This window comes from Diplotaxodon limnothrissa, linkage group LG6 (assembly GCF_057381915.1).
Source record: "Diplotaxodon limnothrissa isolate DT_005_m linkage group LG6, D_limnothrissa_male_GT1.1, whole genome shotgun sequence".
Classification (NCBI taxonomy): Eukaryota; Metazoa; Chordata; class Actinopteri; order Cichliformes; family Cichlidae; genus Diplotaxodon; species Diplotaxodon limnothrissa.
The window spans coordinates 3,380,670-3,524,848 of NC_140601.1; the positions used below are offsets into that span (position 1 = coordinate 3,380,670).

At 43.4% G+C, this 144,179-nt stretch overlaps 1 protein-coding gene across 1 annotated transcript; it reads right to left on the minus strand.

Annotated features, from left to right (window-relative positions):
- Positions 1–2,930: 2,930 nt before the first annotated feature.
- On the minus strand, positions 2,931–108,269 carry vegfc (vascular endothelial growth factor c). The gene is made up of 7 exons (XM_085356705.1): positions 108,004–108,269; positions 76,335–76,575; positions 75,781–75,971; positions 49,485–49,624; positions 28,906–29,048; positions 21,251–21,557; positions 2,931–3,370 (listed from the first exon to the last, which is right to left on the minus strand). Exons 1-7 carry the CDS (start codon positions 108,118–108,120, stop codon positions 3,262–3,264), a joined length of 1,248 nt encoding a protein of 415 aa, XP_085212831.1. The 5' UTR covers positions 108,121–108,269; the 3' UTR covers positions 2,931–3,261.
- Positions 108,270–144,179: the final 35,910 nt, after the last annotated feature.

A 144,179-nucleotide genomic window follows, 5' to 3' on the forward strand; every position in this document is an offset into this window, starting at 1 on the left:
ACTTTGTATTGCTAGAAAAACTCATTTTAAGGATGTATGTAGACCTAATAGAAATGGTATTTTTGGTTTACAGAAAAGTTTGCAAATTTTGATATTTAAAAGCCCATTGTGGAAAACTTTTCATGGTCCTTTTGTTTCAGCTTGTCCACAGCAAAACTGTACAGTTTCTAACTAAAAAATAAGGGCAACACAGCAAAAGATTTTTGAATATACTTAACTATCGAGCAGTGAAGCTAAACTAACAAAATACTTTAAGTTAAAAGTAATGTTCTCTTAACTAAAAATATGCAGTGCTGTTGTCGCATGTTGTCAATTTCTATACTATATATATATATATATATATATATATATACTATATATATATAGTTCAGTCATAATGTTATGCCACATTTTTTATTTTTTAAACTTAAGTCGACACAACATTATAGCCCTTACTGGAGTGAACTCAAAAATCCTTTGTTGCTTTGCTTTTTTAACTTTATTCAAACTTGCTTCTACAGTGTTGTACAGTGTTGCTACAAAAGAATGGATCAGTGTTTAGGTTCGAGAGGTAGGCATTAAAGGTGTGAGATTACAAGGAAATAACTGGAGGCTTTGACAGTGTTTGTAACACTCACTATATTTTGCAATGCAGGAGCACAATAAACAACTTAGAAGACTACATTTACTGGGTAAAAATGAACGGTGATTCCAAACCAAATCAAATGTAAAAATTTTTTTAAATGCCACTACAAAGTAGGTATGGGTAGGATTTATACAAATAAAAACGTAATAACACAAGTTCTTTAAGTCTGTTCTCTCAAGTTCAAATTCGCTTCTTTACACTCAACTCCGGTCCAGTCAATACTTAGTCTGGCAACTTAGAAGAGGCCAGCATTGCGTTATTATCTTCTCCAAGATGCAGAGTATTCAGTATACCCAATGGTATTCGTCGTCAATGATGTGTAGGCTTCGTTTGCGTGGCCGGGGAGAGGGAGGTCTGGGCTTCTCTGCTTAGGGTGCTCCCGGAACCTAGCCCCGGATAAGGGGAAGAAGATGGATGGATGGATGGATGGATAAATAAAATTGAATTGACTTCAACATTTAATATGCTAACTGAGGTCTGCGGTTTTTTTTAATGTAACTCTTGGGTTTTTGGAAGTTCCTTTGCTAATAGTAAATAATTTATACTTTATTTTTAATCAAAGATAAAATAAAAGTTAAATGAAAAATGAACTGAGTAATGAAAAGTATTCTTTCTGGATTTCGTGTGCATAGACATGATCCAGCTTTGACCTAGGTAGATTAGTGTATGTGTAATGCTGCAAGAATATGAAAGATAAGACAAGAGAAATGGTATTAAGTGTCGCAATTGTTGAACATAGAACAATACTTCAAATGTGATTTTGCTCATAGTTAATTGATGCTTAGTTGCTTAATCTAGATCAGAGAATAACCAGGTATAGATTTAACAGATATAACAAAAAAGAGAAATACAGTAATGACTCTAGGATAGGCCTCACACTGAGTCTGTGTGAAGACGGCCTTGGAAGGATGGGCGGGGTGATTGAGCGACACCAAAGAGCCACTAATCTAAAACAATGTATGACTTTTTAAATGTATGTATTTTAATAAAAGAAATTGTATTGAGCATATTGTGATCAACAAACTCAGTTTCAAAGACAAGTAAAAGAAAGTATTGTTATATAACTAGATTAAAAGGAGATTATGTAGAAATCGATTTTCATGTGAGAATGAACTGAGGATAGATCTAATTGAAGATAAATTGTATGAGCTTAATGAAACATGAAGTAAAATATAATATTATGTGACTAAATGTTCGGATAACGGAATTTTCTATGTTAAGAAAAACATAGAAAAGAAGAAAATGTGATTATGTGATTTTAAAATGTAAACTTTGTTTTAAATTATGCATGCGGAAAAGTCAGATAGTCAGATTATAAGGTGTGGCTGGAAATCAGGTGATTAGATGTGATTGGATGTCATCATAGGTGAGGTGTCAACTCAGAGGATGTGACATCCAGTTAGAAAGCAGGGAGAAAAGATGACCAGGTATAAAACTTTGTGCAGAAGAGATAAGTGGTTCTTCCCTTCATTTTCTGTAAAATGAGCATTTCAGACGATTGGACCTAATATGTTGACAGTTTGAAATGAAAGCCGAGCCCCAGAGGCAATCCCTGCCCAAACTGTGAACCTGCAAATTGGCTTTTTCTCTGCTCATTTTTTATAGAATCAAGAGGATTTGGATTTCTAAATAACAGAAAAGACAGAGATAAGTGTGATCCTCCTCACAAGATCTACTCAGAGTACGTTGATTAGATACGGGCAGAATAAATGCCATTGCCAGAGTATACAGTTTACATTTCATTTCTGTGTAAACGGCTCAAACAACTGCTCTGTAAAATATCTACATAATATCTATCAAACATGCCTTGCATCCTCAGAGTCACTAGCTGCAGCTATTGTAATTGGAAAAACATGGTTCTTGATCATAATGTCTGTGTTTAGACATTGTAACAATAACACAGCGCTGCCACTATGGTTTGCCAGAGAGCTTATTTGTGGAGTTTGAGTGTTCTCACTGGAACAGTGTGGACTTCTTCCGGGTATCCTCCCATAGGACATTCATGCTATGTAATTTAAAATTACCAGTTACTATGAACATTTAAGGCTGTCTGTCTGTTTGTGTTAGCCCAGCAATAAACTGGTGATCTGTTCTGCTGTGAAAGCTGAGATAACAGACTGGATAACAACCTAAATTAACAATATATAACATTCAGTATACTTTATTTCACATATATATTTTATATGATACAAAAATACTGATCGGTGTATTTTTATGAAAAATACAGAAATTGCAAGAAAGTTGAAAAATAACCTTTAATAAATTATATAATCAATATCTGACATAAGAATACTGCGACATAATTGATACAAAAACCCCTCAAATATTTTAAGAGAAATTACTTAGACAGTATCTTAGAAAAAGTCTTTTTCCTTCCAATGTTCATCTCAGATCAGTCTCCCATAAAAATATCTTTATATCAAAATCAGTGCATTTATCACCTTCAACTCATCAGTTTCCCATATCTTCATCCTAATCACTAAGGTTTCGCCACATTTTTTAGGGCCCACACACGTAGCTGCCCCCACATCTAATAGGGATACTTATGACCAGTAGATCTGAGGAGAATGGGTGATAAATAGTTTTTTTGTTTTTTAAGTTTAATATAATCTTGTTAATGTCCCATAGCATGGAGGTTAGTCTATCCTTCTCCAGTGGGATGGAACGCAGCGACATATTTCATCGCTGAAGAAGAAATCTGGTTCACACCTTCGCCTTCTTACTTCACAGGAAGGCCTGACGCAACTGCAATGAAAAAAAAAAAAAGACAGGACAGGATTAGCTTCAAAACCACTAACAGTCCAGTGTAGGTCAGGATATGTATTGTACAGTTTTAGTTAGCTGTTTACATACACTCATAGGCATATATCATGCCTATATATACAGATACATATATATATAGATATATATATATATAGATATATATATATATAGATATATGTATATATACACATATATACAACAGGGCTCGCAAAATCGCTAGCCCGACGTCCCGGGGCTAGCGATTTTTCCAGTCAGGCTACCAAAATCTATCTCTGCCCTGCCCGTCGGCCTATCATAGGAAGGAAAAATATATGTCAATGCTTTTGCATTCTTTCGGAAATGTAGCTGGGTAATTATGTCATTGGCATCGGTGAGCCACTGTCAATATGTGACATATTGAAATCGCGTTTGAATTTGCGCTTGTTTTTTGCTTTCACTTTGCAATCGCGCGAACTGTGTATAGAGAGCGACAGCACTGATCTGTGAGTGATGATAATTTGCGCACCAATTCCTCTGACATCGTCTTATCAATCGTTAGCTTACTATGCAAACATGACAAGTGAAATCTCCCGCAGCTTAAACATGTGAGAGGTTGATTGCGCAGAGAATCGCTGAGCATTATGTGAGTGCGTGTGTGTAAAAGCAGCAGCATATATATTTTAGTTCTGCTGAGCCAAATAAGACAGGTCAGGGTGAAGAAGTGACAGCCAAAGAAAAGCTTACCACAAAACGGAGAAGTTATGACAAATCAGACTATAAGGCAAAAAGAAAGTGCAGCTTTATGGTTTCATGGACAAAAGAATTTCTGTGGCTGCGATATGACAAGCTAAATAACCAGGGCTGCACATAAGTGGTCCACAGGTGCGCATTCGCTGTCAAAATAAAAAACGCGCACAAGATAAGAAGTTGCAACGCGTGTTTGCATACATAGGATTTTCTGGAGGAGGACAGACATTTGTTTAGAACTCTTAAAGATGTCGAAGAAGCTCCTTTAAGCAATTACTGTGATGTTCCTCCACCTCCAAAGAAATGTCAGGAGTCCGAACCACAAAAGAAGCGCGTATTCTCGGAAAAGTGGTTGCAGGAGGTGAGCTGGCTTCAAACAAATGATGAACGCACAGAGATTTGGTGCAGAATGTGCCCTGAAAATCCCACTCTAGCGGACAAAAACAGTGCTTTTTATATGGACGCAAACTCGCGTTGCAACTTCTTATCTGGTGCGCGTCTTTTATTTTGACAGCAAATGCGCACACGCGGACCACTTATGTGCACCCGTGTAAATAACATAATGTTCTGCCGAGTGTGTTGTTGGTTTTCCCTCGATTTCTCGATATTTCATTTTCTTATCGTTGCACAAAATTATACCGGTATTACCGTGAACTGTATGATATAGCCCAGCCCTACTGACTACGGATACTGACTACAGAATGGAGCAGTTGTCAGCCAGCTCCTCTACATGAATGACATCGAGCTGTATACCAAGAGTGAACATCGATTCAGTGATATAACCTACTAGGATCTACAGCAATAAAATTGGAATGTCGGACTGAAGAATTGTAGTCAGATGGTAACGAAGAGAGGGAACATAGTCTGAGGGGATTGCACTACCAGACTGAAGGATTGGAAACATCGAGGACAGCTACAAGTACCTGGGAATACCACAGGCAAATGGGAACCACAAAGAGGCTACTAAGAAAGCCACAACCACCAAGTACCTGCAGAGGGTTAGGCAAGTCCTGAGGAGTCAGTTGAATGGGAAGAAAAAGATCTGGGCAATCAACACCTGCGTCCTGCTGGTGATCAGGTACCCTGCTGGGATGATAGCCTGGCCGAAGGAGGAGATAGAAGCCACTGACATCAAGAGAAGGAAGTTCCTTACCACCCATGGAGAGTGTCACCCCATAAGAAATGGAAGGACTAGTGAGTCTCAGAACCACTGTTCAGGATGAGACAACAAACATCCATGAAGATCACCACAATCGGCTGTGTGCTTAGTAAATACCTCAGGCAGCAGAAACCTGAGAAATAAGAGAAGCAAGGAGAAGAACCATCATGGAAGGACAGGCCCTTGCACGGTATGTACCACCAGCTGATATAGGAAATAACTGACATCCAGAAATCCTACCAGTGGCTGAACAAAGCTGGACTGAAAGATAGCGCGTAGGGACTAACTATGGTAGAACAGGAACAAGCTCTGAGCACAAGATCCATCGACACTGGGATCCACCCAGCAGGGCGCAAGATGCTTGCAGGCAGGAAATACATGGAATGCCATAACCAAGTGGCTGGCATAACATCTGTGCCGAATACGGCCTGAAAGTCCCGAGGTCAAAATGGGAGACACCCCAACGGGTGGTTGAGAATGACCGTGCTAAGATCCTATGGGACTTCCAGATACAGATGGACAAAATGGTGATGGTTAACCAATCAGATGGGGAGATATGTGACACACATAGTGGGTAAAATTAAATAACTGTATGGCATGCTCAAAGTAACTAAATGAGCATGTCAACTTTTTTCTATTGACATGACATTTTTTCCTAATGTCAATAACAACCCATCCAATCCGCACATAACAAAATCAAACCATAGATGTCCATAAATTCAGATGCCCATAAATTATGTGTAATAATTAGAAATGACATAGGGAAAAGGTACTGAACACACAAAGAAAGGGAGGTGCAAAAAAGCACAGAAAATCATGGCACCGGCTGAAATTTATTATCAGAACTAAAATCAGCTGGTTCTGTCTAATGGCCTCCAAATAATGGCCTATAAAAAGTGCCTCTTTACCAAGACACAAGAAACAGCTCATGATGGGTAAAATCAAGGCCATCTCTCAAGACCTTTTCAACCTTAGTTTTGCAAAGCATACTGATGGCAATGTTTACACAAGAATTTCTCTTTCCATAAAACTATTAAAAGAGCCATAATTCAGAAGTGGTAAGAACATCATTTTACTATAAACCGGCAACAACCAGGTACTCACTGCAAGATTTCAGACAAAGGGTTTAAAAGGAATTATCAGAAGAGTTGTCCAAGAACTAAGGATCACTTGTGGTGAGCAACATAAAATCCTGGAATCAGCAGGTACAATTGTTTCAAAGAAAACAATAAGTAATATGCTAGTTGCTATGGCCTGTATGCACGCTCACTATGCAAGGCTCCATTGCTAAAGAACAAAAGGGATGTGGAAGGGGGTTTAAATTTAGCTGAACAACATTTAGATAGGCCTGTGAAATACTGGGAGAATACAGTCTGGTAGGATGTGACCAAAGCTAAACTCTTTGGATGCCATAATACTCACCATGTTTGGAGTTCACAATATACTGCATATCTACAAATATACTTGGGCTCATACAGTCCCAATCAAAAGTTTAAGACCACTTGAAAAATGGCAAAAAAAATTATCATATTTTGCATGGTTGCATCTTAACAGTGTTTTAAGTAGAGCTTCTACATGCAACAAGAAGAAATGGGAGTGAGACAAAACATTTTTAACAACCCCCCCAAAACAGAAATCAAAGTTCCAAACATGACCTCAGTAATGAGTAGCTCCACCGTTATTGTTGATCTCTTCAAAAATTTGTTGCAGCATGCTTGATGCAAGCGTTTCCATGAGGTGAGTGGGGACATTTCTCCAAGTGGTGAAGACAGTCGCATGAAGGGCATTTACTGTCTGGAACTGTTGTCTATTTTTGCAAACTTCCATTGTCATCCATCCCCTAAGGTTCTCAATTGGATTTACATCAGGGGAACATGCAGAATGGTCCAAAGGAGTGATTATTCTCCTGGAAGAAGTCCCTTGTCCTGCAGGCATTGTGTACTGTAGCGTTGTCTTGTTTAAAAACCCAGTTGTTACCACACAGTCATGACGGATGCTCTCTGCAACATCTGCAACATCAGCAGCTGTTTGATGCTCCTGCACCTCCTGAAGCTCTATTGTTCCACTGAAAGAGAAAACACCTCCACTGTGGTGTGTGGAAAACATCTCAGGTGGGATCTGCATGTCATGCCAGTAACACTGGAAACCATCAGTACCATCAAGGTTACATTTTTTTCTCATCAGAGAATAAAACTTTCTTTCACCTTTCAGTGTCCCATCTTTGGTGCTCTCTTGCAAAGTCCAAACGGTCAGTTCAGTGGCACATTTTTGCACAGATTTGACATTTTAAAGGTATGTGGTCCTAAACTTTTGATCAGCTGTTAATCAGCCTGTTTCAGTTTAAGCGTTGTTTTCAATAAATTGCATGCTCAAAAAAATGTTTTGTCGCACTCCCATTTCTTCTTGTTGCAGGTTAAGATCCAACCATACGATTTTTTTTTTTTGCCTTTTTTCAAGTGGTCTTAAACTTTTGATTGGGACTGTATATATCCCTGTACATATGTGTAATAAATGTTCTGTGTTCTGTGTCCCAGAAGCCTGCAAGTTCTCACTTCAGCCAACACGGCTTTAAGACAAACACTTTCCTGTATGTTAAAAAGGTCAAAGGTTACAAATAGTAGCCCAAACTACTCCCTTTAGAGTTACCAAATGATTTATAGCCAATGCCAGATTTACCAGAGCTTTCAACACAACAGAACAATGTGAATGTTTAAATTTCTTACTTTCCATCTTGATGCAATTAATCTTCTTTGAAATTATCTGGAGTTTTTTTTAGCCTAATAAGAAAAAAGTCAAATAACTGACTACTTAGCTATTTTGGAAATAAAAAAAATGTTCATTTCTCAGTCATAATTGGCAACAGAAAAAGAGCTTACATATCTTAAAATGATATGTCCTAGCTCATGTTTGGTTGACTATAACCTAAAACGTAGGCCTCATTGTCCAAACAGACAGACAAGCCTTGTAGCCAAGGAAGTTTAAGGAACAAACAATGATTTAATCCTTTATTATACATACTTTATCATTATAAATTCTGCAATCGCCCATGCTTTTTCAGCTGCACAGGGTCTCACGTGGTGAATGACAGAATATTTAGTTGCTGTTACTTAATACGACCAATAAAGCCCCTTTGAAATACACAGATGAGTTCAAATGGACAAGCATAATTTCTTTTAGACGCATGTTCATAGTTACATATGCATAATGATCAGATCCCAGACACTAGATTCCTACTGTTATGTTCTACTCATAAATCACACTCAGACAGGGTCACAGTGGGTTGAAAGTGGACCAGATGGAAGGATGTGTGTGTATGTGTGCACGTTTCCTCCTGTGCCATAGAGGAAATGGTTAACTGACAGCTAGGAGAAGTCATTAGCACACTAGGGTCTTGTGTTACACACCGTTGTACTGCAACAAACCCCTACATACTGGTGTGGGATCAGTGCCTTACACAGTGCCACTAACATCCTGAAGGTTTGAGTGTGTGCATTTATGTGTAGCTGTAGAGATCTTTTCCATGAAAGTGAAAAAAATGAATTGCAAAGTACATCATTAGTTAAAAAATACTTGGTACATACAGTAAATTTGCTAAAATGTTTATACTAGCATGCTTCACCTACCAAGTCAGTAAGGTAAGGAGTGAGGAGTCACAAAACACTGACCAGAAAATAGAAAAGAAAGCTTTTATTATTGCATGTAGAGGGCTGGCCATACACTGTACAGCATACACTACATTGTTAAGTTTCTAAACACAAACTTAACAATGTAGACATAGAAGAGCCACCTCCACAGGACAAGACTCAGTCCATCTTCATCTAAAGGACAAAGGTCACTCTTTCGAGGATGCCAATATTCACATTTTGGACAGAGAGGACAGATGAGTTTGAAAGAGGAGTGAAAGAAGCCATTTACGTCCACTGTGAACGACCATCTTCTCACCACATTCCCAAACCAGAAACCGTGGATGGACAGATCGATCCGCACTGCAGTAAATGCCAGGACCGCCTCCTACAACGCGGGTCTCGCCACTGGCGATATGAGCGCCTACAAAGCGGCCTCATACGGCGCGCGGCGCGCGGTGAGAGATGCCAAACGCCGGTACCGGGAACGTGTGGAGTCCCACTTCCACCAGGGCGACACACGGAGTATGTGGCATGGACTACGCACCATTACGGACTACAAAGCCAGGGACACTGCGCTGATCAACGCGGACTCTGCATTCACCAACGAGCTGAATCAGTTCTACGCCCGTTTCGAGGTTAGCCAGGCAGCTAATGCTATCTACCGCCTGACTACCGAGGACAGTGACGTCATCAGCGAGAGACCGGTGACCAGCATCGCGGAGCATGACGTCCGAGCGGCACTGAGGAGAGTGAACACAAGGAAAGCGGCGGGGCCAGACGGCATCACCGGCCGTCTGCTGCGCTGCTGTGCTGACCAGCTAGCAGGTGTGTTCACTTACATCTTCAACGAGTCCCTGGCGAAGTCTGTGGTCCCCACATGCTTCAAGAGATCCACCATCATCCCTGTGCCCAAGAACAGCAAACCCTCATCCCTGAACGATTACCGGCCAGTTGCACTGACCTCGGTAGTAATGAAGGTGTTTGAGAGGCTGCTGAAGAACATCATCTCCTCCTCCATCCCAGACACCACAGATCCGCTGCAGTTCGCCTACAGATCCAACAGATCCACAGAGGATGCCATCGCCCACGTCCTACACACCACTCTCAGCCATGTGGACAAGAAACAGGGTAACTATGTGCGAATGCTGTTTGTTGATTACAGTTCAGCGTTTAACACAATAGTGCCCTGCAGACTGTTCACAAAGCTCAGGGATCTGGGACTTAACAGCCGTCTGTGTGCATGGGTGTTGGACTTCCTCACTGGCAGAACTCAGGTGGTGAGGGTGGGCAGGTGCTTCTCCAACAGCATCACCATCAACACAGGAGCACCTCAGGGATGTGTCCTCTCGCCACTGCTCTACTCCCTCTACACTTCAGACTGTGTGGCCACCCATGGCTCCAACACCATTGTGAAGTTTGCTGACGACACAGTGGTGTTGGGTGCCATCTCCAACAACGATGAGACGGCCTACATGGATGAAGTGAAGAATCTGGCATCGTGGTGCCAGGACAACCACCTCCAGCTGAACGTCAGCAAGACCAAGGAGCTGGTGGTGGACTTCAGAAGGGGTCAGCACAGAGACTACAAGCCCATTATCATCAATGGAGCTCCAGTGGAGAGGGTGCAGTCCTTCAAGTATCTTGGTGTCCACATCTCCTCAGACCTGACATGGGCTGCCCACATTCAGGTCCAGACCAAAAAGGCTAGGCAGCGCCTGTATCACCTACGACAACTGAGGAAGTTCAGGGTCTCTCCAAAGATCCTCAGGATTTTCTATACAGGCGCTGTGGAGAGCATCCTCACACAGAACATGACATCGTGGTTTGGGAACAGCTGTGTGAAGGACCAAAAAGCACTCCAGAGAGTGATCCGTACAGCAGAACGCTGCTGCAGGATTGCTCTCCCCCCGTTTCAGGACACCTACACCAGGAGATGCCGGACTAGAGCAGCGCAGATACTGAAGGACCCGTCCCATCCTGGCAACAAACTGTTCCAACTTCTGCAATCTGGTAGAAGGCTCCGCATCTTCCGGGCAAGGACAGAGAGACTCCTATCCCCAAGCCATCCGTGCCCTAAACACACACACCCGCCCTCTCACATCATCTATAATTGACTGAGTCAGGACTCTTCCAGACACTAAACCAAGGCACAATGTACATTTCAATTCCTTTAATTTTAAATATGTTTATATTGTCTATCCTGTAAAATAGTCAGATGTCTATTCATATTAATGTACAGAATTCACCTGCTTGCTGCTACTACTGCACATTCACCCAATGTATATACTACATATATATATATATATATATATATATATATATATATATATATATATATATATATATATATATATACTACATATATATATATACTACATATATATATATATATATATATATATATAACAAAAAAAAAAACACCCAGCACGCCCCTGCGGGCGGTTTATCCTTCAAGCTCGGGTCCTCTACCAGAGGCCTGGGAGCTTGAGGGTTCTGCGCAGTATCTTAGCTGTTCCCAGGACTGCGCTCTTCTGGACAGAGATCTCCAATGTTATTCCCGGGATCTGCTGGAGCCACTCGCCTAGCTTGGGAGTCACTGCACCTAGTGCTCCGATTACCACGGGGACCACCGTTACCTTCACCCTCCACATCCTCTCGAGCTCTTCTCTGAGCCCTTGGTATTTCTCCAGCTTCTCGTGTTCCTTCTTCCTGATGTTGCTGTCATTCGGAACCGCTACATCGATCACTACGGCCGTCTTCTTCTGTTTGTCTACCACCACTATGTCCGGTTGGTTAGCCACCACCATTTTGTCCGTCTGTATCTGGAAGTCCCACAGGATCTTAGCTCGGTCATTCTCCACCACCCTTGGGGGCATCTCCCATTTTGACCTCGGGACTTCCAGGTTATACTCGGCACAGATGTTCCTGTACACTATGCCGGCCACTTGGTTATGGCGTTCCATGTATGCCTTGCCTGCTAGCATCTTGCACCCTGCTGTTATGTGCTGGATTGTCTCTGGGGCATCTTTACACAGCCTGCACCTGGGGTCTTGCCTGGTGTGATAGACCCCAGCCTCTATGGATCTTGTGCTCAGAGCTTGTTCTTGTGCTGCCATGATTAGTGCCTCTGTGCTGTCTTTCAGTCCAGCTTTGTCCAGCCACTGGTAGGATTTCTGGATATCAGCCACCTCCTCTATCTGCCGGTGGTACATACCGTGCAGGGGCCTGTCCTTCCATGATGGTTCCTCGTCTCCCTCCTCTTTCTTGGGTTTCTGCTGCCTGAGGTATTCACTGAGCACTCGGTCAGTTGGGGCCATCTTCCCAATGTATTCTTGGATGTTCATTGTCTCATCCTGGACTGTGGTGCTGACACTCACCAGTCCCCGGCCCCCTTCCTTCCGCTTAGCGTACAGCCTCAGGGTGCTGGACTTGGGGTGAAACCCTCCATGCATGGTAAGGAGCTTTCTTGTCTTTATGTCAGTGGCTTCTATCTCCTCCTTTGGCCAGCCTATTAATAATAATAATAATGGATACTTTATTGATCCCCATGGGGAAATTACTTGTTTTTCTCTGCATTTGACCCATTCACTCAGTGAAGCAGTGGGCAGCCCACTAAGCAGGCGCCCGGGGAGCAGTGTGTAGGGATGGTACCTTGCTCAGGGGTACCTCAGGGTAGCCGTTAAGTGGATTCGAACCGCCGACCTTCCGATGATGGGGCGACCACTTTACCTACTGAGCTATCCCTGCCCAGCAGGGTACCTGATCACGGGCAGATGGCCCGGATCTTGTTCTTACCATTCAGCTGACTCCTCAGGACTTGCCTGACCCTCTGCAGGTACTTGGTGGTTGCAGCCTTTCAAGCGGCCTCTTCATGGTTCCCATTTGCCTGCGGGATCCCCAGGTACTTGTAACTGTCCTCTATGTCTGCAATGTTGCCTTCTGGTAGTTCAATCCCCTCAGTTCTGACTACCTTCCCTCTCTTTGTTACCATCCGACTACACTTCTCCAGTCCGAACGACATTCCAATGTCTGTGGCAACCTGCTTGAGACCAAGAAAATTGCAACTAGGTTTTCACTGCACTACCAGGAATTTCACACTAGTGACTGCCAGCAACCACTTGCCAAACACTTGCCAACCAGTTGGGGAATATAGATTTTTCCCTTGCAAAGTCCTTCTCTGTGAGGTTGAAAGAGCGGCAAAAAAAAAGAAAAAATGTTTGGACTTTTCTCAGAGGAACCTAATATTATTCTTTTTTAAACTTGCTCAGTCAATCCTATCTGAATCCATTATCACCATAGCTGTTATTGTTCCTGCTGTTTTGTTTTTCAGTGTTCCTACTCAAAAACTGTTCACACCTGGCCCTTTTATTTATATTTATATATATATATATATTTATATATATAAAAGCAGCTGGATAGCGTAGTGGTTAGACTACACGCCTTTGGAACAGAGGATCGCAAGTTCGATTCCTGCCTGGGGCGTCTGTATCCAGTAAGGGTCCTAAGGCTAGACCCCCTATGCTAAGCGAGCCTACCGCAGACATGAGCGAGACAGATAAATATGAAGGCATGCCGGCTCGGACGTCGCCCGGATCAACAAGGTCCGCGTCAGGTGTTGAGGAACCAGGGCACCCTGACGAAAAGTGGGCTACTGGAACAAGAAGGCATCGGTGGGCAAGAGACGAAAACAGGGCGTTGTTGGAATGCTACTACGCAAGTAACCCCGGCGGAAGGGGCTACATGAATAGGATGAGGGACCTATGGATTCTTCGATACCCAACATCCACAATGACGGCGAAACAACTAGTAGCTCAGTGTTCCAACATTCGAAAGAAGGGACTGCTCTCACAGCTAGAGATTGACGAGGTACAACACAAATGCTACGGCAAGGAGGAGTCAGGACGCCAGGTCAGGGGGGCGATATCATCACCCCCACCCGAGATTGGGTACATAGCCCCAAGTGCGATAGGAGAAGGATCGTTGAGTGCGAGAGGAACTGACCTGAAAAATAGGATCATGGCCAAGCTTGAAACCTGGATCCCCCGTAGCTGGTTACCAAGATTACGTGAAGTACCCTCAGAAGGTCTGCTAGATGATGTTAATGCAGCACTACGGGCAATACCTACAACCACGATTACCGACACTAACAAGCTCATCTACAATACGGCAGCAGTGATCAGTGAGATGCTTGGCTACAAGTTGAACAGCGACAAGGGGCAGTACCCTCCATGGAGAAGGAGGCTAGAGGGCAAGATCAAAGTAGCACGGAGGGAGGTTAGCCAACTAACGGAGTTGCAGAAAGGTGCGACAAATAAGGTGCCTAAGAAATACAGCAAGCTGTCCATACCTGAGGCCTTGGAAACTGCCAAGCAAAGACTCACAGCCTTGGCCAGCCGCTTGAGGAGGTACACCAGAGAGATAGAAGGCAGGAGAATAAACCAGCTGTTCTCCACAGAACCAGCAAAGGTGTACTCTCAGTGGCAAGGGAACAATAAGAGAACAGCACCACCAAGGCTGGAGACGGAGCAATACTGGAAGAGCATATGGGAGAAGGATGCAACCCATAACGGCAATGCTCAGTGGCTAGAGGATCTGAGGGCAGACCACAGCGACCTCCCTTAACAGGGTCCAGTAACCATCACAGTGGCAGATATCCAAGAAAGGGTCTCCAGTATGAAGAGTTGGACAGCACCAGGGCCCGACATGGTTCACGCCTACTGGCTGAAGAAGCTGACTGCACTCCACGAGCGTCTGGCAGCACAAATGAACCAGCTGCTAGTTAACGAGAGACACCCGGAATGGCTAACTGAAGGCCGGACGGTCCTGATCCCCAAGGACCCCAAGAAGGGACCGGTCCCCTCCAACTACCGACCAATAACCTGCCTCAGTACTACATGGAAGCTCCTGTCAGGCATCATATCAGCTAAGATGAACAGGCACATGGGTCAATACATGAGCGGGACACAGAAAGGAATTGGCAAGAATACCAGAGGCGCAAAACACCAGCTACTGGTAGACAGAACAATCAGCCGAGACTGCAAGACCAGACTGACCAACCTGTGCACTGCCTGGATTGATTACAAGAAGGCCTATGACTCAATGCCCCACAGCTGGATACTGGAATGCCTAGAATTGTACAAGATCAATGGGACCCTAAGAGCCTTCATCAGGAACTCAATGGGGATGTGGCGTACAACACTAGAGGCCAACTCCAAGCCCATAGCACAAGTCACCATCAAGTGCGGGATCTACCAAGGAGATGCTCTGTCCCCACTGCTGTTCTGCATAGGCCTGATCCCCCTCAGTGAGATCAAAGAGAGGGAAGGTAGTCAGAACTGAGGGGATTGAACTACCAGAAGGCAACATTGCAGACATAGAGGACAGTTACAGGTACTTGGGGATCCCGCAGGCGAATGGGAACCATGAAGAGGCCGCTAGAAAAGCTGCAACCACCAAGTACCTGCAGAGGGTCAGGCAAGTCCTGAGGAGTCAGCTGAATGGTAAGAACAAGATCCGGGCCATCAACACGTACGCCCTACCCGTGATCAGGTACCCTGCTGGGGTAATAGGCTGGCCAAAGGAGGAGATAGAAGCCACTGACATAAAGACAAGAAAGCTCCTTACCATGCATGGAGGGTTTCACCCCAAGTCCAGCACCCTGAGGCTGTACGCTAAGCGGAAGGAAGGGGGCCGGGGACTGGTGAGTGTCAGCACCACAGTCCAGGATGAGACAACGAACATCCAAGAATACATTGGGAAGATGGCCCCAACTGACCGAGTGCTCAGTGAATACCTCAGGCAGCAGAAACCCAAGAAAGAGGAGGGAGACGAGGAACCATCATGGAAGGACAGGCCCCTGCACGGTATGTACCACCGGCAGATAGAGGAGGTGGCTGATATCCAGAAATCCTACCAGTGGCTGGACAAAGCTGGACTGAAAGACAGCACAGAGGCACTAATCATGGCAGCACAAGAACAAGCTCTGAGCACAAGATCCATAGAGGCTGGGGTCTATCACACCAGGCAAGACCCCAGGTGCAGGCTGTGTAAAGATGCCCCAGAGACAATCCAGCACATAACAGCAGGGTGCAAGATGCTAGCAGGCAAGGCATACATGGAACGCCATAACCAAGTGGCCGGCATAGTGTACAGGAACATCTGTGCCGAGTATAACCTGGAAGTCCCGAGGTCAAAATGGGAGATGCCCCCAAGGGTGGTGGAGAATGACCGAGCTAAGATCCTGTGGGACTTCCAGATACAGACGGACAAAATGGTGGTGGCTAACCAACCGGACATAGTGGTGGTAGACAAACAGAAGAAGACGGCCGTAGTGATCGATGTAGCGGTTCCGAATGACAGCAATATCAGGAAGAAGGAACACGAGAAGCTGGAGAAATACCAAGGGCTCAGAGAAGAGCTCGAGAGGATGTGGAGGGTGAAGGTAACGGTGGTCCCCGTGGTAATCGGAGCACTAGGTGCGGTGACTCCCAAGCTAGGCGAGTGGCTCCAGCAGATCCCGGGAATAACATCGGAGATCTCTGTCCAGAAGAGCGCAGTCCTGGGAACAGCTAAGATACTGCGCAGGACCCTCAAGCTCCCAGGCCTCTGGTAGAGGACCCGAGCTTGAAGGATAAACCGCCCGCAGGGGCGTGCTGGGTGTTTGTTTTTTGTTTTTTTTATATATACATATATATCTATATATATATATATATATATATATATAAATAATGTTTTTCCTCTACACCCCCCCCCCCAATTTTTTTGCACATGTCGAGGAGCGTGTCAGGCTACATTTCACTGTGTGTTATACTTGTATAACTATGCATGTGACAAATAAAGAACCTTGACCTTGACCTTTGGTGGTTTACAACACCAGCTTTCTGCCATCTATCCAGTTTTGAGATCCTTCCCAGATGCCTTAACGCCCACTCACATCCTGGGCCATCTGACCTCAGGAAATCACATGATAGGGTGGGGCTAGGTTTCACAATGAGCTCACCTGAAACCTTGGCTGACTGTGACCTACACCCGTTTTCACACCTTGGCTCATGTGATTAGGTAGAGGATCATTAGGGGGTCCTTTTGTCCCTCTCAGGGGGATTATCCCACAGGGCTTAAATCTGGGACTCCCCACCATTTGACCCTAGAACTGAAGAAGCTTCTCGGATGAGAGGTGAAACGTCTTCAAGCAACTTAAAGAAGTCCGGACGGTTTTCTTTCCAAGCTCCTCAGACAACAGGGTAACACAGCTGGGCCTAATCTGACATAACAAGACAGGGAAGAAGCAATACACTAACACAGACACAGCTCTATCAAAATAAAACAGGAAACATGAGACAGAGGCTAAGACGCAAACTTTACACTGTGATCAGTGAAGAACAGACATGAGAACACAACTAACTTGACATGACACATGGAACACAGGGGAGGCACAGTAACAAAACTAACAAATATAACCGGGGCATAACTAAGGAACCTCGAAATACAAATGACCGTACCAAAAATGATACCAAATCAAAGATAATTCAAAATCAGAAACTGTCATAAACACTGGGTCCCCAGACTCAGGACCATGACACAGCCACTATAAAACTTATGATTTTATAAAATATGATGCAATGCTGTCGATTAAATCAAGTATTAAGTGCTTAAAATAAACTCAATCTAAACATCTGCAACAGTAATATTAATCCATATAACACTGATGGTAACACCTTGCTGCAAAATAATAAAGATAGAAAATACAGTGGGGCAAAAAAGTATTTAGTCAGCCACCGATTGTGCAAGTTCCCCCACTTAAAATGATGACAGAGGTCAGTAATTTGCACCAGAGGTACACTTCAACTGTGAGAGACAGAATGTGAAAAAAAAATCCATGAATTCACATGGTAGGATTTGTAAAGAATTTATTCGTAAATCAGGGTGGAAAATAAGTATTTGGTCACCTCAAACAAGGAAAATCTCTGGCTCTCACAGACCTGTAACGTCTTCTGTAAGAAGCTTTTCTGTCCCCCACTCGTTACCTGTATGAATGGCACCTGTTTGAACTCATCATCTGTATAAAAGACACCTGTCCACAGCCTCAAACAGTCAGACTCCAAACTCCGCCATGGCCAAGACCAAAGAGCTTTCGAAGGACACCAGGAAAAGTATTGTAGACCTGCACCAGACTGGGAAGAGTGAATCTACAATAGGCAAGCAGCTTGGTGTGAAAAAATCAACTGTGGGAGCAATCATCAGAAAATGGAAGACATACAAGACCACTGATAATCTCCCTCGATCTGGGGCTCCACGCAAGATCTCATCCCGTGGGGTCAAAATGATCATGAGAACGGTGAGCAAAGATCCCAGAACCACACAGGGGGACCTGGTGAATGACCTGCAGAGAGCTGGGACCAAAGTAACAAAGGTCACCATCAGTAACACACTACAACGGCAGGGAATCAAATCCCGCAGTGCCAGACGTGTTCCGCTGCTGAAGCCAGTGCATGTCCAGGCCCGTCTGAAGTTTGCCAGAGAGCACATGGATGATACAGCAGAGGATTGGGAGAATGTCATGTGGTCAGATGAAACCAAAGTAGAACTTTTTGGTATGAACTCAACTCGTCGTGTTTGGAGGAAGAAGAATACTGAGTTGCATCCCAAGAACACCATACCTACTGTGAAGCATGGGGGTGGAAACATCATGCTATGGGGCTGTTTTTCTGCCAAGGGGACAGGACGACTGATCCGTGTTAAGGACAGAATGAATGGGGCCATGTATCGTGAGATTTTGAGCCAAAACCTCCTTCCATCAGTGAGAACTTTGAAGATGAAACGAGGCTGGGTCTTCCAACATGACAATGATCCAAAACACACCGCCCGGGCAACAAAGGAGTGGCTCCGTAAGAAGCATTTGAAAGTCCTGGAGTGGCCTAGCCAGTCTCCAGACCTCAACCCCATAGAAAATCTGTGGCGGGAGTTGAAAGTCCGTGTTGCTCGGCGACAGCCCCAGAACATCACTGCTCTCGAGAAGATCTGCATGAAGGAATGGGCCAAAATACCAGCTATTGTGTGTGCAAACCTGGTAAAGACCTATAGTAAACGTTTGACCTCTGTTATTGCCAACAAAGGTTATGTTACAAAGTATTGAGTTGTATTTTTGTTATTGACCAAATACTTATTTTCCACCCTGATTTACGAATAAATTCTTTACAAATCCTACCATGTGGATTCATGGATTTTTTTTTCACATTCTGTCTCTCACAGTTGAAGTGTACCTCTGGTGCAAATTACTGACCTCTGTCATCATTTTAGGTGGGGGAACTTGCACAATCGGTGGCTGACTAAATACTTTTTTGCCCCACTGTAAGTACTTTTACTTTTGATCATTTATGGAAAATAAATTTATTGTAGCCATTATCTAACTCTCTGTGAATAGTACTCATGGTCATTGATCAATGGTCATATTAATAATAATGAAAGTGAGCTTGAAACTCATTGTTAGCTAGTGATCTGATCCTAGTTTTAGTCATTGTGCATCTGGACCATGTATAAATCCATGCATTTTTCCTACTGAAAATGCAAAAGATTTTTTGTGATTTGGCACTATATAAATAAAACTGAATCAAATTGAACTGAAAACACTGCATCCAGAACAACAAAAACAACTTTCTAGGAAACCCTTCCCTAGTTTATTGACCATGAATCAAAACTAATAAACTGATGTTTTCTTTGAAGTTATTTTGGTCCCTGTTGGTTTCTTCTTCAGTGTGCATCACCCGTCCCTGAAGCAATAAATCATTCCAACTTATACTGCTACCTCAAGCCTCGACCATAGGTACAATATCCTATTTTTGGACATCTGTGTTTGGTTTATGCCTCATGTAAAAGAGCTTTCTGTCATACTGTTAGGTTGTCTGAACATAAATCTTGTCCAAATGTATATAAAGTCTCTGAATGTTGATCTAGGAAAACCTGTAGGCTTATATTAACTTTACAAACCTTTCCAAAATGATCTATTTTCTATCTATTTTTCAATATTTTGCATCTGGTGATCTCTTTTAGTCAAATCTGTCATGATCCTGGGTCTTTTGACCCAGCATTTTGAGTTTTAGTTTATGTTTAAGCCCTTCAGGTTTTCTAAGTTCATTTTTCATCATGCCTAGGTTGTTATAGTTCTTTGTTATTAGATTCCCCTTGTGTCTTCCACCCATGTTAAGTCTCCCTTGCCCTTCATGTGTTTCATGTCTGTGTCTTACGTTGTCTAGTTCAGGTTGTCATGTCAGCGTCTTATGTTTCCTGTTTTATTTTGAAGAGGTCTGGTGTTCCTGTGTTCCACTGTGACGTCGTTATGTTCATGTGTGTCAGCCATGTGTTCCCACTTCTCTCATTAGCCTCCTGTGTGTATTTAGTCTGTGCGTTCTCATTCAGTCTTTGTCGGATCGTCTGTGTTGTTCCCATGCCAAGTCCTGCGTTCAGGTTTTCATATATATATGCCCGCCCAGCAGTCCTCCCTGTGTTCCAGAGGCTCAGGAGAGTTCAGTCCACAACCATCATCTCCACCATTACTACTGCATGCATTTCAGTCTATAGCTCAGTCTATAGCCCACTTTCCGGGCCACCAGCTGGACGTCGCTGCCGTCCGCACGGTCGGCTGCCAGAACTGTTTCCACACCGCTGCCATCCGCACGGTCGGCTGCCAGAACTGTTTAGACTCTGGTGCTGCTGTCCTCCGGGTTGGCCCACTGAACTGAGCTTTGGACTGTCCCCTGTGCTTCTGGTGGACATTTTGTTTTGGACTTTGTTTGGACTTTAGTCTGTGCGTTCTCATTCAGTCTTTGTCGGGTCGTCTGTGTTGTTCCCATGCCAAGTCCTGCGTTCAGGTTTTCATATATATATGCTCATCATCATTGCCATGTTTAGAGTTTTGTTTGTTTTTCTGTTTGCCAGGGTTTTTCATAGTTTGTGCTTCCTTTCTAGTTTACCCAGTTTAGGTTATTGCTTAGTTTGCATTGTTTTTGCCCTTTTATTTTGTACTGTTCTGTCTGCCTTAATAAACAGCTAATCATCAGTTAAGTTTGAGTTTTAGAATGTCTGTACCTGGGTCCACTCTTCACACTCCACGCAGTTTGCCTCGGCAAACTGTGACAAAATCTATGCGTCTAAAACTTTAAAAGACGTTGATTTAACGTGGCTGATAACAGTCTTTGGTGTATCTAATCGGTTATGTATAAGCTTAGATTTAATATTCACGCTGTTGATTGAAGACAAGGTTCTATCTATTCCAATCCCATTATTCTTGCCAACAATGTTATTTTAAATGAGTAAACGGCAGATGGAAGGTAGTGAACTTCTGACATCTTTCCTTACCTGCATGTGGCTTGGTGGAACCTCCTTCCTTTCAGGAAGCACTTATTTGGCGACTCATTGCATTCACAGGAGCACTTTGTCTTGTTGAGAGGCTGATGTCTTGGGCATGTCTTGCTGCATGTGCACTGACAGGTCTCCTTGTTGAATACATGGCAGGATAGGCTAGGTGGCAAGTTGCAAACACACTGGCAGGTATTGCGATTCAAGTGATGGTTAGGACCACAGTCTTGAGTTTGGTGGCACACACACTGACAACTTTCCACGTCCAGTTTCTTATTGGGGCCACATAAATCTGCTGAGAATATGTCTGTAGAGTTGGAAGAAAGAGAGACACTGATGAAGTTGGTTACTTAAACTTAGCATGAACTACATAGATCAGCACAAACTGATGGCCAAACATTCTACTTCAGGATTTTCTGGTACAGAGCAGAATTACTTTCTCACACAGATCCAGGTAGAATAGAATAGATTGAATAGAATTTTTTTTCCATTAATAGATTTCCATTAAATACACTGCAGGGTCCTGGCCTGACGAGGTAGCTCTTCTGTGTTGTGCCATCCGCTTCGCCAGAGGTTGTTTGGTTTCCCCGCTGTATAAATCCTGGCAATCCTCCTGGCAATTAACAGTGTACACTATATTACTCTGTTTGTGTCGGGGGACCCGATCCTTGGGGTGGACCAATTTTTGGCGCAGCGTGCTTTGGGGTTTAAAAGCCACAGAGACCTGGTGTTTAGAAAAAATGCGTCTCAACTGTTCCGATACTCCTGACACATACGGGATCACTACAGATTTTCTCTTAGGCAACGGTTGTCCATTTTTACAAGAAAAGGGAAAAGCCATCTCTGAATCGAGGAGGGAGCTTAAGGGTACATCTTTCTAGTGATGGGATTTCCGGCTCTTTTTAGAGAACCAGCTCTTTCGGCTCCGAACCGGCTCTTGAGGTTGTTTTGTTGCTTTAATTAATTTATTATTAACAATAATATAAAAATATGGAAAAGGAATTACTAATGTAAAAAAAAGTGGTTTTATTTATATATGCTTAAATATAAATATATGCAGTGGCCCGTAGAGACAAAGCACGTACAAACTCCAAAACACATTTCTAGCGTTAACTGAACTTCCAAAACAGAGCTACTATACAATTGAAAGCATATGTATATTGTTTGTGTATTTATACACAAGCACTCATATATATATTCAAATGATTTAAAAAAAAATGTTAATTTACCTGTTACTACCACACACCAAATCCGGTCGTTGGTAGGTCCTGGCTTGTGTAGCCACTAGGTAACAAAAGCTCAACACTGCGCTCTAGCATCCTGGAGCACTTCTGTTGTCTTTTGTACATGTTTTGGAGTTTTTACGTGTTTTGACTCTAGGGTACCGTAAATATACTTTTATTTATTCACTCCACATAAAATGTAATAAAGAAATCATATAATACAAAAACCAACTATTCACATTTCAGCTTTTAAATATTTAAATTTTCAGCTTTTTCCTTTTACAAATTTAAAGTGAAACAACACAAAACACTGCAAACCACAACACAATTAAATAGAAATTACAATATGAAAACAAAAAGAAGATGCACATTCTCTGTCATATGGGCCTGCATGAATAAACTTTCTGAATCCTTTATCATCTGCAACTGAAAATAATTGTGGATGATTACTATACCTTTATAATGTGACGTTGTTGTCCCTGGCTCTCTTTCTCTCTCTCTCCCTCCTGCTCTGTTCCTGTGCTACTGCCAGTGTAACTACTGCCCCTCCCCCCTTTTCCCAGCGCAAAGCACAGGGCTTGCCTATGGAGTGAAGCGGAAAAAAAGTCCGAGAGAGAGGGTGAGAGAAAGAAAAAGCACTCCCAATAAGGAGCCGGCTCGCGCCGTTCACGTCAAAGATCCGGCTCTAAGAGCCATTTCGTTCGCGACCGACACATCACTATTCCTCACCCATACAAATCATTGAATTCAGATGTTCTAATCACTTACATGGCCACAGGTGCATAAAATCAAGCACCTAGGCATGTAGACTGCTTCTACAAACATCTTTGAAAGAATGGATCGCTCTCAGGAGCTCAGTGAATTCATGAGTTGTTTCGTGATAAGATGCCACCAGCAACATAAGTCCAGTCGTAAAACTTCTTTGCTACAAAACATTTCAGTCAATTGTTAGTGGTATTATAGCAAAGTGGAAGCAACTGCGAACAACAGCAACTCAGCCATGATGTGATAGGTTCGTTAAAATCACAGAGCGGGATGCTAAGGTGCTGGCCAATTTTCTTACACCAAATCATAACAGACCTCCAAACTTCATATGGCCTTCAAATTAGTTATAGAACAGTGCACTGAAAACTTCATGGAATGGGTTTCCATGGCCATGAAGCTGCATCTAACTCTTACCCAATGCAATGCAAAGCATCGGCTGCATGGCATGAAGCATGGCGACACCGTACTCTAGAGCAGTGTAGTGATGGATCACGCTTCCTTGTCTGGTTATCCAATGGATGAGTCTGGGTGTGGTAGTTGTTAGGTTTAATGTATGTGTTGTAGGTTTCCATTTAAAAAGCTAGAATGCTTCTGTTTGCTCTCTATGTAACCCACGCATATGAGTACGTGGATTATTATACCTTTCTAATGTGACGTTGTTGTCCCTGGCTCTCTTTCTCTCTCTCCCTCCCGCTCTGTTCCTGTGCTACTGCGAGTTTAACTACCGCCCCTCCTCCCTCTTCCCAGCGCAAAGCACAAGGCTCGCATGCAGAGTGAAGCGGAAAAAAAGTGCGAGAGGGAGGGTGAGAGAAAGAAAGAAAAAAAAACAACAACCCACGGCTCGCGATGAGGAGCTGGCTTGCGTCGTTCACGTCAAAGGTCCCGCTCTAAGAGCCATTCCGTTCGCGACCAACACATCACTACATCTTTCGCCATCTTACAATGCTGTGATTGCAGCCATTCTCCAACTCTCTGTGAATGGTACTCATGGCCATTGATCAGTGGTCTTTGATCAATGGTCATGAGAATTTGCATAATGATGAAGGAACTGACTTCCCAGCCCATTGTTCCTTCAGTGGTGCTAGTTTCAGTCATAATGCAAATGCACTGTTTACAAGGTTGGATGAAACCTGCAGTCAGCTGAGACTGAAGAAGTCACTTGGATGAGTGACGAAACGTTTCTCCCACTGAAAACGCTACGTTCAGATGAACAGAATCAACTTTTGGAGATTTACTTACCTGGATGATTGAGCATGCATCAAATAATAAATTGTGTTTAATGATGACTTAAATGTGATATATATGCAAAAAAAAAAAAAAAAAGAGAAGAAAGAAGACAAAAACTATCAAATCAGAAATGGGACAGAAGCTTTTACATCACATGGGACAACACAGTGAAGAGCAACTACCTGAACTGTGCTCCCATCGAGGTCGATTATTTTGTTAATAGTATTACATGTCATTGCGTATGACTCTGAATACTGTGACACCTCTTAAAAAAATCAAAAGTACTTGACTCTCTAGTATAACTCTCAAACATGCCCCTTAAAGCAGATGAACTATAAGCTAGAGAGGAAAGGGTGTCTCACTAATTTAGAAAATCTTCATTTAACCTGGAAAATGAGTTTGTTACTCCACAAGAAAAAAAGCTGCAGTAATTAAACCATTGCTTAAAAACCATCTAAGCTAATTATAGGTCAACATATAGACTCTAAAACAGCTAACTCATTATCTGCAGAAAAGTGGTTAATTTGCAGTTTCAGTAAGGTTTCAGTACTCATCACAGTACAGAGACAGCGTTAGTGAAAGTTACAAATGATCTGTTTATGGCCTCTATGAACTCATCTCTGTGCTTCACCTGACCTCAGTGCAGTGTTCTATACTGCTGACCATAATATTTTATTACAAAGATTAGAGCATACACTAGGAATTAAAGGTACTGAGCTGCAGTGGTTTGAATCACATCTATCCTAATAGACTCCAATTTGTTCATGTAAATGGTGAGTCCTCCTCACAGACTGAAGTTAATTATTTAACAAATTTAACATTCTGCTCCTCACATACAAGGTCTTAAAACAATCAGGCCCTTAACCTTGTACCATACCATCCTATTAGAGCACTTTACTATACAGTATAAAGCACCTTGAGATGACTGTTGTTGTGATTTAGCACCAGAGATGGGCAGTAATGCGTTACTGTAATCTGATTACTTTTTTCAAGTAACGCGTAAAGTAAGGGATTACTATTGCAAAAACGGTAATTAGATTACCGTTACTTTCCCGTAGGAACGCTGCGTTACTGCGTTACTAAAACCGTGATTTTTTTGCGAGAATGTCTCATGACAGTGACGTAAGCGAGTGCGACGTTGGTGACAACAGCTGTGTGCAGATCAACAATGGATCACATATCGATTGTGGGAGAGAGTATGAGCGTGCAGCGTTTAAAGCGCGGAAGTACTGACCTTACTTTGAGTTTGATTCCATAAAAAGTGACAAAAAATATTAGCGTCTGCTGTGCGTGGGAAGAAAACTTCTTTTTACAGCGAAAAAAACCCCTAAACAAGAACAAAGTGCGCAACGACGTAATGGGAAATTCACAGAGAAACTTGCGGATTCTTCAACTGACCGCTGCGCACACCTGCACCAGGGCAAACCACTCTGCACACATACATAAAAAAAGACATCCTCATTATTATGAGTGAATAGTGTTATCATGTAAGGTTACTCTGAATTTCCTCTAATAGTTTTATCTAATCTAATTGAATCTCTCTACTCTAACCTTAAATACCAACAATAATATTTCACAGCCCAAAGGCTTCATTATAGTCATTAGATTTCTAAACAAGGCTACAATACAGTCAACTCACAATAACTTACATGACATGAAAGAGGTTGTATAGGAATTTTGGTGTTGTAGTTTACCTGCACTATAAAGCCTAGCTTTCTGCCATGAACCTGGCTGCAGATGAAAATGAAACTTGTCTTTTCGATTCTAGAACTTTGCAACTGGTCTCATAGAAACTGCTAATTTGTCCTTTTTTCAGTTTATTGACTTTGTTGAATTTTTTGGTCTCAGTTGAATTTGCTTGTGTTGTTGTACATGTAGTGTTTTGTCAGTGACACCACTTTTGTAATTTTGCTCCGTACCCTGTGTCCAATTATTATGTGATTAAAATACATGCTTTCAATAGGTATTTTCAAAAGTACTGCATGAACTGTTTAGATATTACAGCTGTATTTACATATTGTTCCCATTTTTAAAGGTTCAACAGTCACTGCACAACATATTGTTCAATGTAAGGATTGTTATTGATGCTTGGATGAAAATCTATTTCACTTATTGTTTGGCTGAAGTCTACAACCCTGTGCCATCACAAATGCAGTATCTCCTCCATTGAGACACTGCCAGGCCTTTGCAGTCTGCCATAGTGTCAAGTACTACCCAGTGGGGTCCAAACCCTTTTCTAGGTCTCCGCAAAATAAACTGGACAAGCTGAGAGCCAGGATTACAACACAATGAGAAATAAGAGAGCTCTAATTTTCACTGAGACCTGGCTTTCAGAAAAAGTTCCAAGACTGCCGTTCAGATACAAATTCACTCCGTAACTTAAGTACATGCCACACAGAAACAACTATTGTCACGGCTGTGGCAGCAGTCGTGTGGTGTAGTGAAGGAAGGACCCAAACTGCTGGCACTGGCTGTGATGCGAGTAAGCTTTATTGCAGAAGGTGAACACAACAAAAGCAAGGGCAAAACTAAAACATAACCTAAACTGGGAACAGCTAAAGAACAAACCTAAAATCATACAAACACGGGATGAAGAGCAGAAATGGCACAGAGGATGTTGGGCAGAGAGACACAGAAATTACACTAGGCTACACAGACGACTTGGCTGAGGTGTCCTGTGGGAGCAACACCAGAGCTGGTGATACCACAAAGTAAACAAACTGATCAGGAAGACTTTATTGTTGGCTGCAAACTGGAAACCTTTGGAGATGTTTCCAAAGGTTCTGGCTCTGTTTCCTCAAGGACAGATTCTTTTAGATCATGTTCAATAGTTTTTTACAATATATTTATCATATCTTCATCATATATATATCGTACATATATCATATATATATGTTATATATCATATAACACTTTTGTTATCGTGACGAAAGAATTTCCCAAATATTTGATAAATGAATTATTTTCTATCTCATCTTAAAGTCCTGGCAGAGTATCTCAACGGGGGAGATACGCATTTATGATAGCACAGGGTTGTAGACTTCAGTCAAACAATGAATGAAAAAGATTTTCATCCAAGAATCGTGGCTCAGGGGGTTGGGAAGCGTATCTGTAACCGGAAGGTCGCCGGTTCGATCCCTGGGCTTTCTGTCCTGGTCGTTGTGTCCTTGGGCAAGACACTTTACTCTACTGGTGTTGGCCAGAGGGGCCGATGGCGCAATATGGCAGCCTCGCCTCTGTCAGTCTGTCCCAGGGCAGCTGTGGCTACAACTGTAGCTGCCTCCACCAGTGTATGAATGCGAGAGTGAATGAATAGTGGCATTGTAAAGTGCTTTGGGTGCCTTGAAAAGCGCTATATAAATCCATTATTATTATTAAAAACCTTTAAAATGGGAACAATGTGTAAATAACTGTAATTCCTAAACAGTTCATGCTGTACTTTTGAAAATACCCTTAAGCCACTGTGGGCATGTAGCTCTTGTAGCCTTTTGAAAAAGGCTACATCAAGGCTAACAAGGCTTTATCTATCCATGATGCCAGATGACTCACAACAATTAGTTTTACTGTAGGTACATGTTAAAGACATAATGATAGGTTTGTAGCTTGAACCTATTCGCTGGAACGTTGAAGGCAATATAATTACACATCAAAAGAGGGTAGTCTCACCCTAGATAACACGGTGAGGAAGTCCAGCAGTTAAAGCACTTAGACTAGAACAGACGTAGCTACGTTAATCCTACCATAAAACAATAAGACAAGGTACGACCTCTCTCGTGCTCCCAGAGTGCTTTCTAACACACACAAAGTTTGCAGACTATCACTACACAATTGATTATACACCTCTAAGCATATATGGTTAAATATTTCTAAGCATAAATGACAATCAACAATACAAAACCTAACACATAAATTCTAAATTCAGATAAAAATTAGGTTATTGTACTTGGTACTAAACATTTTAAAAACATGGTATCTAACTAGATTTTTACTCTGGATGGCATTACGGTCTTTTTTGACCAGCATATGTCCTTCAATGTACACAACAAATATGCATATCTCTAAAATTAGAAACATTTTCTTCAGAGCCATAATGAAAAACTAGTTTATGCATTTATTACTTCTAGGCTGGACTGTTGAACAGTAGCTGATTTAATTAGAGTACTTTAATTTCACATGAATTCGGTGATGAGGTTTGATTTTAAGTAGTGCAACTACATGCAAAATTAAGAACCCCACAGTACCATTAACACTGCTTAGTACTGCAGATTTAACTTTGTGGAAGCAGATGATAATCTTATGCCTACTGCATGCCTGTCACCAGCTATAATTGTTGTTTTTCTTACTCTCTCTTTTTTTTTTTTTTCAAAATTGCTTGGGTAAAATAACCAACTGTAACTTTGCAGTATTTTCTTAAAAAATGAAAAAAAAAGATACACTCACCAGTGTGCTGCTGGGAGGGCTTTGTAGGGAACACTAGTGGAGGAAGAGGATTGACATGCATACTGGCAGTGATACTGATGCACCTACATTGCCTGTTGCTCCAGGTTTGACCAAGAGGACACGTCCTGTTGGCTAATGGACACCTTCAATAGACGGAGACAAAAAAGATTGATAGTACTTAGTTAATCCACATGTTCTGACATTTTGTTTCCTTTTTTCTGTGTTAGGCAATATAGATGTGCTCACTGGTTCACTCAGAATGCAGCAAAATGCAGCATCAAAAGAAAAGCCCATCACACAAACCATTGTGCAAGGTCTTTCTGCACCTTTGTGCTAGCAATATGCAAGAAAATCCTGAATTTAATTTTCTTGAATATATTAAATGACTTAATTCAACCTTATGTATTTTATATGATCATCAGTGATGAGCAGTCCTAAAACATTTTTAATGAGAGTGCCTTTGTTTATTTGTTCTCCCAAGTCTGGGTAATTGGTCAAGAGGAAAATAATAATTTGGACACGCATTATGTGTATATATGGACAGAGAAGAGACAGATTATGATGGAAACGTCATGGATTTAATTATTATAACAAATACATTCCTCCTAATAGATGGTTTATGCTTTTTCAGTGCTGGGGAAAAGTATTTGTATATTTATCACTCTAATAAATGTGTAAGATCACCAAAAACATCTTACTATTAGATTGAGATAACCCAAGTAAATATGAAATACAGTTTGTAAATGATGAAATACACCTTGACTTGGTCCCTAATGCTCAATGTAGCTCCTCTGTCGTAATTCCACCCCCTTCTCACTTCCTCTCTGTTTTTCAACTTCTGTCTTTAATTGATATGCTGATCTCATCCACAAATCAAAGCCTTCTACCTGCCAGTTTGATCCTATCCCCACTGTCCTTGTCAAAGCCTGTTTACCCTCTCTCCTTCCCCTCATATCTGCTATTATTCACTCTTCACTCACCACTGGAACTGTTCCTGCTTCTTTCAAAGTTGCTGCCATTACCCCAATCCTGAAAAAAACAGGTCTAGATCCCAACAACTTTAACAATTTTTGTCCTATCTCCAATCTACCATTCCTCTCAAAATTCTTGAAAAAATAGTTGCTTCACAAGTCCATCTACACCTAACTGATAATAACCTTTACAAACAGTTCCAGTCTGGTTTCCGTCCTCTGCATAGCACCGAAACTGCTCTTATAAAAATAACAAATGATCTTCTTATGGCAGCTGATTCTGGTCTCCTCTCCATCCTTATTCTCCTTGATCTGAGTGCAGCCTTTGACACCATCTCTCATCCCATTCTTCTTAGCAGATTAGCTTCTATTGGTCTCTGTCATACTTCATTAGCCTGCTTTAAATCATACTTGTCTGACCGCACTCAGTTCATTCAATTAAAATCCTTCACTTCTCAGCCTTCTCCTCTATTTACTAGGGTGCCCCAGGGATCTGTCCTCGGGCCCCTCCTTTTCATCCTTTACCTTCTTCCACTCGGACACATTTTTCATAAGTATAACATTCAGTTCCACTGCTATGCCGATGACACCCAGATTTACCTCTCTAAGTTTCGCATCCATTTTAAAATAATCCTTTATACATTTAAGGCTATTCATTCTCTCTCTCCACCATACCTCTCTGATTTAGTACAGATGAACTTCACATCTGTGAAGTTCATCTGTACTAAAGAAGAGAAGATGAAGATGTGAGGCACCGGCCTCACATCTTCATCTTCTCTTTCTCTATCTGTTCCTTCCGCTCATCTGATTACAATGGGGAGCAGGGCTTTTAGTTGCTCTGCCCCTCGACTTTGGAATTCCTTACCCCCTGACCTCAGAAATATTAGTTCATTCCCTCTTTTTAAGTCCACCCTCAAAACTCATCTGTTTTAAATTGCTTATGTTTAAACCTCTGTATGCTCTTAACTTTTATCTGTTATTCTTATTATTGTGTATATTTCCAGTTTTTGTGTTTTTATTTGTTGTACAGTGTCCTTGGGTGCTTTGAAAGGTGCTATTTTTAAATAAAATGTATTATTATTATTATTATTATTATTATTATTATTATTATTGTTGTTGTTGTTGTTGTTGTTGTTGTTGTTGTTGTTGTTGTTGTTGTTGTTGTTGTTGTTGTTGTTGTTGTTGTCGTCGTTGTTGTGTGGATGCTTTAAGGCATCCACACTATTGAGTTCCTGTTTCTCTTTATTCTTTATCCTTTATTGTTCAAGTTGCTGCTTTCTTTGCCGCTTAACTACTCCCTCAGTTTTCAGCCGTTTTTCACCGTTCAAACTCTCAACTGTTCTGCTCTTTCTGCTAATGCTTGCTATGACTTTTGGTACTTATTACTATTATACTTTTTTAACTTTTTAACTTCCAAAATTCTGCTAAAACTTGCTTGATTTTGAAACTTAACTACATCCTCATACTTTCACGTAGAAACGCCATTCAAACTTTAAAACGTTCTCAAATTATTGGGCTATCCATGTACGATTCAGCTTTTTCATATCTGTTACCGTTTTAATTTAATGCCTCTTCAAGTTTTCAGTTGCAGCTTTGTGATTTTTCAGAAAATACATGCGTCGTTATGGTTGCTATGCAATTAACTTAGAGTGGACACTTGAGCTTTTTGAATTTTCTCTTCATGTCCGAACAACTTCTTGCTACTCGCTCAATTTCTACTCAAACCCCACAAATTATACATCAAAACGTAGGTATTTTTGCTGGCTTTCAGAAAATGTCACTATCATTGTTGTGGGAGTTACAGGTTTTTGCAAATCTCCTCAGAGCAACACAAAGTCTGAATACTCGCCATAGACGGTCAATGGAGAGCTTGTTCAAAATCAGCGCTGGAATTCTCTAATGAGACGCATTTTCAAATCGTCATATCTCCTTAACGAAGCAAAGTTAAGACATGAAGCTTGTCTTGTGCCAATATATCTTCAGACACTCCTGAAGACACTCACAATTCAAGAATTTTTCATTAACCTTTTATCATTTGGCCATGAACTCTCTCTGTGCCTGTGTGTGTGTAAAGGGCTGCACCAGGTGCAGCTGTTTAGGGGGGTAACAGGCAGCCTCTCTGATCAGTGGATTCAAATTGAGCAGCTCCAGGCTGTTTGACTGACCTGGAAACGTAGGTTGTGTCCAAATTCATGGGCTGCATCCTCCTGAGGACCCGGCCTTCGCGGTCTATGTGGGCCGGGTCCTCAGAAGGTCGGGTAGGCCGGAAGTAAATGGCTGGCGAAATTGGACGGTCTAGCCTTCTGATTAGCGTCACCGCTGTCTCGGCGGAGTTTAATAAACTCGGTCGTCTGCTCCTTGCTATCTAAAATATAACAGGACACTGGCGTAAATTCTCGACCGTCTCATACTTCTGTTTAATCAGTTTTCTGTTTGACGTTTAGTCAGCTGTGTAAAAACCAAGGAGGAACCCACCTAAAGTTTTATTTTATCTAATCTAATCTAATAACTTTAATCGCAGCCAAACCGATTTACTCACAAACAAACAAAACACTGAAAAAAGCCCAACAATAACATTTTTAGGTTGTCTAAGTGACTTATATATTACGTTTAACCCGAGTAGCGAAAGTCTGCAGTGATCTGAAAATGATGTGCTGGGAGTTGTGCCGTTCTCGGCGGCTTCAGTGACTCTCGGGCTCCCGGCTAGCTATCGAGCTGGTGGGTAGCAGACATCTCCGAAAACGTCGAAGCACTTTTGCTAATATGCAATATCTTGATAAACCGAGCAGATATTTGATGTTTACACAGCTACTTTCTACCCTGAAAATATGTTAAAAGTTTATTTTGTGACCCAGAAATAGTAGTATGAGTAATTTTAAAACTTAGTAGTGACCACCATTGTTGGAAACTGGAGTTTGGCTCGGCCGCGCTATGAATTCTGGGATATGGTGGGCCACAAAGGACACACCCGACCATCCTTCAAATTCGGGGAAAAGGAAGACGCATTTGTCGGCTGCATTCGGAGGAGTCTACGAATTTGGACAGCCTTTGGCGCGTCGCTGTGACGTTGGTTTACAAATGCGGCCTCAGGAGGATGCAGCCCATGAATTTGGACACGACATTAGAAGAAACACTATTAACAACCCCTATTCACATCCTCTCTATCTCTCTGTGTTTGCGTGTGTGTGTGTGAGTATGAGAGTGAGAGAGAGAGAGACCGTTTTTAGGCCGCATCTCATTAGTGGATTCAAATTAAATATATTCAGACTGGTTGACTGGCATAGATCCTGTATGTGTGTGTGTCTCTCTGTACATGTATTTCCATATGTGCCCATAGCTCTAATTTTGCGTATCTGCTGGCTGTTTTTCTAAAGTTTGTGAAAATTTGTTTTAGTTAAACAATAAGTAGTTTTGAGGAAAATCCACCTTGTTAAGCTGGTAATATTTGTTTTCCAATATTTCTATTTAAGTTATTAATATTCTGCTAACTCATAGTATTTCTGCTATCACATAGTATTTCGGGTATTTTTTAGTATTTATGGTAAATCATAGTGTTTTTTCTAAATCATAGTATTTCTGCTAAATATAGTATTTCTAATAAATATAGTATTTCTGCCAAATCATAGTATTTCTGCCAAATTATAGTTTTTCTGTTAAAATATCATGTCTTTCTTAAGTCACAATATTTTTGCTAAGATGTTATGTTTGGGGGTTTTTTTGGGGGGTTTTTTTTTGGTTTTTTTCTTGCCTGTCCCGTTTGGCTCTTTTGCCATCAGAATTATTGTCTAAAGGCAAAGAAAGATGCCCAACAGATTTACTTTACCAAATTGACCATCCCAGCCTTACTGTAATTGTCCATTTGATTCACCTTTTATTGTTTATTTTATTTTCACTTACTGAATACGGGACAGACTTGACTGGGGGAAAGAAGGGGAGAAAGAAAGAGGGAAAGAGAAACAGCTGAGAAGAGGGACGGGGGAGAAGGGCAAAAGAACTAAGATGTTATGTTAATGCTCCATGTCAGAAATATTTTGCAGAAAGCCCATCTCGCTGTCTATGTTAGGAAGGGGTGCAGCTGTATTGACAGGAACAACTACACAGCCTGACAAAGCAGACAGAAGCAGCATCTCTGATTGGTGGATTCAAATTGGGCAGATCCAAGCTGTCATAGATACAGTTGAAAATATAAAGCTGAAAAAAGCTGATGTCAGTATTTGAAAAAGGTTTTGAACTTGTAATAACTTCACAGAAGCACTGTGTTTGTGTGTGTGTGTCAAAGTCAAAGTCAACTTTATTGTCAATTCTGCCACATGTACAGGACATACAGAGAATAGAAACTTCGTTACTCTCAATCCCTAGATAAAATAGAAAATGAACATTTAAATATAAGAGTGATTAAAAATGCAAGTAAAATATTTTAAAGTAAAAAAAATTAAATAATATAATACAATTTTACATATAACAAGAAAGCTATACAATATACAATATAAGGGTAAATGACATTGAGTGCAAACCAGGCAGAGTAGTGCAAATAGGCAAATAGTGCAAATGGAGATTTGGTAATGTACGGTATGAGATAGTGTAACACAAAGTTAATGTGTGTGTGTGTGTGTGTGTGTGTGTGTGTGTGTGTGTGTGTGTGTGTGTGTGTGTGTGTGAGTGAGTGAGAGAGAGAGAGAGAGAGAGAGAGAGAGAGAGAGAGAGAGAGAGACCCTTTCTTGGCAAAATCTCATTGTAGGATTCAAATTGAATATATTCAGACTGGGTGACTGGCAGAGATCCTGTGTGTGTGTGTGTGTGTGTGTGTGTGTGTCTCTGTGCACTTGCTTTTCCATATGTGTCCATATTTGTAATTGTGTGTATTTGTTGGCTGTTCTTTCTTGTTTTTGTTTTTTTTTTTAATTTCTGCTCATTTGTCACAGGTGAACAACAATTAGTTTTGAGGGAACTTAACCATGTTCAGCTTTTTTCAGCTGGTCATTTTGCTTTTCCAGTATTTCCAAGTGAGTTATTACTTTCTGCTAAATGTTCCTGCTAAGTTACAATATTTACAATATAACTTCTGCTCTTTTATTGAATATCTGCCAAGAATCATGTTTCTTTTAAGTTATTGCAGTTCTGCTAAGTAATTACATTTTTTGCAAAGTTCTTATGCTTCTGCAAAGTTTTTACACTTTTTGCAACTTTTCAGCTTTTTCAGCTAGTTTTAGCAAACAGCTTCAGCTTTACAGCATCTACACAGCATTTTCACAGGAAATGCCAATTTTTCTATTTTTTATTTCAATATTCTACACAGAATACTCCATAATGACAATGTGGAAAAAGCTTGCTTGAATTTCTTTCAAAGTTATTACAAATAAAAACAAAATATATCATAAATATTAGGGATAGTTGAGTTGGGACATGTGCAAAACAGTGGCATTACTGTACAGTATGTAGTGCATAATGTTGAAGTTCCAGTAGTGAAGGTGAGGTGTCTATGACGTGTTCAGCAGTCTGATGGCCTGGTGGAAGAAGCTGTCTCTCAGTCTGCTGGTTCGGGACCGGATGCTGCAGAACCTGCTTCCCGAGGGAAGTAGTCTGAACAGTTTATGGCTGGGGTGACTGGAGTCCTTGATGATCCTCCCCGCTTTCCTCAGGCAGCGCTTCCTGTAGATGTCTTGGAGGGAGGGAAGCTCACCTCCAATTATCCGTTCAGAGCACCGCACTACTCGCTGGAGAGCTTTGCAGTTGTAGGTGGTGCTGTTGCCATACCAGGTGGTGATGCATCCAGTGAGGATGCTCTCAATGGCACAGTGATAGAAGGTCCTGAGGATGCGGGGCTCATGCCGAATCTTTTCAGTCTCCTGAGAAAGAAGAGGCGCTACTGCGCCTTCTTCACTGTTTTGTTTATGTGTACTGACCACGTAAGATCCTCAGCCAGATGTACACCAAGGAACCGGAAGCTGCTCACTCTCTCCACAGCAGCGCCGTTGATGGTGATGGGGGTGTGTACTTCTCTGCACCTCCGGAAGTCCACTATCAACTCCTTTGTCTTTGCGACGTTGAGGGTGAGATGGTTGTCTTGACACCAGTGGGTCAGGGCGCTGACCTCCTCCCTGTAGGCCGTCTCATCACCATTGGTGATAAGACCCACCACTGTAGTGTCGTCCGCAAACTTCACAATGATGTTGGAGTTGTTAGTGGCTGTGCAGTCGTAGGTGTAGAGTGAGTATAGGAGAGGGCTCAGTACACACCCCTGTGGAGCACCAGTGTTCAGTGTAACGGGGGATGAGGTGATGCTGCCCAGTCTGACCACTTGGCGTCTGTCAGACAGGAAGTTAAGGATCCAGCTGCAGAGGGAGCTGCTCAGTCCTAGATCCTGCAGTTTCCTGTCCAGCTTCGAGGGAACGATGGTATTGAATGCTGAGCTGTAATCTACGAACAGCATTCTCACATACGTGTCTCTCTTCTCCAGGTGTGACAGGGCAGTATGTAGTGTCAGGGCTATGGCATCATCAGTGGACCTGTTGTGGCGGTATGCAAACTGTAGAGGGTCCAGTGAGTCGGGTAGTGCAGAGCAGATGAAGTCCCTGACCAGCTTCTCGAAGCATTTGCTTACGATGGGGGTCAGGGCTACAGGTCGCCAGTCGTTCAATGAGGAGATGGTGGAGGATTTGGGTACAGGGAGGACGGTGGCTATTTTGAAGCAGGCTGGGACTACAGGCAGAGAGAGGGAAAGGTTGAAGATGTGCGTGAACACTCCAGCCAGCTGAGCCGCGCATGACTTGAGGACGCGGCCGGGAATCCCGTCCGGACCAGTAGCTTTGCGCGCGTTCACCTTCCTGAAGCACTTCCGCACATCCTCCTCAGACACAGTGTGCGCACTGACGTCATCCGCGGTGCGCACACTGTCCGGTCTCATGGTGTTCGCTGTGTCGAATCTAGCGTAGAATACGTTTAGATCCTCACACAGAGAGGCCGTGGTCTGCGGTGTGCTGGTTTCCCCTCTAAAGTCTGCGATCGTGTTTAGTCCCTGCCACATCCTCCGAGGGTTGTCAAACTGTTGCTCCACCCTGTCCCTGTACTCACGTTTGGCTGCTTTGATCGTCTTCCGGAGTTGGTAATGTGCGTGTTTGTAGTCCGATGTGTTCGCGGAGGCAAAGGCGGTGCTCTGTGCCGCGCGAACATCTCCGTTAATCCAGGGTTTTTGATTTGGGAAGGATTTAACTGTTCTGGATGGGACGACATCTTCCACACATTTCCTGATAAATCCGCAGACTCAGTCTGTGTACTCATCAATGTCCCTAGCAGCCACGTGAAACATTTCCCAGTCCGCGTGATCAAAACAGTCCCGCAGCGCAGACTCCGATTGGTCCGTCCAACGGTGCACCGCCCTACGGGTTGGAGCTTCCCGTTTCAGCTTCTGCCTATAGGCGGGCAGGAGCAGGATGGAGCGGTGATCTGATTGGCCGAATGGGGCGCGGGGGAGGGCTTTGTACGCATCCCGGAAAGAGGTGTAGCAGTGGTCAAGTAGCCGGTCTCCACGAGTGTTGAAATGGATGTGTTGGTGGAGTTTTGGTGAGACTTTCTTCAGGTTTCCCTTATTAAAGTCTCCGGCTGTGATAAACGCCGCCTCTGGGTGTGCGGTTTCCTCACTGCTGATCGCGCTGTACAGTTCCCTGAGTGCTCGGTCAGTGTCGGCTTGTGGGGGAATGTAAACAGCCGTAATAATCACTGCTGTAAATTCCCTCGGTAGCCAGAATGGCCGGCACTTAATCATCAGGTACTCCAGGTCCGGTGAGCAGAAGGATTTGACCGGGTGCACGTTCGCATAATCACACCAGCTGTTCTTGATCATGAAACATACACCACCGCCTCTGCTTTTCCCAGTAAGATCCTGTGACCTGTCCGCGCGGTGCACAGAGAACCCCGGTAGTTGTATTGCGGAGTCCGGTACCTTGTCCGATAGCCAGGTTTCTGTGAGGCAGATCACGCAGCAGTCCCGCATCTCTCACTGGAATGAGATCCGTGCCCGAAGCTCGCACAGCTTGTTCTCCAGAGACTGCACATTAGCCAGTAATAAACTGGGTAACGGTGGTCTGTTAGTGCGCCGTCTCAGTCAAACCAGAACGCCAGATCTTCTCCCTCTGCGTCGGCGTTTGCGGCCTCCAGGGACAGAGAACAAAGGCGTCTCAGGTGAGATGAATGGGGGGTCTGAAAATGGAGCGTCCGTGTTGCAAACCTTGAACTCCGGAAAGTTATAAGAAAGACCGTCTTTTATGTCCAGTAAGGTTTGTCGGTCGTACACAAGGAGACATGTGCTACTCGCGAAAAAATGAAGGAAAAGTAAAATTAAACACAGAAAAAAGCTGTTGCTTGGGGGAGCTCGTGACGAGGCTGCCATACTCGGCGTCATCTTAGATCCCCATTTTATTTTATTTTATTTTATTGTTTACTCTATTTAATTAGTAAAATATGTGTACACACACACACACACACACACACACACACGTAGAAACATATTTAGTATACACATCCAGAAATGCATATACTATTATATATTGTACATATATTTATTAGTTTCAGATGTAGCCATTCTTGTATTTTGCTTGTTTACGTTATTGTATTTTGCACAACTCTGTTGCTTGTGAAGCTCGCACACAAGAATTTCACTCACATGTACTGTACCAATGTACCTGCACATGTGATGTGACAATAAAAGTGATTTGATTTGATTTAAATAGGTAACAGTCTTTGCCATGACTCTCAAAATTGAGCATTATGTTTCCGCAGATCATCTACAACTTGATTTCAGTCTACCTGTGCTAAATTCAGTTAATTACACATGATTTGGAAAGGCACACACCTGTCTTTAAAAGGTCCCATAGTTGACAGTGGATGTCAGAGCATAACCCAAACCATCAAGCTCAAAGACTTGTCAAAATACAATCTGAGATAACATTTTATAAAGCTCTTCTTTCAGCCCTTGGTACTTCTCGAGCTTCTTACTTTCCTTTTTTCTCATGTTGCTTTCACTTGGTATAGCTACATCTATTACTGTGGCTATCTTCTTCTGCTTATCCAACACTAGGTTAGCCATCACCACTTTGCCCATGTGTATCTGGAAGTCCCACAGGATCTTAGCTCAGTCATTCTACACCACTCTGGGGGGCATGTCCCACCTTGGCCTTGGGACTTCCAGGCCATACTTGACATAAATGTTCCTGTATACTATGGCGGCCACTTGATTATGGCATTCCATGTATGCCCTGGTTGCTTGCACCTTACTGTTATCTGCTGGATTGTCTCAGAGGCATCTTTACACAATCTGCACCTTCATCTTATTATCCCATCTGATCACTGGGAGGGCGTAGGTGTTGATTGCCCAGATCTCGTTCTTCCCGTTCAGCTGACTCTTCAGGACTTGCCTTACTCTTTGCAAGTATTTGGTGGTTGCAGCTTTCCTATCAGCCTTGCCATGGTTCTCATTTTCCTGTGGGATTCCCAGGTACTTGTAGCTGTCCCCGAAGTCGTACAATCCCCTAAGTTCTACTTTCCCTCTCTTTGTTACCAGTCGACTACACTTCAACAGTCTGAATGACATTCCAATGTCATTGCTATAGATCCTAGTGGTTTGAATCAGTGAATCAATGTCTCATCCACGACTGGCATAAAGTTTGAGGTCATCCATGTACAGGAGGTGGCTGACGCATGCTCAATTCCATAGTCGGTATCTGTAGCCAGTCTTGTCAATGATCTCACTTAAGGGGGTTCATCCCTATGCAGAACAGCAGTACGGACAGAACACCTCCTTGGTAAATCCAGCACTTGATGGTGACTTGTGCAGTTGGCTTGAAGTTGGCCTTGAGTGTTGTTCGCCATATCCCTATTGAGTTCTTGAGTAAGGTTCTTAACGTCCTGTTGATCTTGTGTAGTTCTAGGCATTCCAGGATCCATGGGTGGGGCATTGAGCCATAGGCCTTCTTCTAGTCAATGCAGGTGATGCACAGGTTGGTGAGCCTGGTCTTGCAGTCTTAGGCGACTGCTCTGTCTACCGGGAGCTGGTGGCCCCTTCTGGTGTTCCTGCCAGTTCCTTTCTGTGGCCTGCTCATGTATTGAGCCATGTCCCTGTTCATCTTAGCTGCTATGATGCCTGATCATGTGGTACTGAGGCAGGTTATTGGCTGCTAGTGGGATGGGATCCTTGGGTATTAGGACTGTCTGGCCTTCAGTTAGCTATTCCAGGTGTGTCTCATCTACTAGCAGCTGTTCCATTTGGCACAGTCTGCCACTGTGATGGTTACTGAATCCTGTTCAGGGAGGTTGCTGTAGTCAGCTCTCAGAACCACTAGCCACTGAACACTGTTGTTATGGATTGCATCCTTGTCCCATATGCTCTTCCAGTATTGCTCTGTCTCCAGTCTTGCTAGGACTGATCTCACATTATTCCCCTGCCAATCCAGACTCCACCAGATTATCAGCTCACCTTGTGTGGTAAACAGGCCAGTTTGTTTGCTCTTTCCTTGCTACTTGTTCCCGTGTGATACCATACCTTTTTTTGTCTCCAGTGTTAACCCTGCCTGCCTCAGAAACTATTTCCATGTGCATTCACCAACCTCTGCTGGATGCCATTTATCTCCTGTTGCCTGGCATCCCAACTAAACTGTATGTTTAGTTAGGAGCCACTCCACACAGCCTTCCTGCTCTCACAGGAAGCCTGTGGAAAATGTTGCTAAACTCACCTCCCTCTCCTCCCTTCCCAGATCTTGCCCAGCTTCTCACTGCCAGTTTCCATTTTCTCTCGTTCTAGTTAATGTAATCCTTGTGTTAAGTCAATCTCTGACTCTTGCCTAAGTAAAGGCTCATTCATGAGTTTTTGTTTGTTTGTTCATCTCTGTAAACATTTGTATCATTGTTTGTAAACATATCATGATTGAATAAAGTCTTTAACTGATTCATGTGCCTAATTTTTTTGCCTGGGTTCTGCATTTGTTTGCAATACCACAGTAATAAACATTACCCTGTATCACAGTATTTCATCAAATTCAAAATAATAATTAAAATAAATTGTACTTCTTCTCAGTTTGACTGTTGGATATGTTTTCTGTGTTCTATTGTGAATAAAACATTTGTTCGTGACATTCAGAACTCTATGCATTCTGTTTTTATTTACATTTTAACACAGCATCCCAATTTCTTTGGGATTGGGGTTGTAAATTATTGTATAATAAGAGACTAAATGGCAAACAGATGCAGAGGCGTTAAGACTGGTGGCAAAACCCTTTTCTGGCTGTAAGGGAAGGTATCAATTTATAATGATGCTACTCCTACATATAATGTAGAACACTTGTAAGCCATTATGTTATAAGTAACTAAATATTGTTATTAATCTTTTAATATTTATGTAACTGAAAATAAACTGAACTGTGAATTACTCTGGAAATCAGATACCTAGTTTGGATTTTTAGAAAATGCCAACAAAAAAATATATTACCCTTGAAAACATTGTACATAGAAACACACATGATCAATTATAAACCACCTGAATGTAAAAATTGTTGATCTGAAATGCCATATTTAGGGGAACCATTGACTTAGACACAGAGATGGACAACAGTGTGTTTGCAGACAGGGAAATTGTTTGAAGTCGTGAAAGCGTCTGGCAGTGAAAAAAGACCCAACATGGTTTCAATTAGAGCTGCAGTGGTTTGGATGCACAAGCACACATACAAAGTATTAGAGGATGAAGTGGAAAGGGAAAGGAAAAGTTTAAGAGAGTGATAGAAAGAGAGAGATAGCTTTCTGGCGTGAGCAGAGGGGACTTCACCTAATGTGAAACATATCTGTGTGCTTCATGTTGATGCATGAGTTTTTGCAGCTATAACCTGTTTAACTTCACTGTCTGCGTTTGTGCACATATATGTGTCTCCATATTTGTACAGAAGAGTTACAACAACCTCCAGACATGAAAACAAATTCACCATCTACTGTTCAAATATTTATGGACTAAATGTAAAAAGTTGGTTAATGGGTTTGAAGTCTAAATATACGTGATTTATATTTTGTTAGTAGATCTTTGGGCAGATCATCATATTATACACTTACTACTTTTTACCTACAAACATAATCTTAACTGTCTTACTTTCCCGAATTTAAATCTAGTCTTGAGGTATAGGAGACATATAACTTCGCCTTCCATATCTGAGCAAGTCATTACTCTCCAATTTGTAGTGTATTAGTGTATTTCAAGCAGACACACACCTGAAGAGGGCTTCTTCCATTTCCTATTTCGATTTCATTCTCACAAGTCCCAGGAAAACTGTTGGCCATCACAAAATGTGTACGCAAGCCAGTTCTGTTCCTATGACCTCATAAATATAAGTGAACAATAATCATTCTAATTCAAAAAATTGAAGGAAAAAAGAAAGAAAAAGAAACATTAAAGTTAAAGTGAAAGAAGAACAAGTTTTCAGACCATTAGAGCAAATATTAGAAAAACTGTGCCATCCATTCATCTATCCATCCACCCAATCCAGGCTTGGGTTGGGATAGAGGTACCTAGACCTTTGCCACGCCTGCAGTTGTTCTGGAGGGATACTGAGGCACTCCCAAGCCAGCCAAGAGATTTAATCCCTCTTTCCTGGGTCTCCTCCTCCTCCAGAGCATATCTGAAACACTTCACCTACTAGGTGCTCAGGAGTAGTGATATGCGAATCATATCATTCAATACTCGAGAATCACTTTACTGACTCGTGAATCATGATTCACAAGCCCAAATGACTCATTCACTGACTCATCCCTGTTGCTGTTAGCAAACTAATTTCAATAGTAGAAATATATCTAGCTTGTAATTAAAATTGTGCGGAAAAAAACAACAGCCAGTTTCTTAACAGAAACATTTCTGCTCTGAACTGGAAGAAAAAACCCTGAGTAGAAAGTTCACATCAAGACAATAGCAGGATAGACGAGATCTGCAAAGGGTGGTGCGCTCGGCAGAACGCATCATTCAATCAGAGCTCCCTGACCTGCTGTCCATCTACACCAAGCGGTGCAAGTCCAAAGCTAGGAAGATTATGATGGACCTCTCCCATCCCAACAATGGACTCTTCTCACTGTTGAGGTCTGGGAAGCGCTTCCGCTCCCTTAAGGCCAAAACAGAGAGAATGAAGAGGAGCTTCTTCCCCCAGGCTATTCGGGGCCTGAACCAGGTGTAGGACTGGACTCTCCCAAACACGTCACTATAAGACTGGACTCTCACACACGTCACCACACGCACCACCACACATTTCCTATAATCCTATAATTCCTATAATTTATAATCCTTATCTTTATAATCTCTTCTGCTATTTGCACATTCTTTACTGTAAATTCCTAAGTTAATTTGTAAATTTTTGTAGTAAATTGTAAATATTGTAGAACTTTTCTTCTGTCATTTAATGGTCGGGCATTGTACAGCTACAAGCATTTCACCCCCATGTCATACTGTGTATGGTTGTGTGTGTGTGACAAATAAAATTTGAATTTGAATTTGAATTAGCTCCTCAGTTCACAGTAGCATCGCTCTGCTAACAGCACATTTGAGTTACTCACCCCCTCCTTTCCTGTGCTGAATCGTAGCATAAGCGAATCCCTCACTCACTCACCCCCTTCCCTTGCTGTGCTGAATCGTAGCATGAAAGAATCACTCAGTCACTCAGTCACTCACCCCCCCCCCCCCCTTTCCTGTGCTGAATCGTAGAATGAACGAATCACTCACTCACTCACTCACCCACCCCCTCCTTTCCTGTGCTGAATCGTAGCATAAGCAAATCTCTCACTCACTCCCCCCCACCCCCCTCCTTTGCTCACAGCTTCTTCTTCTTGGTTGTTAAGGTGCATTACCACCCCCTGGCTCACAGCTCAGTGGACATTTAGATGAGAAAATATATATTTGACACATTTGAGGAAAATACTAATAAAATAAAAATAAAAATAAATAAAATACATTTTCCCTGTAGAAATCTAAATTTTTTTGCTCTTTTTTGCTCTATAAAAATAGTTGTTTTTCTTTTTCAATCATCTTAGCAGTAGGATATACATGAAAAGAGAACCAAATTAAGTTTGAGTGAAAATGTAAATTTTTTGCACTCTCTGGGCAACTGACTCAGTGACTCAAGTGACTCAAAAAACACGATTCATTTTGGTGAGTGACTTATTCAAACTTGTTTCAGTAAAAAGAATCGAATTTATCATCACTACTCAGGAGGTCTCCAGGAGGTCTCAAATGCCTAAACCACCTCTACTGGCTCCTGTTTGACATTGAGGAGTAGCGGCTTTACTGAGTGTCTTTTCTTATTTTTTTTTCAACAAAAATAAGCACATTATAACAAGAATCAGGCAAGACAAAGAAACAGTCAAGATAGTCATTTACCAGCTCATATTTTAAAAAGCCTCGTAAGGCTATGTTAATGCAATTGGGTGATTTTCTCTCATTTCTGCATTGTAATTTGGAATCAAATGGATTTAAGGAAATGGCATTTCTTTATTTCTAAGCCAGAGCTGCTGAAAGTTCATCAAATTTTTTTACGCCAATGGACCATTGTTTTTACAGCAATGGTGGATCATGGAGCTTAGCAATATTTTTTATAAGCCAAGCTTTCCGGTTGGCTGTCTTGAGCCAATCTCTCTTTCGGCTTTGTCATGTGACAAAGTAAAAATACAGATTCAAACGGATGAAGAAAGACACAGGTGAAATGACCATGGAATGTACCAAAAACTGATCCTACACTATCTTTTGGTCTTTAGATAGAGATAAACAATGGCTTAGGTTTTGTCTGAAAATATACCCCTAATTTCCTTCAGGATTAATAAAGTATTCTGATTCTGATTCTCCTGATTATGAGAGTGATCTTGTTTTTATGGGGTTGTAAAAGAAACAGTCCACCAATCTCCACTGTTTGGGCTGTTTGAATGGGTGCAAATACATTGAGATTTTTGCACATTACATGTAGCACATTAGAGCCTCTGTTGTGGTGGTTCATTGTCTTAGATTCTGGCATTAACACAATTACTATTTATTCCTTCTAAATAAACAAATTTGTAAGTATTGTTTTAGCACAGGAAATGTGGTTGCAGGATATGGAATTCAAGAGGCTAGAGTTCATATTTTGAGGCAGGAGGTAGTCAGTGGGGCAAACTTTTGTCCAAAGGCTTCCTAGCAGGTAAATTGTCATGCTGGTTTCTGTCATCTAGTCACTTCTATGACTAGAAGTGACTGTCTTTTAAAAAACATACACATGACAATCATAGATACATTTTTCTGTTACCGTAGCATGATAAAGAATAAAAATGGTACAGTGTACAATAAATAAACGCCACATTCCAAGTGCTATAGGCCTTATACTATGACAATTTTTTCCTGAGTGATGAGTAAAAGGTAGGAGTGCAACCGAGCAGTGCAAATTGCATTAACACATAATATGTATACCATAAAGAAGAAACAACTGCAAAAGGGTATAATGCAGAAATACATGGGGGCAGGGATACCTCAGTAGGTAGAGTGGTCGCCCCATGATTGGAAAGTCGGGGGTTCGAATCCACTGAACGGCTACCCTGAGGGACCCCTGAGCAAGGTACCGTCCCTACATACTGCACCCTGGGTTCCTGCTTAGTGGCTGCCCACTGCTTCACTGAGTGAATGGGTCAAATGCAGAGAAAAACAAGTAATTTCCCCATGGGGATTAATAAAGTATACATTATTATTATTATTATTACATGTATGAAAAAGTATGTGTGAAAACATTTGCCTAACAGGTGTGTTCTGTCGGGCATACGTTTCTGTGGCATGCCTGTCACAGAAAGAAGAATTATGTTACAGCTTTACAGAGAATGGTGGGAATGATTTCCTGAGGTGTTCTTTTTAGTAGCAGGGTTAAATCACAAGTGGGAAGGATTTCTGATGGCTCAGTAGTGTTGAATGGAGTGGTTGAGATGAATTGTCCATGAGGGAGAGCAGTTTGTTCAGTGAACAATGATAGTTTGCATGTGACAGGACATATGCAGACTGCACAAGTAACTTACCCCACCTTTTAGTGGTCATAATTTTGGCTTATATGTGTGCATTTAGCCAATTTATTATATAATATAATATGTAAACAAATAACAACATGTAATGAACATTAAATAAAAAATTCTGATATAATGTTCTCTAGGAGAACTTTAAAATGATTTTGAGGGAGGCTGGGGACATTGAGTCCAAATGAACTATGTTCTGCACCTCTGTTTGAGGCTGCTGCGAAGGAGTTGGGGCTACAAGGTGGTTGGTGCCTGTCGTGGTGGTAATTCCTAAATGAGATGTGGACCAGCAGGCCAAGCGGAATGCAGCTAAAGTAATAGTTTAACCAAACCCCAGGTGAGGGAGGAGTTTGGTGAGACAAGGAAAAAGACTTTCAGCCTGCCTCAAAACAATTTTGGGCAAACCATCAGGAGACTCAGGATGGGAAAGAAGTGTTCTACTCACATGGTGTATAGTGTAGGTGGGATGTTGCTGACTTCAACTGACAAGACAGTCGGGCGGTGGAAGGGAGTATGGGGATGAGGGGGAAGACTTGCCCATCACTAGGGCAAAATCATTGAGGCAGTTAAACAACTCATTGGTGTTTGGGTTTCTGGGGTGAATGAGGTTTCTGTCAATACAGTTTCTGAAGGCCCAGAATGTTGCAGGGTTGTCTTGGTTGACGCAACTCTACTCCATCATGTGGCACTCTGGAGTGGTTCCTCTGGATTATCAGACTGCTGTGGTGGTCACCATCTTTAGGATGGGGTATCGGAGGGTTAACTACAGGGAAATTATACTCTTCAGCCTCCCTGGGACGGTCTATGGCAGGGTACTGTAGAGGAATGTTAATCCATCTTTCGAACCTCAAATAAAGGGGGAACAATGCGATTTTTGTTCTCTGGTTGCTGAACATTTGATTAGTTCTTTATCCTCTCAAGGATATATAAGACTGTGTGTGAATTTGCCCAACCACTCTACATGTGTTTTGTTGATTTGGAGAAGGCACTCAATTTGGTCCCATGGAGTATCCTGTGGGAGGAGCATGGGAAGCATGGGGTGTCTGGCCTGTTGCTATTAGCCATTTGAGCTCTGTAATTGTTGCAGGAGCTTGGTCCACATTGTCAGCAATAACTCATTTCTGGTGGGTGTTGGACCGAGTGAGGGCTGCGCTTTGACACCAGTTCTGTTCATAGAGAATTTCTAGGCATATCCAGGTAGATGGTCAAGTGGCTTCAGAATATTGTCTTTAATTTTGCAGATAATGTGGTTCTGCTGGGTTCATCAGCTGGTGGCCTCCAGCTCGCACTGATTAAGGGGAGAAAGGAAGAGGAGATTGACAGGTGGATTGGGGCTACGGCTGCAGTGATGAGGACATTGCATCAGGTTATTGTAATTAAGGGAAGAGATGAGTGTAAAAAAGCAAAACCCTACCCTAGCCTAGCTTATTATCACAAGATCTGAGTACTGAGATCTGGTGAACACAATAAATGAGATCCTGGATACAAGCGGTGGTAAATAAGCTATCTCCGAAGGGTGGCTCTCCCTTAAAGAAGGTGAGGAATTCAGCCATCCAAGAGTGGTTTAGAGCAAATTCACAACTCCTACACATGGAAAGGTGCCAGTCAAGGTGGTTCAGGGATCTGACTAGAATCCCTCCTGGATGAGGTGCTTCGGGCATGCCCCACCAAAGGAGGCCATGGGACAGACCCACGACACGCTGAAGAGATTACCTTTCTCAGCTGGCCTGGGAATGCCTGGAGGTGTCTGGGGAGAGGGAGGTCCTTGCTTAGGCTGCTGCCCCCACGACCCAGCCCTGGATAAGCAGCAGAAAATAGATGGATGGATTGATGGAAGAAATCTTAGTTCTCACCGTCAATCGTTTCCAATATGAAAAGTACACCTCTGTTTCAGGTAATGCTCCACAGCGTAAGCCACTTTGTCTGCACCTAAGTAGATCACACTTGGCTGAACAAAGTAAAAAACATTTGTCACTGTAAATATGCGGATTTGTGTTAAATTATTTGCCATTTTATTCCATTCTATAACAGCAGTGTTTTCAGAGGACACAAACTGGCAAGAAGAACTTGCTAAGAGAATTCCAAGGGTCAGCTGGTCATAAATCCCAGCATGTATCATGCAGGTATAAGCACAGGAACATACAAATGCCATAGTTAACCTAGAAAAGGTTAAAGGTCTTAAATAATCAGGCCCCATCTTATCTTAATGACCTTGTAGTACCATATCACCCTATTAGAGCACTTCGCTCTCGCTCTGCAGGCCTACTTGTTGTTCCTAGAGTATTTAAAAGTAGAATGGGAGGCAGAGCCTTCAGTTTTCAGGCCCCTCTTCTGTGGAACCAGCTTCCAGTTTGGATTCAGGAGACAGACACTATCTCTACTTTCAAGATTAGGCTTAAAACTTTCCTTTTTGCTAAAGCATATAGCACTTTATATAGCCTCTGTAGAAATTATCCACATATCTCACTTATCTTAACTGCACTACTGTATAGCTCTGTAAATAATCATTCTGTACATACGATAATTTTTAACCCTACAACTGTTTACAACTTGCATAGTTCCCATTTCTGTATAACTGTATATCTCAGATTTCTGTAAAGTTATTTATTTCATATTCTGTATAGTTTTTCATATTTATATCCTGTTCATAGCTTGTACTCACTACAGCCTGTACATACCTATAGTTATAGAATATTCACAACATACTTCATACCGTGTACACTATAACATACCATAATAGACCCATTCTGTAATATACTTACATATCTATACTATTGCTAATATATATTGTAATATATCTATATCACTAAAGCACTTCTGGATGGATGCAAACTGCATTTCGTTGCCCTGTACCTGTGCATGTGCAATGACAATAAAGTTGAATTCTATTCTAATTCTATTCTATATAGTTAGGGCTGGACCAGGTGACCCTGAATCCTCCCTTAGTTATGCTGCAATAGACGTAGGCTGCCGGAGATTCCCATGATGCATTGAGTTTTTCCTTTCCCGTCACCTTTCTCACTCAGTATGTGTTAATAGACCTCTCTGCATTGAATCATATCTGTTATTAACCTCTGTTTCTCTTCCACAGCATGTCTTTCATCCTGTTTTCCTTCTCTCACCCCAACCGGTCGCAGCAGATGGCCCCGCCCCTCCCTGAGCCTGGTTCTGCCGGAGGTTTCTTCCTGTTATATAGGAGTTTTTCCTTCCCACTGTCGCCAAAGTGCTTGCTCATAAGGGGTCATATGATTGTTGAGTTTTTCTCTGTACCTATGAAGCTCCTTGAGGCGCCTTTTGTTGTGATTTGGCGCTATATAAATAAAGTTGAATTGAATTGAATTGAAAAATTTGCAATGTGTTGAATTGCAACACCTGCTGTAGATACACACAGTCCAGGAACCAACCATCGTCATAATAGAATGAAACCACCACTGGAAAAGCAAAGGCTGTTTTATTCCTTTTCACACACAAACACACACACACACATATGCGCGTGCGCCGGGTTATTAAGTCAGATCTTGTGATAATTAGCACATACAGCTAATCTGTGTATGTACATTGACAGAGACTTACTCAGGCAATGCTCTTCTGATGATGCTGTGAACTTGCTTGTAGATATCCAGTTTGGACAGACAGCTGCACTGGGTGTGGTTGGCTACACTGATGGTCACTGGTTTCGTCCCTTGGGTGATTGGCACTCTGATCTCAAACAGCTGCAAAGAGTTGTAAAGAAGCAACGTGAATTAAAAGAATGTATATTGATATGCACTGTAAAAATAGCAATGCACATCCTATCAATTTGTCAAAGAGAGTATCTCAAAAAAGTCAATACAATGGTACATTACAATGTGAAATAGCTACTATGGTAATGGTCTATACTCACTGAGAAGATAAGGGCCTTCTCTAAACAACTATTCAGGAATGGAAACATAGTCTAAGGCCTAAAACCTATTAGCTTTATTTTTCTTTTACTAGTTTGGGGATCACAATATAACTAGAGAATAACTAGCCCGTGTTACATATGGTTTATGTGTTTTGAAAATGAATTAAAAGAAAGAGAAAAAGTCTAAAGCCCCATACACTTATAAAATAATTTGCTTGCCAGACATCACTTGGTAGCTAGTGAACATTCAAGGCTCCAGTGGCGTAGGTAACCCTCAAATGGATTTACCACCCAGTCAAATGTCAATCAGTGTCATCCTTCACTCCCAAATATAGTCTGTTCAGCTGCTCCATCACACTTAAACTTGCACATCAAAGGTTCAGTGTGTAAAATATCACAGCTAGATCCTAGTAGGTTGCAGATAACAGTTAACTGAATTCTTTTTTCATACACCTCAGATTTCAAGTGCATTAATGCTGAGCACATTGGGCACTGTAAGACAAACACATTTCAGTCAGCCAAGAGAGATCAAGAACATTACATTTAGACTGTAACACCTGCGGTTGGCCACTTTGGATTTCCCTATAGCAGTGCTTCTACTGCTTCTACAAAGATCACCAAAAAAAATTTGGCTTCAATTCATTACCAGTACTTTGGTTTGGATCACTTTTTTCTCAGTATATAGTAGTATATCATATATATCATGTATCAAATCACAGAGTACAAATGAGTAGAACTGTCCAAACTTTGACTGGTACTGCATTTGCATCACCTTATCCCCAATCTCCTCTAAACTTCCTTTCATTGTGGCATTGTGTGATTCTGAGTGAGGCAGTTTAGCCAGCTTTACTTTGCTAAACAGTCAATCTGGTGAGCATTCTGGTACAGCATACCCAGTTACCAGTAAGTACTTTTCTACACTGCCAGTTGTAGTGTTGTAAAAAAATTTAAAAAAAAAATATGATTCAGTGAATACAGTGAAGTATCTGTATAACATCTTTTGCCTGGTCAATGCACAAAGTTGCAATTTGACCGAGAGAAGACAACAGCAATAAGATGTTAGTTTTCACTGGCTGAAAGAGGGGCCAAGTGCAAATTATACTGGCATTTTAAAATAAGATTTGCTCTGATTATGCAGTATGAAAGCTCAATGTGTGGAGAAGGGCGTAGTGGACAATTTTAAGATACCAATTCCACAGCCACAATTTGTACAGCGGGAATGGCTTCTTAATTTTTTACAAGAGAGCAAAAAAGAGCAAAAAAATGTTTTCTGTAAAGGAAACATTTTGTTCTCTCAGCTTTTGAACAATGACATTTTTTATTAAATTGTGCCTTTTGTATCAAAACAGTGGATTTTAATCCAATCAAAGATGTGCAGATTCTGCAAACAAGTGCAGAATTTCAGCTTTAGTTCAAAGGTTTAACAAAGCATTTGCATTATTATAGAATTTTTTATACATCTTTAATCACAAAAAAAGTATTTTTGATTGCAGACTCTGACAATGTAAGCAAGGAATCTGAATTTGTGTTATTTCAGTTATTACATTATATATAGTATAATGTATATATATATATCTGATGATGTCTAAGGCAGGAGAAGGAGGGGAAAAGAGGGGTAGGGGTACAATAAAATGATAGAGTGCAAATAGAAATACACAATATATTGCCAACTGGTCCTGTAAGAAAAGAAAGCAAAGAAAGATAGAGCACCAGGACCACAGAAATTAGAAAATACACAGATACATAAATCAAGAGTCTTGTTGTAGTGTGAGTGGGAGAGAGTTTGTGTTAGAATGCCTGTCTTTGTCACAAATGTACTTAATAACAAGGGTGGGAAGCCTCAACAATGCCCCCCGGAAGCCAGAGGCAGACAGACATGGAACCAGGACAACTGCACCATCCGCAGCCTCCAAGAGTACTGAAGACTCAAGGCCACACATCTTGGTGACAACCGCACACCCGTTCCAGCAGAAGAAGGAGGGAGGCCCCGATGGGCTTCCCACTGCCAAAGGGCGAGAATCCCAGAGAGTCAGGGGCAATGGGCAGTCAACCCTGCTAGAGCCTAGCCACCCTGGTACGAGTCGGAAAGGACCACCCAGCACCCGGCAGCGTCAGAAGGTGATTTTTTTCAGGGGCTCCTCCATTGCGTTTCCCTGTGTAGACCTGCAAGTTACATGCATAAGATGAACCTGCATCACAGGCGCCCAAATCTTTATACCATGCTTGGCAGGCTTAGATGGTATATACTGGGCAGCAGCCCTGAAATGGCATCAGCTGCTCATCAATGATGACATTGGGGCCAGGGTTGTAAAACAGTTGAGACCGGCCGCTCATTTGCCCCACACCATCCTGATGGCAGCTAGCTTGTCTCTCTGCCGTCAAGCTGGTCTATGATCATGGTCATCAAAACGGATGGTCCTGGAAATTATTTTGAAAGTTTTCAGAGACATCCTGGTCCAAAAAAGATCTCTGCCAGTTTCTTCATCCTGCAGGGATTCTGTGGTCTCCCATTTGGACCTGAAAACACCAGCAAGGATAAGAACCCCAAAGTAAGCATCCAAATCGGTTTTGTCCAAGACTTTCCATGTCTTTCCAAAAACTCTGCTTCCTTTAAATTGGTGCAATCCAGGATGATTTTCTTGATAGGGTATTGCATGCAAAGGTCAAAAGAAGACTTGATGTTTTTTGCATGACTGCCCAGCGTGTAGGTTCTGGTATTATTCGAATCACATTGGTTCACATTGGTTCATTTCGTAAGCAGGAAGACCATTCAATTTTGCCATCTTTTACCATCCATACGGTGTTATTTGCAAGCTGCTGACAGTCTGCTCACTGGTCTTGGGGCTGGCTGCTCCCTGCTGGTCTTGGGGCTGGCTGCTTGCAGGCTGGTCCTGAGGTTTGAAGCTTGCTAAACTTTAGAGCTGGCCGATGCTCATCGTCCTCTTCAATCCTCACATTCTTAAACTTTTTCCTCTGCATCGCCATCAAAACCCTCTGTCTCTTCCAATAGCAACTGTAAGGCAGTCTGAACAGAGAATCGCTTTGCCATCTTGATCAGGTGTGGAACCACAATGAGATATTTATAGTGTCAGGTCCCCAATATTCATTCCTGCAAGACAAAGGGTGAAACGTGTGGGAATGTGTGTGCAGACAGTGTTGGGTGCTCCAATTTTGCAACCTTGTGCGGGAACAGCACTGCTGGGTCACACCTGGGTCAATTCACAATGCTTTACTTTCTCCTTCTCTCTCTCTCTCTCTCTCTCTCTCTCTTTCTCACACACACACACACACACACACACACACACACACACACAAGCCCAGAGAGGAGGAAGGAGAAATGAGGGTACACAGGACCTATGATTTCCACACTTCCACTAGCCACGGGTCCAGTGGACCTGAAGACCTTGCCTGTTTCTTTCTGACTGCCCAGACTCATTCATGGCCAATTTACAGTACCATGCATCAGCTGCACATGCTCGCAGGTGCTGGAGCTCAAGCAGATATCAAAGACGTTTAACAGGAACGACTACTCGGTCACTGAATCCCCAGGTGTCCGTGTCCATGTCTGAGTATAATCTAGGGTTAAGTGTTTTAAAGTATGTGTGCTCATATCTGATGCATCAGAAACTACAACACAGTTTCTCTATATGGTTAGTGGTAATGCAACAAGGTCCTGACTTTGACTCCACCATCTGGCTGTGGCCTTTCTGCGTGGAGTTTGCATGTTTTCCTCGTGTTTTTGTGGGTTCTCTTTGGGTACTCTAGCTTTCTCCCACAGTCCAAAGACATGCAATTCAATCCATCAATCAGTCTTTATTAACAGACCTTATGTCCATAGTTAAAGCCATAATATACATAAAATTAATTTTGGTTTAATCAATTTAACCAAAAATCTATTTCAATATAACCTAACCCCAATTTTAAAAAAAAAATGGGGTTAGGTTAAATGATGATTCTAAATTGCCCATAGATGTGAATGTGAGTGCAAACTGTTATTTGTTTCTATGTGCTACACAGCAAATTCAAAAGTGTTAAATTTTTTGGTGTTAATAGTCTTCTTGCAAAAGTAGAGTTAATTTTACTCTAAGCAGAGTCACATTCTTTTAATGTAACTCTGAGGTGTAAAATGATAGTAGTTAAAATCGAGTGTTAAAAATGAGTGTTTCTCTGTCAAATCTGGAGGTGTTACAATGGAAACATTAACTCTTGACCTCTTAACTCTGAACTCCTAGAGGGGCTATGACACCAACAGAGTAAATTCGCAGACTCCGCCCCCAGCACGGCTCCAATCGAAGCTGAAGTGAAGCCGTTTCAGAACATTTTGCTCTACATATTTGAGTTGTTTGCCATGCTTGGTAAGTCATTTTTTCAAAGATTGTTTCAATTGTTATTAGCCTTTACTTCTGTGGCTCTTTGGAGTTGAGACAAAGCTGTGTGAAAGGCATTAGCCACGTTGCTCGCTGATAGCATAATATTCTGTTTTAGCTAGCTGAAAGGTATTGTTTGCGGGCAAATACCACAGCCTTGAAAAAAGCTTGCATGTGAATTTTCAGTCAAACGTTTGGTCAAATACACCTAAAACAATGTCTAGAATGTGAAATGTTGGTATAATGGTGCTACTTGAAGCCTGAAAACGATCGCCCATAAAAAAAAACAAAAAACGAGCAAACAGCAGTAGCAGACGTCCTGACTGGGTTCTAAGTTAGCATAGATCCCTCCAGAGTTTTGTGCACACGGTTTAGGTAAAAATGAAAAAGGTTGAGGTTTTACATTTAGTTCAGTATTACCTGTTGCCTGTGTCCTTGTCTTTTGGGAAAATACTTTACACAAGTAATGGCTCAAAGAGGATTCCTTTTTTTTTCTTTTACTGTGCTGCAATTGTTTACTGGATTATTTGTGCCGTTAATTAGTGTCAACTAATTTTTATTCAATCTCCACACAGGATATGCTTGTGAAGATGGAATATGGGGGAGAGCAGAAGTGCGTTGAAGTTCCACAAAGGGATGAATGAAGGACATGCATATTGTATTGAAGAAATAAGTGATGAGAATGCTGTTATTTGCATTTACCATGTCAGACCTTTTGATAAACAAAATTCTAATAAAAGTGAGAACATGTATACTGTTACATCTTTCAGAAAATGTTTTGAAATTGTGGTGCACAGTTCAGAATAAATGTTTTTCAAAAACCATTGCATCTTTTTAGTAAATGTTTATTTCCAAAAGAAATTTCTAGAAGTTCAGAACAGTAAAATTCCCGCTTTTTAGAATGAATTAGAAGATAACTCTTACGTAGTTAAACTAAAATACTCTTTGAGAGTTAATATATAAACTCTTAACACCAAGTGTTAAATTATCAACTCCAGACAGATTTGGTGTTTAACACTAAATCAGAGTTAACGTACCAACTCTCCAAAAAGAGTTAAATTAACACTCTCTGGTGTGGACCCATATAGACACTTTAATAGTGTTGAAATCAAATCCGACAGTGTTAATTTGGACATGCTGGATTTGCTGTGTAGACCTGTTCAGGGTGTACCCCCCTCCCTCTCGACCTATGACAGCTGGAATAGGCTCCACCCCACTCCACCTCTCAGACCCTGATAAGTAAAAGCGGAAGAGAATGAATAAATGATTTATGTCAACATGAAATTTATCATACTTGCAGTGATAACAGAGAAGCAATTTACTTTCATATTTATGACAACTATTCATTCATCTGGGCTTAAAATAAACTAATGAAAAGTTGCATGAAAAAATGGCATACAATATACACCCAAATACAGTGAGCAACAGTTACATTCACATTCTTCTGTGGCATAGTTAACTTAGTTAACATAGTTAACTTAAATAGTTAACTTCCTGTGCTGAGTGAATCCACTAAAACAGTTCATCTGACTCAGAATGCTACCCCCCGTTCATTCAAGCAGTAATGAATAGGAAATGAATAACACAGCTGACTTAAAACTTAAAACTTAAAACAATAAGCCATCCTACAATTCATAACTGAGTCCATAAAAACAGCTATGTGACAATTAGAAGGTGAGGGAATATACTCTTTGTTTCAAGGTAAGTGAAAATCCAATGAACCACTTGGTGCCTCTGCTTTAACACAAACTGTGTGACTTTTGATCAGCTGCAAGCCCTCTGTTTTATTTGGGGTTTTTTGCCCTTCCATGTCTGCATACAAACCCACTGCACCCACTTTGCTATGGTTAAGGAGAAACAAGTTCAGGTAAACTTTTGCAATTCTGGCACATTTTTTAAATATAAAACTCTTCTTGACTTTTCAGAATCTTAGAATCTGAAGGAAGGAACGCCTCAAAATTACAACATCAGAAACATATTTATGCTATGCTTTTTTCAGTTTGCAAAGTGCAATTAATCAATGGACATTTAAGTATCATACAAAAGTCCAATTTTTGTTGTGATTAATTCAGTCCCAACGGAGGAACAACAGAAGTCCTAAATAAGTTGATTGAATACATCAGTTCGAATGATAAATACCATAAGTACCATTGTTTTTCTTGTGACATTACCAATAAGTGTGATGTGTCACATGGCCCTCTTCCTATTGAAAAAACAAAAGTTGTATCCAAGATGGCCGACTTCTAAATGGCCACCATGGTCACCACCCATCTTGAGGAGTTTGCCACTCACATATACTAATGTGCCACAAACAGGACTTTAATATCACCAACCATTCCCATGTTATTACGGTGTATCCATATAAATGGCCCACCCTGTACAGTCTCATCATGTACTTAGCTGTGCATGTCCTCATGGTGTTCTAATGTTTTGCACTCTGCTCCTTGTCGAGCTGCTAGAGAACTACATACTGCATGATCTGCCTCTTCAGGAAATGTTTAAAGACAACATAATCTAATCTGTACAACTTCCACATTTTTGAAACACTGGCCTGGATCAGCAGCAAGCAGTAACATTTACTTTACTCCAAATGAAACATTATCATGTTATATGAGACATCAGCCTCGAACGACTGCTTGCATGCCTCGGCTCCTTGTGTGCATTCTCCATGCGAAACATCATTGTTATCTGTCACAGCTGTCTGTGTTCTGAGCAGTGTCAGTCAAGTTACTTGAAAATAGTAATTAGTTACTAATTACTGATTTCTTATTTTCAAAAGTAACTAGTTACTTAGTTAGTTTTAAAAAGCATGATACAAAACCTGAATAGGTAATAAAGTAATAGACCTTTCAACCCAGTTCTATTTTTTCTGCATATTTGAGTATATAAAACTGAATCAAATGAAAAAGCCTCTTTAAAAAAAAAATGTTAATTTGAATCTTTTAACTTTATGCACATTGCATCAAGCAGAAAATAATTCATATGCAACAGTCTCTGACTTGAAGAAATGTGTTTAACATTTAAACCTATGTTCTGCATATTCCAGCATATAAAATAAAATAATGTTTTTTTGTTTACACTCACTCTTTCAAATAGATGCAAGTAAAACACAGCAAAAAAATAAATAAAATCAAAGACTCAGCGGCACTGAGTCCTGTCACTCTTAAATCTATTGTCACCTGTTTAGCAGGAGTGGGGCCAGTGGGTGGAGGTTTGCCCTTTGCGGTCATGTCAGTGGGGGATCCGGGGGTTTCTCTGTGAACGTCACATTCCCGTGGCAGCGTGCAGGGTGCTCGCTCAGATTTGAAGTTTAATTTTTCACTTTGGAAACAAGTTTTATTCCCACGCAGAGTGTACAGCAGACACTAATGTTTTGTCACTTTTTACAGACTAAAACTCAGTAACCCGTTGCTGCCCATATCTGGTCCTGAGTGTCTTTTAATTTCAAATTCAAATTCAAATTCAAATTCAAATTCAAATTTCAAATTTCAAATTCAAATTTTATTTGTCACGTACACAGTCATACACAGTACGATATGTAGTGAAATGCTTGGACAACTGCTCGTGACCTAAAGAAAACAAAAAAGGAAAAGGCTATGAATAAGATAGGAAATAAATATGAAAGATTAAAAAGGGTAAATTTAACTAGGAAGGAATAAAATATAAATTAAGGTTAAAAATGAAATAACTGTACAACACAAATTAGAATGAAGGGTAAATTTAACTGGGAAGAATAAGATAAAATATATAAATTAAAGTTGAAAATAAAAAAACTGTACAACAAAATACACAATATAGAACTATATAAGAATGTATGAAGAAATATAAATAAATATATACACAATAACAGCAGCATATACACAATAACAGCAGCGTGATTTAAGTAATGAAGTGAAAACAATGTCCAGAAAGTCCAGTGTGTGTGTAAGAACTATATGTGTGGGTCAGGACTGTGTGGTGGTGTGATTGAGAGACCGTATCGCCTGCGGGAAGAAGCTCCTCCTCAGTCTCTCTGTGTTGGTCTTCAGGGAGCGGAATCGCTTTCCTGACCTCAACAGAGAGAACAGTCTGTTGTTGGGATGGCTGAGGTCCTTCACGATCTTCCTGGCCTTGGTCCAGCACCGCCTGCTGTAGATCGAGTGCAGGTCAGGGAGCTCGGAGCGGATGGTGCGCTCAGCTGACCGCACAACCCTCTGTAGAGCTCGTCTGTCCTGCATGGTGCTGTTCCCGAACCAGGTTAAGATGTTTCCCGTCAGGATGCTCTCTATGGTGCAGGAGTAAAAGTTCCTGAGCACCTTGGAGGGCAGTTGGAAGTCTCTCAAGCGTCTGAGGTGGTAGAGACGCTGACGGGCCTTTTTCACCACGGTGTTGATGTGACAGGACCATGACAGGTCCTGCGTGATGTGAACTCCGAGGTATTTGAAGCTGTCCACTCTCTCCACTGGGCACTCGTTGATGACGGGGGTCTGGTAGTTCCTCTCCTGCTTAGTGCTGAAGTCCACTATCAGCTCCTTTGTCTTACTGACGTTTAGAAGGAGGTTGTTCCTCTGGCACCAGTTCTCCAGATTCCTAATCTCCTTCAGGTAGGCCATCTCGTTGTTATCAGAGATCAGGCCCACCACGACGGTGTCATCAGCAAACTTGATGATGGTGGTGGAGCTGGTAGTGGCCACACAGTCATATGTGTACAAAGGGTACAGCAGGGGGCTCAGGACACACCCCTGGGGGGCTCCAGTGCTGAGAGTGGTGGAGGCTGAGACATGTCCGCCCATCCTTACTGCCTGTTGGAGATCCACTGACACATAGATGAGCTGAGTCCCAGATGCTCCAGCTTGGTGGTGAGTGTGGAGGGAATTATGGCGTTAAATGCAGAGCTGTAGTCTATGAAGAGCATTTTAACATAATTCCCCCTTCTAGTGTCCAAGTGAGTGAGTGATGTGTGGAGGAGATGAGAGATGGCATCGTCTGTGGAACGATTTGGACGGTAAGCGAACTGTAGTGGGTCCAGTGTGTCTGGTAGTGAAGAAATGATGAAGTCTCTGACCAGGCGTTCAAAGCACTTCATCACTACTGAGCTGAGGGCTACAGGGCGATAGTCATTGAGAGAAGCAGGGTGGGGTTTCTTCGGGACAGGAACAATGATGGACTCTTTGAAGCATGTGGGGATCACCGACTGAGATAAAGAGATGTTGAATATCTCAGTGAACACAGGAGCTAGCTGGTATGCGCAGTCTCTTAGGATACGACCTGGGATGCCGTCTGGTCCTGCTGCTTTCCTGGTGTTCACTCTCTTGAAGGCTCTCCTTACTTCATGCTCGGAGATGACGAGCACGTTTCCGGTGCTGGCAGTATCTTCCTGTCTGCAGCCGTTAGCGCCGCTAACACTAGCATTGTTGGAGACCTTAGCTGCAGCCTCGAAGCGAGCATAGAAAGTGTTCAGCTCGTCTGCCAGAGTCACGGCCGCGTTCGTCATACCGGTTGTTGGTGCTTTATAGTCCGTTATTGTCCTTAGTCCCCGCCACAGGCTCCTAGAGTCACGCTGTTGGAGTTGTGACTCTAGTTTCCTCCCGTAGCGCTGCTTCGCCTCTTTCACCGCCCTCCGCACGTTATATGACGCGGCTTTGTACGGGTCCATGTCCCCCGTCGTGAGTCCCGTGTTGTAGGCAGCGGTGCGGGATCTCAGAGCGTCGCGGATGGTTTTATCCACCCACGGCTTCTGGTTGGGAAACGTTGTGATAGTCTTTGTCTCCACGGTATCATCCGCTAGTTTCCCGATGAATCCCACAACCGCTTCCGTAAACACGTTGACATCATCATCGGAGCTGTTTCTGAACATGCCCCAGTCTGCGTCATCGAGTGCGTCCTGTAACGCGGCCACCGATTGATCCGTCCAGCGCGCGACCTTCCTCTGAACTGGAACTTCCGGAATTTAACAGTGGTACTGAATAATTAAGCAAGTCACTTTGTAAATGTCCCAAAAGGCTGGTTGACATCTTCCACCTACCCTACCATAATCAATGCATAATCGATTTCTATAATAATCAATAAGAACAGGTTAATCTGAGAAAATATCTTATGCTGACCCAAGCCACTCTGGATGTCATTCTAAGAAGATGGAAGAAATGAGATCCACAGGTTTAGTGCCCTCGATGGGGAAATGCAGAATAGAAAACATTTGTCTGCTACGCACAAGAGATAGAGAGAGAGATGCAACAGCTGGCTATGAAAGCTTGTTTCCTACGCGCTCCTGGCATATGCAATGAAAACAGTTCTCCAGTCTTTTTGAGGGACATTTGAAAGCTCTTCTTTGGATGTTGGCTGACTTTTGGTTTCGATCCCTGTCAGGATGATCCTGCACTGCTTAAATAACGTTAAGGTCCATCAATATGCTTTTAATGTATTGGCAGTATGTTTGGGATCACTGTCACGTTACAAAAGAACAAAAGAAACAAATCACACACTTTCCAGATGGAAGTGGATCCAAATATGACAATACTCAATTTTGACAAGATCCCCAACACTGCTGGCTGAAATGCAGCCCTAAACCACAAGTGAGTGGCTGGAATATTTTTCAGTCATTACTCCATACAACCTGCTGCCACTGATTTTAAGTCCAGTTCTTCTTTGGCATACCTCAGTTTCTTCTCCCTGTTGTTTTCCTGTAAATATGAGATTCTCGGTTTCAGATTCCCAGATTTCTCCGTTCCTATGTAAGGTTTTTGCTGGAATTTTTCCTTTTTACTAAGACCATGACTTTCAGATACTATTCATCTACTTTAGATATTTTTTAGGCCTACCACGTTTTTGCATTTTTTTCAATTTCCTCACTATTTTTAAATTCACACCTTATACCATGCTGGCAAGGTTTGGGGTAACAGCGCTTTGAATATGACTATTTTATGCCTATCAAGCTGTGTTATGTTTTGCATTTTTCCTAGATTCAATTAAAGAAATGGGAACAAATGTGTTTTAGTGAGAGGCCTGTTAGGTTTTGTATTGTTGATTGTCATTTATGCTTATAAATATCTACTTATACATGCTTAGAGTTTTATAATTAGTTGTAGATTGGTAGAGGTTTGATCCTTGATAGTCTGCAAACTTTGTGTGCATTAGAGAGCACTCTGGGAGCATGGGAGAGGTCGTACCTTCTCTTATTGTTTTATGGTAGGATAAACGTAGCTATATCTGTTTTAGTCTAAGTGCCTTTTCTTTAGATGAACTGCTGGACTTCCAGACCAGCAGGTTTAGGGAAGTCTTTATGGGGTCACACTCTGACCACACACACACACACACACACACACACACACACACACACACACACACACACACACACACTAGTATTGTTCACATGTATACCTATGTAAGATGTTATATGTTAATGACCCTATGCATATTCATGTAACCACAATAAAAGGAGCGCTATGGGGAACCTGGCTGAGAGTCTGACGGAGGTCAAGTGGTGGAACGACACTTGGCTCCAGGCAGGTCTCCCTCATGCACGAGTAACACGAAGAACTTTGCCTACTTGGTGTTCAATGCTTTTGCTGCGTTTTTAAATTGTCTCGTTCCAGCGGTGGGCCTGTGCTAGACAGACCCAACATTAATTGGTCCTTCAAAGCCGGATCCCTAGAATTGACATTCACCGAGGGGAAAAGGAGACATGCCGAAAGACGTCAGCCAAGACGTATAGAAGTTCCTGTAGTAAAGTCCCGAGACATGAGAATTTGTCATCGGGCCGGTGGATTAGCTGTCTGTTTTTTCTCCTCGCTGGATGGTGATTGACGGGATTCGAGATTAATGCAAGAACAGCACCAAGTAAGTACTGTTCAAAGAAGAGCGCTGTAGCTGCGCGGGTTCACGCGGACCTGAGCCGTGCGGTTAATCGCAGGCTTATAAACAAAAGAGAGCAACGCCTATGCTGTGCGGTTTCACGCAGGCAGGTGCAGCTCAGTGACTGCGCGGGTACACGCGAGTCCAGGAGCTCAACGGCCGTGCGGATTCACGCAGGCTGGGGAAAGTTATAGGCCTATTTGTGTTGTTTGTGTACGTCTGTGTCAGTTGTTAAAAGTAATCTGCATTAAGCTTAGGGTTGCTCAAATTCAGTACAATGACATATGAGGTGAAGTGATAGATGAAAAAATTGTGAATGTGTCTGACGTCACAGTGTCTTTGTGCACTGTGTAAAAGTAATTGCCTCCGATTGTGAGAGCGGTGATGTCTTAGTTTGTCACTTTCAGATGAAAAGCAGACCTGAATCAATTTTCCACATGCAGCGGTCGGAAGAAAGTTATAGTTTAACATCACTGGAAACGTTCAGGCCAAGTTTATTATTTACAGCTCCATGTGTCCCTCAACCTCACAAGCGAGCTCTCACTCCTCCCTGAAGACAAGGAATGCAGCTCCAAAGAGCAATAACATGGCAGATAAAGAGACAGCAGCAAAGTCCTGAGCAAAGAGACCCAGCAAGCAGCAGCAGTGTGGACAAACAGCATCAGAGAAGAAGGGCAAACCCACCATCCTGCCTGACTGGATGAATGGCACTGTGTTTCCAACAAGCTGCACCTTCACTGTGCATGTGACAAGAACATTTGAGGAGAACTGAGGAGACTGTTGGAGTTTGACATTTGCCACCTTTGGAGTAAAATGGCAAGAAGAGACAGTGGAGGGACTCATACCAGGTCCCCCCCCCCCCTCGATCTACACACAGCTTGGAGTGATCACACACCTGTTCCTGATAACCTTGCCTGGCTGCCACTACTTAAGGGATTCCACCATCTTTGGAGAATCATTGGAGAACTAACAGTTAGTGAGGCCCCCGTTCTGTCATCTGTGATCACTCTGGTCGTCTTTTTCTCTAGAATAAATACCCCTGTCTACCTGTGCACAGATTCCTGTGGCAAAAACTGTTAGTGAGAGTGGTGAGTGGATCTGTTTTTGTGAGAGAGATTCTGTGGAGAGACTGGACCCTTGGAGAACCTTGCCCTGTGGAATCAGGACCATCCCTGATATTGTTCTTGTGTTTTGGATTGTGCTTTACCTTCACCTTGTAAATAAACATTCTGCAATTGAGTCCTGTTGACCTAGTGGTCCGTTGATAGAACAAATCAGCAATTAACATCAGAATCTGAATCAGAATCAGAAAGGGTTTTATTGCCAAATGTTGAGCAGGTTTACAACATTAGGAAATTGCTGCGGTGCTTCAGTGCAAACATACTGTCATAAATTACGCTTAAATAGACATGAAAATAAAAATAAGAATAAGAATTAAAAGTGCTACGTAGATAGATAGATATATACATGATATATACATGAGTGCAGGTGGTGATCAGTGCCAAACATGGAATGATGCAGTGAACACAGCGTAGGGTCATGTGTTAGTGGTGGGAACAGTCATACGGTTATTGTTCATGTGTCCAACAGCAGAGGGGAAGAAACTGTTCTTATGGCGAGAGGTTCTGGTGCGAATGGACCGGAGCCTCCTGCCTGAGGGGAGCAGGTCAAACAGACTGTGTCCAGGGTGAGAAGGGTCAGCTGAGATCCGAGCTGCACGCCCCAGTGTCCTGGAGGTGTACAGGTCCTGCAGAGATGGAAGTCTGCAGCCAATCACCTTCTCAGCAGAGCGCACAACACGCTGCAGTCTGTTTGTCCCTGATAGTGGCTCCAGCGTACCACACGGTGATGGAGGAGGTGAGGATGGACTCAATGATTGCAGTGTAGAATTGCATCATCGTCCGTGTTGGCAGGTTGAATTTCTTCAGCTGCCTCAGGAAGTACATCCTCTGCTGGGCTTTCTTAATGACGGAGGTGATGGTGGGCTCCCACTTCAGGTCCTGGGTGATGGTGGTACCCAGGAAGCGGAATGAGTCCACAGAGGTGATGGGGGTGTCAGTCAGGATGATGGGGGGAAGTGGAGCTGTGTGTTTCCTGAAGTCCACAATAATCTCCACTGTCTTCTGGGCATTCAGCACCAGGTTGTTGTGGCTGCACCAGGACACCAGACGTTCAACCTCCCTCCTGTAGGCAGACTCATCCCCATCCGAGATGAGTCAAATAACGGTGGTGTCATCTGCAAACTTGATTAGCTTGACAGACTGGTGGGTGGAGGTGCAGCATTTGGTGTACAGGGAGAAGAGCAGAGGAGAAAGAACACAGCTCTGAGGGGAGCCGGTGCTGATGGTCCGGGAGTCCGAGACATTCTTTCCCAGCCTCACATGCTGTTTCCTGTCGGTCAGGAAGTCAGTGATCCACCGGCAGATGGGATCAGGCACATTCATCTGGGAAAGCTTGCCTCGGAGATGGTCTGGAAGGATGGTGTTGAAGGCAGAGCTGAAGTCCACAAACAGGATCCTGGCGTAGGTTCCTGGGGAGTCCAGATGCTGCAGGATGAAGTGTAGGGCCATGTTGATGGCGTCATCTACAGACCTGTTGGCTCTGTATGCAAACTGCAGGGGGTCCAGGAGGGGGGCCGTGAGGGTCTTGAGATAGGAGAGAACCAGGCACTCAAATGACTTCATGACCACAGATGTCAGAGCCACGGGTCTGTAGTCATTTAGTCCAGTGATCCTTGGTTTCTTGGGGACAGGGATTATGGTAGAGGACTTGAAGCAGGCAGGCACATGACATGCCTGCAGTGAGGAGTTGAAAATGCCAGAAAACACTGGGGCCAGCTCGTTTGCACAGTGTCTGAGGGTGGCAGGAGACACACCGCCTGGGCCGGGAGCTTTTCGAGCATTCAGACTCTTAAACTGCTTCCTCACATCTGCTTCATGAATATGAAGAGTTGTGGTGGGAGGAGGTGGTGTGAAATCCTCTTTTGTGTGGGGTGAGGAGGGGGATGTTGTAGGTGAAGTGTTTGATGATGGTGATGGCTCTATGGAGGGGGGAGAGGTGGGGGAATGAGTGTCCAAAGTGTCTCTATTGTTGGGGCCGTTGGAGGTGTGAAGGCTGCCTGATGGCTCGTCAAAACGGCAGTAAAAGTCGTTAAGGGTGTTGGCCAAGAGCAAGTCATCAGTGGAGTGGGGGGTTTTAGGCTTGTAGTTGGTGATATTCCTAAAACTTTTCCACACAGAGGCAGAGTCATTCTCTGAGATCTGCTGCTGCATCTTCTCAGAGTGCTGCTGTTTAGCAATGTCCACTTCTTTAGTTAACCTGTACTTGGCCTCTCTGTAGCAGTCCCTGTCTCCGCTTCTGAACGCCTTTCTCTTTTCCAGCCACAGCTTTTTGAGTTTAGGAGTAAACCAGGGTTTGTCATTGTTATAACTCACCCTGGTGCGTGATGGCACAATGCTGTCCTCACAGAAGTGGATATAGGAGGTGACGGTGTCCGTAAACTCGTCCAAGCTTTTAGAAGCAGCCTTCATTGTGTCCCAGTCTGTAGACTCCAAACACGTGCGAAGCTCCTCCTCAGCCTCGTTGCTCCACAGTTTTTTGGTCCTCACAACAGGTTTGGAGAGCTTCAGCCTCTGTCTGTACGCGGGGATTAGGTGGATCATGACGTGGTCAGAAAGTCCGAGTGAAGCGCGGGGCACTGCACGATAGGCCCCGCTGATCGTGCTGTAACAGTGGTCTAATGTCCTCTCCTCTCTGGTCGGGCATTTAATATACTGCTTGTATTTGGGAAGCTCATGGCTCAGATTGGCTTTGTTAAAGTCCCCAAGAGCAATAATGAGAGAGTCCGGGAATGTCCGCTCCATGTGCAGTATCTGCTCCGCGAGTGCGCACTGAGCTGCCTGCACATCCGCATCTGGCGGGATGTAAACAGCGGCCAAGATGAATGAAGCAAACTAGCGCGGAGAGTAAAACGGTTTGCAGTGAATAAAAAGGTATTCCAGAGAGGAAGAGCAACATGGAATCAGAGTTAGTTTGTAGGATCCTCTCAATTCACAAAGCTTAGCTCAGAAAACATGAAAATGCTCTGGAGAGCAGGGCACAATTGTTCAAAAGCTTGCCAAATTAAAAGATATGATGAAACCTCCAAATTTTGAACCAAATGTTAACCCTACTCCATCTTTGAGTTCCACACAGGTACTGCATTTGGAGCTTCCACAGAAGCCACTTTTTCTGGCGAGCTAGAAAATAGTGGTGGATATCTCACACAGTGTTTTTTAGCTTTTCGGGAACGCAGTAGAACTTTTTCCTCAGGCTGTGTAAAATTGCCTGCATGGTTGAGCTATTGCCTGCAAGTGTTTTGAGAGCTCAGGCAGAGTATAAATGCACTATATAAGAACCAGTTTATTTACCATTTACAAGCCCTGAGATGGGCTCAAGCTGTCCTCAAGTCTAATCGAAAACTCTTTTTTGAGCACTTCATCGCAGAGTATAAAATTTCTGACAAGGGATTGAACCCTGATCAAGGAGTCGAGGAGTGTGGTAAAAGGCAAATTAGCTACAAAGGATCTTAATGACTCACTTGATGCCTTACTTTCTGTGTAAATGTATCAGAATGGATGACCATATATGGGAGCATAGGAGAAGACACTGCAACTGCCATGGATCATCGGCCGAGCCATTTCTGGAACTGAAGGGGTTGCCCTGCAAAAGCTTGGCCGTACAAGAAATGAGTCAGAGGAATTCTGTAACATTTCATTGATGCCTGACCTGTGCCACCAAAAAAGCAGAGCCTGTCAGTAACTGTAGGGATATTGGTGGGTAAAATAAACAAAGCTAACTGTCAACTCTCAGACCCACTCACTTGAAGCATTAGTTGACTCAGACACCGAACAGACTTTTATTGATCAGACTCTGGGTAATGATTCAGTCATTCCCCTGATCACACTTCCCAAAGGATTACAAATTTCTGCAATAAATGGCACGTGGCTCCCACAAATAACCCGTAAAACTCAACCTGTTTCTCTCTCTCTCTGTCTGGCAATCACCCAACACTGAGGCAGGCAACACTGCCCTGGTTCTCAGACACCCTTGGCTCAGCACACATAACCTGAACATTGATGGAACACAAACGGTATCTCCAGTTGGAGTCTCAGGTGTCATCAATCCATTTAAGTAACTGGTATTGCCGTTTGGGACAATACCAGTTGTCTTTCAGACCCTAGTCAGTGATGTCCTGTGTGACTTCATCAATCACTTCTTTGTGTACCATAATAACGTTCTGATTTTTTTCTAAGTCAGTTACAGAACATGAATGTGATGTCTGCCTTCAGCAGCTTCTGGAGAGCCGCCTGTATGTAAAAGGTGAGAAATGTGAAATTCATGTCGAATCAGTGTCATTCCTTGGGCTTCATTGTTGAAAAATGCCAGTTAAAAGTAGATGCCGTGAAGGTGCAAGCAGTGATTGTGTGGCTAGTTCTCTTGAACAGGAAACGGTTTGGTTTTGCAAACTTTTAGCGCTGTTTCATTGGTGATTTCAGTAAAGTCACATTACCATTGAATCAGGTGAGCTCTATTTTTTACCAGATTCAACCTTATCTTAACCTATAGACCCAGTTCCCGTCATGTCAAGCACAAAGTCCTGTCCCGGAAATTCGACACCTTTGACAACTCCTGACAATGTTGCCATCCTCCTGTATCACTGGTTTGTTCACTTGGCAGACTGATCACTAATCTGAGCTAACACAAACGTAAAATTTACATGTCACCCTGAGAAAAACCGCACCATCTTTTTTCTGCAACATCTATTTGGAGGCCATTTCTTGCTAAACATGTCCAAGAATATATTTCTGCCTCTGTGTGTGCAGAAATAAATCCTCCAGCTCTCTTCCTGCAGGGCTGTTAAGACCCTTTCTCATGCATGATTGCCTGTGGTCATACATTATCCTGGACTTTGTTACCGGCGTTCCTCCATTTTCAACAACCCTAATACTGTTGTACTTACATAACTGATTGCTTTTTTATTTTTATTTTTATTTTTTTTTTGTGTCCCGTTTGGATCTTTAGCCATCAGAACTGTTGTCTTAAGGCCAAGAAAGATGCCAAGCGGACGGTGAGAAGGGGGGGAAGAAAGAAAAAAAACAAAAACAAAACAAAACAAAACAAACAACACACCTGGGTCACCTGTATGGAGAAAAAAAACAGAAGAGAAAGCAAACAACAAAGAGCAACATAATAAAAAAAAAAAAAACAGCACCATCACAATAAACTAGCTAGCAGTAGATATCAGTAGATACTAAATAATAAACGATATTGTGCAGCACGCAAGATAGAAAGTGCACAATGTGCTTTGAGGCAGCAGCCAAGAAAGCTGTAGTCCGCGTCTGTGAATACCCGTGCGTACACCTGTGTTCATACAGTACCTGTGTGGATCAGCATGCTTGCATTCCAAAGGTTTCTCCATGTAAAGATCTGCTAGGGAGTGTGGGGAGCCACAGCCCCGTCCTCCAGGGCATGAAGCAGTTATGGAGGAGATCAAAACTCCAGACATCCAGAGGCCCCCAGAACACAAGAGACCAAGGAAGACCAACAGAGGGGCAGCCGCTCAGCAGCCACCGAGCAGAAGCCAGGGGGAGTTGCAGTGACGCGCCCGTGAGCTCCGCCGGCAGCCAGCTGTGCCTGAGTGACCGAGCCCCAGGCCGAGAGGCCGGGGGCACCCCACCTCCGAAGTGGCCCGAGCGAGCCCCAGGCTCCAGGCCCCGATAAGCGGCCGCCAAGGAATGAGCCGGTGTGTACCCGGACACCCACCCCCAGACACAAAGAACCACCAACGCACCGATGTCTGAGGGAGTCCGCCACCGGCAGGGGAAGTGGTGGTGGGTGGAGATAGGCCTCCAAACCTTGGAGGGCCTGAAATGTCCCCAGAGAGGTGGCGTCTGATACCCAACCTGACATATAGACACAGACATACAGGCACACACAGACACAAACATCCATTCCCACCCTCATGCTCTCATATGCACTTACTCCACACTCAACCAACGTGGAGACAGACATAAAGAGACGCTGTACACACGATCACACTCCCCAAGCGTACTCTACGAACCGGGTCTAGGTACCCTTGCCCCTGGAGGGGGGAACTGCACCCAGACCCAGGTGGTGTTACCCTTTTCCCTGCGGTGGGGAGAGGCAGGCCGCCCCGACCCCGTAGCAGCAGGGAGGCCCCACACTCCAGACCGCAGTCAGACGGCCAACTCCTCCTAGCCCCCCCGCTCCAGCAGGCCGCAGAGAACGGGGGTGAGAGAAGACTCCAAACCTCCCTCCACCCGCTCATTGTAGTGTTGATGCATGTGTGTTCTAAGGTGCATTTAAAACCCAGGAGGACATGGAGCTACCTGCCAGAGAGCAGCAGGTAAGCGCATAGTCCCTCCTGCTAGCCCTCAATGTCTACGTGTATTCAAAATTGAGAGGTGGGCAACGACGCCAGGGGTGAGGTGTACACCCTGATGGTAATTTGGACTCCGTGTATCGTGCCCACCCCCAAGATCCTATATGTATGTGTAATGAGAGTGTGAGTAATGTGAATGTCTAAGTTGTGGGATAAAATTGAGGCAGAGGCAGCCAGAAGGGGACAGAGGGGGGGGTAGCCTCCTCTGCACCCTGGTGACATACCCCTACTCCAAGGCCCTGCATATGTGGGTGGTTGTGGTGGAGCGGGAAGAGGGAGGCAGCTGGAGATGGGGAGGGAAGGAAGGGAGGGGCAGGTGACCCCTCCCTGAGGCCAGCTCCCCCGCTGACCCCAGTAGGCACTCCCATACTCCGCGACCCGCCAGGGAAAGGGGGCCCAGGCCCATCCACACCGGGGCCCAGTGTAGCAGCGCCCCCCCGGCCCCACAGAGCCCGGGACAGTCCACCCAACCCCACCACAGAGAAAACTGCACCCACCCCACCATCCACTCATCTTCCAGACTACATGAGACAATAGACGCCCAGGCTGAGATCTTCCTCCACCTCTCCTGTATCTCCCCCTCCTGCAGAGAGTTCCTGAGGAGACGAAAGCTCCTGCAAGATGTGACAATCTCCCCCACTAGTTGAAGAGCCCCCCAGGTGGCTCGACGCACCGGCGGCACCCTGCGCCAGGGATGGGCTCCCATGCACCCACCCGCCCACAACCCCGGCAACACACCAACCAGGACCCAAGGCCCCGAGGCCCGGCCAGGGCCCCAGCCCAGAGACGGAGCGCCCCCAGAACCTCACGCCCATCCCGGACCCACCCAGGGGCAGCCAGGCTACCAGGTCAGTAACCCACGTCCGTCAGCACAGACCCTCCCCTAGCCCCGCTGCACGCAGCCACAAGGAAACAGTCACCCGAGAGCCAACAGAGCCCCCAACCGGACATGACCGCTACCCCGGGTTGAGCCCCCCAAGGAAGATGCCTCCGGGGAACCCCCCGACGCCCTAAGCCTGTCCCTACCCCCACACCAATCACAACAATGAAGGCGGGACCAAACTATGACCCCCCACCCCCACTAGGTGATGGAGCTGATCAAAGGAGCCCAGAGCAATTGATCTGATGTGGTGGTAGAGGCTGTATCAAGACTAATGTAATCTAATAGAAGGTTTCTATATTGGCTAGAATTAAGATTGTTTTTATTTTTCCAGTTCATGAGGACAGTTTTCTTGGCTATGCATAGGGCAGTGAAAACCATATGGGCTATATTATTTTCTGAAGTGACACACTAAGGGGGAAGTTGGAATGTTACATTTCAGACACTTTGATAAGTCTTCACATATCTCGCGCCAAAACTTCTGCACTGGTGGACAGAACCAAAGAGCGTGAATGTAATTGTCTGGTGTATTGCCTTGACAGTGTGAGCAGTTGTTGGAAGATGTAAAGCCCATCTTGAACATCCAATGACCTGTATAGTGCACTCTATGTATGGAAATTAATCATATTATTGTTTTGTAATATGTCAGGGTTATTCCAGATAGGTGTACGTTTGCATGGGATTAATGAAGACTCCGTTATTTTTAGAAACTCCCACCATGCTGTCAGAGAAAAGCTGATGTTGATACTTTTAAAGCATTCATGTCTTTTGATGTTTGAGCTAATAAATGGTAGGTCTGAAATCTCTAGATCCTTGCATAGTGCCTGTTCAACATCTAGCCAGGGCTCATCTAAGAAGGTATGTTTTAACCATTCTGAGATGAACTGAAGCCTGTTGGCTTAGAAGTATTGGTGAAAATTAAGCAGATCTAATCCTCCTCTATCCTTGGTTCTTTGTAGCGTTTTTAAGCTGATACGCGGGGGTTTATCTTTCCAAAGGAATTTGGAAATATATGAATCCAGAGATCTGAACCAATCTTGTGATGGTTTGTTAGGGATAATCAAAAATAAGTAATTTATTTTTGGCAAGATCATCATTTTTATAGTGGCGACCCTTTCCATGAGTGATATGGGTAAAGATTTCCATCTAGTCAGATCGCCTTCTACTTTCTTTAGAAGTGGGATGTGGTTTAATTTAGTTAAGTCTGAAAGCTTAGGAGAAACATTAATACCTAAATATTTAATATTTCCGGATTGCAGTGGGGCAGAGGAAGAATTATGGAAGGAGCAGTTAATGGGGAGAACTGTAGATTTTGGCCAGTTAATTGAATAATCTGAAACTCTTGAAAACCAGTTTATTAGAGTAATTACCTCAGAGAGGTTGGTTTGTGTGTTTTGCAGAAAAAGCAACACATCATCCGCATAGAGACTAATTTTATGTTCTATGTTCTTACATTTTATGCCCTTAATTGTTGTAGCCTGTCTAAATGCTGCTGCTAGAGGTTCGATAAAAATTGCAAAAAGTGAAGGGGAGAGTGGGCATCCCTGTCTGGTGCCCCTCAGGAGACAAGCTGGAGGATGTCTGGTCATTTGTTCTGATACGAGCTGTTGGGGAATTGTATAATATTCTTATCCAGTTTATGAAAGAGTTTCCAAAACCAAATTTGTGTAAAGTTGCGAACAAAAATTTCCAGTTAACTCTGTCAAATGCTTTTTCTGCATCTAGATATAATATTATGGTTTCGATGTTTTTATTGTATGAGTAGTCTATTAAATTAAGTAATCTACGAGTGTTTGTTGAGGAGTGCCGACCTTTTATGAAACCAGTTTGGTCAGGATGAATTAAGAGGGGGGTTATTTTCTCTAATCTCTTTGAGAGAGCTTTGCAGATTATTTTAAGGTCTACATTTAAAAGAGAAATTGGACGATAGCTTGAGGGAAATAAAGGGTCTTTGCCTGGTTTTAGCAGGAGACTAATGTTGGCAGAATTCATATTTGGTGGTAGTCTGCCATTTTCCTCGATTTCCTGCAACATGCCGTGGAATACTGGTGCCAAAATTGTCCAGAATTCTTTGTAGAATTCTGCAGGGAAGCCGTCTGGACCTGGAGCCTTATTATTGGGCATACTTATCAGGGCTTCCTGGAGTTCACTTGGCATCAGTGGCGAATCCAGTTCCATTGCTTGACTCTCTAGTAATTTTGGAAGAGTTACGTTGTCAAGAAACAGATCAATTTCATTTTTAGATGGGTTTATTTGTGGTGAGTATAAAGTTTCATAGAAATCCCTAAAAATGTTGTTTATTCTTCCAGGGTTATATATTGTGTTCCCCGATAAATCTTTAGCAGCACATATAGTTGTTTTTTCTTTCTTTATTTTTAACTGGTTAGCTAGAAATCGACCTGATTTGTTACTGTGTTCAAAATTCTGCAAGCGAAGTCTTTGTATAAGGAATTGTGTTTTTTTTATTAATAGTTTCATTTAATTCTAGTTTTGTCTTGCGTATTTTGTTCAATGTTTCCTGATCTTGGTCGCACGCGTAGGCTTCTTCTAGTGATTTGGTGTTTTTTTCTAATTGCTGAATATTTTTGTTTTCTTCTTTCTTTTTGTGTGATGAGAAAGAAATTATTTTACCTCTCATCATTATCCTGGACTTTGTTACCGGCGTTCCTCCATTTTCAACAACCCTAATACTGTTGTACTTACATAACTGATTGCTTTTTGAAGGCTGCTCATTTTATTGCTCTTCCAAATCTTCTTTCTACTTTCAAGACTGTAAATAAGTAAGTAAAGTTTATTTATTAAGTGCTTTTCACAGACAGGCAGTCACAAAGCGCTGTACACAAAGATTAAAATAAAAAGTACAATCAATAGACATTATGCACAATGTAAAAGGTCAAATATAAGTTAAATAATGTGAAGAATATAAAATACGTAGATCAACAAAAGGCTTGTTTGAATAGAAAAGTTTTTAACTGCTTTTTAAAAGAATCCACAGAGTCAACCAAACGTAACTGGTGGTAGACTGTTCCACAGCCTTGGTGCAACAGACTGAAAGGTTCTATCCCCTTTTGTCTTCAGTCGTGTTCGGGGAACAACCAACAGACTCTGAGTCTGTGAGCGGGGACGACGAGCAGCAGTGTATTTTGTAAGAAGCTTGGATAAATAATCTGGGGCCGTTTAATGCTCTGTATGATAAAACAACGCTTGCTAGAACGAGTTAGTAGTCTGGCTGCTGCGTTTTGTATTGCCTGGAGGAGAGAGAGAGAGATGATTTATCCAAGCTGGTAAACAGGGAATTACAGTAATCTAAACGCGATGACACAAATGCATGAATGAGTTTTTCCAGTTCAGCTGACGAGACCATATGTCGCAGTTTAGAGATGTTTGTTAAGTGAAAGAAACACTGCCCACTTGCTCACTGATCATGTACTCTGGCTATACGACATCCCCTTGGACATAATCTTTGACTGTTGGCCCTGGTTCACCTCGCAGGTATAGAAACAACACTGTTCAGCAATTGCAGCCAGGTCAGTCTTTCATCCTCAGAGTAAGTGTCAAACTGAGTGAGTAAATCAGGAGCTGGAAGCCAGCTTTTGCTGTGTCACTTCGGCTACTGGACGGTCCCCATTTGAATCATCACTTGGGCATCATCTTCCACTATTCCCCACTACAAAAGGTGAGCTCTCTGTCCCTTCCATGCAGCACCACCTTCACCACAGTCGCACCTTCATATCCTCCAGGTCAGAAATTGGTTTTCTACCAAAAAATGTTTCATTGCATACTGAGTCAAAGAAATGATCTCTCAACTTCGTTGGATCTTTTGAAATTAAATCCATGACCAACCCAGTGTCTGCTCACCTGAAACTGCCTTGTAACTTGACGATTCATACATTTTTCCATGCCTCTCAGTAAAAACCACTCTGTTATGTCTAGGCCCCCCACGAGCCCAGTTCAATGACAGCCAGCCAGCCTTCCCTGTAACACGAATCCCAGACACTATGGGAGAGGCTTCCAATATGTGGTTGACTGGGAAGGTTATGGTCCAAAAGAACACTCCTGGGTGTCACAGATAGTCAGGGAATTCCACCGTAGGCATCCCAACAAGGTTGGAGTGTCGCCATGAGGCCCTGTGGAATCAGGACTTTTTCTATATTATTATTGTGTTTGAATTATTGGTTTATCTTCACTCTGTCCTCAGTAAACCTTTCGATTGAGTGCCTCCTGCCTAGTTACCCCTTGACAATACACAAACATAGAACATAGAAGCAGGTTAAGATGTACCTGATGTTAACACAGAAATGCCACCAAATAATGAACCAGTTAAAATTGGATTCACCAGGCTTTATTTCTTCATTATGAAAGCAGGTTTAAAGTAAAAAACCAAAAATGCAGCGACAAACTACAATACGGGATAATCTGTGATTTATTATAAAATTAGTATAATAAAACCTTAACTTTCAGTTATTTTTGTATCAAAGAAAACTGTCATTACACAAGCAGTTCAAAGGATTTGGGTTTTGTTTTTGTCTATTTCCACACTTGTACTTCCATATCTTTTTTGTTCTCCGCAGGCAGAGTCATGGCTGAAGCTGTCATCTCAGCCTGCCCTGTGACCGCACTGATGACCTTTGCACTTCTGCTGAATCTGAGTACAGTACTTTACTGGGTAGATGGCAGAATTCCATCAGATCATTTAACCTCCTTTGGCACTATGTGGATCCCAATGAAAACCTGTTATCACTTCACAGCTTTCCTTAACTCCTTGTTTCAGTCTGTTCCACAGCTCCTCGTTTCCTGAAATCAAGCTCATCTGCTGTTCTGATTTACCTGCTTGTCGGAAGAGCTCAGTAGCCATCATCAACCTCCCTCACCTGACTGCCCACTCTCTGGCACTACATGCTTTGCCATTCATCCATTCTCTTCTGCTTATCCTTGGGGGTGCTCTAGTCTATCACAGGGTGAGAGGCAGAGTAATCCACCAGCCAACCAGACTCCCCCATTGACTCAAACCTGGACCCCCCCGAGGATAACTCCATTCCTTGTCCTCTGACAACATTTTCATTCCAACGTTGACCTTGAGTAATCTTGCCTCTTTTCTCTCACAGATAGCACTTCCATGCTGCCCACCGGTTCCCAAGGCCATTAACTTAGTGCTCAATAAAGCTTTTAAATCACTATCAGTGTCCTGAATCTGTCTATTGTGTCCAAACATTGTAGGTAAATGGCCTGTATTTGTATAGCACTTTACTTGGTCCATAAGGACCCCAAAGCGCTTTACACATTCAGTCATCCACCCATTCACACAGACATTCACACACTGGTGATGGCAAGCTACATTGTAGCCACAGCTGCCCTGGGGCGGACTGACAAAGTGGTCTTAAGGTGTGCTGACTGGGGACTACTAATGCTTATCAATAATAATAATAGAAGGAAACATTTTAAAAGATATAAAACAATGTGCTTACATTTTTGCTGAGGTAACCAGTGGAGATATTCCTGCATTGTTTGTCCTCAGAGTGGCAGCATCCTCCACATCTGTAGACGGACACACATGGTGGCTTATAGAAGACGTTGGTAGGAGCACCAAACTCTCTCCCCACATCAATACACACTTCTCTGGGAGAACACTGAGTCTTCCTCCATTCTGACTCTATACCTGCACACAGAGAGACAGTCAGACCACTGTTACAGTGACTTGTTGTTCTTCCTAATGTAGTATTTATCATGTATATTGTGGAGAGAAAAGCAGACCTAATAACAATCATTTGAATAGATACATTTTGTTTTATTACAGTGGCTATGATTTCTGTGCAAGATGTCAAATCCTAGTTGACTCATTCAATCTCAAATGAGCATGGGCCTTGGATTAGATTTAGAACTGGATACATTCACTAAAGCTTAATTATAGTAATTCTAGATGATCCAAAATCAAAGAAGACTCACTCTCCTCTTTATGAAACTGAAAGAATTAAGAAGTAGAATTTGAAGAAAGAACATAATAAACAAAACATAAACATACTTTTCAGGATATCCAAGTTGAGGTAGACAGCAGCAAATGTTGGCTCTTCTGTATCACCCAGTGGCCTAAGCTGACGGACCTGTGACTGCTGGGAGAGTTTGGAGGATGAAGATGCAGCAGCAGAAAGTTTGGATTTACACTTCACAGCAGCCCAGTATGAAGGATAGATGAGACTCATCAGCTCATCTACACTGGAGGCTGAACGCAAACTCTGTTCCAAGTCTGGCGTTGGTGAAGTGTCCTAAAAGTGAAAACAGACACCTTTACTCAGAACACTGCTTTCACTGAGAATTATTACATATTTTATAATAGTCAAATGAAGAGGGCTAGAAACACTTTTCTACCTAAATGAATGATCGTAAAATTGTATTTTTGCAAGCTAGAAATTTCAATGAGGTAACAGTCAAGGCCAAAGACTGGTTTCAAGTTTGGATCAACACAATTCAAATCAATATTGGAGTTAAGGCAAACATCCCAAACTAATTCATTTCAAATTGTCCAAAGCATGCCCTAAAACTTAAAGGTTATTTTCTTAAACGCAAATAAAAATTTCCTACTTTTTAATGTCAATGTTAAATACCCCTAAATTCTTCACAACAAAATCTTTAATCAGAGTCTCAGAAATATGACTCTGACAAGACTATCAGCCTAATGACTCAAAGCCTTTTCCTATGTAACCTATGTATACTGGGGACCTTTATTCATTTTGTATATCACCTGTTTTTGTGGGAGCACTTTAAATGGCTTTGACTTTATGACTTTTATGAATATAGAAAAGGATTCTTCAGCATTCTTCAGCACTGCAGCTTTCTTTTTTTTTTTTTTTTTTTTTTTTTTTTTTTTTTTGTAAATGACATCAGAAACAGCAGTATGCGACATTACGTGATGGCAGAGCTTCAGTTCATCCTTTGTCATTTTTTTTTTTTTTTAAATAAATAGGACAGGGGGAATGAATGAGAGAAAGAGGGGGAGAGAAAGAAAGAAAACCAAAGGGGAGAAGAGACTGTGAGAAGGGGGGGGAAGAGAGAGAAAAAAAAAAGAACTCCTGGGTCACCTGTATGGAGAAAAAAAAAAAAACAACACTGCAGCTTTCTTACTGCTGCCAGTTGGAAGACTCGAGGGTGAAACCACAGGAACACTGGGAAAAAACACTTTTCTTTTCTACTACAAAAGTATCTGAAGTAACAAGACATTTTTGTTGCATCAACAACAAATAAAGTTTGTGCAAGATCAGTGAGGCAGTTCATCTTATTGGTTTACCATGAGCAAACACTTGCTTTGGATATCACAAATGAAGAACACGTGCTAGTGGTTACTCACTGCCAAATGTCTGTCAGTATGACGAGGATCTTAACCAAAGGGCAGGAGGGTGGGAAGAATTACAGTATGCATCACTTATAAGGTTTCTAGTCTGATGGAGTTATTGAATAGATAAAGCAATTTACTGCTGTGAACGTAGGCAGCCATACAACATATTTAAAACACCTTAAAAAAGCCCACTGAAAAAAGAAACAATACAAAACAAAATGCAAAATAATAATAATAATAATAATTAACGGAGAACTGGAACATCAATTCTACCTCAAATAACACTGGAGCTGCTAGTCCATTACTCCGTCAGTCAGTTTGTGCGTTTTGGGTGACTTTGACATATCAATGCATTAGTCCACAGGTGAGCCCATTTTAAATGGCTAAACTCCATTTAGCTTTTCAGAAGTGTTTGGTTAACTCATTCTTTTGGCTGCTTCTCCAAGCTTGGGTGTCTGTGCAGATCCCATCTTCTACTGCAGATAATATGCTGTTTATGGATGACATATTTTGATTTTTCATTTACTCTGTGGGGTACTAAAGACTTCCAGTCTATTGGTGGAAACAGACTGGAAACAGTCTTTAGTCTTTTTTTCTTCTTTTTTTTTTTGCCTGTCCCGTTTCGTTCTTTTGCCATCAGAATTGTTGTCTAAAGGCAAAGAAAGATGCCCAACGGATTTACTTTACCAAAATGGACCATCCCAGCCTTGCCGTATTGGTCTATTTGATTCACCTTTGCTTTTATTGTTTATTTTATTTTCATTTGCTGAACATGGGACAGACTTGACTGGGGAAAAGAAAAGGGAGAAAGAAAGAGGGAAAGAAAAAGAGAGGGGAAGAGGGACGGTGATAAAGGGCAAAAACCAAAAACCAACAAAACAAACAGACAAAAAATACAAATATCAATCACCTGGATCACCTGTTGAAAAAGAAAAAAGAGAAAACAAGCAAAAAAAGAGAGCAATATAAAAAATAACATCATCGCAATGATCTATGTGAATATAACAGTAAATACTAAATATTAAACATTATTGTGCAGCACGTAAGATCGACAGCGCACAGTGTGCATTGAGGTAGAAGCCAAAAAGGGTGTACTTTGTGTCTGTGAGAACCCGTCTGTACACCTGTGAGCGTGAGCGAGCTTATATTTAAAAGGTTCCTTCATGTAATGATCTGCTAGAGGGTGTGGGGAGCCATAGCCCCGTCCTTCTGGGCATGAAGCAGTTATGGAGGAGATCAAGGCCATCAGAGGCCCCAAGAGCAAAGGAGACCAAGGAAGACCAACAGAGGGGCAACCGCGCCACTATCCCGGAAAGAGCTGAGGAGAGCCCCAGATGAGGGGTTGCTCAGCAGCTGCGGAGCAGAAGCCAGGGGGGGTTGCAGTGACGTGCCCGTGAGCTCCGCCGGCAGCCAGCTGTGCCAGAGTGACCGAGCCCCAGGCCGAGAGGCCGAGGGTACCCCACACCCGAAGGAGCCCGAGCGAGCCCCAGGCTCCAGGCCCCGACAAGCAGCCACCAGGAGTGAGACGGTGGGTACCTGGACGCCCGTACCCGGACACAAAGAACCACCAATGCACCGATGTCTGAGGGAGTCCGCCACTGGCAGGGGGAGTGGTGGGGGGAGATAGGCCTCCATACCATTGAGGGTCTGAGATGTCCCCAGAGAGGTGGCGTCTGATACCCAACCTGACATATAGACACAGGCATACAGGCACACACAGATACAAACATCGATTCCCACCATGCTCTCATATGCAATTACTCAGCACTCACCCAACGTGGAGACAGAAATAAATAGACACTGTACACTCAATCACACTCCCCAAGCGTACTCTATACCCCAGGTCTAGGTACCCTTGCCCCTGGAGGGGGAAACTGCACCAGACCCAGGTAGTGTTACCCTCTTCCCTGGGGTGGAGAGAAGCAGACGGCCCCGACTCCGCAGCAGCAGGGAGGCACCACACTCCAGACCCCAATTGGATGACCAACTCCTCCTCCCAGCCCCCCCACCCCAACAGGCAACAGAGAACGGGGGTCTGTGAAGACTCCAAACCTCCCTGTAGTGTTGATGCATGTGTGTCCTAAGGTGCATTTAAAAGCCAGGGGGGCATGGAGCTACCTGCCAGAGAGCAGCAGGTAAGCGCATAGCCCCTCCTGATAGCCCTCAATGTCTACATGTATTTAAAATTGAGAGGTGGGCAATGACGCCAGGGGTGAGGTTGTACACCCTGATGGTCTTCTGGACGACGTGTAGCATGCCCACCCCCAAGGTCCGATATGTATGTGTTATGAGAGTGTGAGTAATGTGAATGTCTAAGTTGTGGGATAAAATTAAGGCACAGGCAGCCAGAAGGGGACAGAGGGGGACATCCCCCCCAGATGTCCCCCTGCACCCTGGTGACACACCTTTGCCCTAAGGTCCTGCATGTGTGGGTGATTGTGGTGGAGCGGGAGAGGGAGGCAGGTGACCCCTCCCTGGGGCCAGCTCCCCCGCTGTCCCCAGTAGGGAAAGGGGGCCCAGGCCCATCCGGACCGGGGCCCAGTTCAGCAGCGCCGCCCGGCCCCACAGAGCCCGGGACAGCCCACCCGACCCCACCACAGAGAAAACTGCACCCACCCCATCATCCACTTATCTTCCAGACTACACAAGACCATAGACACCCAGGCTGAGTTCTTCCTCCACCTCTCCTATATCTCTCTCCACCTGCAGAGTCAGTTCTTGGAGAGAGGAGACCTCCTGCAAGATGTAACAGCCTCCCCCACTAGTTGAAGAGCCCACCAGGTGGCTCGATGCACCGGTGGCATCCTGCACCAGGGCTGAGCCCCCATACACCCACCCGCCCACAACCCCGGCGACACACCAACCAGGATCCAAGCTCCCAAGCCCCCGAGGCCCAGCCAGGGCCCCAGCCCGGAGACGGAGCATCCCCAGAACCCCCCACCTGCCCCGGACCCACCCAGGGACAGCCAGGCTCCCAGGTCAGTAACCCACGTCCGTCAGCACAGACCATCCCCTAGCCCCGCTGCACGCAGCCACGAGGAAACCATCACCTAAGAGCCAACAGAGCCCTTAACAGGCCATGACCACAACCCCGGGTTGAGCCCTCCAAGGAAGACGCCTCTGGGGAATCCCCCGACACCCCAAGCCTGTCCTCACCCTCACACCAATCACAACAGTGAAGGTGGGACCAAACTATGACCCCCTACCCCAATAGGTGATGGAGCTGATCAAAGGAGCCCAGAGCAATTGATCTGATGTGGTGGTAGAGGCTGTATCAAGACTAATGTAATCTATTAGATAATTTCTATATTGGTTAGAATTAAGATTATTTTTATTTTTCCAGTTCACGAGGACTGTTTTCTTGGCTATGCATAGGGCACTGAAAACCATATGGGCTATATTTTTTTCTGTAGTGACATAATCTAAGCTGCCCAACAAACACACTAAAGGGGAAGTTGGAACGTTACACTTCAGACACTTTGATAAGTCTTCACATATCTCGCGCCAAAACTTCTGAACTGGTGGACAGAACCAAAGAGCGTGGATATAATTGTCCGGTGTATTGGTTTGACAGTGTGAGCAGTTGTTGGTAGACGTAAAGCCCATCTTGAACATCCGATGACCTGTATAGTGTACTCTATGTAGTATTTTGTATTGAATTATTTTAAGACTGGGATTTCTAAATAAATGAAAGGTTTTTAAGCGTATCTGAGACCAGAAGTTTTGGTCTAAGTTAACTGATAAATCCGCTTCCCATTTTGCAATAGGAAGTGATACAGGGAGTGCAGAATTATTAGGCAAGTTGTATTTTTGAGGAATAATTTTATTATTGAACAACAACCATGTTCTCAATGAACCCAAAAAAACTCATTAATATCAAAGCTGAATGTTTTTGGAAGTAGTTCTTAGTTTGTTTTTAGTTTTAGCTATTTTAGGGGGATATCTGTGTGTGCAGGTGACTATTACTGTGCATAATTATTAGGCAACTTAACAAAAAACAAATATATACCCATTTCAATTATTTATTTTTACCAGTGAAACCAATATAACATCTCCACATTCACAAATATACATTTCTGACATTCAAAAACAAAACAAAAACAAATCAGCGACCAATATAGCCACCTTTCTTTGCAAGGACACTCAAAAGCCTGCCATCCATGGATTCTGTCAGTGTTTTGATCTGTTCACCATCAACATTGCGTGCAGCAGCAACCACAGCCTCCCAGACACTGTTCAGAGAGGTGTACTGTTTTCCCTCCTTGTAAATCTCACAGTTGATGATGGACCACAGGTTCTCAATGGGGTTCAGATCAGGTGAACAAGGTGGCCATGTCATTAGTTTTTCTTCTTTTATACCCTTTCTTGCCAGCCACGCTGTGGAGTACTTGGACGCGTGTGATGGAACATTGTCCTGCATGAAAATCATGTTTTTCTTGAAGGATGCAGACTTCTTCCTGTACCACTGCTTGAAGAAGGTATCTTCCAGAAACTGGCAGTAGGACTGGGAGTTGAGCTTGACTCCATCCTCAACCCGAAAAGGCCCCACAAGCTCATCTTTGATGATACCAGCCCAAACCAGTACTCCACCTCCACCTTGCTGGCGTCTGAGTCGGACTGGAGCTCTCTTCCCTTTACCAATCCAGCCATGGGCCCATCCATCTGGCCCATCAAGACTCACTCTCATTTCATCAGTCCATGAAACCTTAGAAAAACCAGTCTTGAGATATTTCTTGGCCCAGTCTTGACGTTTCAGCTTGTGTGTCTTGTTCAGTGGTGGTCGTCTTTCAGCCTTTCTTACCTTGGCCATGTCTCTGAGTATTGCACACCTTGTGCTTTTGGGCACTCCAGTGATGTTGCAGCTCTGAAATATGGCCAAACTGGTGGCAAGTGGCATCTTGGCAGCTGCACGCTTGACTTTTCTCAGTTCATGGGCAGTTATTTTGCGTCTTGGTTTTTCCACATGCTTCTTGCGACCCTGTTGACTATTTTGAATGAAACGCTTGATTGTTCGATGATCATGCTTCAGAAGCTTTGCAATTTTGAGACTGCTGCATCCCTCTGCAAGATATCTCACTATTTTTGACTTTTCTGAGCCTGTCAAGTCCTTCTTTTGACCCATTTTGCCAAAGGAAAAGACGTTACCTAATAATTATGCACACCTGATATAGGGTGTTGATGTCATTAGACCACACCCCTTCTCATTACAGAGATGCACATCACCTAATATGCTTAATTGTTAGTAGGCTTTCGAGCCTATACAGCTTGGAGTAAGACAACATGCATGAAGAGGATGATGTGGACAAAATACTCATTTGCCTAAAAATTCTGCACTCCCTGTATTGATTTATCTGTTTTAGAAAATATTCTGTATATTCTGGATAGTAATTTGGGGGTTTTAAGAGTAAGAAATTGTACCACACTTGATGGTGTTTGTAGTTCAGCTTGACCGGATTTAAATTTCTTTTTTACTATGGATTTAATTTGTTGATATTCTAAAAATCTTTCCTTTTTGATCCCATATTGTGTAACTAGTCTGTCAAATGGAATAAATTCTGTTCCTTCTAATATATGTTCTAAGTATTTGATTCCTTTACCACTCTAATCTGGAAAGTTTATCATATTATTGTTTTGGAATATGTTAGGGTTGTTCCAGATAGGTGTACATTTGCATGGGATTAATGAAGACTCCGTCAATTTTAGAAACTCCCACCATGCTGCCAGAGAAGAGCTGATGTTGACGCTTTGAAGCATTCATGTCGTTGGATGTTTGAGCTGATAAATGGTAGGTCTGAAATCTCTTAGATTAAAGTGCTTGTTCTACATCTAGTCAAGGTTCATCTAAGAGGGTGTGTTTTAACCATCCTGAGATAAATTGAAGCCTGTTGGCTAAGAAGTAGTGCTGAAAGTTAGGTAGTTCTAATCCTCCTTTATACTTGGTCTTTTGTAGTGTTTTTAAGCTTATACGTGGGGGTTTATCTTTCCAAAGAAATTTGGACATACATGAATCTAGAGATCTGAACCAATCTTGTGGTGGTTTAGTTGGGATCATTGAGAATAAATAATTTATTTTTGGTAAGACCATCATTTTTATAGTGGCAACCCTTCACATGAGTGATATGGGTAGACATTTCCATCTAGCCAGATCACCTTCTACTTTCTTTAAAAGCGGGATATGGTTTAATTTAGTTAGATCTGCAAGCTTGGGAGAAACATTAATACCTAAATATTTTATATTTCCCGATTGCAGTGGTGTAGAAGAAGAATTATGGAAGGAGCAATTAATCGGAAGGACTGTAGATTTTGACCAGTTAATTGAGTAATCTGATATTCTTGCAAAAGAGTTTATCAATGCAATTACCCCAGAGATATTGGTTTGTGAGTTTTGGAGAAAAAGTAACACATCATCCGCATAAAGGCTGATTTTATGTTCCACATTCTTGCATTTTATGCCTTTAATTACTGTATTCTGTCTAATTGCTGCTTCTAGTGGCTCAATAAAAATTGCAAACAGTGAAGGGGAGAGTGGGCATCCCTGCCTGGTGCCCCTCAGGAGACAGAAGCTGGAGGATGTCTGGTCATTTGTTTTGACACAAGCTGTTGGGGAATTATATAATATTTTTAACCAGTTTATGAAAGAGGATCCAAAACCAAATTTGTGTAAAGTTGCAAATAGAAATGTCCAGTAACTCTGTCAAACGCTTTTTCTGCATCTAAAGAAAATATTGTAGTTTCGATGTTTTTACTGTATGAGTAGTCTATCAAATTAAGTAGTCTACGTGTATTTGTTGATGAGTGCCTACCTTTTATGAAACCAGTTTGGTCAGGATGAATTAAGAGGGGGGTTATTTTCTCCAGTCTCTTTGAGAGAGCTTTGCAGATTATTTTAAGGTCTACATTTATAAGGGATATTGGACGATAGCTTGAGGGTCTTTGCCTGGTTTTAGCAGTAGATTAATGTTTGCAGAAAGCATATTTGATGGAAGTCTGCCCTTTTCTTTGATTTCCAACAACGTTCTGTAAGAAATTGGGGCTAGAATCGTCCAGAATTCTTTGTAGAATTCTGCAGGAAAGCCATCTGGACCTCGAGCCTTATTATTGGGCATACTTATCAGGGCTTCCAGGAGTTTTATTCCTAATTTTAATAGTTTGCTGATGCGATGACAACAAATATGTAAAATCAGGCTCATATTTGACGGGAATCATAGGAATCAGAAAACATGAGGGTTCACAAATTCACTTCTACATTGTACTGCATACATATTTCATTCAATTCAATTTCATTTATATAGCTTTAAATTACAACAGCAAGCTCTTTATATTATAAGGTAGAGATCATGCAATCACAGTACATATGTATGCATATATATGCAGTACATATGTATACATATGCATACATATGTATTAGTTGTGCAACAGATCAAAAATCTCACGGTTCAGATCAGATCACGGTTTTAAGTCACTGATTGGATCAATTTTCGGATCAGCAAAAATAGAAAAAAAAGACAAAAATTCGACTCGCCATTTCCTTATTTAAATATTTTTTGCCTATTAAAAAACATTCAACTGAAGACTCATTCCAGGCACTTATATAAAAACAAATTAAGGTGCAATATGGACATTATGGACCATGCTGGGCATCCTCTGCATCCTCTGCACACAGCCATAAACAACCAGAGGAGTCTGTTCAGTGAAAGGTTGCTTCTCCCAAAGTCAAGGACCAGTAGACTTAAAAAGTCCTTTGTCCCACATGCCAGCCATCAAACTGTTTAACTCCTCGCTGGAGGGGAAACAGGGACAAAGGAGGGGGGAACAAGTAAGCTGTAGTGCCTTTTCACTGTGCAATAGTTTTTGTTCATATCCAACAGTTTCAATACTTGAAATGTGCCATTCCCTTGTATTCTTATTCCTATTTATTCTATTTATCCCTTTTGTATTCTCTGTATTTATATTTGTGTATATATGGTATATTTCTGCTCACATTCTGCAACTTCTGTCGGTGCTGTGCTACTGGAAACTGAATTTCCCGGAGGAACCCACCCGAGGGATAAATAAAGTTTTATCTAATCTAATGTAATCTATAGGGCAGTACAGGGCTTTGTATCTACCACTACTTGTGAGTATTTATTATTTAATCTGCTCTTTCACGTGATTCAGTTTATTTTGAAAAGTCTCAACAGGATCTTGAGCTTTATTGTGAAAGGTTTATGTGGAACATAAACAAGCGGACACGCGATGGTGTTACCGTCGTTGTTGCTAACGACAACGCATAAAAGCAGGCGCTTGTCCGTCTGTAGTATGGTTATATTAAATATAAGAGAAAGAGAGAACTTTAAGAAATTAATATAGCCACTACAGTGACCATCAAAACGATGAAAAAATATTGCCATAAACAGTTTATTTTGCGGCACCACAAAACAAACGATAGCATAAAATGAAACGATAGACTTTTTTATATTGTCAGCCGATATATATCATTATATCGAACAGCCCTACACCACTCTACATTTAATTATTAATTATTATGAATCTCCAGCTCTCTTCCACAACGTGTAGCTCCCCTGTTGCTCCAGGTGGGACACGGTAGGTGTCTGGTGATTCCCACCTATAATATACAGATATAATAGAGTCTCAGGTAGAGGACCTGAGCTTAAAGGATAGACTGCCCACAGGAGCAAGAGGGGTATTTTTCTGATGTGTGTGTGTGTGTGTGTTTAGAATAATATTTATGAATGATCACAATGTAAAGAATCAGACTGACAGTAACAATACAACTGTTTTGTGCAAGCAACACTGTACACACAGACATGCATGCATTTATACATGTTGTCATTTAATAATTAGAAGGAACACACAGCAGAAAGTGGAGCACACACTTTCCTACTAGAAAAATGTAGTAATGTTATCTTACATGTCTCTATATACTTACTGGAGTTTCTCCGTACAGATTTTTTTTCCTTTCTCCTAATGTTTATGTCTCCATATGTCTGACTATTGTTTTGTTTTTGTCTAAATCCCCAAACCACCCACCCTCTCCACACACACACAAACAGACACACACACACACACTCTGACCCTTTACGTGGGAAAAACTTTTCCCAGCTGTCGCATGAATTCCATCCATCCATCTATTTTCCTACTTTTACCCAGTTCAGGGTTGCAGGACTGGAAGCCAAAACAATTGAGAACAAAATACTCCTAAATAAGACTTGTTTGTCACCTGATAAAGGGCACAGTTTCCTGCTCTGACTTCAGAGCAGGAATCACAAAGCTGACTGGGAACTCAATAGAACTGACATCAAATCAGCCACCATTTTGGCCTTTCCTGCTATTTACTTTTTCTAGAAGATTTAAACATTTGATGGTTAGAAACTACTTTGGAAAATTAACACAGACATTGCCATATTATAATGGTTGGCATTATATTAAAGCACCCTATTGATCATTTTACTTGTGTTAGCCTATTAACTTCTAAATGTGCATGTAGTAAACTGCTGTAATTTTCCCGAGTGTGGAATACATTCTTAGACAGATATCAAAACACAATCATTCATATCTGACTGGATCCTTGAGGTTAATTATCCAGCAAAGTGAACAGCTCACAGCACGGATTTTTGTTACAGATAGGGGCTCTTTAGCTTTTACCAGCAAGCTTTTTCAAATTTTCTAAAAGTTCCAAATTTCTGTTACACCAGATGTCCTTGAAGTATCACACTCCACTTTGTTGACCTAAAGCTGAACCAAGAGTTCAATGCAGTTTCCAAGATTTTAAGCAAACCAACTACCCTGGGAAAAATAAGTAAAAGAACTTGTGTGATTGACTGTGTTTAGTACGCACATGTCTTATGAATAAGCTGTAGTTTTTCAAATTAATGACCTCGAAATGCATTTCAGTGTAGTTTATTCACAACAAGAGTTCATTCACAAGATCCAATTTATGGCAAAAGTCATCCCAAGGCAGAACAAGGAGACAATGTAGAAGAGAACCAAAGACTAATAATACCTAACGATAATAACTGATAATAACTAGTAGAGAGTGTCTCTGTCTTCTGAATCCAAACTATTCGAGACTTGTTTGTGATGAGAATGATTTTAAATTCAATTTTGGTTCTCAACAAGGAGTCAATGGAGCCAATACAGGAGAAATACGCCCTTGCTAGTCTCTGTGAGTATTCTAAGGTAATGCCATCCAGAGTAAGAATCTGCTTAGATACCATATTTCTAAGATTTTCAGGGCCTTGTTCAATAACCTCAGTTTGATCTGAATTAAGAAGTTAGCGGCCATCCAGGTCTTTATGTCTTCAAGATATTCCTGCAGTTTAACTAATTGGTGTGTGTTATCTGGCTTCATGGATAGATAGAGCTGGGTGTCATCTGCATAGCAGTGAAAATGAATACTATGTCTTCTGATGATACTGCCTAAGGGAAGCATGTACAATGTAAACAGAATTGGTCCTAGCACCGAACCCTGTGGAACAGAAACAGAAGACAGCAGGAGTTTTGATACGAATAGAAACACAGAAGAATCAGTTGAGAAGCCAGAGGCCTGCATGCGTGTCAGAGACCTGAGGTAATATTTGTAATTATGAGACTTAGAGAATTCAGAGAATTGAAAACTGTACAATTAGAAATCCCAAATGAAATAACAAAATTTCTTTTTGTATATGCATTTAGTTGTGTCAAATATTCCAACTCAACAATCCCAAATAGACTTGAGTACATGTGCATGTAGTAAAACAAAGGACAGCAAGCTATGGAAACTAATTGATGATTTACTTAAACAAAAAAGTGCAAAGTTCACTTAAAATAAAGAAAGTCAGTTTATATTTTCTCATCCTCTGGTAAATATCATCATTTTATGGCCTTTCTTGGCCTCCTGTAACACTTTGAGTCATTTTTGATGAGAACATGTCCTAAAATGTGATTATTTAACAAATATGTAGGACTGCTTTCTTTCTTTCACACGGTGATTTGCATATGCACAATTTACCCAAAGAGAATACCTTTGGGTAAATTGTGCCATTGATTATGAAAGTAAAACTGTAGATTTTGATCTCAGAAACTGTCTAGCTATATAAAAGTTAGACAAAATCAACACAAAATTACTTAAGGTTTATTTAAAGTTATTTTACAACATCAAAGGCCAACTGTGTCACGTGAGCACATCAAAAGTCAATTTTCTTAAACAAGGCCTAGCACCACATGAACACATGTTCAGAACAAAATGAAATTCAAATGAAGACAAAATTAACTGGAATTCTCTTCACACATCTGGCCAGCTCCATAGCATCCCACTTGTTGATGCTACCCACTGCTCCCTTCTGGGTGTACTGCAAAGTTTTTGTGGTGTGGTTATTTTTGGTTTGTAAATGGTAAATGGACCGATTCTTATATAGCGCTTTTCCACTCTCCCAGAGTACTCAAAGCGCTGTATACAACATGCCACACTCACCCATTCACACCCACTTCTAAACACAAGTGCAAACTAATCTGCATTCACACTACGATGAACGTATCGGAGGGCAACTTGGGGTTAGTATCTTGCTCAAGGATATTTGACATGCAGAACGGGGAAGCCAACGATTGAACCACCAACCTTCCAATCAGTAGCTGATCTGCTCTACCACCTGAGCCACAGCCACCTATGTTTGTTTATTTTTTGTTTTTTGTTTTTTATGCACATCTTCTCTTGGGATGACTCCATCACTTTCTTTGAAAGTGAAAATGGGCTTTCCATTCACAAACCTATTACTACTTCACCTTAAAAACTTTGCACCAGTGTCGGCACCATCAACCTCAACTAATCCAACGCGGTTGTAGGATTTGGTTTTGCCTGCAAAGTTCACAATGATAATCACAATTACTTTCAGATTTAGAAAAGTTGAAGCTCTACGCTCCAAGTACCCAATTTTGCTTCTCTGTGAACTATCTGCATTTTGATAACTGATAATGAGCATTTCCTGGGTAAATAATTATTAATGTTCTCTACTACTTTTTCTTAAATGCACACTTAACCCAACCTGATTTTGCCTCTGATATCTCTGCCAGCTGGATCAAAATATCATTTCTTTGTGCATACTCAAATACTGTGAACTGGCTTTTGAGAATGCACAAAGTAAAGAACACATAAAAGCTGCTAGTGCTTTTAAATGATCTGCCAGCGCTTTCTTCATATTTTTGTCAAAGACTTGATTGGCAAGTCCAGTTCTTTTAGTTCTGCTAGTTGGAAAAGAAATGAGGCTATATTCTTTTTAGTCTTATTTCTTTTCCAACTAGCTTTTTCTTCTCCATGTATCGTTTTAATGTCATCCTGAATATGTTCATTTTCCTTGCCACCTGATGAATGGACTTCCCCTTCTCCACCTCATTCACTGCTCTCCATGTGCTCTAAAGGAGTGGAAGCCCTGCCTGTCCTCCCAATTAAAACTCTGATCTATTTTTAGTTTCATTATTTTTCTTTTCATATTATTACATTAAAATGTGTTTAAAATATTCATAAGTTGGGGTGAGTTGTGCCACTGCCACACTTGCCTTACTCTGAAAGGCAAAAATCAGTTTTTGAACTTAAGTGTGCTTAATTCTCAAAGAGGCTCTCTTCTTTGCAGGATGAGTAAAGTGGCTGACTCTTCAAAAATGAGCGGTCACATGACCAATTTCTTCTTTGGTTCCCTAGAAATAGTGGGTGGCACCCCACTTTCCCCTACTGTCTTATGGATTACTGACTACGTAAGTCAGGTAGTACGTGAGACTTGGCAGTGCTCTGATTTGCTCTTGTGCAGTGTGTGGACTGTGCTGTCTCCATTCCTGTTCACCTTATAAGCCACAGACTTTTAGTATAACTCTGGGTCATGCCACTTACAAAAATGCTCTGATTTTGTAGGGCTTGGATGCATCAGTCACAGACAGGAGGAGGGGTGCAGAGCATTGAGTGTATGATTTTTGTTGAGTGGATTGGGAAGGGAAAATTCTCAATATAAATAAGACCAGAGAGATGGTGATTGACTTCAGCCTGCGTCTATTCTGAGAAAGGATTCTCATGTGGTATGGGAATACGAGTAACTTGGCATCCTCAATGACAACAGGAGGACAAACACAGGGGATAAGCAGGCTTTATTTCTCTAGGAAGCCAGTATCCTTCAATTTGTGCAGCAAAAAGATGAAGATCTTTTCTCAGTCACTAATCCTGAGCACAAAGTACTTTGCTGTGGTGTGCCAGGGAGCAGCTTGGGAGCTGGTAACATCAACAGACTAAATAAATTGGGTAGGAAAGCTGGCTCACAGAAGGAGGCCACAGAACAAATTTCTGTCCAACATGGACAATCCTGACCACACACAACACTGAAATCTTAATAGTTTTTTCCCCACCCTGCACACTAAGACATGTTATTGCACTTTTTTGATATTCAGCAGGGGATCACTTCAAGTTAGACTTAAATTTACACACTTAAGTTTGTTCACTTTAATTTAGTAAGCCATTTTAAATTGTGTTTTTATACATTTAAGCTTTTATTTACACTATTTGTCTATTTATTCTTAAGTGTGCTTAATTCTCAAATTTATTCTTTGTGTTTAATTTAATTATTTAATTGTTTAATTTATCTTGAACAGCTGTAACAGAACAGTTTCCCTAATCTGGGATAAAGTACATCTCACTTTAACAATCATGTAATTTCTCTTCCCAAACGTAAAAAATATGTCACATTTAAAAGTCTGTCACACTATTTAAAAAAAATAAAAAATAAAAAAGATAAATCAGATAACATCTGCCTTCCAAAACTCATCAACCCACACAGTGGCTACAGATTGAGTATGCTGCTTTTCTGCTCAAGATTTTCTAGCTGAAAAAAGAAAAGAGAGAATACAACACAGCAGCCACAGTTTTAGTAAAGTATAGGTTAAATCTGAATATATCACAGGCAGTCAAAAAGAGCTCATCAGTGTTACTTTTAACTACATTTGCATTTGAATGTCATTAAAGTAGGGAGCGTGGCCTTTATGTGAACCTTCCAGTGACTGTAGAAATAAAGCAGGTGAGTGGCAGTTTATGTGGTGCTTTCTTAGCGGGTAGTAGCTGTGAAACAGCAGCAACAATGTGTGACACATGTAATGCTGAGCTGCTGAAAGCTGTACTCACAGGCAGACAAAGGCCTGTCTTAGTTTTTATGTGTATCAGAATGGATGACAACGTGCGGAAGCATAGAAGACGAAGAGACTGTAACTACCATGGATCATCAGGTCAAACCATTTTAAGAACTGAATGGGTTGCCCCCAGAGAACATGGCCTTAGAGGAAGTGAGTCAGAGGAATGCAACAAGCGGCTTATGCAGCACCAGCCTATCAACCTGTACTTGGAGGAAAAAGCTGCTGCCGGTGTGTTTTCTATAAAATTGCCTTACCATTGACCAACTTGTTTTTCATTGGAACAACTCTGCCTCCAAAAGCGTTTGACAGCTGCAAACTGTGTTTTGCCTCATTCAACTTGAACTGACGACGCTGTTCATAGGGGAGGTGGATGTCTCCGACTCCAGTTTGTTAAGATCTCTTGTGATGCCTAATCTTCGAAGTCCAGTAGCATTGTGTCTGCTGCCATTGCTTTATGTCTATCTGCCATTGCTTTATTAATTACTAATTTGCAGTCTCAAGAAACCTTGAAGCTGGAACTTTTACTGACAGAACAAGTTCCAGATACTTTTCAGGGAAAATCACCTAAGAATAATAATATTTATAATGCAGAGATCACAGAGAAGTTACTCTGGTATTCGGTTAGTAAAGACTTCTGTTGTTCCAGACAGTTATTCACAGTTATTCACTAAACCATGTCCAGCACACAATTCTGATATTGTTCAAGTTGTGTCAGATGTCATACACTCGTACACTTTCTGTACTATGAAACTCAAATAGCCACAGAGAGTTGCACGCAGCATGTTATATAGTACTAGAAAATGCCCTGACTGCATTCTTTAAGATAAGGCTGTTTTTTGGGTTGTTGTTTTTTTTTTTCTTAATGTCACCAAATCCCATTGAAACACCAAAAGCAGTATCTAACAAATATTTTGTATAACTAACACCTGTTAACTTTCATCTGAAGGATCAACATTGTTATTGAGCACACATTTACTCTGGATAGTTTGTTGGTATGAAGAATATGAGCAATTTAATTCGATAATAATTATCTTCATGTCTACAATGATTGTCTAGTGACATTATGTTTTTTATGTTGTGTTAATGGGATTTTTCAGATGTTTAATTAATATGTGCTAAAAGTAAATACTAAAGAAAAGGGTTACAATCAAAACTTGCTTGCTTGATAGAAGTGTGTATACCTAAATATTCAGTGTTGGGAAGGTTACTTTTAAAATGTATGCCATTACAGAATACAGAATACATGCCCCAAAATTTATTCTGTGACGTATTCCGTTACGTTACTCAATGACAGTAACGTATTCTGAATACTTTGGATTACTTAATATATTATCGTGGTTTTTACAACAACGTGAATGTACTATTGCTGTGTGATTTATTACTATTACTGAAGGTCCGTGACTCCGAACTGTAGTAAAGGGACCTCTGACTAATATGGCGGGGTGCCTGTCAGCTCGTAGCCGAAAAATAGCTTTACTTTGTTGTGTGGGTCAACTTTTCTTGCGAAAGACAGAGGCAGGCGTTGAAAGGCTGCTCCAACGGAACTTATTGTTTTCGGAGGAAAACACGAACACAGTGTACAGTCGAGTCTTAATAGCTTACTTACAACTGGGCTCGTCAGGCACTCTTCTTGGCTGCAGTGGTTATTATTATATTTACATGCTTCCAGCTCCCGTTTTTCCTCGATGACAACTCGTACCTTTCCACTCCCCTTTTTCTCCCTCCTCGCGCTCACAGACCCATAACGTGTATGGCAGTCCATTCTCCCTGCAGCACGGACTATACTGCCCATGATGCTACATTCTTTAGAGCTATGCTTGTAGCATTCTGCCTGTTAGCTTAGCACAACAACAACAACAACAAAAAAGCGCTCTCTCACCCAGGAAACACACAGTCGCAGAGAGAGAGCGAGCGTCGCCCTGTAACCATGGCAACCATAACGCTGCCGCCTGGAACAACAGAACGTAGCTGTCAAACGAAACCCAAACAGTCCTGACCCGCGACAAAATGAAACGGGAAAGTACCGCAGTGTAATCCATTTATTTCAACAAAGTAACTGTATTCTGAATACCACCTTTTTAAACTGTAACTGTAACGGAATACAGTTACTCATATTTTGTATTTTAAATACGTAACGGCAGTACATGTATTCCGTTACTCCCCAACACTGTAAATATTAGCCACGATTACGTCGACTATCAAAATCGTCGATGACTGATTTAATAGTCGACGCGTCATTTGAAGCTTTGTAAGATCCCAAAAGACGCAGGAATAAGTAGCAAGATTTAAGAGTGTAATAATGGACTGAAACAGAAGATGGCAGCACCGCATATACAAGGATGCCAGCTGCCGTTAAACCCCGAAGAAGAAGTAGCTCTGTCCCAGAATTCATAGCGCAGCCCTGCTTAGTTTCCAACAATGGCGGCAGCTAGTTAGTTTTAATATTACTCTTATTTGTCACGGTTCTGGGTCCGTTGGACCCAGTATTTTGAGTTTATTATGTTTTGGTTTATTTCTGCTTCATGGATTGTTTTCTTCTCGTAGTGATGATGATGATGATTATTGTTTCTGTTTATCCGTGCTTAAGGATTTGTTCTCAGTTATATCTCACGTTTAGTTTAGTTCAGATTCCATGTGTCATTCTGTCTGTCTCTCAGTGTAAAGTCTGCATGCTTGTTTTGTAATTCATGTTTCCTGTTTTATTGTGAAAGTCTTTGTCTTATGTTAGTGTGTGCAGCTTAGCTCCCCCGTCTCGTTAGCCCTGATCTCTCCCAGCTGTGTCTCCCTCCTGTTGCCGATTCCCCCGTTACTACCCTGTGTATATAAGCCCTGTGTTTTCCCATGCTCAGTGTCGCGTCGTACCCTCAGAATTATGCCTGTGTGTCCTTGGTCTCAGTGTTCCATCCTCACTCCATGTTTGTTTTTCTGCCAGCAATAAAGCTGAGGTTTTTTGAGTTTCAATTCTGTGTTTGAGTCCTGCATTTGGATCCTCATCTCTGCCTGCCCGCACACAGAGCCCTGACATTATTATTCTTTCTGGGTCACAAAATAAACGTTTAACATATTTTCAAGCGAGAATGTAGCTGTGTAAGCCTCAAATATCTGCTCAGTTTATCAAGACACCACATATTTTCAAAAGCGCTCCGATGTTTTTGGAGACGTCTGTTACCCACTAGCTCGATAGCTAGCCGGGGGCAAGGCTCACTAGAGCCGTGAGAACACCGGACTCCCGGCAAATCGTTTTTAAACCCACCGCCGTCTTTCGCTACTCAGGTTAAACATGATATATAAGTCACGTAGATAACTTAAAAATGTTACTGTTTGGCTTTTTGTAGTATTTTATTTGTTCCTGAGTAAATCTGCTTGGCTGAGATTAAAGTTATAGTTTTTACACAGCTGAATAAACATCAAGCAGACAGCTGATTATCAGAAGTGTGAGATGCTCGAGAATATACTCCGGTGTCCTGTTATATTTTAGATAGCAAGGAGTTTATTAAACTTCACCAAAACAATCTGCAAATTTTATTAAAATGTAATAAACTATCATCTTGTCTTTATTTTTAGTTAGCACATACCTTAAACACTTAAAATTGTAAGCTAATTATAGTTATATAAGAGCAGATGCAACTTTGTTAAGAGTTGACAGAAATCTCTTGTCATGTTTTAACTCAAGGATACTCCTTGGCCACACTGGCATACCCTCCCCCTTTTAGCATTGATTTCTAACATGATGAACAACATAGGCTTACAGAGATCCACATTATGAGGCAGTCTCACAACCTTGATATGAATTTGCATGCTATCTAGGACCCCTTTTTTTTCTTTTTTCACTGCCTATCTTAGCTGGCATGGGTTAAGAAATGGTAAATGGTAAATGGCCTGCATTTGTATAGCGCTTTTCTAGTCCATAGGACCCCAAAGCGCTTTACACTACATTCAGTCATCCACCCATTCACACACACATTCACACACTGGCGATGGCAAGCTACATTGTAGCCACAGCTGCCCTGGGGCGCACTGACAGAGGCGAACTGTGCTTGGGGTAACTAGCTCAGTGTACTATGTAGTATAATGAAAGATGGACCCAGTGTGTCATAGCATGTGATAGTGTGACGTCCCTGAATGCTGCCTAGAGTCACTATGTGATATGGCGGGACAGAATGGGTGTCTTAAGAGTATTTGGTTTAGCATAATGCCTACTTCTTTTACACCATTGTTCTATGTGACATAGGACTGACATTTCAGCTGTTGTGATTTGGTGCTATATAAATTTTAAAAAAATGTATTCCCTCCATGAATCAAAACCTTGGTGGAGGGGTTTGTGTGCCCCAGGGTTCCCAGGAGCTATGTTGTCGGGGGGCTTTTGCACCCTGGTAGGGTCACCCATGGCAAACTGATCCTGGGTGAGGGACCAGACAAAGACTAATTCAAAATACCCCTATGAGTATGCATTGACGGAACTGTTCACGCTGCCAGGATAGAGTTATCAGGGCCTCGCCCTGGAGCCAGGACAGGAGAGGGTGCCAAAGGGTAAGCGTGTGGTGCTGGTGGGCACAGCCCTAAAGGGACATGGGTCCCATCCTGAAGGCCCACCACCCACAGGGGGTCAGGTGCAATGTTTGTTGAGCAGAGGCCCTGGCGAACATCCCTGACTACCAAAACTAGTGATTGGGACATGGTGAGTTGGATCAGGTGGTGTGGGAGGATGCTGGACAGACCTGGCACACCTAAGTATATAGTGACACTACTCTAGGAATGCCTGGCAGAGGCCCCAGTCCCCAAGATCTTTTCTAGGTGTAGAATTGGAAAGGAGGTTTACCCTAATTGGAGAAGTTTAAGTATCTCAAAGTATTGTTTATGACTACATCTGACTACAATGTCTTCTGGGTGTTTTTTTAAATCGACCACAGTCATTTTATTTTTTCACAGTGGTAAGGTTATGTATATTCTCAGCAGGCAGTACGTGGAACCAAAGGGTACATATCTCTGTACTGAGGCAGAGTAGTAAGCCTAAGCTGGATAAATCACAAAACATTCCTTCAAAATGGTTGTTAATTACACACTACATTCTTCTGCAGACTCCAGGGGTTTGTGAAATATGAGTGAGAGATACAGACAGACAGCAGTAGGGGGGAGATTGGTAGAGGCTAGACAGAAACTAAGAGATGAAAGAGAAACTTTGTGGTAACTGGTTCAAGATAAAAGCTTAAAATCTATCCTTAGTCCTATAAGATGAAGTAAGTGATGGACCAACATAAACCCACATACAGGATGATACTGAGACAGATTCAGTGAGAGAGTGAGGGAAATACACTGTTAATTCACCACATCTATTTCAGAATTTAGGGTCATTTACAGTTTCTATGTTACAGATCAGTGTAAACCATAAACTCATTTAAAAGATAACAGAAACAGCAATATTTGACTTGCTTTTTCATCCCTACTTCTATTCTCAATTTGTCAAGATTTCCTGGAGTGAAAATTAATACCAGAAACACAACTTGCACTGTTTCTGTTCAGTCAGATGGAAAATCTAGTGCTCAGCATGAACAAGTGTAGTAATATAAGCATGAGATGTTGTGTAATGACCTCTGCAGGAAACATACTCTAAAGACACTCCTGAGTAAGACCACTTTGTTATGTAAAAAACTGGCATGTTAACACAGCTTTAGACTTTGGTTGGAAAATTTAAATTTCAAAACCTCCACTCATCAGTCTATTGGTGAAGAAAATACTAATGAAAATAGCAGGATGTGCATTAGTGTTCATTTCAAGTTTTATACTTCTACCTAATTAACAGAAATGTTCACGTTTCATTATACAAACCAATTTTTAAACCATGTGTCAACTTTAATAATTCTTTTTCACTTACTGCAACCGATAAGTTACCACTTATTACCTCTAGTATAGACATCAAACAATTGGTCAACTGTCCACACAGAAGGTCAAAAATACATAATTAAAGAAAATGTTTCTTGAGCACATGAGGAGACAGAAGATAAACATTATTAATTGAAGACATCAGATTTAAAAACAGGCGTTATTGTGATGTGGACTTTTCAAAGCTCCACCATGCCAACATCTGAGGTCTAAAGAGGCAAAAACAGGCCAAGAAATGGAAAAATAAAGTTGTTCAAAGAGGAAAGATAAGAACAGCATGGAAAAATTTGACAGCATATGCCAAAAATGCTCTGGCAAACATGTGCAAACATGTGCCAGTAGCAAATATAAGGCCAAATGCGGGGTGGTAGCTAAAATATGTTTTTTTGAATAAAACCCACACAGAATTCCCATTCTCAATCTCCTTTTCAGCTCAGCTCTACAGTGTTTCAGCATCTTTCAGCTCACTCCTTTTCACTTTTAACACAAACTAGAGATGGGACAATGCCACTTTTTTTATGTCCGATACCAATACCGATATCATAAATTTGGATATCTGCCGATACTGACATGAATCCGATATAGTGTATTTTTTAATCAATAAAAGTGTTTTTTTTTATATCTTGCTGCATTTTGTATAAGTTCATACTCAAGTTTAAAAAAAAAACAAAAAAGCAAACAAACACTAAAGCTATTCTGTTAAACCTGTATGCAAAAAATACACTGCACCCAAAATATTTCATAGTTCAGCAAGCAAGCTAGTTTGCATCTCTTTCGTCCACTTTTGTCTGTACGCAACGTTACTCTCCACCTCGCCTCTCTCTTGCACTGAACACAACTCCCCCTCCCCCATCGCTTCACCTGCAGGCAACGACAAGATGGACACGGCAGCTATCAAAGATTAGCTGGTCGGTAAAAAGAAAACATTTGGAGGTTACCATTTTAGTGCTGTTAGCATTAATCTTGTTAAAATGACGTTAATGCCATAATGCGGCGAATCACCGTTAACGAGTTACCACGGATCGCCCCGTGCCTGGGGCTGGATGGCGTCACTCGAGGCTGTCAGTTTCACAGTAGTCTTTGTTATTATGCTCAGCGTCTTTAGTTTACATTTCGACTGCACAATTGTGAGCTTTTTGTTATGCACAAAAACAACATTTTTTTTTTATTTATGGATCATTATTTTAATAAATGCTGATAATTTATTTCTGAGTAATCTTTCATGTACATCTACACTGTATGTTACTACAGAGATGTGTGAGATCTGGGACACAGCTTTGATAAGAACTCTCTTTTTGTTCTTACTTTATGGCTAAAAAAAAAATCGAGATATATATCGTATATCACCATCCAGCTAAAGAATATTGAGATTGTGGCGGACCACCAGGTGGCTCCACTCACACACAAGTTGAAAGGAAGTGTGGGGGTGGAGATTTTGGCGCTGACTATATGTGAAGTTCTGTCAGTTAATAAAGTTGTTGGAGTGAGACACTGAGACCTCTCCTGTCGTTGTTACATACCTCCACATTGGTGACCCCGACGTGATCATGCTAAGGCTCGACGACGAAGCCAGCTCTGGCCTGGAAGCATCGGCGGCTGCCGGACCTTCACCTCCGCCGATGGCTGCGTTTGCTGTGGCGCTTAAATTGCCGGATTTTTGGCTTCACGATCCTCCTTCATGGTTCATGCACGTAGAAGCTCAGTTTGCTCTTTGTGGAGTTTCAGCCGACGACACTAAATACCACCATGTGGTGGCCTCACTTGACCCGCTGTCAACCCGCCGTGTGATGACTCTCCTCCGGGATCCCCCAGCCCAGGGCAAGTACGCCGCCCTCAAGGGGCTGCTGCTGCGGCGTTACTCCCTCTCTGATGCTGAGCGGGCCGAGAAACTCCTTTCCATCGCGGGCCTGGGCGACGGTACCGCCCTCGAGCTCATGGAGAGCATGCTGTCCTTGCTGGGCGCGGAGGACGGAGGATTTCTCTTCACCCACCTCTTTCTTCGACAGCTACCGGCTCCAGTGCGCGCTGGCCTTGCCAACTCCCCGCTATTGGCCACGAAGGATTACCGCTCCCTTGCGGAAGAGGCGGATCGCATCCTCCTGGCTACCAGGACTTTCGGCGTCCAGACTGTTATTCAGGACCCACCAGCGTTTTCCCCCTCCCCCTCACCGATGCTCCACGGGCCCTCCGATTCGTCCACTGTGGCCGGAATCGCTGCACGGCGGCACCGCGGAAAGGGGCTTTGTTTTTATCACCAGCGTTTTGGAGCGAAGGCACGGCGCTGCCTCCCGCCTTGCAGTTTCCAGACCCAGGGAAACGGGCATGTCAGCGCTCTGTAGCAGCCGCGACCGCTGGCAACAAGGAAAGGCTGCTTTTCTTAGAGGACTCACGCTCGGGGAGGCGTTTCCTGGTGGACTCCGGCTCACAGAAGAGCCTTCTTCCCCCGGCTGGCTCGGACAGGCTAGCTGAGGGTTGCGGGCCATTGCTAACAGCGGCTAATGGCTCTCCCATCAAAACCTTCGGTGAAAGGTTGGTGACTGTTTGCTTTCACGACCGTGACTTTCAGTGGAACTTTGTTGTTGCTGCTAGCTCTGTGCCTATAATAGGCGCTGATTTTCTTTGTGCTCACGGACTACTGGTTGATGTGGCTAACAGTCTCTGGTTTTCCCCCCAGGACTACCCCCGGACCACCAACGTTTGAGCCTCCTCCTGCCTTTCCTGCTCGCCTTCACCAGCCTCGTTCACAGGATGGATCTTCCTCTGCCTGTTCTCTCCCTCCCAGGTTCAGTCGTGCGGGTCGTTTGCTTAGACCCAGGGTCCTGGACTGAATGGAGACCTGACTGTGTGTTCAAGGGGGGGTATGTGTGGCGGACCACCAGGTGGCTCCACTCACACAAGATATGAATTTTGGGCCATATCGCCCAGCCCTAATACGGAGCTAATAAACTTAAACCCTACACCTTCCACCCTATTCTGGTATTTTAAAGAGTAAAGAAATATTAAACAACCTAACTAATAGGGTTGCCAACTCCCAGCAAAAAAAAAAAAATAGGGAACCACCCCCCGCCTCGTGATGCTTAATCGACGTAGTCAACTTTAATTTAATGCACGTGTAAAAAAAATTTAATAAATAAATAAATAAATAAAAATGCACAGAAATCAATTATTTTTCTACAATAATTACATAGATTCAACATCTTTCTTCAACAGAATTGCAGACTGCACAGATGGTTCCCAAAGGAAAAAGTACTATAGCTGACTAGGGTATATTAGACTTAATAGTTACTATATACAGTAACGGACACACATTTTACATCAGATTAAAACTTTGGGTGTAAGATTCAGATAATTATTTATTAAAAGCTAGACATTTTAAATGAGAATAAGAAAGAAAAGTATTTCTTTGTGCCCCCCTTTTGCCCCCCTGGCAAAACTTTGCTAGATCCGCCCCTGCACAGTTACCAGCTATCAGCTACGTAGAAAAGGATCCTGGTGTAGAATTTATTTAATATTACTTTCTAACAACAGCCTATCAAGCTTAAACGTGCTGCTGTTGTTTAGCCGCTGGCTTCCTCTTTCAGGCACAAAGTGGGCAATAAACAAACAAAAGAGGGAGTCATGAAAAGCCGATCAGCTGATCAGTGATCAGTTTCATGATTGAAGTAGCAACAGGAGAGGGAGAGAGAGAGAGGCAGTCGCTCCATATATCAGTTGTTAAGCTTAACGCTGGAATGCTTTACAAACATTCAGAGATGAACTTACACACTTGCTTTACTTCTCTCTGGGATAATGGGATAACTTTCTCTGAGATGAAATGCCAGTTTGGTAGCGAGGCTCCAAAATGCTCAATTAGACACGTCTCACACGCCACAGCCGCTCTATCACTAACACATACTGCTCCGACGTGCTAAGGTTATGAGCTGAGTTACACCATGTCGCAAGTTTTCTAAGGTGCTTTAGTGATATTTAATGGATCGGATTAATTTTTTTATTTCTCTCCTATATCAGATCCAGTAATTTAGGTCAGTATCGGACAGATACCAATACGTAATATCGGATCGGCCCATCTCTAACACAAACATATGACTTTGACACCCACAATGCCATTGTCTGGGCTCATCCTGTGGTTACTTTTTCAATATTTAACAAAAAAATCTTTTTATTTATTGATATATTAGCCAAACTTGTCAGCATTCATAGTGGCAGTATGAATAGCCATTCATGTAAACTTACAACTACATTACTACAACATCTATGAAAACACTGATCTTTCCAACTTCAAGAGTTACGCACAATCTGTGGCCCTGCTCATAACAGTCAGCTCTTCGATGATGACTGACTTATACCTTAGCAATGCTGCCAAACCAGCGGTCTTTCACCTTCTTTCAAAACACAGAAATAAAGGAGAGGATCTTCAGACACCCACCAGATTTAGATTTAATGTGAATTCAAAAAAGGCAAACAAGCATGAGTGTGCCCACATGTCAAAGCCTTTTCAGTTAGAATGATTTGAATTACAAATCTCTTCACAAATGTAGCTCAACTTCTAACGACGTGATTAATTGTACATATGAATACAAAGCATTTTACTGTATCTTAAAAATCTCCGCATCTTAGTTTGGCTCTGATTTTTTGCTTACCTGTATTATTAAATCTTCACTGGAAGTTAACCTGTGGCTCTGACTGTCACACATGTCTGGGGTTGTCCCGTATTGTTGCTATAACAATGATATCACAATGACACTTAAAATAGTTTATCAGTATTATCGTGGACAATATGCTATAGTACAGCTCTAGCCTCTACCAGGCAGAGCAGCAACTATTCTAAGATGTTGGAACAGAGGTGGCAACTGACTGAAACTCTGTCTGATTTATGGTAACAATACCTAAACCTCAAGACAATCGAAGAGCTTTTGCCAGTTCCTCTGGTAGGATCCACTGAGTCTTTGAATGTGCCACTGTCTACTTGAGTGGTTAAAGTTGTAACAGTCTCTGGCCTGCCTCCTCTTATCAGAGGGCCTTTGAAGTCCACTGTGGCAGGGGTGGAGCAGTGGGTTCAGGGTGTGGTGTCAGGGGAGGCTAATACACATAGTTGACCTTTATCATCTGATCACATCTCCCCATTTGAGCATCTGCAACAGGTTTCCAGCTGTCTTCTCAGCTGCTGCAGAAACTGTTCAAAAATAAAAAAAAATAAAATAAAACCTCCACATGTAATAAAGGACCCATGTGTGCATGGGTAATTTATTGACACATTGGTGCCAAAACCCAAGCTGCAGTGTGGTGGACCTGCAATCAGCCAGCTGAGGCGCAGGCCCAGATGGTGGCCGAGCTGACATGCAGCAGGAGCAGGCTGCAGTGGTTTGCCACCAGTTTGAACAGCTGCAGGAGTATGAGCCCTGAACAAAGGTGTTGGACAGTCTGGTTGCTTAGGCTGGTCGCTGGCGTCACTGCAGTTCACACCGGGCCCACGAGTATGCCTCGGCGGAAGGAGATGACCTCCAAAAAATGAAAGTCAACACGTTCCGGACCTAATCACCGCCTCACTGACCAGTCAGAAAAATAATTGACAGATTAGTTGACTACCAAGTTAAACTTTAATTGCACCCTTACTTAATATAAAAGCAACTGAATGCCTTCTAGCCAGAACCACACAGTGAGAGTAGTTCCACTGAAAGTCTCAGTAAAAACTCATTTCAATGTGCTAACATTTAGCACGCTGTAAATTAATGCCCACTATGCTGCCAGTAACAACAAATTTGGCCTTTAATGTGTTTGTTAAAAGTCCCTAGCACATGCAGTATTTCAATTTGTGGTTAAAAAAAAACAAACGAAAAACAAACGTTCATCTGTTATTCCAGGAGTGGGTTTGTGTAATGTGTTATTATTACCCTGCAACACTATTTATATTCTGAAATTGTTTTTGTGATCAGTAGGTTGATAGGGTTTAACTAAAAATATACATATAAAGCTATCAAGCAAAAAAAAATAAAGTTAAAATCTTGTGGGCCAATGAAAACGTGGAGGAGAGGTAAAAACAAAGAGGAGCTAACAGGAAACTGGTAAAGATAAATGACAACAAGATTCACTGGAGAGGCTGACTGGGAATCCTTCCTTCAAGACCAAGCCAAATGTAGTAAGTCAAATGAATCAGGGAAGGATGATACACAAGTGTGCATTATAATGTCTCACACACACACACACACACATGCACACGCACACACGCACATTCCTTGCAAGGAGTTAAACATGTTTTTTCTTCTAGATCACATATTAGAACACGTGTCAAACTTAAGGCCCACCAGCAAAATGTGGCCCGTCATGTTATTTTATGTGGCCCATGAGAGCATGTGCATGATTGTCTTAAAATAAGTTTACTATATGGTGTTTAAAAGCGCACACTGACTATAAACTACATCTCCCAAAATGCATTTGGATTGTTTGAACCCTAATGCCCCCGGTAGCAGGGGCAAGAGGGAGAACTTCTAGTTTGACGTGATGTACCGCCAGATCTGATTTTTAAAATACAGATGTGTATGGTATCCACAGAAACATCAGAATCTCAGCTAAAAGCTCATAAAGCCATTTCAACGACCACCAAACAGCAAAAACAGCAAACAATTAAAGAGCAGGTAAACAGATTCTGCAAAAAGATCTTACTTTGGCTGTCTTGCTGCCACCACGATAAAATTGCACTTCCTTCACGGCTCTACCTCTCAGGAAAGTTTATGTTTTTCACTTTCTACAACAGAAATCTGTTTGTTTTATGACTACAGCTAAAAAAGAACAATATCAACAAAAAAATTGAAAGTTTGAGCAATGACCTACCAGAATTTTAAGAGCTTTTTCTTTAACATGTAGAAAAACAGTTAAATAGGCCATTTGTTTACACTCACATAAGAGGAGTTTCACTTGTCTGGTCTGCTTAAGATCAAATCGGGCTGTATGTGGCCCACAGTGTACAATGAGTTTGACACCCCTGTCTTAGAAGAAAAGATACCTAGTAGGGAGCGCTCCAATAGAGGCTCCAATATTCATTACGCTTCATAGCTTAATATATAAATCCCATGGATGAGCTCCAAAGCAATGTGTAAAACTGTAGGAAACAACAGCAGTCCTTCTTCTATAGGCTCAGTGGGCACTGCAAAGTTGCACGTGAACATGAACTAGTTCTCCATCTGGTGAAGGTTCAACTTAAAGTAACCCATGGCAAGTTTCCAGAAAATAATAAGAAATAGCAGTGCCAGCTGCAGTCCAGCACTGTGGAGTTGGAGTTTGCCTCACTGACAACAGCTGAATGACTTTAAGGACTGCCACCCGAGCAGCATTGTCAGCCTCAAGGAAACAGAAGAAAGGAAGAGCTTGGGGTAATTTACTTGGACAACATTGCTCAGTTAAAGTCTGAGCAATCAAAAATCTGATTATGTTAAATTTGGTGCTTAGCAGCAACTAGCAAGGGAAAGAAAACGCAAGAAGCCAGTCTGTCTTGAAAAGGTTGACAGCAGGGATGACTTGGTGAAACTTCTCAGAGTAACAGCCAGAGCTACAAGAGAAACTCATCATTGCAGCTTACAATACCCTGAGATCACATGACTTCATGCCACTGCTCAGCATTTATCTCTGCCACCTCACCCTCATCAGACACAGTGAAAGGCCCCCCACCCAGACCCACACACACAAACACCCTTGACCCCTGTGACACCTGCCTCCATTGGCTCTTTTCTGTGGCTAATTTGAAAATACCTCTTCCTAATCCCTACTGCTACCCACCCCTGCTGCCCTGAAAAATGTTCCCTTCCTCTCCTCCAGTTCCTCTGTTCATTCAGTTCAATCTGTGTTGCTGGCAGCTTTTTGGTGGTGTATTAGTCCAACTATTGCTGTAACACTCAACAGGTATGTATGCATGATCAAGGGCGATCGTGGCTCAAGAGTTGGCAGTTTGTCTTATAATCGGAAAGTTGCCGGTTCGAGCCCCGGCTTGGACAGTTTCGATCGTTGTGTCCTTGGACAAGACACTTCACCTGCCGCCTAGTGGTGATGGTCAGAGGGGCCGATGGCGCGATATGGCAGCCTCGCTTCTGTCAGTCTGCCCCAGGGCAGCTGTGGCTACACCTGTAGCTGCCTCCACCAGTGTGTGAATGTGAGAGTGAATGAATAGTGGAATTGTAAATGCAATCCATTATTATTATTATTATAATAGCAATTTAACACAAGCCAGTTAAGATCCTCTATGTAAAAAAAAAAAGATGCTGGTTCATGAACCAATGCTTGAAATCAAGTGTTTCTGTGTTCCTTGACCTGAGATGCGGGGAAAAAGTGTTGAATCAAGATGAAATGAACTATATACACTGATCACGCACATTATGACCACCTGCCTAATACTGTGTTGGTCCCCGTTTTGCTGGCAAAATCTCTCTGACCCATTAAGGTATGGACTCCACAAGACGTCTGAAGGTGTGCTGCGGTACCTGGGACCAAGATGTTAGCAACAGATCATTGAACTCCTGCCAGGTGGGGCCCCCATTGATCGGACTTGTTTCTCCAGCACATCCCACGGATGCTCAATTAAATGTCTATGGGATCCAATCGATATCTGTGGAATCTGGGGAATTTTTGGTTTGTGGCAGGACACGCTATCCTGATGAAAGAGGCCATAGCCATCGGAAAATACTGTTTACATGAAAGGGTGTCCATGGTGTGGAACAATGTTTAGGTAGGTGGTACATTTCAAAGTAACAGCCACAAAACCCAAGATTTCTCAGCTGAACGTAGCCCAAAACATCACACTGCCTCCACTGTTGCTTTCGGTTGTGGACAGAGGTCAGCATGGGACCGGTCTGCCACTGTGCGGTCCCATGCGCAACAAACTACAATGCACTGGGTATTCTGACACCTTTCTATCAGAACCAGCATGAAGTTTGTCAAATCAATTGGACTGGCCCACGCAAGCCAGCCTTCACCCCCACATGAAATCAATGAGCCTTGTCCCTGTCGCTGGTTCACTACTGTTTGCCACTGTCCCGGGGCAGGGATAGCTCAGTAGGTAAAGTGGTCGCCCCATGATCGGAAGGTCGGCGGTTCGAATCCACTTAACGGCTACCCTGAGGTACCCCTGAGCAAGGTACCGTCCCTACACACTGCTCCCCGGGCACCTGCTTAGTGGGCTGCCCACTGCTTCACTGAGTGAATGGGTCAAATGCAGAGAAAAACAAGTAATTTCCCCATGGGGATCAATAAAGTATCCATTATTATTATTATTATTAACATAGCCCACCCACAAATAGATGAAGAGATCATTTGTGTTTCAAAAAAACTTGAATATTCTTGTCCATTCAGTTACTTGTGCAAATAAATTCTCTGCAATATGCAAAGACTTCAACTTGATTTAAAAATAAAAGTGAACTTTTAGGCTAACAAACAATATCCCACATACCGTAGAAGAGAAGAAGCTACTTCTGGCTGCTCACAAGAGGTCACCACAGTGGGTTGCTCCCTGAGTTTGGGATTTGGCAGAAGTTTATGTTGGATATAGATAGTTGTCAACAGAAAAACAGCTGTACCAGCGTGAACAGCTGGGATAGTTAGTATTGGTGTTAACTCTTATGATGAGCAGTTATTTCCTTTAAGAGACCAGTAAATAAAGTTACATGTGAGACTTACATTATTGACTCCTCTAAGCTTTCACTTTATTCTAGGTCTCTTAAATACTAATACTAAACTAGTCAAAGTCTGAATGGCTGCAAATCATAAACTTGCTTTTCTCCTGATTTTTGGTCCCAGAATCTTTAAGAAAACAGGGGCAAGAGAAGACAGAGAGAGATCACCAGTCCATCTTTCATCCATACTAACTTTCAGTTGGACAACAGCGGGATTATTTCATAGTCTTTAGAAGTCCACTCCCACCCTAGCTTAAAACACAGTTAAAGAATGCAACAACAAGGTTTTCTTTCTATATTCACTCTCGATTTTACTTTTTAGATATTGCTGTATTGTTCGGATACACATCTTCATGCATGAGTGACACTTGTGTAGAGTTCTGTCTATTCTAAACTAACAAAATGTCAGTGAAGACAACTGTCTGCATTCTTAAGCAACAGGAACCAGAGTCACATAGGGAACCCTGCACCTCATTCCTGATCCCTTCATGAACGCAAAATGAATGAGATATTCAGCTGATCACGTTAATCCCTAAATATCCACAGCGTGAACAAAGTTGATAATATACTGTGATTCAGTGGGAACGCCATCTCTGAGTCACTGGACGTCCTCAGTGACTGCATCAGCTGAAACTTTACTGTAAGCAGAGACGTGCGCTCCTTTCAAACAGCTTCACACTCACCGGCTCATCCAGCTGCTCCTGCTCGTAGTATTCATAATAGTCGTTGAGACTCAATGCGCTGCCGAGCGTGGTGTTGAGAAGGTATGCCAGTAAAAGAGAAAATCCTCGTAAGTGCATGTTTATATGAGCAACTCCTGAAGTGTTTATGATCCGAGAATCGTAAAAAATGTGGAATTAAAAAAAAAAGAAAGCTCCCCAGTATCTGCGCTCCCCTCTTTCTGTCGCTGAAAACACACGCTCGCTCTCTCTCGCTCTCCTTTGTCTTCTTGGCAAGGTCCAGTACTTTCTCCTTGGAGGGCCTGTGTGTGTGTGTGTGTGTGTGTGTGTGGATGAAAGCCCGGTCACATGGAAACTGATAAATCCGGAGGGTCAACAGAGGCTGTCCCGGCAATTAAGAACGCCAAGGCGCACAATTACAGGAAAATAGGCTGCCTTCAAAATAAGAGCATACCAGTAACCACGTCTCTGAAAATACAGCTCAGAGGATGGCAACAGTAATCGATCATTTCTACTGACCTCTGTCACCAGGGCCCTATTTCAGGAAGCCGGTTTAGAGCAAAATCTGAGTAAGTATACCGTGAGTTAACGAAAACTCTGGGTTTTCGGTTTCACAAAGCGAGTTCAGCTGAAGCCTGAGTGAGTCACTATGACGACACACGCCGTGAAGCTAACCTGCCCCCTAGCAGGTTTACTACAACTAACCCTGACGTTCTCCGCCCCTTTGTCGGAAACCTGACAGTAGGAAGTGTCGGACATGGCGTGCCACTTCCTTGAAGAGCCAGTAGATCGTGAAGCTCAAATTCTCCGCAGAGCTCTCCGCCGGGAGAGAGTGATTAGAGCGCGTGTGGACATTTTATCATTACCTGATGATTTTCTGTGCGAACGTTACCGTTTCTCAGCACAATCTATAAGTTATTTGGATAACATCCTCAGGCCATATATTACGCATGTGACACATCGCGGACATGCTCTCAGTTCTGTACATATTATTTGTATTGCACTTCGGTTTTTTGCAAACGGGAGCTTTCTGTATAATATTGGTGACGCTGAGCACGTTTCCAAGGCTACCGTCTGTCGGGCAGTCAGGAATGTTACAGTTGCACTGAAACGTCTCCTGTACTCGTCTGTGGTGTTCCCCGGTCATAGACCCACAAGATTTATCAAAGAGGGATGCCACAAAATTGCAGGTATCAGGATGACCAAAACTTAATTCATGATGTGGTGATACTTGAACTACTACTTAAATTGTACATTTATTTTCACGGTTCCCAGGCGTGATTGGCTGTACAGATGGCACTCACATTCCAATCATTGCTCCTTCAGTAAATGAAGGAGACTATGTGAACAGGAAGTCTTTCCACAGCATTAATGTGCAGGTACATAGTTCCCTGTAGCATTTCAAACTAACAAATTATTTCATTATAGTAATGGATGCTAATTTGTGTTCTCTGCACTGTGAAGATCATATGTGATGCTGCCAACATTATCACAAATGTGGAAGCCAAGTGGCCAGGCTCTGTCCATGACTCACAAATATTCCGTGAATGTACACTGAGCACAAAATTTGGACATGGTGAGTTGAGAATACTTTAAAATATATAAAGACCAATTGCTTCAGGGACATTTGAACTGAAGTGTATCCTTCTGTCTTAGGAGAGTTCACTGGCTACTTGCTTGGTGATAGGGGGTATCCATGTTTACCCTATTTGCTTACCCCTTACCCTGACCCTGAACCGGGCCCACAGCAGCGATATAATCTGGCTAATTGCAGGACAAGAGCCAGAATTGAAATGACTATCGGAATGCTTAAGGCCCGGTTACAGTGCCTGCAAAGACTCAGGGTCACCCCAGAAAGGGCATGTGACATTATTGTGGCATGTGTGATTCTTCACAACATTGCCACAATTAGAGGAGAACACTGTCCTTCTGAACCAAACATCAGCAGTGATCCAAACCATGAACATCCTGACCCTCCCACGGACATACAAGATGGAAGCGCAGTCAGAGACACCATATGTCACAATCATTTCTTTTGACCCATCACCTCAACATGTTGAAAGAAGAATAAACAGATTTTTTGTTCACCTGGCTTTATTGGTCGCCTGTATTTCCTGTACACAAAGTATTAAAAGATGTAAACCTCATAAAGTGTCTCTGTTGCTTCCTCCTCTGTAACAGCTGTCAATGTTTCTTCATTATTTTCCTGCAGTAAAGAAATTAACAACATTGCTGTTCTACTGTAAACTCATATAATCTGTGGAGTATTACTCACAACTGCATGTTGGTCTGGCTCAACAGGAGGCTGCACCAGATGCAGTACACCATCACCATCAACTGATAGAATATGAGGTTTATACAGGTCACTTATAACTTACAAGGGACCAAATGGCAATTAACAAACATACCAATCACCTTACACGTCATTGTCATTATGCTCTCAAAGACAACCAAGACTGAGGGAAGGCAAAATCAGTAGGGAAATAACTTCACTACAAAATAATCCATTATGGTAAAGAGTTTATCAGATGAATGAGTAGCACTGCAAAGGTGACTGTGAAGAAAGGATGTATGCACATCATGTATTATTTTGAATTTACCCCCTATGTAGGCACTTGTGTCTTGCGGGGTTATTGACTCAGAGGATGTCCCCGCAGAGATGCCTTCGGCCACAGGGCGCCCACTGTTTTGGCTGAGGGCCAACTGCTCAGCCTCTGTGAGTGGTGGTGGTGGAGGACCCCCACCTGATTTTCGGGCCTCCGCTTTTTTTCTGTTGGCTATAACGGGTCACATTTGAGCATACAGAGTAAGCAAATATGTACTTGTAATGTGCTCAGATAATTTCAATAAGTGCTTACAGAAAGAAAATTAATGTAGCCTCTAACTGCAATTGATTTACATGGGACAAACAGACCAAGCACTATGGCTCATAATACAATTACACCTTACCTGTTTGGACTATATTTTTATATTTCATTTGTACTTGCTGCCAGGAACGTTTGGGGCCTGTTGGGTTGCACCTGCGCTCACATCACGTCACAAAATAAAATGTATAAAATAAAAAATAAAATAAAATATAATAAAATAACGTGTTAAATGGGTGGAAATCCCTAGATCAATGTTTAAACTAACACTCACGCACTGACTCTGTCGGCTTTGTTTTGCCATGCATGCTCCCTTTCTTTTGCAGCTGAGGCTGTGTTACTTTTTTTCCGCGGAATTTGCATGTTATCGGCATATACTGCCATCAGTATTTCGGCGTCAAGCGCTGTAAAATACATTGACCGCGCCTTCTTTCCCTCCGTCTCCATGGTGACTCGCTTAATCTGTGCTCCACTAATCAGGGCTTTATGTATCCTCGTGCGTGCGCTTAACTTGGGGTTAAAGCAACTCCGCGTTGACTGAACTAATTGTTATCAGCCTTTCTGAAACCGAATATTCCGAGTTGGACAGTTCGGGGTTACTCAACCCTGAGTATCGTTTTTCACTCTGAGTTTTCTAAACCGGCTTCCTGAAATAGGGCCCAGGGGCCCGTTCTTCGTACGTCGCTCACTACATCCAAGATCAAATGACACATCCAAGACCAAACCATCGCGCTAACCGTGAGCTCGCTAATCCGGTTCCCCGAACACACCTGCTGTTGACGATTAGTACAGCTGGACGCAGTAATGTGACATCACTGGGTGTCGTAAAAGGGGCTACGCATCGATAGTAGAAACATTGATCGGCAACCCGCTGATTGGTCGGCGAAAATGTCGAAGGGGCGCGCTCGGTATTTTCCAGCAGCAGAGCAAGAACTCTTGATTGAGGGATTTCAGGAGTTTCAGAGTTTAATTAAAACGCAAGGGAACACTGCAAAGGCTGCAAAAGCAAGGAGAGAGGGCTGGCAGAAAGTTGCTGACAAATTAAACTCGTAAGTAATTCAATAATAACAATAATAATGGAGTGGATTTATATAGCGCTTTTCAAGGCACCCAAAGCGCATGACAATACCACTATTCAGTCACTTTATTATTTATTCATAGATTTATTATATTACACTATATTATCCAATATTATATTACATTATATTATATTGTTATATTATATCCCCTTTCACATTAGAGCCACAACAGGACCCACTAGAACATGGGAACAAGTAAAAGTGGAATATAAGAATATTCTACAGAATGGTAATATTTATCACTTTTATTGCTTTTCGTCTCTTGGAAAGAGACCCTGGAATAATCTGTTTGTTTATAACAGCAACCAAGAAAAGGGCAGAGCAAAAAAAAAGACAGGTGGTGGTCCTGCACCCCCTCGTCAACAAGTTGGTTAAGTAAATAATACCCTCACGGGAAAATCGATATCTCTCTATGAGCACACTGTCGCGCTGAGCTAAAGGATCCTGTCTGTCCCGCAATATACGCTGAATTCTGAGGACTCTCCTTATCAATCTTGCACCTTCGCTCGCGTATACGGACAGGACATGGCTGCGACAGACTTCCCAAATCCACCTTCGCTTTTATAGCCGTGGTCTCTCATCTTGATTACACGAAGTGATTTGCAATTACTACTCTGAAATATGAATTACATCTGTAATAATCACATACATGTAATAGAATGTTAATAGTACATTTCCCTTTTTTAGGAAATGACCTGTATGTATCTGTGTGACATCAATAAAAGGATCAAGTGCTGCATTATCTTTAGTTACATTGATGTTATTTATTTATGGTGAAACAGTGGTGGAATATCGCTGTTGCTTTCGTATAAATGAAGCGGACATACCTGCGTGGCCGCGATCTAATCCTGTTTACATAAAGTAAACCTGCTCCCGAGCAGGTTTACGCTTACGGCTCTGTTGCTATGACAGCAAGTCCCGGATGAGTTTCGGGGAACCGAACGATCCAAGATCACGCGAAATCGTCAACAATCTAATCCAGCTAACTTACTTAGCGAGGTACGAAGAACAGGCCCCAGGTGACAGAAACTGCATCAACAGTTTGTTTTTGTTTTTGTTTGGTTTTTAGTTCTTTTGTAGAATGCTATATAATACAAATAAGTTATATGTGTAGAATAGTACTGAAGAACGGAAGAACAGCCCTTTATTGTTATTGTACGTGTACGACGAAATTATGGACAGAGTCACAGCTGAAACTCTTACTCCAAAAATAAAACATTAGCATATTCATTCTTTCATGGTTGTTGTGGTGCTATCACGGTTAAACTCAATTATGATTTGATGGGAAAAAGTTATTTTGCAAGCTTTTGATAACTAATTTAGTCTCAAGATTTGACAATATTTACTATAATTTAAGCATGGGTTTCTGCAGTAATGCAGTATTTTGCAGTTGTTCGTGGGAAAATCAAAATGACACCAAAAAAGTAAGATGCATTTATGGTAATTTCACTGCATTCAATAACAGTGAGATAGCACAGGTTTGAATGTATTTTACAAGTTGGGTTTTGAATAACCTAACTTCAGCAATCAGGTATGTGGTCAACACAAAGTGGGAATGTTTCTATGGTATGTTTCTATCCCCAGTGGGGATATAAATAATTTAGCAGAGGCAGGGATCTAATTTTTTAATGTTTCATTTTCAGGGCTATTCATTTTTAATGCTCTTAACTTGTACTTTCTGCCTTGACCAAAAAATTTCCCACTTTCCAGGAGTTAATAAAGGTTTATCTTATCTCTTATTAACCATTTTGCCCTTAGATTGAAAGAAAACAAAGGAAAAATATCTGCCATAACTTATTAATGCTACAACACATTTTGATGAGGAACTGAAACTGAAGGTCACATAAACATTATATACTGTTGGACTGCAGGTCATTGACCCTGGTGGCCTGTCAAACTAACCAGCTACCTTTTAAACTGGCTCATTCATCATCACACTTTTTTCTTATTTTTTTCTAAATGACATATTACATTAATATGTCATTTATGCCATCAATTATGTTGATGCAATATATGTCTTCAATCCTACATCACCCACATCTGAACAAAACAGAGTATCATTGTTCCGGGCATTCTAGAGTGAATTCATGCATGCGTTGCATTTAATGAAGCCATTTACAATTGTACACCTCAGCATTCTGTTGGTACTTATGAAGATGCAATTATTATTCCTTGTGTGTGTTGAGCTTGGCAGAGCCTCAGTGCTATCACAGCTGCATGCAAAACCTACAAAATCATTCATCTGCAAACTTTTTAATAGTCTGTAGGTCCATGGTAAGACTACTGCCACAAAAACCTAGCAGGACAAAGACTTCTCTGCTTATTGTCAATGATGGACACCAAATGATTTAGGAAGCAAGTCGATATATCGTATATCATTTAATATTGTATAATGACTTCAAAAATGTGCCTTGAGTGGTCAACAGTCCCATTATATTAAACTAGTTGCTGGTGTTTATGCTGGTCTGTGGTCTCCTTTGCTGCTGTTGTGGTGTGGCTGGTGGCCCTTGAAGACTGGTTTTCTGTGTATCTTTAACTGTGTCTCTTTAACAATGCACTGGCCCCACCCCTGAGTGGGATCTTCTGTGGGTGTCATCCTTCCTACACCTGCTTCATATTTTCCTGCTTCCAGTCATTCAGTCAAGACTGTAAATGTTTGACTGAATCCAAACTTTGCACGCTCTCAAAGTAAGCACTCACCTGTTCCCTGACCTGCCCACTCTTACTCTGGATCATTCATAGATTTGTGTTCAGTCAAAAGCTGCACAAGCACTCTCTCCATGCCTTTGTAAGCCAGCTATTTAAGAAAGACCAACTCAGTAAATTCCCCCCGCCTCTGTTTGCACCTTATCACCGCTGGATATTTGCTAACTCTCTGTGTCTTTTGGCAGAGCTCCTGTGCATCATTCTTTGGAGCTGTGGAATATCCCCTGTATCAGCCCACTAACTTTCAGCCAGCGCACAGTAAATAAACATTTAAAATCTATCCACTGCTTTCTGAGTCTGGTCACTGGGTGTGTAATTAGCTTCATTATAATAGATGCAGATCTACCTTTTAATAGATTGGTGCATTATCAATTTAGTGGTTGATATTTTTTCCTCATTTATGGCCACAAGCGGCGAGTAGCTATTTTCAAAGCGTTGATAATAAGATTCTCCTGAACGGTTTCTGGATTAAGGCTTAAAAAAAGCTCATAACAGAACCACTGCTCCTCAGCATCAAAAAGACCTAGCTGTGGTGGGTCAGGTGTCTGAATAGGGTGCCTCTTAGGTGAGTAGGTATTTAAAGTTTATGAGGCAAATAGAGCCAGGCATTGTAGTTTTGATGTACTGTTTTTCAAAAAGCACTTATCAACCAACTCAAACTCTTAAGGTGGCTGGGTCATTATGGAAAAAATAATTTATAACCCTAGTTGTTAGTTATGTTAAAAGTAATGCAATGAATTACTTGATTTAAAAAATAATTGATTATATCTGCAGAAGTGTAGAGTCCACAGTGAACAAAATGAGCTGCTTCAAATTTGGCGAATAGCATTGACAGATAGAGTGACACTTATTATACAGGCCTCAGGCTCTAGGCCCAAAAATGACATATACACAGAGACACAGAAGCACATATACACACATACTTAAAACTCTGGTGAAGGGTAAAGGCAGTACTGTGCAGGAGGTCTGTCTCCATGTTGAAGTCTAGCCAAGATTCTTTTATAGTGTGTGTGTGTGTGTGTGTGTGTGTGTGTGTGTGTGTGTGTGTGTGTGCGTGTGCGTGTGCGTGTGTGTGTGTGTGTGTGAGAGAGAGAGAGAGAGGCCACTCTACAGACATTTAGGGGATATGAAATACTTCAGCATGGCCAGCATTCCAAAGTATTGCGAGACACACCGCAGACTAGAGTCATACGAAGCAACAGTTAGCTGGGGTCAAGACTGAGACAGAAATACAGACTCCTGCATATGCATATTTATAAGTACGCTTTGTTTTAGATCAATGCATGCAAAACTTTCTCCACCGAGGTCCAGGGTCATGTTCCTTCTCACCAGGTGGACGTCTCACAGATACCGGGGTAAGCGAGGTGGGTGGGTAGTGAAACTAAAGGCCTGGTTGTCCCACTCTCCCAAAGATTCCCTGTCCCAAAAGGAATTGGTTTCTCACATCTGTCTCTGTGGACTCCTGGTTGGTACCTGTCATTGGCTTGGATAAAGGCCCACTACATGTGCGCCAGCAAGGAGCAAATCTCCCAAACCTGCAGCCTTTGACATTGTGACAGTGTGTGGTTTGTATCTCCCCATTTAAGTTGGATGCTGGAGCCTGATGGGAGAGCCGTGTGTTGTGAGGGGTTGATGAGGGCAGCTGAAAAGCTGGGCAAACTCGAAGTCCAAGCAACACTGTGAATAAAAAAACACGGCTTGCAACACTGTGCTTCTCTGGCTATTCCATTCTACATGCCAAATATTCTTGAGCAAGATGGTAACCCCAAATTGCTCTCTGCTGCATTCATTAGAGTATGAATGTGTGTGAATGTTAGATAGAGAGCACTTGCCAAGAAAAAAAAAAGCTTGTATGACCGAGTGTGAATGGGTGAATGAAGCATGTGTGCTTAGGTAGCGTAGAAAGCACTATATACAGGGAGTGCAGAATTATTAGGCAAATGAGTATTTTGTCCACATCATCATCCTCGAAAGCCTACTACCAATTAAGCATATTAGGTGATGTGCATCTCTGTAATGAGAAGGGGTGTGGTCTAATGACATCAACACCCTATATCAGGTGTGCATAATTATTAGGCAACGTCTTTTCCTTTGGCAAAATGGGTCAAAAGAAGGACTTGACAGGCTCAGAAAAGTCAAAAATAGTGAGATATCTTGCAGAGGGATGCAGCAGTCTCAAAATTGCAAAGCTTCTGAAGCATGATCATCGAACAATCAAGCGTTTCATTCAAAATAGTCAACAGGGTCGCAAGAAGCATGTGGAAAAACCAAGACGCAAAATAACTGCCCATGAACTGAGAAAAGTCAAGCGTGCAGCTGCCAAGATGCCACTTGCCACCAGTTTGGCCATATTTCAGAGCTGCAACATCACTGGAGTGCCCAAAAGCACAAGGTGTGCAATACTCAGAGACATGGCCAAGGTAAGAAAGGCTGAAAGACGACCACCACTGAACAAGACACACAAGCTGAAACGTCAAGACTGGGCCAAGAAATATCTCAAGACTGGTTTTTCTAAGGTTTCATGGACTGATGAAATGAGAGTGAGTCTTGATGGGCCAGATGGATGGGCCCATGGCTGGATTGGTAAAGGGCAGAGAGCTCCAGTCCGACTCAGACGCCAGCAAGGTGGAGGTGGAGTACTGGTTTGGGCTGGTATCATCAAAGATGAGCTTGTGGGGCCTTTTCGGGTTGAGGATGGAGTCAAGCTCAACTCCCAGTCCTACTGCCAGTTTCTGGAAGACACCTTCTTCAAGCAGTGGTACAGGAAGAAGTCTGCATCCTTCAAGAAAAACATGATTTTCATGCAGGACAATGTTCCATCACACGCGTCCAAGTACTCCACAGCGTGGCTGGCAAGAAAGGGTATAAAAGAAGAAAAACTAATGACATGGCCTCCTTGTTCACCTGATCTGAACCCCATTGAGAACCTGTGGTCCATCATCAAATGTGAGATTTACAAGGAGGGAAAACAGTACACCTCTCTGAACAGTGTCTGGGAGGCTGTGGTTGCTGCTGCACGCAATGTTGATGGTGAACAGATCAAAACACTGACAGAATCCATGGATGGCAGGCTTTTGAGTGTCCTTGCAAAGAAAGGTGGCTATATTGGTCGCTGATTTGTTTTTGTTTTGTTTTTGAATGTCAGAAATGTATATTTGTGAATGTGGAGATGTTATATTGGTTTCACTGGTAAAAATAAATAATTGAAATGGGTATATATTTGTTTTTTGTTAAGTTGCCTAATAATTATGCACAGTAATAGTCACCTGCACACACAGATATCCCCCTAAAATAGCTAAAACTAAAAACAAACTAAAAACTACTTCCAAAAACATTCAGCTTTGATATTAATGAGTTTTTTGGGTTCATTGAGAACATGGTTGTTGTTCAATAATAAAATTATTCCTCAAAAATACAACTTGCCTAATAATTCTGCACTCCCTATACACTGAACAAAATTATAAACACAACACTTTTGTTTTTGCTCCCATTTTTCATGAGCTGAACTTAAAGATCTGAAACATTATCTACATATACAAAGGACCCATTACTATCAAATATTGTTCACAAATCTGTCTAAATCTGTGTTAGTGAGAACTTCTCGTTTGCCGAGATAATCCATCCCACCTCACAGGTGTGGCATGTCAAGGTGCTGATTAGACAGCATGAATATTGCACAGGTGTGCCTTAGACTACCACAATAAAAGGCCACTCTGAAATATGTAGTTTGATCACACAGCACAATGCTATAGATGTCGCAGTTTTTGAGGGAGCGTGCAATTTGCTGTCTACCAGAGCTGTTGCCTGTGAAATGAATGTTCATTTCTCTGCCATAAGCCATCTTCAAAGGCGTTTCAGAGAATTTGGCAGTACATCCAACTGGCCTCACAATCGCAGACCACATGTAACCACACCAGCCCAAGACCGCCACATCCAGCATGTTCACCTCCAGGATGGTCGACCAGGTGGAGACCAGCCACCTGGACAACTGCAGCAACAATCAATTTGCATGGTAAATGGAATGGCCTGTACTAGTCCCTCCTAGGGACCCCAAAGCGCTTTACACACCCAGTCATCCACCCATTCACACACACATTCACACACTGGTGGAGGCAAGCTACAGTTGTAGCCACAGCTGTCCTGGGGCAGACTGACAGAAGCGAGGCTGCAATATTGTGCCATCGGCCCTTCTGGCCATCACCAGTAGGCGGTAGGTGAAGTGTCTTGTCCAAGGACACAACAACCTAGACTGTCCGAGCCGGGGCTTGAACCGGCAACCTTCCGATTACAAGGCCCATTGCACACCATTTGCCTCACAAGGTGCAACACATCTCCATCCTGGGTCACCACACTGAAAAAAATATGTTGTTGGATTTACTTAATTCAATGGTGGACATTTGTTGCACACAGATGTTTTGCTTTGGCAGCAACTTAAACAATTGAGTTAAATTAACACAATTTATTCATGTTCAATAAACCTGTGCAATTTGTGTTGATAAAATGTGACTTAAACATGTTTTGATGAAGTAATTTGAGCTCTTGAAATATTTTAATCCTTCACAATTTTCTCACTTTATCCCAACACCATTCAATAACTTTTACCCAATACTACTTGGTCACTTAAATACTACATGTTATCTTCAAATTACATTTTGCTATTATATTCTAGTATCAAATACACAATTTTCAAATGGAGGCCTTATAACAGATTGTATTGTTCTCTTCCAAGATGGTTGCTGGCATCCACCAGTAACCTTTCAAAACAACATGTCTAATTTCACTGCAGTAGGTAAAGAATTAAACTGACATTACTCCTCTACTGAATCTATATAAATCAACAGTTAAATAATGTCAGTTCTTCCGTGTTCTCTGGAATCAATCGCAGCAAAGAAATTAGACTGTTTCTTTTGAAAAATGTTGGGAAAGAACAATACAAAACATTCTATTTAAGGCCTCTGACATCAAGATTCAGTTAAACAACAATTATAACTAAACAATTTGAGGTAATGTTAGTTTCCATTAACATTAAATTAGGTTACTGAATTGGCAAACACCTTCCTATTAACACTACCCATTTTACCCCAATAACTAAAGAAATTAGCACTTGCAGGTCAAAACCTTTATTCAAGAGACGCAAAAATAACATTGATACAGTGACTGTCAAAAAATACAGCACTGATCATACTGTGACATCTTGGTTCAAAACAGCACACTTAGAAATATTCAACGTTCTTTACTTCAACTGAATGAAACTGAAAATACCATTTCACACGACCCATATGGGATATTTAGACTGTATAACTGTTCACGCTACATCTCTTCACTAGTAAAAGAAAGAAAAAATACAAAGAGAAATTTAAAAATGCTGCCAAACAGACAAACAGAACTTGTACAGAGCAAAAGGAAAAACAAACAACAACAAAAAACAGCTCGTCCTCATGGCAGTTGCAGAGTATATAAAAATGAACCCTGCGATCCGTTCCTGGAATTGAGCTTCAAAAATGCAGCAGAACAAGTGTGAGATTTAAATGTCCTCTCACCTAGAGCTGGTCACCTCACATGCATAACAGTGAGCTTCGTTGCAGGAGCAGTTTTGTCTTAGTTGTGAGCTTTTCTTGAGAGCTGAGTTGCATCCAACTCCATTACCACCCTTTGAATCACCTCAAAAGTGTAGCAGAGTTGTGATGGGTAACTCATGTTGAAGGAATAAAAAAGGTCCAAACAGCATGGCTACTGCAAAGGTCACGTTATCCAGATCTTGAAGAACAACATCAGAAAAGTCATTGCCTGGCGCATCTCTGGAGACAGATGTTCATTGTGGTTTTCTCAATCTGTGCAGTGGCCTCAGGCAAGTCCTGGTTAAACACAAAACATTTCTTTAAGATTCCTTTTTAAGCTCATCTCTTTTGAATCTACCAGTTCTAATGTTAGAGTAATTTAAACCAATGCAAGCAACATAGTAAATAGCTATAGCCAAAGAGTGGCCTGCCATGCTGCCATTCATGGTCTAACAGAGTTTCTAAGAGAGGGTGAAAAACATAATAATTTCAAATGCTTTACATTAGTTTTTGTTAGAAAGACACCGGCCCATCAGAAATCCAGGTTATGTCACTCAGAAGATGTTAGAATTTAGACTTTCAGCCCCACAATTTGGTTAGCTGTTGGTCAGTTGGTCTTTTTTTTTTTTTTTCAAACAAAAGCTAATGTAAATACTGGTGGGATTTTCCTTTGTTCATTAGAATGACAAATTTAAAGTTTTTTTCACACTGATGTGACCCCTAATACAGGGGTGGGGGTGGGGCCTCAAGGGCCGGCGGCCGAGTTCACTACCAGGCCTCATGTGAACTTCAAATTATTAAAGAGGACTACTGGTCCTAACCAGTCCAATGAGGATCAAGTGGATAACTAAATGCATTTTTAAATGTTGCAAATCCACAATCTACTCATAAAACACTCACCATGAACTCCTGCACCAAGATGTTGCAATTGTCTTTCACACAGATGCGGAGCACTTTGATGAGGGACTTCAAGCATTAATGTCATCCTTGAGTATTATAACAAAGAAAACAAAGATTTGTGAACTTTTCAGTAGCACAGAAGAAAATGATCCCAGACAAAAACTCTTGACTTTTTAAACCAGTCAACATGCAACACCAGCATCTACAAAGCAATATCAAAAGTTCCTGTTTGACATCAACTTTATGGATATATAGTTTCCAGAACATTTATTTTTAAAAAAAGATAATTTTTTCTCAGTGGGCCAGTAAATGCATGACGAAAATTATGGCATCCTTTTAGTGGAATCATTACTCACAGGTAATAGTTGACTGTTTCAATGGATGTAGCATAAAAATCTTTTACTGACCTAATGCAATACATATACACTTTGTAGTTAAAGAATTTTAAAGTTCTTACTGTCATAATGGCAGCTACAGCTTTGTGCCCTGTTCCCCCGATCACTTTGCAAACACTTTCAGCAGACTGTCAGAGAGAAACTCAGCTCCGTCAGAAACCTTGACTGTAAAGGCATGGTTGGGATGCACTGGAATGCTGCATTTTATCTGAAATGACATAAAATTATTTTGAAATAACAGCAGGCACTGTGCTTGGTTAATCAGTAATGTTTTGTTGAATAAAAACTGTGTTTCCAGATCTTATGGGATTAAAAAAAATCCAAAGATGTTTGTTTCTGATTTGCAACCCAACAACCCACAAGTTACAACCTCATTTCAGTTCAAGTGTGCATTAATGCGAGTCCAGTAATCACCTTTCTGGCAATACATACAGGTATAAGTTAAACCTATGGCAGATTTTGGATTTCTCAGTTGTATTAATAGGGTGAGTATGCATGCACCTAATAATTATAAAAAACCTATTATAATTAAGTTACAGAAACGAAAATAGAATATACTTTCTTACCATAACACCTTGAACCCACAATCCATCAGCTGACTCCTGGTGAAATGCAGAATAGAGGTCGTCTCTCAATGTGCAGCAAAAAAAACAAAAACAAAAACAAAAGGACAGCAGGTGAGGGCAGGAGGGGTAGGGATGTAAGCTAGCATAATGCCGCTGATGATATTAGCTAAAGCTGTTCAATGTCCAAAATCTCACTAACACCATGGTGCAGTAAATACACAATGTAACTGAAGAGTCAGTTGGCAAATCTATTCACACAGAAAACCAAATTATGTTATGAGTGCCTCATAATTAGGTTTAATGTGATATTACGGCTCTTGTGCCAAAGACAAATTCAAATGAAAAAGCGCCAATTCTTTGACAACAGATAAAACAGCAAATAAGCTAACGGCTCTTTTTTAGCATGTTACATGGCGACACTCTAGACGTTTAACTACATTTGGCTGAAATATGGTAAATATTAATTCAAAAAATCAAGACATACCAAAAACGTAGAGTTGGCTGCTCGACTTCACTGAGATGGATGCCTTTTTTAAACCACGATCCAAAGCCCGCGAGATGAAATCACGCGTGGTTTCACGAGATTTAACGTTGCTATCTTATTGACTTACTTCACCTGAACATGATATGAACAATTTAATACACCCTTTCTGCATATCATGTAGTTTTTACACTATATAGTTACATTTAACTTTAAAACATGAGGCAATTGTGTTAAATACATGCAAGATGCTTACATAAATCCAAGAGATGGCCAGTCCCTTTTTTTCAGTGCAGGAGGCTCATGTTGAAGGGGGGGTACTGTCATGGTCCCCATGTCTCTCCAGCTGGCTCACGTTGGGCCACAGTGTTGTTTTTGTTGTTTCTCCATACCTCTCTCTCCTCCTCTCTTTCCTTCACTCTTCTCTGTCTGCCTGGGCAGAACTCAGGTGATCTGCACCTGCCGTTAATTAGTTCCTGTTTTCCCTGGCCGCTATTTAAGGTCCTCTCCTACCTTATCGTGGTGGAGGGGTTTGTGTGTCCCAGGGATCCCAGGGGCTATGTTGTCAGGGGGCTTTTGCCCCCTGGTAGGGTCTCCAATGGCAAATTGGTCCTGGGTAAGGGACCAGACAAAGAGCGATTCAGAAGACCCTTATGAGGAAAACATCAAGGTAATAGTTTACCCTGCCTGGAATAGGGTTACCGGGGCCCTGCCCTGGAGACAGGCCCGTCGAGGGTGCCCGAGGGTGAGCGTCTGTTGGCCGGGCCTTAGTCCATGGGGCCCGGCCGGGCACAGCCCGAAAAGGGGACATCGGCCCATCCTCCCACAGGCCCACCACGCGCAGGAGGCGCTGTAGGGGTCGAGTGCATTGTGTGCTGGGCAGCGGCCAGGAGCGGAGGCCCTGGCGGACTGATCCCCGGCTACCAAGACTGGCAACTGCAACATGGAATGTCACCTCTCTCGTCGGGAAGGAGACCTGAGTTAGTGTGTGAGGTTGAGAGTGAGGTTGAGAGGTACCGGTTAGATATAGTCAGGTTCACCTCTACGTATGGCTTGGGCTCTGGAACCAGTCTCCTGGAGAGGGGCTGGACTTTTTCTCAGTCTGGAGTTGCCCCTGGTGACAGGCGGCGGGCTGGGGTGGATATTCAAATATCCCCTCGGCTTGCTGCCTGTACTTTGGGGTTCTTCCTGGTGGATGAGAGGTGTTTTGTTATTGGACTTCTGTGCAAAATCACAGTTTGGCCATAACGTGCCACAGAGTGTCCATAAGTGCAGGTGGCACCAGGATGCTCTAGGCCGCAGGCCGATGATCGATTTTGTAATCATATCACCGGACCTGCGACCATATGTTCTCGACACTCGGGTAAAGAGAGGGGCTGAGCTGTCAACTGATCACCACCTGGTGGTGAGTTGGATCAGGTGGCGGGGGAGGACGCTGGACAGACCCGGTGCACCTAAACGCGTAGTGAGGGTGTGCTGGGAATGCCTAGCAGAGGCCCCAGTCCATGAGATCTTCAATGCACACCTCCGGCAGAGCTTCAACAGCATTCCGAGGGAATGGACCATGTTCAGCATCTCCATTGCCGAAGCTGCTGCATTGAGCTGTGGCCGCAAGGTGGTTGGTGTCTGTCGTGGTGGTAATCCCCGAACCAAATGGTGGACACCAGAGGTGAAGGGAGCCACCAGGCTGAAGAAGGAATCCTATTGAGTTTGGTTAGCCTGTGGGACTTCGGAGGCAGCTGACAGGTACCAACAGGCCAAGCGGAATGCAGCTCGGGCAGTGGCTGAAGCGAAAACTCGGGTGTGGGAGGAGTTTGGAGAGGCCATGGAAAAAGACTTTTGGACTGCCTCGAAGAGATTCTGGTAAACCGTCAGGCGTCTCAGGAGGGGAAAGCGGTGCTCTGCCTGCACTGTGTATAGTGCTGGCGGAGCACTGCTGACTTTGACTGAGAAAATTGTCGGGTGGTGGAAGGAATACTTCGAGGACCTCCTTAATCCCACTGACACGTTTTCTGAGGAGGAAGCAGAGTCTGGGGATGAGGGGAATGACCAGCCAATTTCCGGGGGCGAGGTCACTGAGGCAGTTAAACAACTCCTTGGTGGCAGAGCCCTTGGTATGAATGAGGTCCACCCTGAGTTCCTGAAGGTTCTGGACGTTGTAGGGCTGTCCTGGTTGACACACCAGCGGTACCCCTGGTCTGGCAGACCGGGGTGGTGGTCCCTATCTTTAAGAAGGGGGAGCGGAGGGTGTGTTCCAACTACAGGGGGATTACACTCCTCAGCCTCCCTGGGAAAGTCTATGCCAGCGTGCTGGAAAGGAGAGTTCATCCGCTAGTCAAACCTCAGATACAGGAGGAACAATGCGGTTTTCGTCCTGGTTGCAGAACACTGGACCAGCTCTTTATCCTCTCAAGGATACTTGAGGGTGCATGGGAGTTTGCCCAACCAGTCTACATGTGTTTTGTGGACTTGGAGAAGGCATTCAACTGTGACACTCGGGGTGTCCTGTGGGAGGTGCTACGGGAGTATGGGGTGTCTGGCCCATTGCTATGGGCCATTCGATCCCTATACAGTGGGGCAAAAAAGTATTTAGTCAGCCACCGATTGTGCAAGTTCCCCCACTTAAAATGATGACAGAGGTCAGTAATTTGCACCAGAGGTACACTTCAACTGTGAGAGACAGAATGTGAAAAAAAATCCATGAATCCACATGGTAGGATTTGTAAAGAATTTATTGGTAAATCAGGGTGGAAAATAAGTATTTGGTCACCTCAAACAAGGAAAATCTCTGGCTCTCACAGACCTGTAACGTCTTCTGTAAGAAGCTTTTCTGTCCCCCACTCGTTACCTGTATGAATGGCACCTGTTTGAACTCATCATCTGTATAAAAGACACCTGTCCACAGCCTCAAACAGTCAGACTCCAAACTCCGCCATGGCCAAGACCAAAGAGCTTTCGAAGGACACCAGGAAAAGTATTGTAGACCTGCACCAGACTGGGAAGAGTGAATCTACAATAGGCAAGCAGCTTGGTGTGAAGAAATCAACTGTAGGAGCAATCATCAGAAAATGGAAGACATACAAGACCACTGATAATCTCCCTCGATCTGGGGCTCCACGTAAGATCTCATCCCGTGGGGTCAAAATGATCATGAGAACGGTGAGCAAAGATCCCAGAACCACACGGGGGGACCTGGTGAATGACCTGCAGAGAGCTGGGACCAAAGTAACAAAGGTCACCATCAGTAACACACTACAACGGCAGGGAATCAAATCCCACAGTGCCAGACGTGTTCCGCTGCTGAAGCCAGTGCATGTCCAGGCCCGTCTGAAGTTTGCCAGAGAGCACATGGATGATACAGCAGAGGATTGGGAGAATGTCATGTGGTCAGATGAAACCAAAGTAGAACTTTTTGGTATAAACTCAACTCGTCGTGTTTGGAGGAAGAAGAATACTGAGTTGCATCCCAAGAACACCATACCTACTGTGAAGCATGGGGGTGGAAACATCATGCTATGGGGCTGTTTTTCTGCCAAGGGGACAGGACGACTGATCCGTGTTAAGGACAGAATGAATGGGGCCATGTATCGTGAGATTTTGAGCCAAAACCTCCTTCCATCAGTGAGAACTTTGAAGATGAAACGAGGCTGGGTCTTCCAACATGACAATGATCCAAAACACACCGCCCGGGCAACAAAGGAGTGGCTCCGTAAGAAGCATTTGAAAGTCCTGGAGTGGCCTAGCCAGTCTCCAGACCTCAACCCCATAGAAAATCTGTGGCGGGAGTTGAAAGTCCGTGTTGCTCGGCGACAGCCCCAAAACATCACTGCTCTCGAGAAGATCTGCATGGAGGAATGGGCCAAAATACCAGCTACTGTGTGTGCAAACCTGGTAAAGACCTATAGTAAACGTTTGACCTCTGTTATTGCCAACAAAGGTTATGTTACAAAGTATTGAGTTGTATTTTTGTTATTGACCAAATACTTATTTTCCACCCTGATTTACCAATAAATTCTTTACAAATCCTACCATGTGGATTCATGGATTTTTTTTCCACATTCTGTCTCTCACAGTTGAAGTGTACCTCTGGTGCAAATTACTGACCTCTGTCATCATTTTAAGTGGGGGAACTTGCACAATCGGTGGCTGACTAAATACTTTTTTGCCCCACTGTACAACCGTTGCATTGCCGGCAATAAGTCGGACTCATTCCCGGTGGGTGATGTGCTCCGCAAGGTCCGGTCCGTCGTGGTGAAGAGAGAGCTAAGTGTAAAAGCGAAGCTCTCAATTTACCGGTCGATCTACGTCCCTACCCTCACCTATGGCCACGAGCTATGGGTAGTGACCGAAAGAACGAGATCACGGATACAAGCGGCAGAAATGAGCTTCCTCCGAAGGGTGGCTGGCCTCTCCCTTAGAGATAGGGTGAGAAGTTCGGCCATCCGGGAGGGGCTCAGAGTAGAGCCGCTGCTGCTCCACATCGAAAGGAGCCAGTTGAGGTGGTTCGGGCATCAGATAAGGATGCCTCCTGTGCGCCTCCTGGGTGAGGTGTCCCGGGCATGTCCCACCGCGAGAAGGCCTCGGGGCAGACCCAGGACATGCTGGAGAGATTATATCTCTCAGCTGGCCTGGGAATGCCTTGGTGTTCCCCCGGATAGGCTAGAGGAGGTGGCTGGGGAGAGGGAGGTCTGGGCTTCTCTGCTTAGGCTGCTGCCCCCGCGACCCGGCCCCGGATAAATCAGAAGAAAATGGATGGATGGATGGCTATCTAAGGTTACAGCTTGGAGCAGCTCATCAATGGAATGTTGAACCCCCTGAGTTCGTAAAGCCCGGCTAAGTGTAAGTTTCCTTTTGCGATTGCTTGGTGTAGTGTTAACACTCGCTTCTGTGCGTAGATTCCCTGGACCTGTTCGTGTTTCCTTCCCTGGACCCCTTGTGCAGTAATGTGGACTGGAGTGTGAGAGCTGAAAGGTGTGAGTGGCAGAAGAGGAGTGCTGTCTGAGGAGAGAGTTACGGAGCATGTCTGAGCGGAGAAGAGATTAGATCAGCAACTACTGAAGATTTGTGTGTGTGGATTTCCTTCCCCTTTCCTCCCCGGAGCCCTGGAACCCCACTTGTAAATATTCTTGCACCCGGATGATTGTGTAAATAAATTGTGAACTTTTGTTTTCCAAGCTGTGTCTGCACCTGAGTCCGTTCAGTCCTGTGTGACATAATATTTAGTAATTCAGACTGGACAGTTTTACTCTTTGGTGAAGCTGAGAATGCTTTACTGCTTTTTTTGTGAACTTTTGTTCCCTAATTATTTTTTGCAAATTTTTGGTTTCTTTGTTGGTGATTTGGGAGCAGACACAGTTCCTGAGGGCATGAGGTTTTAGGGGGGGAAATAAAAATAAAAAATAAGCTGGAAAATAAAAATAAAGTTGATATCAAGCAATGATGAGATGGTCCTGCTGTTCTGTTTAAACAAGAAAGGAAGAAACTGTGAGTCTGAGTTCATCTGAATCTCAGGAGAAGGCAGCAGCTGGTGGTTTGAGACAAGCTGTATCACCACCACTTTCATACATATTTTACGATGTCAGAGGGCACTTTGAACTCTTCTTGGAAGTGTTGGGACCACATCTGAGGACACAGAGAAATAATTTCAGAGCCCCACTGACCCAGAGCTGTGTCTAGCTGTGCATCTGAGGTATGTGTATTGAGTACTGGAGTGTGTTTTGAGCTACAAGTGCAAATGTTGCCAAATACAGCCGTCTGTGTAGTCAGATCTGTTTACACAGATCTGAAAAATCAGGCTAGGTTAAAAAATAAATAAATAAATGCCACATATTCATCCAGTGAAATCAAAGCTGCATTAAAAACAGTTGACTCTGAAAATTTTTTTTTAACACATGAAATATTTGCACAGATTTTAGGCTCCTGGTGTGCAAAGAATGGAAGCCTCCTTCCTGGTTCATCCATCCATCCAATCTCTTCCACTTATCATTGTCACATACTGGGGGATTTAATAAATTTGGCCAGATTTCTAGAAATGAATGCTGCTCTAGCTAAAAGTCAAGGTCAAGGTCAAGGTCAAATTTATTTATATAGCACATTTCAAACAGCCGATGCTGCACAAAGTGCTTAACAATATAAAAATGGTATTAAAAAGCAATAATGTAATACAATAATAACAATAAAAAACAATAAAAGGACAATAAAAGAATTAAAACAATAACTAAACTAATTCAAATAAGACCAAAATGCTTGGGTCATAGTGTGTTAAAAGTCAGGGCATAGAAATGTGTCTTTAGTAATGATTTAAATTGCTCAAGTGTTTGTGCAAATCTAATATTTAAGGGGAGACTATTCCAAAGTCTGGGACCTGCCACAGAGAAGGATCTATCACCACAAGATTTGAGATTAGTCCGTGGGATGGACAGCATTAGTCTTGAGCTAGACCTCGTGGTTTTTGCAAGAGCATAGGCAGAGAGGAGCTCAGACAGGTAAGGAGGGGCTCGAAGGGCATTAAGTGACTTAAAAACAAAAAGTAAAAGTTTAAATTGGATCCTGTAGGAAACAGGAAGCCAGTGTAAAGAAGCTAAAACTGGGGTTATATGCTCTCTCCATTTGGTACCAGTTAGCAGGCGAGCAGCTGCATTTTGAACCATCTGAAGACGATGGATGGTGGCCTGATCTAGACCATAATACAATGATTTGCAGTAGTCTAATCTGCAAGTAAGAAAAAGAGGTATGGCTTTACCTTGGCTAGCTGTCTTAACTGAAAAAACAGGACTGAACTACTGCACTCACCTGCTTATTCAATTTAAAAGAACCATCAATGTAGACACCGAGGTTTTTTACATGTGTTTTACAATACGAGGAAAGGGCGCCCAGAGTTGTGTCAATATGATTAAAGTTGCCAAAAATGACAACCTCAGTTTTATTTTCATTTAGCTTTAAAAAATTTAATGACAACAACTGTTTGACATCATCAAGGCAGCGTAATAGGAGCTGCGGATGGTCTGACCCTGCTTTTAAAGGTAGATAAATCTGCAAATCATCAGCAAAACAGTGAAATGAAATGCTGTACCGCGAGAAGATGGAGCCCAATGGCAACAAATAAAGTGCGAACAGGGCAGGACCCAAAATAGAGCCTTGAGGTACACCGTATTTAAGAGGGGCTATTTTGGAGTTGTGGGGGCCCATATTGACATGAAAAAACCTTTCTGACAAATAGGACCGAAACCACTGTAGGGCAGATCCTTTTAGGCCAGCATGAAATTCTAGCCGTGATAACAGGATGTCATGGTCAACCGTGTCAAAAGCTGCTCACAAGTCCAGCAATAAAAGGGCAGCAGGGCTGCCAGAGTCCAGAGTTAAAAGAATATCGTTAAAAATCCTTAAAAGTGCCATCTCAGTAGTATGTAGTGATTTAAAACCAGATTGAAATTTTTCAGAGATCATATTAAAATCAAGGTGGGCCTGCAACTGTAGGTAGACCACTTTCTCCAAGACTTTAGATAGAAAAGGAAGCTTTGAGATAGGCCTGTAGTTGGACAGATTAGTTGGGTCCAGGTTTTGTTTTTTAAGAAGAGCTAAACTATTGCTTGTTTAAAGCATGATGGGACGCAGCCTGTAGCATTAATTAATCTCAGGATGAAAGGCCCAACAGTATTAAAAGTGCTTTTAAGCTTCACTTCAAAAAAAAAAAAAAAAAAAAAAAAAGTGCTTTTAAGCAAGCTCGGGGGGGAGACAATCAGAGGGGCAGTGATGATCTTAGGTTACTAACTACCCCGGTCAAGTCATTAAGTGAGACTGGATCAAACTGCTCTAAGACAGCTGAGCACACAGGAGAAAGACTCGGATCTGAGGCAGCAGACAACGAGACAAGGGCCCTAATCGATAGGATCTTGTCATTAAAAAATGCTAAAAAATCATCGCACATACTTGGTGAAGAAATGACTCCAGCATTATCACGTGAACTAAGAAAGCGATTAAGAACGTTAAAAAGTACCTGAGGCCTGTGACTGTTTACTGACACTAAGTTTGAGACAAACTGTGTCTTTGCAGTTTTTAAAGCTTCTTGGTAAGCAGAAAGACGAGTCCTTAAAATCTGTAGGGAAACGTGCAATCTGTCCTTTTTCCATCTCCTTTCAGCACGTCTGTAGTCACGTCTGAGGGAGCACGTATGTTCATTCAACCACGGCTCTGATAAATGCTTAGCGCGCACAGTCCTGAGCAGAGCAATAGAGTCCAAGATATCAGTGCAGGTAGAATGAAGAATGTCCGAAAGGTCCTCAACACTTTTACAGTTGGAGATCATTATTCCAGAATCCATAAAGGCAGCAGAAAAAGCGGGCACTGTTAGAGTATTAAGCGCTCGCTTTTTGCGCGCTGGGACGTACGGCTTATCTACCGAGCAGCGCAGCGTTAGAGTGAACAACACAGGAAGATGATCGGAGATGCGCAACTCAGATATTTCCGTGATGCACACATCCAGCCTGGGGGAGAGCACCAAGTCCAGTGTGTGACCTTTTTCATGCGTGGGACCGGTAACCCACTGGGTCAAGTTAAAAGAGTCAATAATATTTAAAAAGTCCTTGACCAAAAGTTAAGAGTCACAGCAGACATGGATGTTAGAATCACCAAGGATTAAAAAACTGTTGAATTTAAGAACGATTCCAGCCATAAAACCTGAAAACTCTTTGATAAAATCCTTATTAAACTTGGGAGGGCGGTATATGAGGGCACACAGCAAAGGCGCAGCAGAGTTCAGGTGTAACTCAAACAGCTGGAGTTCAAAACTAGAAAATGAGTCGTGCTGTAATGTTTGATGGCAATGAAATCGAGCGTTGAACACGGTGGCTAAGCCTCCCCCCCTACCAGAGGACCGAGGGAGGCTGAAGAATGAGAAATTAGGAGGAACCAGTTCTAACAAAGCTACAGACTCACCGGGTTGAAGCCATGTTTCTGTCAGAAACAGAAAATCCAACTGTTGTGACTTTAGGAAGTCATTTAATACAAACATCTTGTTTGCTAATGATCTTACATTTAGTAGAGCCATTTGATGTGTGTAGATCCTAACATCAGATGTTCCAGCTCGGTTAAGTGTGCGAAGATTTCTGTGGTCCACACTGCATCCACGGGTCCGGGGCCGCTTAGGGAAATAGAATGCTGAGAGCGGGAGATCAAGTGTCGTGGGAGCTCCAGGGACAACAGGCAGGATCCATCTAAAGATGCACTCTGCTGGTCCAGTAGTTCCACGAGAAGCACGGAGAAGAGCTCGGACTTTAATGAGTGTACCAGCCCGCTTTCCTCGTTTCCTCGGGCGCTTCTTCCAGGAAGTGGTGTAGGAGTGTTGGCACAGATAAACCGGGATACAGGGCTCAAAAAGTGGTGGAGGAGGCCCATAATCATCTCCTGTCTCCGTTTGTTTAAGAGCCAGGTCATACGATGCTTTGATTTCTAAGAGTACAGTAACTGGCGGTAGTACACACGCAGAGCGAGGGCATTTAATATAAAATAGAAAAGGATAAGGCTAGCAAAAGCCAAAGCAAAGCTAATAGAGTTGACAGACGTGTCGCCGTGCATACTGCTGGCGCCATCTTCAGTGCCTGTTTTAAAGTGCGATGGATGCCATCTCTCCTAACATGACCACAATTTTGGTAGAAATTTTCTGAATTATCTGTAAAACACATATTTCCTTGGATACTACTGGTATAGCCAGCAATGTAAGGAGAACATGCAGCGATACATTTCACTATGAGTTAGGAGTGGGTTTCAATATTGATTTATTGATTAAAATAGATTTTAGCTTTAATAAGGTGATATCGATTCATTAAAATCCTGAATTGATTTTTAAATATACATGTATTTTCCCAGAAACACCAGAATCTCAATTTAAACGTCTCAAAAATATTTAAACAACCACCAACCACGTGGCTTAGAAACCACTACTTTAGAAGCCTCAGCTAATAGCTAAGGTTATAGCTATGCTAGCGAAGCACAGTGGAAGACATATCTTGTTCAAAAAATGCTCCAAGTGACTCACACTATTACTAAAGCTAAGGTAATTGTAGCCCGGGTATATTTTATGGGGCTAAGTTTTATTTCCAGTTGGATATATCTTTTTTTTTTTTTTTTTTTTTTTTTTTTTGCCTGTCCCGTTTGGCTCTTTTACCATCAGAATTGTTGTCTAAAGGCAAACAAAGATGCCCAACGGATTTACTTTACCAAATTGACCATCCCAGCCTTGCCGTAATGGTCCATTTGATTCACCTTTTATTGTTTATTTTATTTTCACTTACTGAATACGGGACAGACTTGACTGGGGGAAAGAAGGGGAGAAAGAAAGAGGGAAAGAGAAACAGCTGAGAAGAGGGACGGGGGAGAAGGGCAAAAAACAAAAACCAACAGAACGGGCAGAGGGGAAAAAAATGCATATATCAATCACCTGGATCACCTGCTGAGAAAGAAAAAAGAAAACAAGCAGAAGAGAACAAGAGTAATAGAATAAACAACATCACAATGATATATGGGAATATGACAGTAAATACTAAATATTAAACATTATTGTGCAAGCACATAAGATCAACAGAACACAGTGTGCTTTGAGTTAGGAGCCAAAAAGGGTGTAGTTTGTGGGTGTGATCACCCGTGTGTACACCTGTGAGCATGGACGCGCTTGTTTTTTTTTTAAAAGGTTCCTTCATGTAATGATCTGCTAGAGGGTGTGGGGGGGCCACAGCCCCGTCCTCCAGAGCATGAAGCAGGTATGGAGGAGATCAAAACTCCAGACATCCAGAGGCCCCCAGAACACAAGAGACCAAGGAAGACCAACAGAGGGGCAGCCGCGCCACTGTCCCAGAAAGAGCTGAGGAGAGTCCCAGATGAGGGCTCACTCAGCAGCCGCGGAGCAGAAGCCAGGGGGAGTTGCAGTGACGCACCCGTGAGCTCCGCCGGCAGCCAGCTGTGCCTGAGTGACCGAGCCCCAGGCCGAGAGGCCGGGGGCACCCCACCTCCGAAGTGGCCCGAGCGAGCCCCAGGCTCCAGGCCCCGATAAGCGGCCGCCAAGGAGTGAGCCGGTGTGTACCTGGACGCCCGTCCCCGGATACAAAGAACCACCAATGCACCGATGTCTGAGGGAGTCCGCCACTGGCAGGGGAAGTGGTGGTAGGGGGAGATAGGCCTCCAAACCGTGGAGGGCCTGAGATGTCCCCAGAGAGGTGGCACCTGACACCCAACCTGACATATAGACACAGACATACAGGCACACACATATACAAACATCCATTCCCACCCTCATGCTCTCATATGCACTTACTCCACACTCAACCAACGTGGAGACAGACATAAAGAGACGCTGTACACACGATCACACTCCCCAAGTGTACTCTACAAACCGGGTCTAGGTACCCTTGCCCCTGGAGGGGGGAACTGCAGACCCAGGTGGTGTTACCCTTTTCCCTGCGGTGGGGGGAGGCAGACCGCCCCGACTCCGCAGCAGCAGGAAGGCCCCACACTCCAGACCGCAGTCGGACGGCCAACTCCTCCTCCTAGCCCCCCCGCTCCAGCAGGTCGCAGAGAATGGGGGTGAGAGAAGACTCCAAACCTCCCTCCACCCGCTCATTGTAGTGTTGATGCATGTGTGTTCTAAGGTGCATTTAAAACCCAGGAGGGCATGGAGCTACCTGCCAGAGAGCAGCAGGTAAGCGCATGGTCCCTCCTGCTAGCCCTCAATGTCTACGTGTATTTAAAATTGAGAGGTGGGCAACGACGCCAGGGGTGGGGTGTACACCCTGATGGTACTTTGGATTCCGTGTATCGTGCCCACCCCCAAGATCCTATATGTATGTGTAATGAGAGTGTGAGCTGGATATATCTGAATAGTTCTGTTGTTCGTTCTACTGTGTTGTAGTAGTAATAAGGAAGTGTGTTTAGGTGCTTTTACTTTGAAAGGGAGCGGGCGGAAGGAGAGAGGAGAGAGCGGAGCCAGCCACGAGAGAAGAGAGGAGAGAGAAAAGCGTGCGCGAGATGCGGCTAGGGTCTACAGAGACTTTTTTCCAATGGACAGTGAGGATAAATCATCCCACGCCCACGGCTGAGTAACAGAGCGTGACTGTGAGGTGGTGCAGCCGGGACTGGTTTGCACTGTTGCCTCGAAATATCCCTAGTTAGCGGCGTGCTAACTTGGCTAATCGGAGTTAGCCATGAAGGCGGACTTCGCTGGATGTCACCTGACCTGCACAGAGTGGGAGGCTACTGACTGCCAAGGCGGGCCGATCAGGTTTGCTGCCTAAAAGGAGTAAGCGTGCAGCTCGGCGACCTAAGGGACGGACCTCTCGGCGTGCCGTGAGTGTATTGTGGACAAAAGACTAAGGTTTCCAGGTAGGAGCACCATTTTGTTTTCTTTTAGGACCGTTGGTTCCTACGCACCCTAGCATCGATCCAGGCCTGCACCGAGGGGACTTGGGAAACTGGGTGGTGTGAGAGTGTGTGTGTGTGTGGGGCCCATTACAGTAAAGAACTGTGTAACTGTTATTATTGTTATATTTTGTCATTGCAAGAGACTTCTTACTTTATTGATTTATTGGGTGTTTACCAGTTCCTTCAGTAAACCTGCTTGGTTTAAACATAAGAGCTTGTGTCTAGTACTGTTTCTTATCTATAGTTCAAAGTAAGGTAAAAGTGTATCTGTGTGTTATACGTGTGTAAATCAGGGGAACTTGCACTGAGGGCAACTAAGTAAGTTTAAGATAACTAGAACTCAGGGCGTACCCGGCTATAGTGGAGTAGACAGTCAGGGGCGCTACATAATGCTGTGTGAAGTAAGCATCTGGTTAGATATACTGCTTCTAAGATTTTTAGAGCTGAGTACTTCAACCTTGTTTTTATCTAAATTTAGAAACAGGAAAATAGAGGTCATTCCTGCAGTTTAAGTAACTGGTGTGAGTCCTCATGGGTATCATCTGCAAGTATCATTGAACGATACTTACTAAAGAAACTATGTATAAGCATGTATATAATGGTCCCAGCACAGAACTACTTAGAACGCCAGTATTAACTTTTATGTGTGAAGAAGACTACATATTTACATGAAAAAGTTGGAGTCTGTTAGACAAATGACATCACAACATACTCTGATCTCTGAAATAAAATATTATGATAAAAAGTACTGAACATTGCACTTGGGTCATGCAGGACAAGCACAGAGTTGAGTACACTGTCCACCATTTGTAAGCTTCACTAACACTGTACTATGATGAATTCTGAAACACAAAAACACAACTTAAATTCCTTTTTTTTTTTTTTTTGTTTCTCCATGTAACGATCTGCTAGGGAGTGTGGGGAGCCATAGCCCCGTCCCCCAGGGCATGAAGCAGGTATGGAGGAGATCCAGGCCCCAGACATCCAGTGGCCCCAGAGTACGAGGACCCGAGGAGGACCACCAAAGGGGGGGGAACCGTGCCACCCTCCTGGGAAGAGCTGAGTAGAGCCTTAAACGAGAGGTCACCCAGCAACTACGGAGCAGAGGCCAGAGGGGGTTGCAGTGGCGTGCCCGCGTGCCCTGCCGGCAGCCAGCTGTGCCAGAGCTTCAGGCCCAGAGGCCAGAGGCCTGAGGGCATCCCACCCCCCGGAAGGAGCCCAGCCGGGCCACAGGCGCCAGGCCCTGCCAATCGGCCACCAGGAGTGAGCCGGTACATACATGAGCGCCCAGCCCCAGTCGACAAGAACCACCAACACACCAACGTCTGAGGGCATCAGCCACCGGCAGGGAGTGTGGTGAGGGGAGATAGGCCTCTGTACTTTGGAGGGCCTGAGATGTACCCAGAGAGGTTGAGTCTAAGACCCAACCTGACATATAGACACAGACGAACAGGCGCACGCTGTCCCTGCAGGTTTTAGATCTCATCCTGGGTCAACACACCTGAATCACACGATTAGTTCATTACCAGGCTTCTGGAGAACTTCAGGACATGCTGAGAAGGTCATTTATCCATTTAAATCAGCTGTGATGGATCAAGGACACATCTAAAACCTGCAGGGACACCGGCCCTCGTGGACTGGGATTGGGGACCCCTGGTGTAGAAAGACACAAATAGACACTGCACAGACAGTCACACTCCCCAAACATACTCTATATCCCAGGTCCAGGTACCCCCGCCCCCAGAGGAGCAAGCCGCACCTAGACCCAGGAGATGTAACCCTTCTCTCTGGGGTGGAGGCAAGCGGACCACCTCCTTATCTGCAGTAGCAGGGAGGCCCCGCATCCCAGACCCCAATCTGATGGCCAGCACCTCCTCCCAGCCCCCCAGCCCTGACGGCTAACAGAACTGGGGTGACCCCAAACCTCCCTACGGCCGCTCATATGTAGTGTTGCTGTGTGCTGTTCTAAAGTGCATTTAAAACACAGGAGAGCATGGTTCCTGCTTCCTATCAGAGAGCAGCACGGCTCCTCCCGAAAACCCTTAGTGTCTATATGCGTTTAAAATTGAGGGTAGGGCACCAGCGCCAGAGGTGGGTTGGAGTACACCGACCCCGCTCCAGCAGGTCGCAGAGAATGGGGGTGAGAGAAGACTCCAAACCTCCCTCCACCCGCTCATTGTAGTGTTGATGCATGTGTGTTCTAAGGTGCATTTAAAACCCAGGAGGGCATGGAGCTACCTGCCAGAGAGCAGCAGGTAAGCGCATGGTCCCTCCTGCTAGCCCTCAATGTCTACGTGTATTTAAAATTGAGAGGTGGGCAACGACGCCAGGGGTGGGGTGTACACCCTGATGGTACTTTGGATTCCGTGTATCGTGCCCACCCCCAAGATCCTATATGTATGTGTAATGAGAGTGTGAGCTGGATATATCTGAATAGTTCTGTTGTTCGTTCTACTGTGTTGTAGTAGTAATAAGGAAGTGTGTTTAGGTGCTTTTACTTTGAAAGGGAGCGGGCGGAAGGAGAGAGGAGAGAGCGGAGCCAGCCACGAGAGAAGAGAGGAGAGAGAAAAGCGTGCGCGAGATGCGGCTAGGGTCTACAGAGACTTTTTTCCAATGGACAGTGAGGATAAATCATCCCACGCCCACGGCTGAGTAACAGAGCGTGACTGTGAGGTGGTGCAGCCGGGACTGGTTTGCACTGTTGCCTCGAAATATCCCTAGTTAGCGGCGTGCTAACTTGGCTAATCGGAGTTAGCCATGAAGGCGGACTTCGCTGGATGTCACCTGACCTGCACAGAGTGGGAGGCTACTGACTGCCAAGGCGGGCCGATCAGGTTTGCTGCCTAAAAGGAGTAAGCGTGCAGCTCGGCGACCTAAGGGACGGACCTCTCGGCGTGCCGTGAGTGTATTGTGGACAAAAGACTAAGGTTTCCAGGTAGGAGCACCATTTTGTTTTCTTTTAGGACCGTTGGTTCCTACGCACCCTAGCATCGATCCAGGCCTGCACCGAGGGGACTTGGGAAACTGGGTGGTGTGAGAGTGTGTGTGTGTGTGGGGCCCATTACAGTAAAGAACTGTGTAACTGTTATTATTGTTATATTTTGTCATTGCAAGAGACTTCTTACTTTATTGATTTATTGGGTGTTTACCAGTTCCTTCAGTAAACCTGCTTGGTTTAAACATAAGAGCTTGTGTCTAGTACTGTTTCTTATCTATAGTTCAAAGTAAGGTAAAAGTGTATCTGTGTGTTATACGTGTGTAAATCAGGGGAACTTGCACTGAGGGCAACTAAGTAAGTTTAAGATAACTAGAACTCAGGGCGTACCCGGCTATAGTGGAGTAGACAGTCAGGGGCGCTACATAATGCTGTGTGAAGTAAGCATCTGGTTAGATATACTGCTTCTAAGATTTTTAGAGCTGAGTACTTCAACCTTGTTTTTATCTAAATTTAGAAACAGGAAAATAGAGGTCATTCCTGCAGTTTAAGTAACTGGTGTGAGTCCTCATGGGTATCATCTGCAAGTATCATTGAACGATACTTACTAAAGAAACTATGTATAAGCATGTATATAATGGTCCCAGCACAGAACTACTTAGAACGCCAGTATTAACTTTTATGTGTGAAGAAGACTACATATTTACATGAAAAAGTTGGAGTCTGTTAGACAAATGACATCACAACATACTCTGATCTCTGAAATAAAATATTATGATAAAAAGTACTGAACATTGCACTTGGGTCATGCAGGACAAGCACAGAGTTGAGTACACTGTCCACCATTTGTAAGCTTCACTAACACTGTACTATGATGAATTCTGAAACACAAAAACACAACTTAAATTCCTTTTTTTTTTTTTTTTGTTTCTCCATGTAACGATCTGCTAGGGAGTGTGGGGAGCCATAGCCCCGTCCCCCAGGGCATGAAGCAGGTATGGAGGAGATCCAGGCCCCAGACATCCAGTGGCCCCAGAGTACGAGGACCCGAGGAGGACCACCAAAGGGGGGGGGAACCGTGCCACCCTCCTGGGAAGAGCTGAGTAGAGCCTTAAACGAGAGGTCACCCAGCAACTACGGAGCAGAGGCCAGAGGGGGTTGCAGTGGCGTGCCCGCGTGCCCTGCCGGCAGCCAGCTGTGCCAGAGCTTCAGGCCCAGAGGCCAGAGGCCTGAGGGCATCCCACCCCCCGGAAGGAGCCCAGCCGGGCCACAGGCGCCAGGCCCTGCCAATCGGCCACCAGGAGTGAGCCGGTACATACATGAGCGCCCAGCCCCAGTCGACAAGAACCACCAACACACCAACGTCTGAGGGCATCAGCCACCGGCAGGGAGTGTGGTGAGGGGAGATAGGCCTCTGTACTTTGGAGGGCCTGAGATGTACCCAGAGAGGTTGAGTCTAAGACCCAACCTGACATATAGACACAGACGAACAGGCGCACGCTGTCCCTGCAGGTTTTAGATCTCATCCTGGGTCAACACACCTGAATCACACGATTAGTTCATTACCAGGCTTCTGGAGAACTTCAGGACATGCTGAGAAGGTCATTTATCCATTTAAATCAGCTGTGATGGATCAAGGACACATCTAAAACCTGCAGGGACACCGGCCCTCGTGGACTGGGATTGGGGACCCCTGGTGTAGAAAGACACAAATAGACACTGCACAGACAGTCACACTCCCCAAACATACTCTATATCCCAGGTCCAGGTACCCCCGCCCCCAGAGGAGCAAGCCGCACCTAGACCCAGGAGATGTAACCCTTCTCTCTGGGGTGGAGGCAAGCGGACCACCTCCTTATCTGCAGTAGCAGGGAGGCCCCGCATCCCAGACCCCAATCTGATGGCCAGCACCTCCTCCCAGCCCCCCAGCCCTGACGGCTAACAGAACTGGGGTGACCCCAAACCTCCCTACGGCCGCTCATATGTAGTGTTGCTGTGTGCTGTTCTAAAGTGCATTTAAAACACAGGAGAGCATGGTTCCTGCTTCCTATCAGAGAGCAGCACGGCTCCTCCCGAAAACCCTTAGTGTCTATATGCGTTTAAAATTGAGGGTAGGGCACCAGCGCCAGAGGTGGGTTGGAGTACACCGACCCTCCTCTGGATGCTGTAAAACGTGCCCAGCCCCAAGGCCCTATATGTATGTGTTATGTGAGAGTGTGAGTAATGTGGATGTCTAGGTTGCAGAATAAAATTGAGGCACAGGCGGCCAGAAGGGGACAGAGGGGGAGTGCCTCCCCTGCACCCTGGTCACATACCTGCACCCCAAGCCCTGCATGTGTGGGTGGGTGTGGTAGAGCGGGAATAGGGAGGCAGCTGAGGATGGGGAGGGAAGAAGGGAGGGGCAAGTGGCCCCTCCCTGGGGCCAGCTCCCCCGCTGACCCCAGTAGGCACCCCCACACTCTGGAACCAGACATAACTTTAATTCTTAAAATACACCATTCCATTGGCTCAGTTAGCTGTCTTACAACTACTTTTTCAAGAATAACTGAACTTAATTAAAGTTTGTAGATTTGCTTATAATTAGCTAAAACAACTGGGTCAAGTGATGTTTGCCTACTGGTGTTGGCCAGAAGGGCCGATGGCGCGATATGGCAGCCTCGCTTCTGTCAGTCTGCCCAGGGCAGCTGTGGCTACAACTGTAGCTTGCCTCCACCAGTGTGTGAATGTGTGTGTGAATGGGTGGATGACTGGGTGTGTAAAGCATTTTGGAGTCCCTAGGGGGGACTAGTAAAAGCGCTATACAAATACAGGCCATTTACCATTTAATGTTATTTTACCAATATGTTAATATAGGACAAGGTTCAGTTAGCTCTGCACAGAAACAGCTGGTAAAAAATGTCCTCCAAAGAGCTCATTTTTACTTTCGTACTTTGTGTACATTTCAGCACCTGTTGTCACGGTTTGGGGCAGCGGCCGTGTGAAGAGTGGAAGGAGGACTCAAATGCAGCACTTATTCAGATGTGAAGGGTGATTTATTAACAATACCAGACATAAAGTGGAGATGGCAAACAGAACTAAGGACGAACTAAACTGGGATAAACTACACAAAGGAGTGGCAAACCTGAACATGAAGGGAGAACAGCAGGGAGAGCACGCAGGGGATTTCACAGGGTATGAACACAGACGACGCGACGAGGAGCAGAGGAAATCACACACTATAAGTACACAAAGAGACACTGGGAAATCACACACAGGTGGGGGAAACAGCTGGACCTGATTAACCTGACGAGACAGGGGAACACTAACACCAGGGACCAACAGAGGGAGCACAAACCCAGAACCCAGTGTCTAAAATCCCAAACACAAACCATCCCAAAACAGCCATGAATAATAATGAAAGTAATAACAATAAAGAACATAAACATAAAGTCACTGAGTCATGGTCGCAGGACCATGACAGTACCCCCCCCTCAAGAGCTGGCCCCCGACAGCCACAGAAACACACCACCAGATCCGGGCGGGCGGCAGGGGGCCCAGGACGGAGGGACCGGGCCAAGACCAAAGACGGAGGCCCCAGAGTCCCAAACAAATGTTCACAAAAAAAAAACTCACAGGGGAGCAGAGTCCAAAACACAGTTCAGGTGGCCGGCCAGGGGCCCGATAACACAGGAGGCCAGGATGGGACAGTTCAGGAGGCCGGCCACGAAGAAGGCCGTGGAGGCGCACAAAAGGTTCAGGAGGCCGGCCGTGCGGAAGGCAACGGCGGCCACTCAGGCGAAGAGGGTCCGGGGGCCGGCCGTGCGGAAGGCAACGGCGGCCGCTCAGGCGAAGAGGGTCCGGGGGCCGGCCGTGCGGAAGGCAATGGCGGCCGCTCAGGCGAAGAGGGTCCGGGGGCCGGCCGTGCGGAAGGCAACGGCGGCCGCTCAGGCGAAGAGGGTCCGGGGGCCGGCCGTGTGGAAGGCAACGGCGGCCGCTCAGGTGACGGCGCCCGGCCAGTAGCCTAGCCAGCGGTCCAGAAAACGGCCGTTTAGCTCCAGACCCAAACGAGGCTGGGCCAGGCGAGGCTGAGGGCACGGAAGCCGGGACCGCAGCAGGCGGAGATGATGATGCAGACACGGAGGCTGGACCAGACGATGATGCAGACACGGAGGCTGGACCAGACGATGATGCAGACACGGAGGCTGGACCAGACGAGGATGCAGACACGGAGGCTGGACCAGACGAGGATGCAGACACGAAGGCTGGACCAGGCGAGGCTGATGAGGACGCTGAAGCTGAGGCTGGACCAGGCGCTGCGGGTGAAGATGAGGATGCTGTGGCCGAGGATGCGGGCACGAAGGCTGGACCAGACGAGGATGCGGGCACGAAGGCTGGACCAGACGAGGATGAAGCTGGGCCGGGCGAGGACGAAGCTGTAGCCGAAGCCGGGCCGGGCGAGGCTGAAGCAGAAGCTGAAGCTGGGCCAGGCGTGGATGAAACCGGGCCAGGCGTGGATGAAACCGGGCCAGGCGTAGATGAAACCGGGCCAGGCGTGGATGAAACCGGGCCAGGCGAGGATGAAGCTGAAGCTGGACCAGGCGAGGATGAAGATGAAGCTGGACCAGGCGAGGCTGAAGATGAAGCTGGGCCAGGCGAGGCTGAAGCTGGGCCAGGCGAGGCTGAAGCTGACGCTGAAACTGGACCAGGCGAAGCTGACGCTGGAGCTGAAGCTGGGCCAGGCGAAGATGAAGCTGGACCGGGCGTGGATGAAGCTGAAGCCGGACCAGGCGTGGATGAAGCTGAAGCTGGACCAGGCGAGGATGAAGCCGGGCCAGGTGAGGATGCGTCCTCAGGCTGAGGTGTGGCCGTAGCAGGCGGTAGCACTGCCGGTGGTGGTACTGCAGGAGGTGGCGCTGCATCCACAGGTGGAGAAGCAGCCACAGGTGGAGAAGCAGCCACAGGAGGCCGGACGGGCTCCTCAGGCCCCCCAGCTAGCGAAGCAGGAGGCTGGACGGGCTCCTCGGGCCCCCCAGCAGGCGAAGCAGGAGGCTGGACGGGCTCCTCGGGCCCCCCAGCCGACGTGGCAGCCGGTGTGGCATGAGGCCGGACGGGCTCCTCGGGCCCCCCAGCTAGCGAAGCAGGAGGCTGGACGGGCTCCTCGGGCCCCCCAGCCGACGTGGCAGCCGGTGTGGCATGAGGCCGGACGGGCTCCTCGGGCCCCCCAGCTAGCGAAGCAGGAGGCTGGACGGGCTCCTCGGGCCCCCCAGCAGGCGAAGCAGGAGGCTGGACGGGCTCCTCGGGCCCCCCAGCAAAAACAGCCGCAGAACCAGCGGGCACCGGGGCCCCCGGCACACACAAAACAAAACCAGGAGGCACGTGGGCCTCTGGCACACACAAAACAAAACCAGGAGGCACGTGGGCCTCTGGCACACACGAAACAAAACCAGGAGGCACGTGGGCCTCTGGCACACACGAAACAAAACCAGTAGGCACGTGGGCCTCTGGCACACACGAAACAAAACCAGCAGGCACATGGGCCTCTGGCACACATACAGAGGGCTGCAGCTGCGCAGAGCACTGACCCTGCTCAGGCAGTGACAGCCCGGTGCAGTTCACAGCTGGCATCTTGGCCTCCAGGGGTCCAGAGTAAGCTGAGGGCAGTAACCCCGCCTCTGGGGAAGCCCCGGAGTGAGCAACAGTCTCTAATGTTGCCAGCTTTTGAGGAACAAGTCCGTAGTGAAACAGTTTGTCTCCCTGCTCAGAAACAGCGGTGGAAAAGCAGCGTGAAGGTTGTGACTCAGCCATTAACTGAACTACGGGTTGCGGCGATGCTAGCGGTGGTGGTGGCTGAGTGGCTAACTGGAGCGGCGGCAGAACATGTAATTGTGCCCTTAGGGAGGCTAACGGTGGAGCTACAGACTGGGAAGCCTGTGGCTGGACACAGAACTGAGCCGGAGAATGGCGATAAAGTCCTGGCTCAGAAGGAGCGGCAGAGACACAGTCTGTTAGTTTTGCAGAGGGTTTGTACACGCCCACTTGGGAAGGATCCGTTACCACGAAGGTAGGTAAGCGATCCGTACAGTCTCCCATCCCGCTCTGAATAGCCCCAGAAAACAGAGTCCCGGAAACTGGGGAAGCCAGAGCATCTCGCTCGCTCACCGCCTCGGGCTGCTCGAAAGAAAAAGCAGACGGGGGGTGAAGTCCAAGGTCCAAAAGAAGAAACTCCCGCTCCCACGAACAAAGCGAGCCCAGAAGCCATGGGCGACCGGTCACCAGACGCTGTAGCCGCCTCTCTATAGCGCGCTGGG

Bases quoted from the DNA above. Each gene is read 5' to 3' on its own strand.
- vegfc (XM_085356705.1), bottom strand. From the start codon at position 108,120: ATGCACTTACGAGGATTTTCTCTTTTACTGGCATACCTTCTCAACACC. The intron at 75,972-76,334 runs GTATGTTTATGT...CTCTGTGTGCAG, and splicing joins CAACTTGGATATCCTGAAAA to GTATAGAGTCAGAATGGAGG. The intron at 29,049-49,484 runs GTAAGTCTCTGT...CGTCTATTGAAG, and splicing joins ATCAGAAGAGCATTGCCTGA to GTGTCCATTAGCCAACAGGA.